This window comes from Ovis aries, chromosome 9, assembly GCF_016772045.2.
Source record: "Ovis aries strain OAR_USU_Benz2616 breed Rambouillet chromosome 9, ARS-UI_Ramb_v3.0, whole genome shotgun sequence".
Taxonomy (NCBI): Eukaryota; Metazoa; Chordata; class Mammalia; order Artiodactyla; family Bovidae; genus Ovis; species Ovis aries.
The window spans coordinates 43,628,544-43,770,815 of NC_056062.1; the positions used below are offsets into that span (position 1 = coordinate 43,628,544).

At 43.9% G+C, this 142,272-nt stretch overlaps 3 protein-coding genes across 4 annotated transcripts; all 3 read left to right on the forward strand.

The window, feature by feature from the left end:
- Positions 1–27,799: 27,799 nt before the first annotated feature.
- Positions 27,800–29,444, forward strand: RRS1 (ribosome biogenesis regulator 1 homolog). Its single transcript, XM_015097790.4, has one exon. It carries the CDS (start codon positions 27,917–27,919, stop codon positions 29,012–29,014), a length of 1,098 nt encoding a protein of 365 aa, XP_014953276.2. The 5' UTR covers positions 27,800–27,916; the 3' UTR covers positions 29,015–29,444.
- Positions 29,445–31,227: 1,783 nt separating this feature from the next.
- ADHFE1 (alcohol dehydrogenase iron containing 1) lies at positions 31,228–64,375 on the forward strand. Its single transcript, XM_027973000.2, has 14 exons — positions 31,228–31,310; positions 33,994–34,031; positions 35,966–36,012; positions 37,762–37,815; positions 38,047–38,201; positions 38,514–38,710; positions 40,707–40,784; positions 42,043–42,148; positions 46,030–46,182; positions 48,625–48,723; positions 51,745–51,823; positions 51,996–52,092; positions 54,506–54,663; positions 63,794–64,375. The coding sequence occupies exons 1-14, from the start codon at positions 31,255–31,257 to the stop codon at positions 63,875–63,877; spliced, it is 1,401 nt and encodes a 466-aa protein (XP_027828801.1). The 5' UTR covers positions 31,228–31,254; the 3' UTR covers positions 63,878–64,375.
- A 22,234-nt stretch (positions 64,376–86,609) lies between these two features.
- Positions 86,610–112,801, forward strand: VXN (vexin). Of its 2 annotated transcripts, XM_042254265.2 has the most exons (7): positions 86,610–87,087; positions 92,051–92,106; positions 100,793–100,943; positions 105,053–105,114; positions 105,811–105,994; positions 107,987–108,078; positions 110,375–112,801. In XM_042254265.2, the coding sequence occupies exons 1-7, from the start codon at positions 87,021–87,023 to the stop codon at positions 110,399–110,401; spliced, it is 639 nt and encodes a 212-aa protein (XP_042110199.1). In that variant the 5' UTR covers positions 86,610–87,020; the 3' UTR covers positions 110,402–112,801. The 2 variants fall into 2 exon arrangements, with proteins under 2 accessions (XP_042110199.1, XP_014953277.2); XM_015097791.4 differs by lacking the exon at positions 105,811–105,994.
- Positions 112,802–142,272: the final 29,471 nt, after the last annotated feature.

A 142,272-nucleotide genomic window follows, 5' to 3' on the forward strand; every position in this document is an offset into this window, starting at 1 on the left:
TTCCTGGAACATGTGTGCATGAGAAGTGTGGCTGCTGCCTGAACAAACCTCATTAGTTTTCCACCTGGCTCCATGTTTGTATCTATCGACAGTGATTATGCAAATGTGGTATTTATTTTAATGAAAATGTCAGGTGTGTTTGGCTGTAACATTATATATGATTGACTGTGGTATTAAAGTAACAACTTGATACCAACTGCATAAGAATACATGGAGCCCAGAAAACAGAAGTTAACACACTTCTCTCTTCTAACAGTGGCATGATTTTTGTGGGTTTGGGAGCTGAAATATTCTCTAAAGCAATTTCCATGATGTGAAGGAAATTCAGATAATGAGGATCCATACCTAGTCATTATTTCTGCCTGACTTCTTTGAAGGCACAGGAGTGGCTTGGGCTCCAACTGGCCTGTTAATTGATCCTAGAGCTCTGGTCTTCAGACCACATATGGACTTTCACAGAGCTGTCCAGGCTTAGGGAAAGGGCATACCTCATTTTGGAGATGCAGAATGCCAGGGTAGTTTTAAAGTCAGACCACACCTCATATTGAATTCTGGTTTCTGCCTTTTCTTGCTGCATAATCTTAGAAAAGTTACTTTCTCTGAGGGAATCTCAGTTTTCTTATCTGTAAAGATAAAGGAAAATGCCTACTTCATAGGCTGTTGTATACACATACTTTTTTAAAAAATTTTTTAATATGGACCATTTTTAAAGACTTTGTTGAATTTGTTACAATATTGCTTCTGTTTCATGTTTTAATTTTTTTGGCCCTGAAGCATGTGGGACTCTCAGCACACTGCATGCTTGCGTGCATGTGTATGTTCAGTTGTGTCTGACTCTTTGCAACCCCACAGACTGTAGCCCACCAGGCTCCTCTGTGCATGAGATTCTCCAGGCAAGAATACTGGAGTGGGTTGCCATTACCTTCCCTGGCCAGGGATCAAACCCACACCTCCTGCATTAGAAGATAAATTATTAACCACTGGACTATCAGGAAAGTCTCCCATATCCTTAACTTGGGGCCAGCAATGTAGCTTCTGTTCCCTTCAAGTTGTTCAATTCACTCTTCTTAAAATGTCTAACCCTCTATATGTTCACACACACAATGGTTTGTCTTGCGGTTTAAGGCCATCTACTTACTTCCTGTGCCATCAGTGGGCCAGTGATAGTTTCAGGGTGTGATCAACGGAAGCTGGATGTGAATATACTATGTTCTCCTTGGGTTTCCAATCTGTGCTCTTCTTAGGTTTTAAAATGAATTTATACATTTAAATATTAGAGGACCTTTTGAAACAGAAATATATAACATTTTTAGAATAGCTTGGCTTTAAGATCCACAAATAATCCAAAAGCTTTTTAATAATTAAAGGCCTCAACCTTCTCCCTCATGAAAAATTTAGCTAGAATTCCTAATGAAACAAAGTGATTTGAAATTTAACTCATATAACATAAGATTAAATGTTTTCAAACCAGGTTGCTCAAAAAGATCCCAAAGGCCTAAATAATTCATTGGCAGCCAAGAATTGGACATCATTTCTAAACCCCAAGTGGGGTTGAGCTGAATGAGTGGAGAAATAATACATAAAGTTAGACACAGCTTGATGGGGCCTTCCCAAGCAGGCAGCCCAGTAACTAACACCTCACCCCACACAGCAGAAATAGCGATTCATCATCTTATGGTACTATCTTCTCTATTTAAGAATAGCATTTAACAAGCTTATTTTAGAATCTGGTTCATTATCATTTTTAGGAAATTAAAAGGCCTTAAAACTTCTCCATATTGTGTGTGATTACACTTAATTAAAGTTCACATCTTTCGCAGAAAGGTGGGACATTGGTTCTAATTTTAAATACTAGTGTGATTGAGAGCATAATGCATGAGACCCAGGTTCTATTTCTGACTTGGTCATTACTTTTCCAGCTTTTCTAAATGCTTCCGGTTTTCCATCCCCCCTAGTCGGGCAGAGTTCATTAGAAATTGCCTGAGTTCATGACAACAAATTATGTCATCAGCATTCGTGAAACTATCAAGTCCATACTGTGTAGTAGATACCATTTGCTAAAAATACAATAGTGAACAAGAAAGGCTTGTTCCTAATCTCACAGAGCTTATGTTTGCTCCAAATATGTTTACTGCCATCCAGTCACCTATAGGACAGTTTCAGGAACCACTAAAGACACACAGAATCACTAAGTCAACAAATATTTGTTGAATATTGACAACACGCAAGGCATTGTTCCAGATGCAATGAGAGAAAAAAATGTCTCTCACTAGACCTATGCTGCCAGAGGATAGAGATCATGACATTGTGCTCTGTGTCCTCAAAGTCTAGCAGAGTGCCTGGTGCTTAGCAGACGTCAAATATCTAATTGTTGAATGACAAAGAGAGGGAGTTTGTGAGGGGAAAAAATATCATGAGTCCTACTCTCGAGGGATTAGAATACAATGCAGAATTTCAAGCATCTGTGCATCTATGGATCAACTACAATAAATCACAGAATGTTATAGAAGAAAAAACAAATATGAAAGATACAAAAGAAATAAGAGCATAAACTCACAGATAGTTGTACACCAAGGTTCACAGCAACATTATTCACAATGGTTAAAGGCAGAAACAACCCAAATGTTCATCAACGGATGAATGGGATAAATAAAATGTGGTATATTCATACAGTGGAATATTATTCAGCCTTAATAAGGAAGTTAATTCTGATATATGATGCAATATGGATGAACCTTGAAGACATTACAGTGAAGTCAGATACAAAAGGACATATATTATATGATCCCACTGACATGAAGTACCTAGAACAGGCAAATTCATAGAGGCAAAAGTAGAGTGATAGTTACCACGGACTGGAGAGAGAAGGAATGGAGGTAGAGTTCAATGGATACAGAGTTTCTGTTGGGGATGAAGAGAAAGTTCTGGAAGTGGGCAGTAGTGATGGTAATTATACAACATGAATGTACCTAATGCCACTTAACTGTCCACTTGAAAATATTTAAAATGGCAAATGCTACATTTTGCCACAATAAAAAAAAATAGTGATAGTTATAAAAAGACATAAAGGAGTTTGTAAGGCAGTGATAGCATCTGCCTGCCTTAATTAAGAAGAGGGTCCCTAGACGCAGAATTGTGCGAGCTCGCTCTTCCTTTTAATGCCTATAAATCAAAGTTTTCACTGATAACAGTAAGAAGCAAACATTTCTTTTCATATGGTTCACCACTTTTCTGTGACTCTTTCTTATATAAAAAACTGGTGAGAGCAGCTGTTCCCGGGGAGATGAGTTGGAAGTCTGAAGGGTTAGGGACCTAATGGCCTGGGGTAGGAAATTATTTACTTTTCACTACACATTTATTCCTTTTTTTTATCATGTACATTTATTCCTTGCCGGGGTCCAGCCCCGGTGGATCCAGGGAATTCGAAGGGTGGACGGCGTCGGCGTGGAAAAACTTGTTTATTTATTAAAGTAAGATTAGATTAAGAAACTATAGTGTAGTAAGAAGATTAAGTGGAGGAAGAGGGCTGAATAGCTTGGTTTACTCGGAAGGCCAATAAAATTCCAGACAAGGAATTTGCATCATCTACGTTGGGCCACCAGCGCCCGCTTGAATATCTAAGGGTGCCTCGCCTTAAGCTCCCTTTCTCGCGGATCTTAACAGCCGGGGCAAGTAAGTAGACCTGATGAGCCTCCGCGCTCCAGGTGGAAATTCAACCCGAAATTAAAGTAAAGAGCAGAGAGAGGGAAAGAGAGAGGAGAAGAAAGAGAGAGACACGGGGGGAGCCAGAGTGCCAAGAAACCAGGCCGGGAGACTAGTTAGAGAAGCTGGTCCAAGAAGCTGGCCCCGGGCCCCCGGTCCCTGGCCCCGGGAAGCTGGCCCCTGGAGCTGGCCCCCTCCTTTATTGTTCAGAAGGCCTTTTATACTTTTGATAAAACACAGAGATCAATGGGTAACACAAGATTATGTAGCGTTCGCAGCTCAGGCTCTTTCTATACATCATTTGGTATACAAAAGGTCTCAGGTGATTTACATTATCTTCTGGCCAAAAGGCTTGTTAACACTTTTTGGCTCTCTTCCTTAATGAATGTTAATCTTGTTTCCCCTGAAGTGTTTTTCTTTAATCTACATCTCCTTAAAGCATTAACATTAAAGTTACATCTCTATAGAACAAAGGTGCAGTGGGACACAACAAAGAGGGTACTTAACTCAAAGATCTAATGTTGCTAACACAAGGTCTACTACTTGTTTTTCTAACTATATCTACAACTAAAGGATGTGAAAATTTGGCAGCAAATATTGATTCAACAAATGAAACCTTTAATCAGTCCTATTCTAAAGATTTTGACTCCTCGGAAGCTCCTACATTCCTAGGATGTTTTAAGCTTCCTGTGCCTCCTGCAGTCAGGAGGCCTCAAACAATCACACGCGCAGCTGTAGGAGTCCTGCAGGCAGGCTAGAAAGCCATCAGAGGGTTTTTTGGATTGAAACACTCTTTTAAATGCAGAAGACTAAAGCCCTGAATTGACTTTTTCCAGAAAATGTCAGAAGAGTGGAAAAGTAGAGCACAAAAGCCGGCAGATTTTTGTTGGGGTACATGCTTAGGAATTTCCAGAGGGGTCCCTGAAGTCTGAGCACGCCTTGCGTATGTCAGCTTCCTTCCTCATGACCTTGTCACGGGCGGGATTCCTCACACTGGCTCCCGGCAATTCCTTTTAAAAAAACTAATATTAAAACAAATTTCAGAACAAATAACTTCTGATCATCTTTACAAAAATTCCCTAAATGTGGTCTGAAAAAGACACCCATTTCCTATCCTCCTTTTATTCAAAGTAAAAATGAAAGCTGCTCAGTCATCTCTGACTGTTTGTGACCCCAGTCCATGGAATTCTCTAGGCCAGAATATTGGAGTGGGTATCCTTTCCCTTCTCCAGGGGATCTTCTCAACCCAGGGGTTGAACCCAGGTCTCCTGCATTGTGGGTGGATTCTTTAGCAGCTGAACCATAAGGGAAGCCCAAGAATACTAGAGTAGGTAGCCTATCCCTTCTCCGGTGGATCTTCCAAATCCAGGAATCAAACTGGGGTCTCCTGCATTACAGGCAGATTCTTTACCAACTGACTTTAAAATAACCAATGTTCCAAGTCAGAAGCATTCATCAGATAGCTACCAAAGCACCTTCCCAATATGAAACTCTAACTCTCTCTTATAAGAACATAATATTTATAATATGGAATCTCCCTCCCTGCTAATCACCCTTCAACATATAAATAAAAAGAACTAATAACATCAAATTATGCAGACAGTATAACTATAACTACCACTTTAACTTCCAGACACTATTAAGTCAAGGTCTTGGCCCGGCTCTTTTATGTTCTATGTTTTAATTTTGGATCCCTTTCTAATAAATTGTACTTTATCGATGTATTCCTATGGCATAGCTGTTTATGATGGTGATGCCCCAAGTTTAAGTATCAGTTTCATTAGGCTCCTTTATAGCCAGCTAGATATGGCCAGGTAACCAAATTCTAGCCCGTGAGAAGTACTGTGTTATTCTCAAGAAGATTCCTCAGGCAGAAGACACACACTTTTGCCCTTCCCTTTGCCTCCTTCCTGGAAGTGACTTTGAGGATAGAAGGCATGTGCTGAGGATGGAGACAAGATGTGGGGTCATTGACAGGATCCTGAAGCTCCCATACAATCTGGCTCCCTCCTGCTCTTTTATGTGGAGGAAGAAACCACTGTGTGGTCAGCCATCGTTGTCTGGAGACTCTGTTACATGCTGTTTACATAAGCGTTTTCTGTCTATTCCTCCCCCCATCCCCTGCATCTTCGTTCTTCCTCATGCTGCTTTCTGGAAGCTTCAGCTGTCCTGCCCACTACACCTTTCAGATCCCTTCAGTCTGTTGCTCAGAGTCACTACTAAGTGTTCTCCTCTATCTCTGACTGCTGTAGCTGTTTTATCAGCCTCTTCCCACTGTCCTCCACACAAAATGTTCTGCTATCTTATAGCTGGTTTCCTCTGAGAATGTCAGCTCCAAGAGGTCAGAGCTGTCCTATGGATTCACATCTATGTTCCTAGAACTTAGAACAGTGCTTGACTTTAAGTAACTTCTCCATAACTATCCCATTGAGTTCACTCAGCAGATACTGAGCACCTCATATGTGCCAAGCACCTTTCTAAGCACCCAGGACATCTCAGTAAATAAAACGGATAAAAATCACTTCCCTGGGGCATTTACATTCTAGTGTGGGAGAAAGAAAAGTAAACAACTAACATTAAGTCAATCAAACAACCAATATTGAAAAAAAAAAAAAAGAAAATTAATCCAGTATGTTATGAGGGAAGAGGTGCTGTGGAAAACCAGTGCAGAGCAAAGGAGGGTGGGGTCCCATGGTGACAAGATTGGCTGTAGGGAAATGGGGCAAAAGTTTTAAATAAAGAAAGGGGTAAGAGTTGGCCTTTTGAGAAGGTACCATTTGAGCAAAGACTTAAAGGTTGTGAGGAAGAAAGCCATTCAGATATACCAGGGAAGAGTAGTTCAGGCAACTAGTATAATAAGGGAACAACTAGTGTGAAGGTCAAGTGGCTTCAAAAATAGCATGAGTATGGTGAATGAGCCCAGAAGAGTGTGAGCAGGTAGGAGAGAGGAGTGAGAAGAAGTCAAAGAGATCTCAAATCCTGCAGGTCAATCTCAGTCTTCTGACTGCCATTTTGAGTGACACGGGGCAGGACAGAAAAAGGACAAGATATGGTTTTCATTTTAGGAGAACACTCTGACTGTTGAGAACAGATTATAAGGGACTAAGAATGAAAACAAGGAGACCAGAAAGGAGAACTGCAATAATTAGGGAAGAAATAGTTAAAACCTTGGACCAGGATATAGCAAGGGATGGGGAAAATGACCGTATGCATTTTATACATTCTGTATACATTTGGTGGGGGGTAGGGGTGAGCCAATTGGATATGGGAAATGGGAAATAGAAAATGACTTCTGGGATGACTCCAAGTTTTTAGTCTGGGCCGCTGGAAGAATGATGTTGCCACTAACTGAAATAGGGAAAGCTGCGTGTGGACCAGGCTGGGAAGGAGGATTTTAGGGGCTATAAGAGATGAACACTAGACATTCAAGTGGAGGTATCCACCAGACAGCTGTGTGTACACATTTGAAGTGTGAAAAAGTTCTGGGTTAGGAGTATAAACTGTGGAGTCACCCATGAATATATGAAAAAAGAGCTCTGGACAATGATGAAACATTTTTTCTTTCTGTAAGGAATTCTTACATTTTGTAACTGCAGAAATGGCTTCCAAAGAATGTGAATAAGACCACTTATCAAGAAAACAAGTCAAAACCTCTGTAATTCTTTCCATTCCTTCATTTTAAAGCATTGTATCTCAAAATGTGGTCTGTAGACAGTGAAGGACAGGGAAGCCTGGCGTGCCGCAGTTCATTGGGTCCCTAAGACATGACTTAGCTACTGAACAACAACAATGTGCCCTGAATCAAAATAAAACTGACTTTTGTAATCAGCACACTTAATGATTCACACGCATACTCAAATCCGAAAACCACCCACTCTGTGTGTGCAACTCTGTGGCATGGAGTGTCATTTGGAAATTTCCACTTTCATAAGTGGGCTGCACAGCCTAGGGAGAGTCACTAGGAACCCCTGATATACAACGCATGGTATAATAGGCTGACACATGTTGTACAGGATTTATCAACCCTCAATCAAATAAATGTCTGGGCAATATTCTGAATCATTTTCTGCATCATCTCCATAGCAACCTTCAGCCTAGGCCTTTGTGATGGGTCTCTCTTGCTACCAGTTATAACAACTTTGGTTCCAATAAGCATGAGGCTTCATGACAGAAGCTGCTGTTTCTCAGCCATATCTGACCCTCTGGTGTCAACAGTTAGAATCCTGTATTCCTATGATAGTTTTTAAGTTCTTTGTAATCTCAATTTTTTTCCTTTATTATTTTTCACTTGCTGATGAAGTTTAAGAACATTACATGACTATATACTATAGTCTAATATAGACTATATACTACAGTCTAATATAGGCTATATACTATAATCTAACGAACTGAAAAGTCCTTATGAAGTAATTGGTTACTCACAGAAACAAACATAGCAGATACTTGAAAGGATTAGCCATGTACCTTTGCGGAAATGCAAGTTCCAGGAGATTGTGCAAATCAATTTAACCGGTTTCTTGATTAATCATTTTTAGGCCTAGATTAAGGCATAAATTCCTAAACTAAGGAATATATCTGAAATGTCTGGACCAGGGATGCCATAAACCCAAAGATCTCTTCAAGCAGTTTGTCACAATGTCTGGCAGCTGTGGGCTTCACTCATGCACATTTCCTGCCTGACCATTTTGGAGACTGAAGTTACCTTTCCTACCCTAGATCAATTGTTCTCATAGGTTCAAGATCCTGAAGCTACTCTTTCAATCTCCTATGTCAAAAAGAAAAAGAAAAAAAGCCACCTGACTCATGCTATGGAGAATCTGATATTAGAGAATCTTTAGAAAGTTTTGTGTGTGTGTGTGCTAAGTCACTTCAGGCGTGTCCAACTCTTTGTGACACTATGGACTGTAGCCCACCAGGTTCCCCTGTCCATGAGATTTCCCAGGCAAGAATACCGGAGTGGGTTGCCATGCTCTCCTCCAGGGGATCTTCCTGAGCCAGGTATCAAACCTGTGTCTCTTATGTTTCCTGCATTGGCAGGCAGATTCTTAACCTGCTAGCACCACCTGGGAAGCCCAGAAAGTACTTAGACCACTTTTTTTTTTTTAATCATAAACCAGGCACTGGGATCATTTTATTATGTACATTTTGTTTAATCCTTACAGCAACTCTAAGACACAGGCATTATTATTATCTCCATTTTATGGTTAGGCAACTGGGCCTAGAGATGTTACATAACTTTAAGTTTACTTATTATGGCAAGGTCATGCAGCTAGCTTTAGTCAGAGGCCAGAATTTAGGCTTACTTTTTTTTTTTAATTTTTATTTTTACTTTATTTTACTTTACAATACTGTATTGGTTTTGCCATACATTGACATGAATCCACCACGGGTGTACATGCGTTCCCAAACATGAACCCCCCTCCCACCTCCCTCCCCATAACATCTCTCTGGGTCATCCCCATGCACCAGCCCCAAGCATGCTGTATCCTGCGTCGGACATAGACTGGCGATTCGATTCTTACATGATAGTATACATGTTACAATGCCATTCTCCCAAATCATCCCACCCTCTCCCTCTCCCTCTGAGTCCAAAAGTCCGTTATACACATCTGTGTCTTTTTCGCTGTCTTGCATATAGGGTCGTCATTGCCATCTTTCTAAATTCCATATATATGTGTTAGTATACTGTATTGGTGTTTTTCTTTCTGGCTTACTTCACTCTGTATAATTGGCTCCAGTTTCATCCATCTCATCAGAACTGATTCAAATGTATTCTTTTTAACGGCTGAGTAATACTCCATTGTGTATATGTACCACAGCTTTCTTATCCATTCATCTGCTGATGGACATCTAGGTTGTTTCCATGTCCTGGCTATTATAAACAGTGCTGCGATGAACATTGAGGTACATGTGTCTCTTTCAATTCTGGTTTCCTCGGTGTGTATGCCCAGCACCCTCCTACACTGCTGGTGGGAATGCAAACTAGTACAGCCACTTTGGAGAACAGTGTGGAGATTCCTTAAAAAATTGCAAATAGAACTACCTTAGACCACTTTTTAAATGATAAAACCCAAATGTGTGGCGTCTGGATGGGCTTCCCTGGTGGCTCAGATGGTAAAGAATCTGCCTGCAATGCAGAAGACCAGGGATCAATCCCTGGTTTGGGAATCCTCTGAAGAAGGAAATGGCAACCCACTTCAGTATTCCTACTCCATAGGGTTGCAAAGAGCCAGATACCTCCAGTGGTATCTGGAGGGCTTAGTTTATAAAACCCTATGTATTTCTGACTCTAGTTCTGCTTGACAAAAGGTTTGTGTTTTAAATTATAGTTGTCACTTTCATTTGTCTTGATTCTAGACTAATATCATACTATGTTTTTATGATTTTTTTGTACAAAACACTATTAAGTTTGATTGATAGGTACACTTAAATTCAGCACTTAAATCTAGTGTAGAGAGACTGAAAATCCAGAACTGAAATTGGAAACCATAATGAATTACAATTATGTGCTTATGGGAAAGCCCAAGTCTAAGGTCACTGGCCTGTGAAAGAAAGTGAAAGTGGAAGTCACTTAGTCGTGTCTGACTCTTTGCGACCCCATGGACTGTAGCCTACCATGCTCCTCTGTCCCTGGGATTCTCCAGGCAAGAATACTGGAGTGGGTTGCCATTTCCTTTTCCAGGAGATCTTCCCAACACAGGGATCAAACCCTGGTCTCCTGCATTGTAGGCAGATGCTTTACCATCTGTAACATCTCCCAAATGGGCTCAGACCAGACATTTGTCACCCAAAGAGGACAGGACCCAGGAGGTGCAGAGTCAGAAAATGCCGACTCTGATGACCCACTGGCACCGTCCACTGTCCTAAGTACCTAGACCCTGGTCGTGGTGGAGGAAAGCACATGGAGGCCCCAGTCAGACATTAGTTGGAGGACGGGGTTCCTTGGGGAAGTCACTCCTCTTCTCTGAATGTAAACCAGAAGGAGCAGCAGCATCAAATAAGGAAACATTCACTTTCCCTAATTAAACTCATGAGCTTATGACTCTTGACAGGCAGCAAGTTTGTAAATTATGTCATTAAAAAAATTTTTTTCCACTGCTTACTATTAAACAGGTCAACAAGGACTGCATATATACTAGGCTACCCCTTAAACTTTTATCCTCCACTATATTTAAGTGGGGGCTTCCCTGGGTGCATAAAAGAATCTGCCTGCAATGTTGGAGACCTGGGTTCGATCCCTGGGTTGGGAAGATCCCCTGGAGAAGGAAATGGCAACTCAGCCCAGTGTTCTTGCCTGAAGAATCCCTTAGGCAGAGATGCCTGGTGGGCTGCAGTTCACGGGGTCACACAGAGTCAGACACGACTGAGCGACTAACACTTTTTAATTTAGATGGTACTGCATTCAGATCTTGTTTCCTCTTGGGAGGTGTTGGATCTTATTTCCAAAATTGTGAGGTAGAGTGTTTCCATTCTTTTTCTACACAAGATAAGCAGGAAGCACTTGGTCATGAAAAATACTGAGACCAGTATGGAGCATGTTGGGGGTGAATACATGTGCCAGGGTACATCACAGTTTCTGGGAAACCCTTTTTATACCCCATTGGTAGGATGCCATTTTGTCTTTTCAGTTAAAGTAACAGTTCCTATGGGGCCTTCCCAATGGCTCAGTGGTAATGAATCTGCCTGCCAATGCAGGAGATGAAGGAGATGCAGATTCAATCCCTGGATCGGGAAGATCCCCTGGGGTAGGAAATAGCAACCCACTCCAGCATTCTTGCCTGTAAGAATCCCATGGACAGATGAGCCTGGAGGGCTACTGTCCAAAGGGTCACAAAGAGTCAGACGCAACTGAGCATGCACACAGTGCCAATGCCTACAGTCCCTACACTATAGGCCACCTGTTGCCTTTTGTCCTGTTACATTAGGCAGTCACTAAGTATCTGCTGATCATAATCAATGCAAACCAGAAAGGAAAAATAAAGCTATCCTATCATGTGTCCATTTCCAAGCCTGCAAACAGCAGGAGATGCTGTCCTGGAGGTTTTGTAGAAGAGCTGCAGTGTGTGGTTTACCTATAAGGCTAACCTGGGAGCTGTAAACAGGGAGAAAAATATAATGCAACAAAATGTTCTCAACACTTATTTACTTAGAAGAAATTGCAATGTACAAGTTATCCATAGTGTCTGCTAAATTGTCTGTTATTAAATATGTTGCCAAGGAAATAAATCCTTTTGTTGCATACTCTGAGAAAACAATTTTAAACATGATGCCAAGAGGAAGGAAAGAAAAGGGAAAGAATATTTGGCAAAACATCCTTGCTAAAATGGCAACTGCCATGTCCCCTTTACTTTATAGCTGTTTAAAGATGATGGCGACAACAAAAACTAATAGTCCCTAAATATTTCAAACTATATATTTATATGTAGAATTATGCAATATTGCCTTATTCAGCAATACTCTTTACAACAGCTACGTATGGCAATTCACAGAAGTTCCTCAAAGGGATGTCTAACTGCTCTAGCAAAAACTAAGAAAATAACTGACTTCCTCCATAGGAATATTTTTAATAAATCAATTAGGATGAACTAGTTGACTGTGAACCTGGCTAACAATATTCTGTGTTTACTGGAAATACAGATGCAATGCTTCAAGCCATGGGGAGAAAGATGGGCAATTAGACTCTCTCTCTGAGAACCCATAAGAAGCAGAAACAAAAGCTAACATACAGCAACATCATTACCATCTTCAGGCCAGACAAGGATGGATGCAGTCAGAGGCTGTTGGCAGGCTTCCCTCTCTGGGTCCTGCCTCCTTGATCTTCTCCCTGGCCCATGATGCCCTTCCATTACCATCAACCATCACTCTCCAAAGTCCAGGCTTGCATCATTTCTCCCTTGAATTCAGGCAGCTATTTCCTACCTGTCTGGACTCCCTGCCTCCAGTCCCCTTCTGCTAAGAGCCTGAACTTTCCATCAGTCTTCAGCCTTAACTCACACCACTCCTCCATGTCTGTAGCTCCTGGAGAGCAGGAACACTGTCTTTCTCACTCTTCTGTCTCCAGTGCTGGCATAGCTCCTGGCCAACAGTAGGTCTTCAGTAATTGTTGGTCAAATAGAGAACAAAGTGTGATAAGCAAACCCCTCCACAAGCTGGCCCTCCTGATCATCACAGTCTCATTTCCCGCTAGCCCTGCAAATGTCTCAGCCATTCTGAACTGCTCTGTCTTCCCAAATGCATCATGCATGTTCACATTTCCACCTTTGATGAAGCTGCTCTCTATTTAATATTCCTCACCCATTTCTGTTCTGTCACCACCTAACTCACCTGGTGACGTTCAGACTGATACACACTAAATGAATGAATGAACTCACGACTCTCAGAAGCACCTGGCCTCTCCTCCTGCATCTCACTGGCAGGGCTTCCCTGTCAACGCTGTTCTCTGTGTCTCACTCCTTCCTGTCAAAAGTCATATCCCACCACATCCTCACATTAACTAAAACAAGTTCTGCGAGCCTGAACCAGACTCAGTTTCCTTATTCGTTTAAAAATGTGGTCAGGAGACAGATTCTAGAGCGATGTCAGCTTTCGTCTAATGTTTCTAACACTTTCATTCTTATTTCTCCCACTTTATGATGGAAGATCTGGAAATGAGAAAGTATATCATATGTTCAGGAAACAGAAGAATAATTCAACACTTAGGAAACACTGTGTGTATGGAGCAGCAGCAGGAAAGGCAACCATAAAAGGGACGTTGGGGCTGGATCATGAATATGTCCGTTAGTCATACTTCATTCCATATCATTTAACAAGAAAAAATAGCTAATAGGTAAAGAGGTGTGTGTGTGTGTCTGTGTGAGTGCGCACACACATGCACATGCATGTGCTTGCACGTGTGTGTGAAAGACACAGACAATCCCATCTGAGACATTTAGCTCCCAAGGAAACTGAGCTGAGCAGCCAGTGGAGGGTGTGTACCTCTGGAATCTTGTTTACAACTCCAGCAGGACTCAGTCACTGCAGAGAAAACAGGCTTGTTCAGGCAAGGCTGGTGCAATGCAGAGATTGCCTGAAGAAGAACCAGAGCTAGAGACCTAAACCTCCCAAGAACTGAGAATCACGCTGCTCAAAGAGCCCCCAAATCCTGCTTCATCTTGATCCAATCCCAGCAGCTGTCACAAGCAAGCAAAGACCATATCTGAATAGGTGGCTCCTACTAACGCAGATTCAATGGGGGAGAAATGACAATGCTTGGGTAGATCCATTTAAAGGGAAGAAATACACTTCAACATCAGTTACTATTTAGTGACTATTGAAGGAAAAGAACTATGCTCCAAGAACGCTATGCCTGGCCAGAATATCATTTAATGGAAGCCGGTGAGTCCCCTCCCCCGAGACTCTCCTCACTTTGCCTGCACCTGAGTTGAGTAGTAAACCTGTAAATTACCTGCTATCATGGCTCTGGCATGAATATCTTTAAAGGAGGAAAGAGCAAGCCCAGAAGTGGGAAGTGTCAAACCACAAAGCAGGTCAAAGAAGAGCATTTTCAAATACAAAAAGATTCAGAATTTATACCACCTATCCACATTTTCTGAGGAAATTGTGCTAAAGCATAAGAAACAATGGTGATCCATGAATCTAGTAAAATCCATAGTTATATCAAAAATACATGGTGGTGTTATGTTTACATCATAAGAAACAGCCCACTTCTCAAGAGGCAGAATGGAAACCAAAAGGGTGAATAATATCTTCAAAGTCCTGAGAGAAGGTAACTACTGATTTATACTTGCATATCCAACTAAACTGTTTTTCTTTAACTAGGACATTTTCAGATAAACAAAAACTGCAAGAGTTTGCCATCAGGAAAACTTAATGAAGGAATCTTATAAGAATATACTTCAGGAAGAGAGAAAATGATCCTAAAAGAATTTTAAGAGACAAGAAGGAAAAACGAGCAAAGAGATTTGTAAATATCTAAACAAATTGTTAAATCTAGACATATTATCTGTAACTATAATAATGTTTAATCTAAGAGTTTAAAAAAGATACAACTAAAATATTAACCAAGAAGAGTAAATAATTTGATGGGAGATGATCAAAGTTCACAACCTTCTATTATTCAGCATGGAGTGTTAAGATACTGATTAACCTTAGACTTCTTGAAGTGAAATATAAATGGAAAAAAATCCAGATGCAACCTTGAAATTAAAAAAAACATGTCTAACTTCTAAACAATTAGAAAAAAGGAATGAAAGAAAAAAATAACAATTCAAAATAAGAAAGAGAAAATGACAAATAAAAAGCAAGGAGACCATTAAAACAAATCCAAATATACTCTAAATTCCATTGAATGTTTTTCAATATTTATTTATTTGACTGCTCCAGGTCTTAGTTGTGGCATCTGGGATCTTCAGATGCAGTGAGCAAATTCCTAGTTGTGGTATGTGGGGTTTACTAATTCTCCTGATCAGTAATCGAACACCAGCCCCCTGCATGTGGAGCAGGGAGTCTTAGCCACTGGGTCACCAAGGAAATCCCGCACTGAATGTTAATGAATAAAGCTTCCCAGTTAAAAGAGATTGTCAGGTGGATTTTTTCCACATATCTACTACTCACAAGAAGCATACCTAAATAATGAAGACACAGGAAAGTTAAATTTAAAAGGAAAAAATATATATTTATTTTAGGAAAATACAGAGAACTGAATGAAAATCAAAGTACCATAAATTTTGTGAGACATGATAAAAGTATTACTTGAAGGGAAAGGTACAGCTTTAAATACTTACCTATCTTTTAAAAAAAATCTGAAAATTAGGAACTTCCCTCGTGGCTCAGCTGGTAGAGAACCGCCTGCAATGAAGGAAACCTGGGTTCAATCCCTGGGTTGGGAAGATCCCCTGGAGAAGGGAAAGGCTACCCACTCCAGTATTCTCTACACATGGACATCACTGGATGGTCAATACTAAAGTCAGACTGATGATATTCCTTGCAGCCAAAGATGGAGAAACTTTCTACACTCACCAAAAACAAGACTGGAAGCTGACTGTGGCTCAGATTATGAACTCCTTGTTGCCAAATTAAGACTCAAATTGAAGAAAGTAGGGAAAACCACTAGACCATTCAGGTATGACCTAAATCAAATCCCTTACAACTATACAGTGGAAGTGACAAACAGATTCAAGGGATTAGATCTGATAGACAGAGTGCCTGAAGAACTGTGGACTGAGGTTCATGACATTGTACAAGAGGCAGTGATCAAGACCATCCCCAAGAAAAAGAAATGCAAAAAGGCAAAATGGTTGTCTGAGGAGGACTTACAAACAGCTACGAAAAGAAGAGAAGCAAAAGGCAAAGGACAAAAGGAAAGATATATACCCATTTGAATGCAGAGTTCCAAAGAATAGTAAGATGAGATAAGAAAGCCTTCCTCAGTGATCAATGCAAACAAATAGAGGAAAACAATAGAATAGTAAAGACTAGACATCTCTTCAAGAAAATTAGAGATACGAAGGGAATATTTCATGCAAAAATGGGCACAATAAAGGACAGAAATGATATGGACCTAACAGAAGCAGAAGATATTAAGAAGAGGTGGCAAGAATACACAGAAGAACTATACAAAAAAGATCTTCATGACCCGGATAATCATGATGGTGTGATCACTCACTGAGAGCCAGACACTGTGGAATGCAAAGTCAAGTGGGCATTAGGAAGCATCAGTACGAACAAAGCTAATGGAGGTGATGGAATTCCAGTGGAGCTCTTTCAAATCCTGAAAGATGATGCTGTGAAAGTGCTGCACTCAATATGGCAGCAAATTTGGAAAACTCAGCAGTGGCCACAGGACTGGAAAAGGTCAGTTTTCATTCCAATCCCAAAGAAAGGCAATGCCAAAGAATGATCAAACTACTGCACATTTGCACTCATCTCACACGTTAGTAAAGTAATGCTCAAAATTCTCCAAGCCAGGCTTCAGCAGTATGTGAACCGTGAACTTCCAGATGTTCAAGCTGGGTTTAGAAAAGGCAGAGGAACCAGAGAGCAAATTGCCAACATCCACTGGATCATCAAAAAAGCAAGACAGTTACAAAAAAAATCTACTTCTGCTTTATTGATTATGCAAAAGCCTTTGACTGTGTGGATCACAACAAACTGTCGAAAATTCTTAAAGAGAGAATACCAGACCACCTGACCTGCCTCCTGAGAAATCTGTATGCACGTCAGGAAGCAACAGTTAGAACTGGACATGGAACAACAGACTGGTTCCAAATAGGGAAAGGAGTACATCAAGGCTGTATACTGTCACCCTGTTCATTTAACTTCTATGCAGAGTACATCATGAGAAACGCTGGGCTGGATGAAGCACAAGCTGGAATCAAGATTGCTGGGAGAAATATCAATAACCTCAGATATGCAGATGACACCACCCTTATGGCAGAAAGCAAAGAACTATAGAGCCTCTTGAGGAAAGTGAAACAGGAAAGTGAAAAAGTTGAGTTAAAACTCAACATCCGGAAAACTAAGATCATGGCATCCAGTCCCATCACTTCATAGCAAATTGATGGGGAAACAGTGGAAAGAATGACAGACTTTATTTTTCTGGGCTCCAAAATCACTGCAGATGGTGACTGCAGACATGAAATTAAAAGACACTTGCCCCTTGGAAGAAAAGCTATGTCCAACCTAGACAGCTTATTAAAAAGCAGAGACATTATTTTGCCAACAAATGTCCATCTAGTCAAAGCTATGGTTTTTCCAGTGGTCATGTATGGATGTGAGAGTTGAGCTACACAGAAAGTTGAATGCTGAAAAATTGATGTTTTTGATCTGTGGTATTGGAGAAGACTCTTGAGAGTCCCTTGGACTGCAAGGAGATTCAACCAGTCCATCCTAAAGGAAATCAGTCCTTCATATTCATTGGAAGGACTGATGCTGAAGCTGAAACTCCAATACTTTGGCCACCTGATGTGAAGAACTGACTCATCGGAAAAGACCCTGATGCTGGGAAAAATTGAAGGCAGGAGGAGAAGGGGACGACAGAGGATAAAATGGTTGGATGGCATCACTGACTCAATGGACATGAGTTTGAGTAGGCTCCGGGAGTTGGTGATGGACAAGGAGGCCTGTCCTGGTGTGCTGCAATCCATGGGGTCACAAAGAGTCGGACATGACTGAACAACTGAACTGAACTGAACTGAAGTTGAACTAGAGACGTTTTCTTAAAAACAGAACAACACCATCTAAGTTGAAGAAAGATGAATAAAAGAGCAAAAATTAATAGAATGAAAATAAAGATAAACTGGAGAGTATCAATCAAGTCAAAAACTAGATGTGTGCAAAAACTAAATAGAAAATCCTCTGGTAAGACTGATCAAGAGTAAAGAGAGAATACAACAAAAAATATTAGGAGTGAGGCAACAGACATACCTTTAGATAAAGAGGAGAATATTTGAGAGGCTCTTATGAAAATTTTATGCCAATAAATTGGAAACATTAAAAGAAATAGACAAATTTCTAGAAATATGTATCTTACCAAACTGTTTTGAGGAGAAGAAAAATGACTCTACTCATAAAAAAGAATCAGAACTTTAAAATCTCCTCACAGAGAAAACACTAAGCCTACATAATTTTATATGTGAATCCTACCAAGCTTTCAAGTAATCAGATATACCAACCTTATACAAACTCTACTAGCGATGAGAAAAAGAGGAATTCTCCCCAATGTAGCCAATAATGCCAATGAAACTGAAAATAGAAGTATCATATGACCCAGCCATTCCACTTCTGAGTATCCAAAGGAAACAAAACCTTAACTTAAAAAGATTCTCTGTACCCCCATGCTCATTACATCATTATTTACATTAAGCCACAATAAGGAAACAATCTAAGTGTCCATCAATGTATAAATGGATTTTTTAATGTGCTATATATAGATATAATAGAATATTATTCAGCAAAAAAAAGAATGAAATTTCGCCATTGGCAACTACACAAATGGAGCTTTAAGGCATCATGCTAAGTAAAATAAGTCAGACATAGGAAGACAAATACCACATGACCCACATATTTTAAATCTAAAAAAAAAAAAATTACCAAAAAATCCAAAACTCATAGACTCAGAGAGCAAAGTAGTAGTGAGGTGGTGGGGCAGGGGGCAGCATAAAGTGAGTATACTAGTAATATCTACCTCCTAGGCCCACTGTGAAGATTTATAATCATTGCTTGAAACATCGTACTTGCTCCATAAAATATTGGCTACATGTCTTTACTCATATCACTACCATCTACTGGATGGTACTATCTTTCTTCTCCCATCACTACCATCTTCCTCCTCCCATCTACTTAAACTCTACCCTGGCTCAAAGGCCAACTCAAGTTATTCTTACATAAAAATTTTCACCAATTACTCCCTTCGTTATCTTCCTCCTCTACATTACATAGTTCTCAACCATGTAGGTGAGGAGTAGAGAGTCACAGAGGTTTTAGAGAATCTGACGGGGATAAAAAAAAGTTTCTATTCATTAAGGAGCAGACATATATTCACACGTGTTTGCACCAAACACCAAGGGATTCATGTCCCCCTGAAGCTCATCCAATTAAGAATCTCTGTCTTCAAGTCTGTTTTTCCGTCACCCACACTTCTCTCTTGAGGCTGTATTAACAAAAGCACAATGCTACACGACGCTAGAAGGGGCATGGAGAGAAGCTAGCGAAGCTCGAGTCATAGATAGAGAAACTGACAGAGAAGTGCAGTGACTTACCAAGCCACCCACAACTATGAAGTAGGGAAGTGGAGTCAGAACCTGTCTCCTGACACCTCACAAGGGTTCTTTGCAAAAGTGTGTTTGAATAACTTGTCTTCCACTCACAGAACTCTAAAACCGCAAAATAATGTTAGCTCACTTTTCAGATGGGATGATGAACCCTTGGGGAATTTGTCCCCAGGTAATCAGGCCAGAAATCACCAAGACACATTCTTTGAATAATTACTAAACATGCCAGAAATACTATTATATTTTATTCTACAGGAATACTTTATTTTATTGTGTTTTGCAGATAACAGTGTTTGTTTTGTTTTGTTTTTACCACTTGAAAGGTTTGTGGCAATACTGAATTACCAGATGATGGTTAGCATTTTTTAGCAATAAATTATTTTTAATTTAAGTATGCACATTTATTTATTTATTTATTTTTTAGCTCAGGGGTTAGGAATCTGCCTGCCAATGCAAGAGATGCAGGAGACATGGGTTCTATCCCAGATTCAGGAAGATCCCCTGGAGGAGGAAATGGCAACCCACACCAGTATTCTTGCCTGGAAAATCCCACAGATAGAGGAGCCTGGCAGGCTACAGTCCCTGAGGTTGCAAAGAGTTGGACAAAACTTTGAGACTGAACTCACACACACATACTGATTTTTTTTAAACATAATGCTATTGCACACTTAACACTAAAGTATTATGTAAACATCTTTTATATGCACTGGGAAACAAAAAACATCAGATGACTCGCTTCATTGCAATATTCACCTTCTTTGCAGTGGATTAGAAGGAAAACTATAGTCTCTCCGCTTGGGGTATGCCCCTGCTTTCCCTTCCTTGTGCTGAAATTCTCTGACTAGCTTTCTCTGAAGCAACACAAAACACAAAACTGCCCTGATTTTATTATTTGAGGGAGTTAACTTTGAAGCTTTCTCTAAAACTTTTCTATAATTGTAATAATCAAAGAATAGCATCACTTCTAGATCTTAGGCCAGAAAAGATACAAATAAAGCCAATCTACCACAATCTTTCATTCCCAGACCCAACCTCGTAATATAAAAATCTTAAAAATATTTTAAAATATATCTTCTGTCTTCTTCCCTATAAGACATTTTTCCAGAATAGATAACAAATAGTAAAACAGTGTATACTCTGGGCTCATTCTCTATCCTGCCTTAGAGTTCTCAAAGTTTAATGGTAAGCGGAAGAAGGAAAAAAAAAAAAAGGAAAAGCATCATGAAAAGCCTACAAAACACAATAATCAACCTCCACATTATTAAAAACTGATTAGCACTTGTATAGTCACAGTCTCCTTGTGCGCACAGGAAGCTGTTTCACTATGTGGAGTCATACAACCAGCCTAGGAAATGAAATAAATGACTCAGGAAGAGGGGGAGGTTGGTAAACGGATACATCTGTCAAAAAATTCAATCAATAACCAAAAGAGAAAGTGCTTTATAAGTAATACTGGAGCATCAGGAGAGTATAGCTTTTCTTTTATAGTTTGTTTTTTTTTAACTTCTCATTTTAATTTTTTTTAAGAATGGCTTTCTTTCTTTTGTTCTTATTATTTTTTTGGCCTAGCTACATAGCATGTGGGATCTTAGTTTCCTGAGCAGGGACTGAATTCAGGCTCCCTGCATTGACAGCGTGGAGTTTTAACCACTGGACCACCAAGGAGGTCCCCCAAAACATAGCTTTTTAACAAAAGAAAAGGATCACAGAGATGAATTGTAAAGGCCACCTAGTCAAAACCCTTCATTTTCCAGATGAATAAACTGAAGTCTGAGACTTAAAGCCCAATCCACAGGCTTTCTAGAGAAGGAAACCCAGGACCCACCATAGGAATGGAGATTCCACAGCTGAAATCCACACTGTCATGGATAATGAGGCAGTCGAAATGCCTGGAAAATGTCAGGAACATTATCTATACATTCACAATAATGACTCCTAATTGGGCCTTCGGAAGAGTCCACACACCTCAAGCAACTGGATCTTCTGTGTCACCAGGCACCCCAGGAGCTGGCCGAGACCGCCACGCACTCTTGGGATGCTGACAAGGACACAATCACACACCTATTTGCCACTAAGAGATCCTTTGCTTTGCTGTCTTCCTCTGGGAAGTAAAAACACTTAGAGAAAGAAAAGTGTGGGCTACAGAGCTTACCATACGTGGGGTCATAGTTTTAGTTTTCTGTTTGTTCCTTTCATTTTTCACAGACATGTTGTACAAATAGAGAAACAATTTGTTTCTGTATAAATTGTTTAGAAACAATTTTTGGCTAAGAGGGCCAAGAATTAATGTTTGTTTGGTATAGGACTAATTTCCCTGTGCATTCTTGATATTGCTCATATGGGAAATTTAGAAGAAAATTTTGATGGGCAGATCAATATATGTTCACACATGGTCTATGACTGCAAAGACAAGTTGAAGACTGGGTGGCAATGCAGTTGCTTTTATTAGGGGAAAGAAATTCAGGACTTAGTTACCTGATGTGGAGTAAATCCACTCTCAAGTTATTTACAAAAATTATTCAGATTTCATTAACTGAAAAAAAAATATTTCTTACTCATTGCAATTTTACTTTGTAAGTTAAAGTATAACAGAGAGTGATAGTTTAATAAATGGATCTAAATTTTGTTATTGAATATAAAGTGCAAATATCTATAAAATTCTGGAATTTCAGTTTTCCTTTTTATCTCACTCTTTCATTCTATATTGAACTCTAAATCTCAAACCAATTTTATTCCCTTGGATTTAATGATGCAGTCATGAATGAAAACTATCGGCCAGTGGTGCTTACTTATCTTACAGGTGATAAGAAGATTTTGGCAAATGCAATTTTACAGAGAACAAAACAACTTAAGTCAGTTCTAAAACGCTACCGTCATTTTTACTATCCTGAAATCCACAGTTCCTTCTAGGCAATAGCATAATGTTCAGTCTGCTTCTACGCTAACCACACAAAACCTTAATTATATATCTTCTTCCCTTTTAAACAAAATGATAGGTTTTTTGTGTGGGTTTCTGATTAAACCGAACTACATGAATACACAGATTTTTATCTATGATTAAGAAAATTTCAAAATTAAATTTTCCCCTCAAGTACTTCTAAATTAAATTATAAATCCGTTTAAAAAAAAGAAAAGAAAATTAACCTTGTGGATATAATGTGTTTTAAGAGTCTTTTCCTGCTATTGTATCAAATTACTGGAACACTGAATTTCCTCGGCAAAAATACTCAAAATAACTCTGCTCACAGCAGGACTAGAGAATGGTTGGATCATTCCCCATGATTTCTGCTACCAAAAGGGGCAACCGAGAAATGTTTAGAAAGGAAATCTGAGTTAATCAAAAGAATGAAGAAATTGCTTACAAAAATGTTTTACTGACCATCTAGTTATGTTTTGAGTGAACAAAAAAGGTACTACCTTCCCATCTTTAACCCTCCTGCCCATGGCTGCCGGGAGGGGAATCTCCCTAATAGGTTCACTTTTCTTATTGTTTCTCAACGTTGCTACAAAAATAAAACCATTGCTTTTTCTGTCCTGTCCCTTATCTTTACCTTTCTTGAGAGAAGTAAGTAAGGCTCTGCTGCTGCTGCTGCTAAGTCGCTTCAGTTGTGTCTGATTCTGTGCGACCCCATAGACGGCAGCCCACCAGGCTCCCCCATCCCTGGGATATTCCAGGCAAGAACACTGGAGTGGGTTGCCATTTCCTTCTCCAATGCATGAAAGTGGAAAGTGAAGTCGCTTAGTCAGGTCCGACTCTTAGCGACCCCATGGACTGCAGCCCACCAGGCTCCTCCGTCCATGGGATTTTCCAGGCAAGAATATTGGAGTGGCGTGCCATTGCCTTCTAGAAAACACCTAAGATGGAAACTAGGATACGGAAGAAGTATCTGGAAAGCCAGTAAAAGGAGCAGTATCATGCCATGTGAGTAAAAAGAGTAGTTTGGGGTCAGATCATTGACATCCAAGACCAAGAACAAGATAGAGGAGTTTTTGAGAAGAGTGATTTGGCTAAATCTGTGAAAGATAAATCCTCCAGGTGAGCTCTAAGAGAGCACAGAGGCAGGAAACTGCTAAGATGCTCCTCCTGCTGGTCTCTGGGTACTAGTCAAGTCCTGGCAGGAAACAGGTCGCAGTTGGGCCAGGAAATTTCAGATTAACAAAGGGAATATTACAACAATGTGGACATGGCTTAAGGAAATTCACAAAGAATAGGACCACAATGGTAAAAGCCTTAACCACTCCTAAGCCTGCAAAGCAATTAGAGGAGCTGGGAGAGGTGCCTGCATGTGGACAGATGCCTGATTGGAGCTATGGCCTTTCAGTTAGTAATCAGCCGACCCACACCAGTCTGCAGAGGGCTAGGGACAAGCAGGGTAGCGTGGCTGAGCGGTCTAAGGTACTGGGTTAAGGCTCCAGTCTCTTTGGGGGCGTGGGTTCAAATTCCATTGCTGCCAGCTTGTCTGGGAAATTCCATGGACAGAGGAGCCTGTCAGGCTACATAGTCCATGGGGTCTCAAAGATTCGGACAGGACTGAGCATGCAAGGGAGAAACACGCCTTCATCCTTCTCTCTTCACTTCTGATCTGTCACTGCCTCCTGCTGGTTATGCGCGAAAGCCAGAGCAGAGAGCAAAGTGGAGAAAGTATCTGGAGAAATAGAAGAGTTCCAGTCTAGGGTAAGGTCGTGAGGATGAGAAAGGAATAACACAGAGACAAAGTTTAATAGGCTGACTGGATTCATTCATTTATCTGCTTCTACTTTTTGGCTGTGGTGGGTCCTCATCGCTGTGCTTGGGCTTCTCCCACTGCAGAGAGTGAGGGCTGCTCTTCTTGTCAGTCCTCGAGCTTCTCACTGAAGTGGCTTCTCTCGTTGCAGAGCACGGGCTCCAGTTGCAGCTCACAGGCTCTGGAGCTTGGGCTCAGTAGCTGCGGCACACGGGCTTAGTTCCTCTGCCGCACGTGGGATCTTCCCTGACCGAGGATCGAATCTGTGTCCCTTGCATTGCAAGACAGATTCTTGACCACTGAACCACCAGGGAAGCCCAACAGACTGGCTGAATTTAGAGATGGGAAGAGAAAGGCCAAGGATGATATCATAGTTTCAAGCCTTACTAGACTAGAATAGATGATTACATTACTGAGCCTGGTTTTACTCATTGTTGCATTTGCAAAGCCCAGAACAGTGTTTTGGCCATAAAAAACCTTCTATAAACATTTGTTGGAGGGGGAAAAAAAAGGTAGTTGGATGGATGATGGAAGCACATTTTCAGGAAGATGATGGGTTATGCAGTCTTAGACATACTGAATTTAGAGTATGGTGGAAGGGCCCAGCAGGTGATCAGAGATTAGAGGCTAGAGCTCTGAGAAGGAAAGAGGAAAAGATGTGCCTCTAAGAATCATCTGCACAGATTTGGGAGAATGGCATTGAAACATGTATACCATCATGTAAGAAAAAAAAAAAAGAAAGAATCAGCTGCACAGCAGTAGCGGCTGACACAATGAGAGTGGATGAAATGGCACTGAGAGTAGGTATACAGAGAAAAGAAGAGGGGTCTGATGACGGAACTTGGGATCTAGCTGCATTATGGGACAAAGAAGCAAAGACAAAGCGGAAAACCAGTAAGAGGAAAAGACAGTATGTACAACCCTTTGCCATACTATTATAGCATAGTCACGTGTATCTGCACATCCCTGGCAGGTGCTCTCTTTCTCAACACTGCATAGTCTTGCCCAGCGTAAACATGATCCAAATGCAAGCTGCCTCAATAAGATTAATATTTCTTAAAGCTCCAAATCCTGGTCTTACTAGTTTTGCTTACGTTGACTAGAACAGCCAACATTGATCCTTTTTTAATTTAGAAACTAGGCTTATTCTTTCACCTGTTATGTATCCAGTGCTAGGCTCAGCAAAGTGAAAGTAAAAATCAGTTTCCATTCATCAAGGAAATTAAAATTTACTTGGATTATAAAGAAACATAAAACAATTCAAGTTCAATGAAGAGTTGACCTATATGATTCAAACCAAATAGCATTTCATCCAGTGAGAATTCGTACCATTCAACGTCTATCTACACCTGCTCTTTTTTTTCCCTAACTCAAAAGACTGACAAAAGAGCTCAATTCTACAGAGCTGTACTTCTTGTTAAAGGCTTAATCATGCCATATTGTAAATTTCTCTTAACCTTTCTTTCTTCTCCACTGTTCCATAAAGTCTCAGTAATCTTTGCATCTAGTGCCTCAAACATGGTAGTCATTCAAATGTTTGTTAAATGAATGAATCTAAGCCAAGCCCAGAATAGTTATATCAGTGTCCTCAACACTCTCCTATGGCAAACCCCAAGAGCTTTAAGGTCCAAGGAGGTTGCCTAATAAGACCTATGACCTGGCCTCAGCCCCATGGGATGATTGGTATTAAGGTGTTGAGTGTTAAGGCAAACACTCAGAAAATCCCCAGCAAATCCTAAAATGCTTTTTAAAAAGAGGAAGAAAGAATATTAGAGTCAAATTCCTGAGGCATAAATTGCAGTCAAGAAATGTTTGCTGAGTGAATGAACAGAGCAGAGCTGAGAAAAGTCAATCAGCTCAAGAAGAGCCCAAACTCAGGAAGCAAGTGTGACAGGCGTGTGTCTAAAGCCCTCTTTAGCAGACATTCAAGTGAATCTATTTCCTAATTGCTATAATGTCCATTTCTACGGGTTAATTCTTCAGCTAACCCCTTCTTCACTACTCCCAGTGAAGTGAAAGTCACTCAGTCATGTCCAACTCTTTGCAACTCCATGGACTATACAGTCTGTGGAATTCTTTAGGCAAGAATACTGGAGTGGGTTGCCATTCCCCTCTCCAGGGGATCTTGACAACCCAAGGATTGAACTAGGGTCTGGGTTCATACAACAGGCAGCTTCTTTACCATCTGAGCCTCCGGGGAAGCCATGAAAGTCAAAATGTTAGCTGCTCAGTTGAATCCAATTCTTTGAGAACCCATGGACTGTAGCCTGCTGGGCTTCTCTGTTCATAGAATTCTGGAGATCACTGAGCAACTAACCCCTTTCATTTCCATTAATCACTAAGATATTTTGTTAAAATAAAAGTTCTGAGTCATAACATCTGGGCTAAGGCCAGAGACTCTGCATTTCTAATAAGCTCCCAGATGCTGCTGTACTGCTGGTCAACAGACCACACTTTTTTGAGTATCAAGAGTCTGGAAGACATTGCAGAGAATATGTATGTAGTTTTAGAGCCAGAGTTTAGACTTCTCCTGCTCCCATACTTCCTGGCTGTATAACCTTAGACAAGTCATTTTACTTCTCTGAGCCTGCTTCTGTCACCAGCGGAATATAGTGAATAACAGTAGCCAACACTTACTGAATGCTTACAATGTACCAGGAACTAATGATTCATATTCATCAACTTATGAATAGGACTTAAGTTAAACAACCTGACCAATGTGGGTACAAGAAACCCAGATCTTATTCTAGGTAGCTTGATTCAAGAACCTGGTGTTTAATCACTGTATAAGACTGCCTTTTCAGCAGAGTTCCCAGAGCCATGATGAGAATTAAACAATTACTGGTATTTAGCTCACATTTATTGAGCACTCATATGCCCAAGACTCCAGTGTAAGCTCCCTTGGGAGCATATTAACTCATTTATCTTCACGGCAGACCTGGGAGGTAATATTTGCAACCCCATCTTACAGGTTTAAGAATAGGCACAAACAAGTTACACAGCCGAAGGTCAAACACCAGAGCGGTCAAGGTCGGAACCCCGGCGGTCTAACAGCTGAGCCCCGCGCTCTTCTGCCATCAGCCAGGAGAGAAGGTGGCCCTGGGCTCCGGAGACCAGACTTGAAGTCGCCAGGATGGGGGCACAGCCGCGCCCCTTCAGGGCGGTCTAACCGCCAGACCCGCTCGCTCCCAAAGAAAACAAAGTCTCCGTCTCCACTTAGCTTTCTGTACATCCCCAGGTGAAGTGCCCACACCCGGGGGCACACCATGAACAGGTGTCAAGGCTCTGGTGAAAATGACTGGCTAAACAACTTGAGAACTGACTTTTACACACACTAAAACTAACAGTCGCTCCCGGGCCCGCTTAGTCCGCGGCCCCCTAACTTGCCCAGCTCGCACAGGACCACCCCCTCCCGCAGGGGCATCCTGGGAGCCAAGGTCCCAATCAGGCCTCGGAATTCGTAGATTCGGCTCCGCCTACCTCCGGGCTCCACCCCAAAGGCTGCCTCTAATCTCATCTGCTCTCTAACACCGCCCTCTGCCGGCCGTTCCTCGGGTAGCCCGCTCCTTGAGCCCCTTCCGGGTGCCCCGGAAGCGGAACTTTCTCTTCCGGGTCGAGCGTCCGGGAAGTCGCACGTGTCTGGGGTGCCGCGGCTTTAACCCTTGTAGGAGGAGTCGTGACTAGAACTGTCTCCCAGAGGTAGCGAGCCGAACCGGAGCCATGGAGGGCCAGAGCGTGGAGGAGCTGCTGGCAAAGGCGGAGCGGGACGAGGCAGAGAAGCTACAGCGCATCACGGTGCAGAAGGAATTGGAGCTGGAGTTCGACCTGGGTAATTTGCTGGCCTCTGACCGGAACCCCCCGACCGGGCTGCGGCACGCGGGACCCACACAGGAGGCCGAGCTGAGGGCCCTGGCGCGGGACAACACGCAGCTGCTCATCAACCAGCTGTGGCAGCTGCCTACCGAGCGCGTGGAGGAGGCGCTGGTGGCACGGCTGCCGGAACCCAGCACTCGTCTGCCGCGCGAGAAGCCGGTGCCCAGGCCGCGGCCTCTTACTCGCTGGCAGCAGTTTGCGCGCCTCAAGGGCATCCGTCCCAAGAAGAAAACCAATCTGGTGTGGGACGAGGTGAGCGGCCAGTGGCGCCGCCGCTGGGGCTACCAGCGAGCCCGCGACGACACCAAGGAGTGGCTGATCGAGGTGCCGGGCAATGCCGACCCCATGGAGGACCAGTTCGCCAAGCGGATTCAGGCTAAGAAGGAACGGGTGGCCAAGAACGAACTGAACCGGCTGCGTAACCTGGCCCGCGCGCACAAGATGCAGCTGCCCAGCGCGGCCGGCATGCACCCTACTGGACACCAGAGTAAGGAGGAGCTGGGCCGCGCCATGCAGGTGGCCAAGGTCTCCACTGCCTCTGTGGGGCGCTTCCAGGAGCGCCTGCCCAAGGAGAAGGCGCCCAGGGGCTCTGGCAAGAAGAGGAAGTTTCAGCCTCTTTTCGGGGACTTTGCGGCCGAGAGAAAGAGCCAGTTGGAGATGCTGCGAGTGATGAACAGCAAAAAGCCTCAGTTGGACATTACGAGGGCCACCAATAAGCAGATGAGAGAGGAGGACCAGGAGGAGGCGGCCAAGCGGAGGAAAATGAGTCAGAAGGGCAAGAGAAAGGGGGCCCGACAGGGTCCCGGGGGTAAGAGGAAGGGGGGCCCGCCCAGCCAAGGAGGGAAGAGGAAAGGGGGTTTGGGAGGCAAGATGAATTCCGGACCTCCCGGCCTGAGTGGCAAGAGAAAAGGGGGGCAACACCAAGGAGGAAAGAGGAGGAAGTAAATTTCATCCTTGGACCTTCTCCTAAACCAAGAACTGTACTTAATGCTAAGTTCTAGATACAGTACCCAGATGCACAAGATTTGGCCACTGCCTTCACTGAGCTTGAGGTTAAAGGGCCAGGTTTACCCTCCTCTGAAGATGATATGTAAATGTTGGACTGGACAAATTAATGTATTTCCCACAACCAAAACTCTGGCTGGAGATTAAAGGTTGTATTTAAGAACATCTGAATTAGGGAAAGAATCTGTGAAAACTAGGAATGAGTTTTACTTTTAAACAGCCTTTTTTTTCCCTCTCTTTAAACTTTGGATGGGGTTTAAGGGAGAGACTTAACAGCTGGTTTCTGCATTATTTTGATGACAAGTTTGTGTATTTATCAAAGCATGTGGGAACAGAAAGGTTACATTTTAAGTAAAACCAATGACCTGGATACCTGGTACAGATTATTTTCATTTACTTTCTAGAAAACATAGCAGTTACATTATGATTTCAGCAAGACCACTTTTATTAGAAAAACTCATCCTGCTTTCGGTGTCAGATATAATACTGAAAGTGTGTCTCTTTCAAAAACAAAATTTGATGCTTTTCAACACTGAAAACATTAATTTGCTGTAAATGATAAATTTGGACTTCACTAAATAATGGTAATAATCCTCAATCTCAGTTTTTTTTTTTTTTTTTTTAATGTTTATTTATTTGGCTGTGCTGGGTCTTAGTTGCAGTATGTGGGATCTAGTTCCCAGACTAGGGATTGAACCCAGGTCCCCTGTATCGGGAGTGTGGAATCCTGGCCACTGGACCACTAGGGAAGTCCTAATCCTAATTTTATACTTAAATCTTTATCAGTATTTATATCCCAGGTGTTTTTTTTTTAAGCTTCAAGTGGGATCTGTTTGGGGAAGAGAGAAAGAAACCTACAAAATCCTTACTTGCAATATTACTACTATCTTTTGATTCATTTGTCAAATTGACCTGCTGCTGCTGCTAAGTCACTTCAGTCCTGTCCGACACTGTGCGACCCCATAGACGGCAGCCCACTAGGCTTCCCAGTCCCTGGGATTCTCCAGGCAAGAACACTGGAGTGGGTTGTCATTTCCTTCTCCAAGGCATGAAAGTGAAAGTGAAGTCACTCAGTCATGTCTAACTCTTAGCAACCCCATGGACTGCAGCCCACCAGGCTCCTGCCTCCATGGGATTTTCCAGGCAAGAGTACTGGAGTAGGGTGCCATTGCCTTGAGCTGATCTAATTAGCAGGTGAAACATTTACAGTTATCCTGGATGTCTTTCCCTAACGGATTTCAGTAACTAATCTTTGTAAAACTAAATACCTCCTGAAAAGGATTCACAGTATACAGATCTAGAATGGCGGGCTTTTCTGCTGTTGTTATAGCTCTGGGGAGCCACTCTACTCTTGCTTTTTGGTCGGACACCTGATAGGAAATCGAGAGTTTGTCTCATTTTTCCATTGTCCAATTTTTATAGTCTAGAAATTGCTATGAAGACGAGATTAATTCCGATTTCATAATAGGTTACTAAAAACACAGATGTTCAACTTACTGTCTCATACCTTCTGACAAAGTTGAACTGTGCCATCACTGATCATCGTTTCCACTGGGGCCTGGAGCACTTGGTGCTGTAAACCCTCCCTTCTCATGTAACCATGGCAAGTTTTAACCGTTAATTAAAAAAAGAAAACGTAATGGTATCCTGAACAGCTTCTTCCAAACCAAACCGTTTATAGAGCATTTAACACCTTTTAAATTCTTCTCAACTGTCTGGGATTTTCTGTTGTTTGCTTTGTTTGGGAATTTTTCTGCCTTTTGTTTTGTGACTTGATCTAGCAGTTGCACACAAAACTAGTCTTGTTAAAAAAGGGGGGATGCAAAGTTCTTATTTACCGTTAAATTGAAATACAGTTGTGTTAGTTTATTCTGAAAATACACTTAAGGCAAAAGAGCATTTTAAAGGAGCGGGGGTCGCTGCCCTTGTTTCTCCCTCCCCCACGTCCTTGCCTTGTGAAATAGACAGGAGAGCAGACCAAAACCCTACGGAGCAGTTACCTGTATGGCAATTTCGAACGTGGACAATGAGACTTTGCGGCTGGGGCAGCCGTAGCTTCAACTAGTGGGAAAATGTTCCGCCGCTGAGCGCTGTGGCTGGGGTGGGCGGAGGAGAAGCGGAGGCCGGGATTGGCCGGCGGCGGAGGGGGCGTCGCCGCGGGAGGAAGACTCGGCTCAGCCATGGCCGCCGCTCGCGCCCGGGTAGTGCACTTGCTGAGGCTTCTGCAACGCGCAGCGTGAGTGCGGGGCCGGCCGGACGGGCGGGCAGGCAGGGGACCCTAGGGTGCGGCGGAGCCCCCGGGGAACGACCCGCCCGGGCCCGCGCGTTCTTCCTCGGATCATTTTCCGGGACGCGGTACCGCAGAGCGCTGCGGCCTGGACTCCGCTGTCAGTGTGCCAAGTAGCCAAGCAGCCAAACGCAGCCACTTGTACTTCGCCTGATCTACCATTGAAACTAAGGTCGAGAGAGGAGAGCTCCAGGTCCCAGTCGAGGCAGACAGCGGACAGCTTGGCACAAGCTGTCCAAGACAAATGCATGTATCCAATCAGCACATACTGGGTGTATGGTAATGCACCAGAAACTATTCTAGGTGCTGGGGGTACAAGGACAAGAGGCTTTAGATCAGTTTAAAGTTAGCAGAGAATTGCATGAGGGGATAGCAGTAAAGTTAGGCATTGGTTCAGTGGTAGCATTCTTGCCTTCCACGTGGGAGGCCTGGGTTCTGATTCCTGGCCAATGCAATGTCCTTATGTTGGGGCTTCCCAGGTGGCACAGTGGTAAAGAAATCTCTGCCAATGCTGACACAAGAGCGGTGGGTTTGATCCCTGGGTGGGGAAGATCCCCTGAAGAAGGAAGTGGCAACCTGCTGCAGTATTTTTGCTTGGGAAAATCCCAGGGACCAGTCCATGGAGTCACGAAGAGTCGGACATGACTTAGCCACTGAGCACGTGCACAGGGATGAAAGGGGTCTGTGCAGAACGCAGAGGACAGGATGCAGGAGAGAGGGAAGGATGTGAAGACCGAGGTGACCCGCAAAGGGACTCAGCCACACATATACATGTATACATTCTCCCCCAAACTCCCCTTCCATCCAGGTTGCCACATAACATTGAGCAGAGTTCTATGTACTAGTTATACGTTAGATCCTTGTTGGTTATCCTTTTTAAATACAGCAGTGTGTATATGTCAATCCCAGACTGGGTTGCGGTGGGGGGAGGGGGTGGTGGGATGGGGGGGAGGGGGTTGATGATGCAGGAGAGCAAAGGAAGAATTGTTCGTTGTGATGTTTTGAGAAGCTGAGCAGAGCTGAGATTTAGTATGCAGGGGAGAGGTTGGCCTTTGCTAAGATACGGCCAGTTTTATCAGTGATACCAGGAAGGAAGTCAAAATAATTGTGCCAGACCCAGAAGGTGTGTAGATGAGAGCCTGGCTGTAACTTTGCAGAGTTCAGGAGGCCAAGGAAATGAAGTCAGCAGGATGTGGGTGAGGAAGAGAGAAACCAGAGGGTGAGCAAGCCAGAGGGGAGAGGAGGGTGAGAATTTTAAGCATGAAACTCTTAACTATGATGACAAGGATCAAATAAGGGGAAGGCTGGGACATATGGGACAGATGGAGGTCCAAAGAAGGCAATAGGGGGTGGGATTCAGACCACAATTGATGAGCAGAAATGATGAATTGAGGTAGCCTGAGAGCTTGGAAATTATATAACAAAAAGAGAAGCAGAGTATCCTCCCACAATGTCGAATTTTCCTTCCCTTTGAGCCCCTCTTCTTGTCCTGGAGGGGCATAAAGCAGCGAAGGACCTAGAAGGTAATGCCAAGTGAAGGACAACCCTGGGACCCTGCATTATTCGGTTTTCTCCGAGGGAGCCTGCAGATGGCTCAGGCCCTCCGGGATGCTCCAGGAGAAACCCTTACACGTGGCGCTTTCCGCCGCGCCCACCAGATGGCAACCTCTACTCATTCTGGCGACTCACACCCGACCACCTCCTTGTTCACTTAATTCAGTTTTTGAGATCTTGACCATCATTGAGTTTAACGCTTTTCCTTCCTTCCCCTTTCCCTTCTGCCCTCTCCCCTCTCAGATGTTTTCAGTCCAAGTCTGCACTCGGCGGAGGGCGGAGCGGGGTATGCACCCGCTTACCTGCGGGACCCACCAGGACAGGGTCCCATGGGCAATAGAAACACAAACCCTTTTGCGAAGCTCAATCGGATGGCGGTCAACAGAACAGGAAGCCAGAGAAGGGACTGACCAAGGGCTAGGAGGCGACCAGGATGTGGAAGTCAAGGGAGGGAACCTCTAGAAAGAGCACATGGGATATCTGTAGAGGAGCGGACTGAGGTGAGGGATTGAGGAGAAGAAGGTGACAGGTGTGATCTCGGCTTAGGGGGACACGGAGGAGGGTCCGGGGAGGGGACGAAATCCTGGAGCCGAGAAAGGCCGGAGGCGCCACGTGGTGACCAGGGGGGGCCTGCCGGCCACTGAGGGCTTCCAGAGGAAGCAGCCCAGAGACTGTCTGAACACCCTGAAGACAATGGGAAAATGCAAGGAAAGTTCGGGAGGAGAGAGGTAGGGTCTGAGGTGCGACTCGTTAACACTAGGTCAATTTGGCCAAAGCTCCTAACCTAGTAAGAAGTGAGACCTCCTCTTAAACTTTATTGTAGCCCAGGAGCACTCATCTCAGTTCCCCACGGTATTAACTGCTGCTTGAATAATTCGCAGAAGAATGATCCTACAATGCTGGAAAGACTGAGTTGGCTTTTCGTCCATGGTGATTTCTGGCTTTTTCTATTGTGCAGGTGTCAATAGCTGCTACTTTGAAAGCATCTTAAAACTAGAATGCAATGTGTGTTACTTTAAAACTTCCTAGCTTCAGATTTTCTGGTTTCACTCTATTTTTTCTTTTTCTGATTCCCTAGATGCCAGTGCCCGAGTCATTCTCATACTTATTCCCAAGGTAATAATACATTTTGTGTTTAGCCACAATTTCAGTGTCCACATTTGGCAATGCATTTGGACAAAGTCAAAGCATGTGAGAGGAAGATTGATGCAGATGATTGCTTTGCTTTTGAAACTGGTAACATGTGGTTCTAATTATCTGGAGAAGGATCAGCAACCCACTCCAATATTCTTGCCTGAAGAATCCCATGGACAGAAGAGCCTGGTGGGCAACAGTCCATGGGGTTGCAAAAGAGCTGGACATGACTGAGCAACTGAACAACAACAGTTCTAATTCTGTCAGCTGAATGTATGCTACTGATTATGTGTTTGGCTCGAATATATATTTAATGCTATTTATAATGTCTTTCTTTTTGAAATAGAATTATTTGCCAAAGCTAAAAATGGTAATATAAATAGGATATTAGGATGGTCTGAGTTCAACAAACAGAATTAATCAAGATGAAATCTTCGAAAGGTTCTAATATATTGCAAAAAAGAGTCTAAAGAACAGTGTGGTTCCCAGAAGTAAAAAAAAAAAAAAAAAAGTATTGATGTTTAAAATAACACTATTTCTTAATAATTAAAAATGATAAAAGTTTTCAGTTCCTACAGACATCTTAATCCTTACCAAGTCCATTGTCCACAGTGAACAGCAGGAGCTCACTGTAAGTTCAACATGTCCCCAGAATGTCACATGAATTATACTGACACAAAAACTGATTTTGCCTCTTAGGAGAAAAGGTCACATCCTAACAGTGGTAAGGGATGAAAAAGGAGCCTAAGCAGAAACTCACCAAGAAGCTGATTGGGAGTAGAAGAGATAGAATAACTAACCAAGGACTATTTCCTGCCATGAGAGTGACTCATTCTTTAGGACCAGCCAAGGGACCACCCCAGTCTTTAATAGCCATCCACCAAGCAGAAGCATGCCATGCCTTTTTAGCCCTCATGGACACATGCAGAATTTTGTCTTTAGCTGCTTTTCTGCAATTCTTAGCTTAGTTTTAACAAAAAATCAGTAATGTTTCCTATTTGGGGCAATAAAATTAGTAATTTAGAGAAAGATAATCTCAGTGTTTTCTAAGATCCAGTTTATGTCTTTTCCTAAATTTTAGTTACCGGAGTAATAGACAATTTCTTTAAACCCTATCAGTATCAAAGAAATCTGAAATATGATTAAGGATACCCTTGCCCTCTACCAAAGATAGATTGTTATCCAGTTGTGGTCTCTTTTCTTTGTCTCATAAAAAAAAAAAAAAAAAAATGGTAGTGAAAATTGTTCCGTAGACTTTTTTTCAATCTTATGACTGGTCAAGACTGATAACAATAAGTAGATGAAAACAAAGATAAAATCCACGAAGTAGAGACTTCTTGTTGTTCCAATAAGACAAAAAAAAATTTTTTTTGCCACAACTAAACCTGGCACCTTGCAAAGAAATGTCCATTTATAAAAATTTTTATTAAATTTCCCAGAGAAAACTTAATAGTTCATAGGCATAAGCTTGAAAAATATCTTAGTGTAATAAGCACCCTCCATAGAGAGAAGTTTTATTTAAATAATCACAGTTATTAAAGAAGTGTAAGCAGGACTCTAATGAATGAATTTACTAATAGTTGTTCTCTAATAATAATCAACTCCATAGCATCTAGAGGATTTTTTTATAGCAGATTGTTAGTCATTATGTTTTCAAAAGTATATTTTAATTTCAATGGAGAAAATATTTTAAATAACTTTATTTTCACAGTCTGCACCAATTTAGCATTACATTCTCTTAAAATGCAGAGTTTAATTTGAATTGAATAGGCAACAATGAAACTGAGAAGTGTATTTTAAGTAAGGCTTCAAAGGAAATATTTACATTCACTGCTGAAATCCCAATTTACTATCAAATAACAATATCTTTGCTCTGTTTCTAAGGCCTACTCTGATGCTAACTTTTGCACTTCTAGCTCCTGGACCTTCACCTTCTGGAAAAACAACAGATTATGCCTTTGAGGTAGATCTAATTATTCATTCTTTTAAAAAAATATTTATTTCTGTATATATAATATTTGGCTGCCAGATCTTCGTTGCACATGGAGGATCTTTATTGCAGCAAGTGGGATCTTTATTTAGTCGTAGCATGCAAACTCTTAGTTTTGACATGTGGGATCTAGTTCCCTGACCAGGGACTGAAGCCAGGCCCACTGCATTGGGAGAGCACTCTTAGACACTGGACCACCAGGGAAGTGCCTATTCATTCATTCTTTTAGGAATGACCTGAAAAAATACAACCAGAGTATTTCCCTAATGCATTACTATCTCATTTGAAGTCTGTTATTAATTGATGTTCCCTAACTTTATTATTTGATCAGCACCTATTTAGCAAAGTATTTTGTCAGGATAATGGAGTATAAATATTCTGGTAACACGAGTAATGCCTAGAATACTGTCTTCTGTACACACATTAAAACAGGACAGATTCCCAGTTCTACAGACTCCATCTTATATGTTGTATGATGAATCTTCTTTAGTTTTGTAACTATAACAACCCCCAAAGAGGTTCAAGTAATCTTTGAAGCAGGACTAAAGGAACAATTAATTCCGATGATTTTTTATCACACTGTGATTACATAATTATATGTTAAATCTCTGTCTCCTCCTAGTTCAAGGATCATAAATTAAAATGTGATCAGAGGCCTGACAGTTAATCATTCCAGGCGCAGACTGGGAGGATGGGGCTGAGTTGGCTGAGAGCACAGGCCCATCTGAAGGGTGCAATCTGCCCGTAGCCCTGCTTGGTTGCTGCCACACTGGATTGCAGCCAGTACTGCCTGATTGAGGTCTTCCCAGGTGGTGCTAGTGGTAAAGAACCCACTTGACAACACAGGTGACATAAAAGACGTAGGTTCGATCCCTGGGTAGGGAAGATCCCCTGGAGGCAGGCATGTCAACCCACTCCAGTATTCTTGCCTAGAGAATCCCATGGTCAGAGGAGCCTGGTGCACAGTCTATGGGGTTGCAAAGAGTCGAACATGACTGAAGCACCTTAGCATGCATACATGCTGCCTGATTATTCAAGAGAGATAGAAATCCAGATGGTCACATTGTTTTTGTTTTTTTCCTTTAATTGGATAATAAGAGTTACTATCCAAACCAAAAAAGGAAATCTAAACATAATATGGATCAAACAAAGCATATCTTCAGGCCAAAAGTAACCTATCATCCATCAGTATAAAAGCTCTTCTCTCGGCTGTAAACTATGAAGCCATGTTTGTCTTCTTCATAGCTGTACTACCAGAGCCTAGGACATGCCTGAAACATAGCAGACACTCAGCAGTGTTGGTTGGATGAAAGGATGAATAGACAGAGGGATAGATAAATGCATGCAACGGGGGTTGGAGAGATGACTGATTGGATGAGTGGATGAAGGCATGAAAAATACACAAAGACAACATTAACATTGGAAAATAAGATACTGAAGAATCATTTAGGTGTGGAGGCAAGAAGAGGCAGGCATGTCAAGCTGAGGAAACAAATGAAGATTATGAAATGTTTGGGAAAAAATACATAATTCTAGTGTATCTGGAAGGAATGTTTGCTTAAAAAAGTGTGATGTGTGTGAGGCCAGTTGGGGTGACTTAGAAGGCCATGCTGGGGCATATATACTTTATTATCTAGACAATGAGGAAGTGTTCCAGGGTTTTAGAAATGAAATAACCAACTTTCCAAACACCTGTCACCTAAACCTTGTATTTTTCCTCAGATGGCTGTTTCAACTATTAGATATGGAGCAGGAGTTACCAAGGAAGTGGGCATGGCAAGTATTTAGGATTTCTACAGTCTTCTACTATAAATGTTATATATCTTTTACAACAAGCACATATTAACAATTGTTGATCCTTTGTTTTAATCTCAAAGCCTGGGTCAGGCCTGGTTAGTCCTTGGATGGGAGTCCTTTATTTTGGACTTAATGTTAATTTTGTGAGACGTGTCTATTACATTTCTTGTGCAATCAAACTTAACTTATAAGTTATTTTTGTTATTGTAGGACCTACAAAACATGGGTGCTAAAAATGTTTGTTTGATGACAGACAAGAACCTCTCCCACCTCCCTCCTGTACAGACAGTGATGGATTCACTAGTGAAGAATGGCATAAACTTTAAGGTTTATGATCATGTGAGAGTGGAACCAACTGATACAAGGTATTCTTTTATTGTTGTTAAATTTACTTTAAGCGGAAGCCAGTATATATCAGTGCTGATTAAAATTTGCCCCAGACCTGACTGTATAGCCCTCCGGGCTCCTCTGTCCATGGGATTCTCCAGGCAAGAGTACTGGAGTGGGTTGCCATTTCCTTCTCCAGGGGATCTTCCCAACCCAGGGATCAGATCCATATCTCCTGCATTGCAGGTGCACTCTCTTCTGTCTGAGCCATCAGAGAAGCCCTATTTAATGGCATGGCAATTTATTTCTGGAAGTCCTGACATAATGGCATTCATTTTCCCTTCTCCAAGCTTCATGGAAGCCATTGAATTTGCCAAAAAGGGAGCTTTCGATGCCTTCCTGGCCGTGGGTGGCGGTTCCACCATAGACACCTGTAAAGCCGCTAATCTGTATTCATCCAGCCCTGACTCTGACTTCCTAGACTACGTCAATGCCCCCATTGGGAAGGGAAAGCCTGTGACTGTGCCTCTGAAACCTCTGATCGCAGGTAAACACTGTCTGTTTTATTTTGCAATTGACAAAAGGCTTTAGAAAAGACGTTGGTCGTGGTGTTTAGGTGCTAAATTGTGTCTGACTCTTTTGTGACCCCTGTACCATACTCTTCCAGACACCTCTGTCCATGGCATTCTCCCAGGCAAGAACACTGAAGTGGGTCATCATTTCCTTCTCCAGGGGATCTTCCCAATCCAGGGGTCGAACTCGCATCTCCTGCATTGGCAGGCAGATTTCTTTACCATTGAGCCACATGGGAAGCCCCGTTAGGAAAGATACAAGTCAGTAATTTTGGGGTGTATGTTTCCAAAGTTTTCTGATTTCATTTTAATACAATACCTTGTTTGGAGATCAAAATAGATTCAAAATTCATTCATGTTTAAAATTCTGATCGTCATTACTGCACAGACAGAGGCAGTTTGGGTCAATGGTAGGGGTCTGCAGAGCTCAGCTATGAAGTCACTTTTTGGAGAAGGAAGGTCAGTGTTTATAGATGCTCAGACCCCTCTCTGGTCTGAGCCCTTCTCTGTTTTGTCCCACTTTGGCATCTGGGAGTTTAAGGGGAATGTTTCCTGTCATTTCTCTGGTGTTGACTCAACCCTTTCTTCCACATGATGGCTCCTCAGCTGACCTGGGGCTTTGTCTGCCCCGGGACATGTGGCCAGTATGGCCTTGTCATGCTGGACGACATCTGCTCGGTGGCAACACAGGACACAGACACGCAAACCCAAATCAGGCTCCCTCGTCTGGTCCACACAGACCTGGGGATCTTTTGGTCTTTTCTTTCCTCCGTTTTATCGCGGTTAACACATCACTGTTTAAAGCCTTACAGCTCAAATGCCCTAACTGGAAAATATCAGCTTCTTCCCCACTCCTCCCCCACCCCCATTGTGCTGGGATGGGAGTGAGTTGACGGCAGATGAACGGCTTTGACATGAACTAGGGATCAGTGGGGCGCAGCATAATTGATGTCTGGAGATTGGAACCCTGTGGTGAAACTGTGTCAGCATCACACAGAGGGGTGATTAGTAAAGTTTAGAAACTTGACTGAACTGCAAAACCGCGGAGCCCAGCAAAGGCAGGGTGTCACTGTGCTTGCTGCCAAGGGGGAATAAAGATGTCTTTTAGAGATGGCAAATATGAGCTTTCTTCCCAGAGATGGCAAGAGGCCTGCTTTTGAATTCCAAGCTGCAGCTGCTTAAACTCTGGCCCTGGAGGGAGCCCAGGGCTCCCAGAGTGCCTCCCTGTTAATACAGAAACAGATACCACATGAACACATTAAACACACATGTGCATAATACAAATGTGGGTGTGGTACCTACATGCGGGGCATACATACATGTTAGCACCATACGGACATCAGACATACATGCTGACACAGATACAAGCATCATGCATACATATCAAGTACACATGCATTAGGTTTACATGCATGTTAATGTAGCCGTGTACCTCATATATACTGAGTATTCATGCATGAGTAATTAATGCCAGCATACACACATTAAAGACAGGTGCCAGAAAGCTAATGCCAGCACAGGGATCAGACCTGTTCCTCACATGTTAATGCAGACACAGTCATACACATCAAGCATGTGTGTGCTAAGCTGCTTCAGTGGATCTGACTCTGTGACCCTATAGACCATAGCCCACCAGGCTCCTCTGTCCATGGGATTCGCCAGGCAAGAATACTTGGGTTGCCATGGGTTGGGAGTGGGTTGCCGTGTCTTCCTCCAGGGGATCTTCCCAACCCAGGGATCAAACCCACGTCTCCTGCATTGGCAGGTGGATTCTTACCACTAGCACCACCTGGGAAGCCATCCACATTAAGCATACATACATATTAACACAGATACACGCATCAAGCGAGTAGACAAGAGCAACAAAGCTTTCTTCTCTAACTTTGCTCCTTATCTCCTGAGGCTGAATTAAGTATCTCCACTGACCTTTATTTAGATCCTCTATTAAAATTAATTTTTTTGTTGTTCAAGTTCCAACTACCTCAGGCACAGGGAGCGAAACTACCGGAGTTGCCATTTTTGACTACGAACACTTGAAAGTAAAAACTGGTAAGAACTTCCTCTATAAATGTTTTTTAATTCTCTTAGCTTTCAATTCCACTCCTTTTTCTTTAATCCTAATATTTAAAATTCAAAGAGTTACAGAATTAAAGAAAGAGTATGCACATAGACACATGTTCTTTCTTTTCCCATATACATATAAGAGTATGAAGCAGTCTAATAATCTTGTTTTTGAGAATTACCTATGAAAGCAGATTGAAATGCCATGAACCAGGGCCATTTTTCTGCCCAAGTTAGTGACTGTATATCAATGACAAATGGTTATTTCCTTTCCCAGCTTTTTTACATTCTAACTCATTTTCTTTGAGATGTGATTTTTTAATAATAAAATGTATAATTTTAAGAATCTGGTTTGGTGAGTTCTGACAAATATATACACACATGTACCCAACACCCTAATCAAAATATAGATATTCCCACTGCTCCAGAAAGTTCCCTCATGCTTCTTCCCAGTTAATGTCTCCAGCCCCATTCCTAAGTACCCACTCTTCTGCCATCTACCTTCTTTGTCATCTGCATCCTATCATCTTCTCCAACTCTCAGCTAATCTGGGAGAAATGTCCCTCTCCTTGAGATGGCTCAACATCCTTCTTCCAGGGCTTTGTAGCAGAAAAAATTAGCAATGAACCGCACATTTATGGTAACTTCTCTTTTTAAATTATAGTATCCTGTGACATTGTTAAAGATATTAATAATAGTAAGCAACACTTAAATTCTCCCTTACTTTTTTTTTTTAAAGACTTCCCCATCATGTTATCTAATGTGGTCCTTACAACATCTCTGGGAGGGATGGAGGCCCTGTGTCACCAGAGTCTGAGCTTACAGAGAACTCTCAGAGAGAGAAGTCAGAGAGGTACAGACATGTACCAGTGTCACGCAGTAAGTCACAGAGCCAGGACCCAAACAAGCAGTGTGGTGGTAAGCCAGTTCTTTGGAGTTTTATGAATAAATAAGCCCTGAGTTGTAGTGTTTGAGTGGTATAAATACTCCACTATAGCTACAACCTGGAGCTGGGACCAGATGGCATAGTGGCTTTTGTAAACTGCAGGGAGCTTCAGCTGCCCTGAAATTCCCAGGTTTCTGACTCCAGATCTTTTTCCGCTGCTCCTTGCTGCCTCCCTAAATGAGAATGAATCTTATCTCATATTTTGATTTTTTTTTAGGATAATTTCTTACCCTAAAGTTATTTGATTTTTTAAAAAATCATGTCCATACCTATGGCCTGTGTTGCAAATCCCTGTCTTAGGCATTGCTTCGCGAGCCATCAAACCCACACTGGGCCTGATTGATCCTCTGCACACCCTTCACATGCCTGGGCGGGTGGTCGCCAACAGTGGCTTCGATGTGCTCTGGTAGGTACCCAGGGCCCCTGAAGGGGCTCTTTTGGGGACTCGGGTCAATGCACAGTACTCGACTGCTGAAAGCACTTGCTAAGCTCTCACTGATTGTGCTCCACAACCACCCTGGCTTTGGCTGTCATCATCCCCTAGCCTGGATGACAAGGCTGAAGCTGTAAAGAGGAGGTGAGGTCCTGGGTGAGTCACAAAGCTGCTGGACCGGACCAGCCACAGCTGCAACCACGGGATCAGAGAGACAAGTACGCAGCATCTCAGGCCCACAGCACCGCCTCTGCTGCACCAACCCTGGGTGCCCGGGCTGCAGCCAGAGGAAAAGAGCAGGGACAGGAGTGTCCACTTCCTGAGCTGGACAGGCTCACTGTCGGCACTTACACGTCATCACTTCCCCACAGCTCTGTGCCAGGCGGAAAAGAAAACTGAACTGGAGACATTTAGCAACTTGCCCAGAGCCACAGCCCGTGTTCTCCTGGCTTTAGCTGCCATGTGCCAATGGCTCCCACATCCATGTTTCTGCTCAAGTTCTGGGCTCTCTGTTCCAGTGGCATCATAGGGACCCATGGGCACTTCACATTCAGCTGGCCCCAAAAGACTACCATCCGTTTACACATGTACATTTTTTCCCCCATTTTAACATCTCTGAAATCAGGGCATATCTGTATATCTGTGGCATGCAGTATGGTTTTCTTCTTCAGTGGTACTTTTTAAAAATGGTGCATCTTATAATGCATGGCATCTGGGAGTTGATGAAATCTGACCATTCTCTCACCACCACCACCTTACCCTTCACAGCTCCTCCTCCTGGGTTCCTTACCCTAGTGAGCAGCAGGACGTAGTATGAGCTTATCCCTTGTCTCATGCCTACACCTAGCCACAGAGCTCACTCTCATCTGCTTGAATCTCTCCCATCTGCTCCCTGCTCTCAAGCCTCATGGTCCCACCTCAGTTCAAGCCTGGACCCAGGGCAGCAGCCTCATCATCAGTTTTCCTGCTCACATCCCATACTCCTTCCATCTGTCCTCCACACTGGCCTCAAGAAGCTTCCAGAATGCAATATGACCACTGCACACATACGCACACACGCCCCTCTACCTTATCAGTCTCTCATTGCATTTCCACACCTCCTGTCTAAAGCCAAGTTTCTTTGGCCCTGGACTGTCCCCAGTGCTCAGCTCTTTATCTGCTTGGAGAAGTCTTTCTTCATTTCCACTGGGGCATCCTGCCCTTGATGGAGCCTTTGCTGCCTGCCCCACCTCCTCAAGAACCACTCTGTGCTTTGCTCCTCCCCACTGGGGGACTGTGCGTTGCTTCGGTGATGCCCCTCTCTGTGTGCTGTCTCTCACTGCACTGTGAGCCTGGCGAGGACAGGACCATCTTACGGACTTCTGCATCCCTGTCCCTTAGCAAAGGGGCTGTCACGTCATAGGTACTCAGTTAACACCTGCTGAGTAAAATTCACATGAGCAGGGGGCAGCAGAGTTAGGGTTCATGTCCAGGTCTATCCCAGTCCATGGACTGCTTTCTCACTGCATTACACTGCCTGCCAAGAAATGGGAGAAAACTTGTGTCCAACTCCATCCTGGTCGATGTTGTCAGTGTTTTGGAGAGTTGTCCTCTAATAACTTGGAAATAAGGAAAATGAGATTACCCTCCCTAGCTGGGAACTGTATAATAAATATATTAATATAACAGACCAAAGCAGTCACATGTATGTGAATGACCCACAGACCCAGAGACTTTGCTGTCAATCAGAGGGGAGGGGAGTGAACTCAGAACAAAAGACAGTGATGGCAGTGGCCCTTCCAAGGACTGACCACCGGAGAGCACTTGTGGTCGAAGGAGAAGTCTGCCCCCGAGGCCCAGTGGCCTGTGCTGAAGATGGACACACCCATATATTCAACCTTAGAAGCAGTGACCCTGGTTAGGGCTCCATGGGCCTTGTGATCATAAGTTAGCATCCACAGCTTTGACAACAGGGAGAATAGATGCCATCTAGAAGACTCAGATGTCTGCCCCCCTCAGAGGTTCTATTTTCTCTTTTCTTTTTCTTTCAAAATACATTTTATTAGTGGCATATGGAATTTAAAGTGAAGCAGTTTCTTTCCAGAGATAAAGTAAGCCCTGACAAGTTATTTTAAAAAATGAGCAGATATGTCATAGCAAAAATACCGTCTCCAGTGTAAAGAGGCTAATAGGAATACTCTGCACCAAGGAAATGACTTTCTTTACCATGCTGACCACAGTGGACACCCAGTTCAGCTGGGGGAACCCACAGCACTGGACAGTCATGGACAGAGGTTCTATTTCTTGTTGGAAATCAGTAATCAGACTTCTAAGTTTTACACAGTTTCCCTGGTAGCTCAGGTGGTGAAGAGTCTGCCTGCGTGCAGGAGACCTGGGTTCGATCCCTGGGTCGGGAAGATCCCCTGGAGAAGGAAATGGCAACCCACTCCAGTATTCATGTTTGGAAAATCCCATGGATGGAGGAGCCTGGCACGCTATAGTCCATGGGGTCGCAAAGAGCTGGACATGACTGAGCGACTAACACTTCTGTGAGCTCAGTTCAGTGAATCTACCTCAGAAAGACAGATCCAGTCTTGGGCCCAGAATCCAGATACACAATGGGCAGAGGTTCAACTCTCCGCCTTGGCAGGCTTGTTACCCTCCCTCCGTCCCATGGATACCTCCTTACTGCTTTGCCCACGTTTCCTATTTAGAACCACAAACCCATAGCTTTTGTCTACCAACTAATTCCTTTTGAAGTTCTAATACTTTGTTTCAAAAGATGTTATCTGCCTCTCACATGTAGAGGAGAGTAAACTCTCCATTCTAAGACTGAAAAGTGTAACTCACACACATAGGAGTTCCTGTTATACTGTGTTCCCAATGAGTCACTCATCTGGATGATTATGTTTATTCCCATCTTCTGCACTTGATTAGCTAGAATTCATGGCAGGCCAGTAGGTAAAGAAAACTGATACTTTGTTCTTAAAATAGCCAACCCTGAATTTAGGGCCTATAGGAAAAAAACGTAGACTTTTTTTCAGGCCAAGCATTAACAATAATGGTGAATGATAAACTTTACAAAGTGCTGGTATGATATGCTAAGTAATTTACATGCGTCAATTTTCACATCAGCACCATGAAGAAAGACGTACTATGAGCTATCCTCATCTTAGAATCACAAGGAGGATAGTGACTCTCCTGGCCCCAGGCCCGCACTGGGAAAGCCTGGTGCCAGAATTCACACCTGGGAGCTGACCCACTGCTCTGCACTCTTATAGGAGGCTAGTATAACTATTATGACGCTCTTTGGATGGATAATATGGTATCTGATCAAGGCAGGGTATAAAATGGTAAATATACTTTAGAAGGAAGTCATTTTTCAGATTTAATGCTTTTCTTAACACAACTTAAATGTTTAAAAATTCAACATTATAAAGATGTATTGGTACTAGAAAGGAACCATATGTAATCCTAACACACTCTGGTCAAAAACACAGTAGTGCTGTTAATGTCAACTTCACTGCGTTGTTGTGCAGGCACCCAGTCGTGTCTAAGTCTTTGTTACCACCATGGACTGCAGCATGCCAGACTTCCTGTCTTTCACCGTCTCCTGGAGTTTGCTCAGACCCATGTCCATTGAGCTGATGATATCATCCAACCATCTCATCCTCTGTCACTGTGTTAATTTCTAAAATAAGTGATGACTGTCATGGACAAGAGACAGATTAGTGAGAGGCCTTGTGATTATCAGCACTACAAAGGCATATCCATGGGGGAGTGAGAACCAAGCATTCTGAGGCAGTTTGTGATCTGAATGGAGGGAAGGAAAAAGAGGATGCTTTCAACTGTGTATTTTGACTGTTCCTTGCTAGCCATGCCCTGGAGTCCTACACTGCCCTCCCGTATCACATGCGAAGCCCCTGCCCTTCAAGCCCCATCACTCGGCCAGCCTACCAGGGCAGCAACCCCATCAGCGACATCTGGGCAGTTCACGCACTGCGGATTGTTGCCAAGTATCTGAAGAGGTATGTTGACCAGAGGGGACAGAAACAGGGCAAAAAAAAAAAACCAGTTTCCACCTTCATGAAATGTGGCTTGCTAGATCCTGAAATGTCCTGAACAAGCCTGTTCACCCCAAAAAAGCAGTCACTGTGCATACAGAAGCACCAGAGACCAGCAGCCTCTGGAGGGAGCCCCAAGGGGACAAATGAAAACCAGATCCCTCGATCTAGAAAGGCAAAGCCCAGGATTGGGGACAACACAGGAGCCTGATTTATAAAGGACGCAGCTAGAAGGTTTTTTAGGGGCTTCCCAGGTGGCGCTAGTGGTAAAGAACTCGCCTGCCAATGCAGGAGACATAAGACATGCCGGTTTGATCCCTGGGTTGGGAAGGTCCCCTGAAGGGCGGCATGGCAACCCACTCCATTATTCTTGCCTAGAGAATCCAATGGACAAAGGAGCCTGGCGGGCTACAGTCCGTGGGGTCAGAGTCGGACACAACTGAAGGAACTTAGCACAGCACATGCAGTAGGTTTGTTCAGCAAAACCTCAAAACCAAAGCTGGGGGAGGTCCTTTGAGATTTGGTCACCAAGGGCAGAAATGAGAACCATAAGACAGATGTTGGTCCTGCCCCCTCAGGCACACAAGGTCTACCCATAAGCAAATGCACATGAACCTCAATTTAAGAAATAAATGTCAGGTCTTCCCTGGTGGTCCAATGGTTAAGACTCGGCCCTTCCTCTGCAGGGGGTGCAGGTTTGATCCCTAACCAGGGGACTAAGATTCCACATGTTGTGTGGCACACCAAAAAAGAAAAAAGAAAGAAATGTGTACAGTTGTCTGTCCTGGGAGACGGAAAACTCTTCCTGAAGATTCCCACAAGATTTTGAAAGACTTATGCATGAAAGTGGAGAAGGCAATGGCACCCCACTGCAGTACTCTTGCCTGGAAAATCCCATGGACAAGGGGAGCCTGGTGGGCGGTGGTCTATGGGGTTGCTAAGAGTCGGACATGACTGAGCAACTTCACTTGCACTTTTCACTTTCCACTTTCATGCATTGGCGAAGGAAATGGCAACCCACTCCAGTGTTCTTGCCTGGAGAATCCCAGGGACGGGGAAGCCTGGTGGGCTGCTGTCTATGGGGCCGCACAGAGTCGGACATGACTGAAGCGACTTAGCAGCAGCAGCAGCATGCATGAAACAGCCCTAATAGGCTCATGAGAGAGCAAAGATACACTTAGAGATGAAAAGTGATCCCTAAGACATTGAGACTTATACAAAGTCAAACTCATCTTTGTATTTATACACAACAGAGGGAAAGAATAGGGCAGGTTTGGTCTAGATGTGACTACAGGGCCTCCTCTGGCTGGAGGGGTGGGGTCTAGGACCACATTTTGCAACAGAGCTGGGGGAGGATCACGAACTATCTTGGACTCTCGGGGGCATCAGGGAGCATCTGTCTGCATAGAAGCAGATACAGATTATGGCCAGCCAGCGTGTGTGGCAGGGACATGGGCTTAGCAGAGCAGCAGTGGAAGGTGAGGGGGCAAAATGGAGAGAGGAGAGGCCACGACTCCACCATCCACTACTTCATCTTGCTATTTGGGAATAAGGAACTGACCCTGGATTTTGGAAAGAGACAGTTGCCTGACTATTCCAGATAAAAGGAGAAAGGCTGTGGCATTTTTATTTCAGAGCAGGAACCCTTATTCCAGGCAGAATCACAGAAAAGCAAGTGGGAAGTGGTTCCTTTGGCTGTCCCAGGCATTCCGCCCTGAGGCAGGGCTTCCGAGTCCTGGAGCAGGAAGGCTCAACTACATCTGAAAGCGGCCTTTGAGAATTTGCCTTTCCCATATGGCACTGGGGAGGGATGGAGTGAGCGAAGGCTCGCCCTACAATAACATGCCACTTCCACAGTAAAAAGTGTAAAAATAACATGCGGTTTGCAGATACCAAAAGAGGTCTCCAGTGGGTCCAATTTGGGTGGAGCCACAGAAAGCACGATGTCTGGGCAGCTTGTCTGGCCTGTAGGTACCCCCAGGCGACAGGGACTCACTTCATCTAACCAGCCTAGACCCATGCATCCTGAGCATGTGTTTACCCTCGGTCCACTCGCAACCACGGTCAAGGTCATTGACAAGTGAAGAAGAATGAGTCTCGGGGCACTTTTCTAGAGCAGCTTATGCAGTTTAAGGGTCAGTGCTTTCTTCCCCTGGTACTTTTATCACATGAGCAGCCTGACGGCATAATATATGCCTTTGCTCCCTCCACTGATGAGAAAATACATTTCCCTTCGGTTTTCATCTAGAAGACAAGGTGTCATTTGAATAACTTGCCTAATTTTTCTTCCTATTGAGTAGTGTTTTTTCTTTTTCCTCCCCCAGATCTTTCCCTAAGGCAGCTCTTTATTTCAGTAGGAAATGCCAATGTTGATATGTTATTGTTATGTATTTATATCATCCACAGGGCTGTCAGAAATCCTGATGATCTTGAAGCAAGGTCTAATATGCACTTGGCAAGTGCTTTTGCTGGCATTGGCTTTGGAAATGCTGGTGTTCATCTATGGTGAGCAAATATGAGATTTTATTTCTTCACCTAAGCTATTGTCCTTAAATTTTATTTTAATGTCTATCAATCATTTAGGATGTGTTGTAAGATTTTAAACATGCTATAGAAAAAAGAAATTTAACTTAGGGTCCCATAATATTTTCTTAGCTCAAATGCAGTTTATTGAGTCATAGATTTTTTTTTTCTTTTTGGTAACAGCCTTATTGACATATTATTCATACCCTATAAAATTTGCCCTTTAAAAATGTATAATTCCGTGGGCTTTAGTATATTCATAAGTTGTGCTACCATTACAATAATCAATTTAGAACATTTTATCACCTTTGAAAGAAATCTCATATATCTTAACTGTCACCCACCAATTCTCCTATACCCTCAGTCTTAAACAACTACTAATCTACTTTGTCTCTATAGATTTGCCTTTTCCAGATATTTCATAGAATGGAAGCAAATGATATGTGGTCTTTTCTGTCTGGCTTCTTAAATTCAGCATCATGTTTCCATGGTTCATCCCATACACGTTATCAGTACTTCTTCCCTTTTTCTCGCCAAGCAAGGTTCCATTGCATGGATATACCACATTTTATTTACTCATCAGATGATGGATATTTGGGTTGTTTCCACTTTTTTGGCTATTATGAATAGTGCTGTTATGAAGAATCATGTATAAGTGTTCCTGTGGACATATGTTTTCACGTCTATGGAGTATATACCTAGGAGTGAAATTGCTGGGTCACATGGTAACTCTGTGTTTAAATTCTGAGGTACTGCCAGGCTGTCTTCCAAAAAGGCTGTACTGTTTTGCATTCCTACCAGCAGTGGATGGAGTTTCTGATTTCTACATCCTTGGCACCTGTCATGGATTTTTCAAACACCAAATGCAGGATTTTCTTCTCCTTGATCTCTCTCAAAAAGAAAGGGATTGGAATATTTGTTGATAGCCCAGAATTAATCTGTTTGATCAGAAATGTATTGGTATGTTGCTTTAAAACTGAAAATCGGTGAACATGGAAAATTAAGAGCTGGCCCTTGCCCTGTGCGGGAGGGGAGTTTGGAAGAGAATGGATACATGTATATGTATTGCTGCATCCCTTCACCTGAAATGATCACAACATTGTTCATTGGCAATATCCCAATACAAAATTAAAAGTTTTTTTTAAAGAATTGGCCTTTGCTAGGGAAGTGCAATGAAATGGTCACCCTCAAACTCTGCTGCTGAGAGGAGCACAGATTGGCACCAACTTTCTAAGAAGCAAATGAGCAAAATCTACCCAGAGCTTGGAAAATGTCTCTACCCTTTGCCCCATGAATTCTACTTTTAGGAATGTAGCTGAAAGTAATACTCATGATATGATCAGAGACTTTCCTTATGAGGATATTCATCTAAAAAGTTATTTATAATTGAATATTTTAAGAGTAACCTAAATTCCCAACAGTTTGAGAATGGTTAACTAAATTTCAGTATTCAAAGAATAAACCATCAAAAGTAATGTTTTAAAAGAGTAAAAATTATATGGGAAAGTATTTTTAAAGAATAATAAGTAACTATGTGCATGCATGCTAAGTTGCTTCAGTCATGTTTGACTCTTTGTGACCCCATGGACTATAGCCCGCCAGGCACCTCTGTCCATGGGGATTCTCCAGGCAAGAATACTGGAGTGGGTTGCCATGCCCTCCTCCAGGGGATCTTCTCAACCCAGAGATCGAACCTGTGTCTCTTACATCTCCTACATTGGCAGGCAGGTTCTTTACCTCCAGCACCACCTGGGAAGCCCTAAGTCAACAGCAGTGTTTAAAACTGAATGCACAATACAATCATAAATTAAAGATACATGTAAGAAGACTAGAAGGGGATATCCTATAATGGTTATCTTGAAGAAATAGGATTATGGATCGTTTTTATTTTTTATAACAAATATATATAATGGTTAAGAGAAATCAAACTAAAATATTGGATACTGTTAGAAAGGTACTTTGAAACCTACATGAATCCTTTCATATTGTGGAAGAACACCAAGCCATAATTTCCTGAATACTATGGAGCCTGAAAACGGTAAAGCACGTTCCTCTCCAGCAACTCAGAGAGCTTATACCTTCTGATCTGCTTTATGAGTGATGACAGGCACAGGGCACCTTTTTTTTTGGATAACCATACAATTCACCAAAACACTTCATCTTTCTATGAAATATAATTTTTTTACTGACTAAAAACAAAGTCATCCAATAAAACCCACATTATCAGACTTACAGACCCTTTTACTATAGTAAAGCATTTCATTTTCAAAATATTAATTGTAAAGATATTAACTTCTCACAGTGTTTATCTTCTGGGTCATCTTATAAACTATAATATTGTCCTATTTGTTCACTAAGAATTTGAGAGAGTATAGAGTTTTCCCATTAAAACAAACAGAAAAAATCCCCACAAATGAAAACCATGGTGCCTTTTCTCAATAGCCTTACAGGCTGAAATAATCATGTATGACTCAGTTCCCATTAGTACGTAGCATTTAAAAGAACGTATTAATCACTGGCAAGACGGATCACTGGCGGAACAAGTTTGCACGTCTAGCACAGTACATCTTGGTTCATAAAACTCCCACCAACATATTCAGTTTGTGAAGGAGCACATTGCCAAGGCTGTGCCGAGCAAGATAGAAAATGCATACCCTGAAGACTGTTAAAAAGAAACTTCAAAGTGAATTCTTGATTTCTTCACGATCATAAGGTTAACCAATGTGCTCAAGGAGCAACTTCGACGTCAGTACTTTTTAATGGCATGTAGTTCTACCAGCATTTGATTTTGAACATTTCAGCAGTTTTGTCAATGAATATGCCAAATATCAATTGCATAATAATATATCCTCATAGGACTCAAAGAAAACAAAACGTCTAACCTTGTGGGTTAATAATACCGTCAAGAGACTGTGAGGGGCTCTCCCGTAAGAGTATCTTTGTATTGTTAACTTGAATTTCTGTTAGATGTATGTCAATATAAGGACTTTATTTTTTTTCTAGCCATGGAATGTCTTACCCAATTTCGGGCTTAGTGAAGACTTATAAAGCAAAGGATTACGACGTGGATCATCCCCTGGTGGTAGTATCATAATAAATGCCTTAATTTAATCTAAGATTCCTGTCAATTGCCATCAGTGTTTTTTGTCAATTCTTGATTGTTTGGAATACAGGATAAAGTAATTCAGTATCTAGAATATTCAGGCTGAAGACCAGCCTTGCCCCAGCAGTCACCATGTTTCCTTTCTCCCCAGCCTCACGGCCTTTCTGTGGTACTCACCTCCCCAGCAGTGTTCACGTTTACATCACAGATGTTTCCTGAGCGGCACTTGGAAGTGGCAGAAATATTGGGTATGAACCGTTCATCATAACTCTGTGACCCACATCTATGGAGCATTTCCTAAGATTGCTTCTGAAGATAAGCCATAAAGATTAATACCAAAAATACTAATTTGAGATGATCTAATAATAAAGTGTCAGTGACCTTCCCAGATTCCTATCTAGCACTACAATTCTGTAATTTTGTGTTTCTAAGAGTCTATTAACAATGAAATGGAACCAAGTATTGCTTACTCTAAGTTTATAGTAATAATATTTCCACTGTTTTTATCTCCAAGGAAAGTTAAATTCTGTATACTATTCATGTTACTAATGATTCTTGTTTTAATGGGAAATAAAGTGAGTCTAAATCAGGAAGTAAGAGTAAATTCCCAATTATAGAGAACCTAAACAACTAGAAACTTTACAAAAAGTTCCCCAAAGAAGAATCTGTTTGCTCTTCTGTTGATAAATCATGTCTATAGTAAGATACCCACCGTGCCTTTTGAATCTTACAAGAAATACATGTATGATCACTTTGTGTGTGTGCTTAGTTGCTCAGTCATGTCTGACTCTTTGTGACCCCATGGACTGTAGCCCACCAGATTCCTCTGTCCTTGGAATTTCCCAGGTAAGAATACTGGAGTGGGTTGCCATTTCCTCCTCCAGGGGATCTTCCCGACCCAGAGATCAAACCATCCTCTCTTGCATTGGCAGGCAGATTCTTTATCACTGAGCCACCTGGGAAATTGGCCATTATATATTTTGATTCCCTGTAATCAAAATCAATAATGTATCTTAGATCATTTTAAGTTTATACCCGTCTGTTCTCTTTCCTACCTTCTCTTTTTTTCTAAAAAAAACCTGGACGTTTGGATGATGTGTTTTATGGCAGCAACCTTGAGAACATAAAAACCTCATAAACCCCGTTTCGTGTGTCACCCTCCACTTAATCCACATTTGAGCTACTGCTATGTAATACAGACTGGCCTTGTCAGGCAAGCTTTACTTTCTGTCCAGCTGCTCTCCCAACTAGCTCTGTATCTCGTTCTATTTATACCTTTGCCTGGATTTCTTAAACAGTTCTCTCTGTCAGAGAACAGAGAGGCTAAACCTAATCTATATGGAGGCAAACCATACACACTAGGCTCTTTTTGACCAATACAGAGAAAGTGGACTTGGACTATAGCATGGGGCATTTTGGATAATAAATAATGCTACAATCTGTTCACAGACTGCTTCACTTCCTGGCAGTGAATGTGTCTAGCTAGAATAGATGGGGGACAAGGGTGCTAAGGGTTTGGGATTGGTTCCCTTCCTCTGAGAACTGTCACTGCCATCCTGCCTGAGGTCAGAACCCCCTGGCCCTTCCAGACTGACATCTCTATGATTTTGTGCATTAATTAGTAATCATGTCCAGATTGTTGTTCAGTCGCTCAGTCGTATCTAACTCTTTGCGACCCCATGAAATGCAGCATGCCAGGTTTCCCTGTCCATCACCGTCTCCCAGAGTTTGCTCAGACTCATGTCCATTGAGTCAATGATACCATCCAGCCATCTCCTGCCCTTGCAAATCTCCAGCCCTTGGCAGCTTTCTTCCTTATTCACTGATATGATTGAAGTTCACTGCTCAGTCATGCCCGACTCTTAATGACCCCATGGACTGTTGCCCACCTGGCTCCTCTGTCCTGGGATTTCCCCGGCAAGAACACTGGAGTGGGTTGCCATTTCCTACATATTAAATACTGCTTTCTAAAAGACGCCTTGTTCTTAAATTTGCCCGAAAGGTTCTGTAAAAGATATTTAAAGGAACCTGCCCTTTGGCAACAGAGCCCCCCCAAATTCTCTAGCTGTAGACAGGAGATACATTCCTTCTCTGGCCGTACTGAATGCATCTGTCATCTCATTTGCCTCCCTTTTGGCAGTCAGTGGCAGAGTATTTGAACTTCTGTCTTGTCTCACAAGGTGTGTTTGCACAGGGCTTGTCTTCTTTTCTTCAGCCGTGACTCTGAGAAGGGACACTGAAAGCATAGACCTCTAGATGTCAGCAGATTCCAAGCCCTGAAAGTTACATAAACTTTTCTCCTACAGATTTTCTCAGTCCTCCTCAGTCAAACGCCAGCCTTCTTTCTTGGTCTCCTTCCTGTGCCTCTTTTCTTGGCTCTGTTCCTCTTCCCACCACACAGCGGGCCAGGTGCCCATTGGAGATGTGAGAGCCAAGTGAGCCCCCAGCCCGCACCCCGGCTTCTCTCTGGAGGGGCTCCCAGGCTGGCCCATCGCTGGCGGGGCTGGCCGCTGGGCTGGTCCTCCAAAGGAAGGCACAGCGGTGCCCTTGTCCTGGGGTGAGGGAGCCGGCAGCAGGTTATGTATTCAGCTAGCCTGGGGCTGAATCACACCCAGGCCTGGCTTCCCCCTCTCACTACAGTCAGCGCTTTGTGTCTTCCAGGAGCTGACACCCGCACTGCCAGGAGGCCAGATGCTGGGCCTGTCTTGGCAGACACGCTGCGGAAATTCTTATTCGATCTGGATGTGGATGACGGCCTGGCTGCCATTGGCTACTCCAAGGCTGACATCCCTGAGCTGGTGAAAGGAACGCTGCCCCAGGTAAGAGACACAGCCACCCTCACTCCCGTCTGAGAAGCACCGAGCTGCAGGAGAGATGGGGTCCACCTGGGGCATCTTAGAGGGGAGATGGAAACCCAGATCTACCCACACCAGGCAACAGCTCCCCGTTTCCCCATTGAAAGGGGTCAAGGCTCCCTCACCCTGTCTTCTTCCATAAACTGTGGCTTGTGTGCAGCTTTGATGATGTAACGAAGGGATTCTTTATAAAAACTTAAGATAAAAACAACCAAGCTTATTTTGAGTATAGCAGAATTTCCCTTTTCTCCATTTCTGCTCTTTCAAGAGTGCCCCGTGAAACTATGTGAAGTTAAAAGGACCACTAATGTTCTTTGCCAGTATAAAGAGTTACAAATTCTACTACTTTGTGAAGAACAGACATGGCCTTTAAATGAAGATGATGATGAAATCACTTTTTAACTTATTTTAGATCTTGTAGATTCTATACATATACATATGTATACATATCTGTGTCACTTTGTCTTATTTTTATGTTCCTGAGCAGCTGTCCTTTACGTGGTAGAACCATAACAGATGTAAAGTTTCCCCTCTCAAGGCACTTATGAAGAGAGTTTATTCCTCTTTGGACATTTCCATTTAAGATCCGATACCCCAGGTGGTATAGCACCAGAACCTGATAGCCCAAGACCCTGTTCATTGTAATTTACCATAAAATAGAGAGCTCAGAGCCATGAGATGCCACCATGCTTACCAGGTCCAGAGCACTCACTAAGTCCTCCTATCCAAGATGGGGAAGGCAAGGATCACCTAAACACTGTATGGATACACAGAAAAGGTAAAAACTCTAATTCAAAAAGATAAACGCACCCCAATGTTCATAGCAGCACCATTCACAATAGCCAAGACATGGAAAAAAACCAAATGCCCATCAACAGATGTATTGGCTTAAGAAGATGTGGTACCTATATAAAATGGAATATTACTGAGTTGTAAAAGAATGAAATATTGTCGTTTACAGCAACATGGATGACCTAGAGAATATCATACTAAGTGAAGTAAGCCAGACAGAGAAAGAAAATTTATGATATCATTTATGTGTGGAATATAAAAAAACAATACAAATGAATCTATATACAAAACAGAAATAGACTCACAGACATAGAAAACAAAGTTATAGTTACCGAAGGGGAAAGGGAAAGAGGAAGGGATAAATTAGATGCATGGGATTAACAGATACAAACTAATATATATAGAATAGATAAGCAATAAGGATTTATTGTATAGCATAGGAAACTATATTTATTATCTGATAATAGTCTACAATGGAAAATTATCTGTGTTTATATATGTGCATGCATGCTATGTTGCTTCAGTCGTGTTTGACTCTTGGTGACCCCATGGATCGGGCTCCTCTGTCCATGGAATTCTCTAGGCAAGAATACTGGAGTGGGTTGCCATGCTCTCTTCCAGGGAATCTTTCCAACCCAGGGATTAAATCATGTCTCCTGCATTGGCAGGCAGATTCTTTACCTCTGAGCCACCTGGGAAGCCCCATGTGTGTACGTATATATATTCAGTTATACATATATGTATATATACACATATATATATATATATATACTTTGCTATACCCCTGAGACTAACACAATATTATAAATCAAATATATTCCTATTTAAAAAAACACTGTGAGGATAAGGCAGTTCTCCCCAGAGTCATGACATTCATGTATCTATCCCTGACATTGTTATTTAGTCACTAAGTCATGTCCGACTCTTGCAACTCCATGGACTGTATAGCCTTCCAGGCTCCTCTGTCCATAGGATTTTCCAGGCAAGAATACTGAAGTGGGTTACCATTTCCTTCTCCATCACTGACACTGGAACAGAGTGAACAGCTAGACTCTCCACTCACACAGCATCCTGCTGACCACAGTGGCAATGCTTTTCCCTCAGCCCATTTCAGTTAAGCAAAAGTCTCAGACTTGCTTCTTCTCCACTTAGCAAGTACTAAGAATGTTGAAGACCTTGCATAATATCATAATATCATATTTGTATGGATTGGTTTCACAGACTTACCTGTCCATAGGAGCCAGGTATATAATAGCAATGAACAAAGTAATTTTTGTTCACTAGGACTTTAGTGAACTGGAAAACACACAATCCATTTCATTGGGTGAGCAGCTTTTCAGCTACAATTTATTATCACCAAACATAAATTCAGGTCCCAGTGATGGTAGAAATTTCAATTTTTAAGAGAAGTCAGCAGTTGGGATGTTTGTATTGAATTCCCTGATTTCCCAAATGCACAAACAAAACATAGCCCATGGGCACCAGTTTTCCTGATTGAGGGTCAGGTCCAGAGTAGGCTCAGTTGCATCCAAAAATGTAAATGAATGAGAAAAAGAGGAATCTCTAAGAGACCCTGGTTCTAAACCATTGTCCTAACCTGTAAGTCCAAGGGACTAAATTTAAAAAAAAAACCATCACAATTATTTTATCCAAACCTACTAAAGTTCCATGAAGTTAAGACCCTGTTTTGTTCATTCATCTTCTACAGCACCTGACGTGAGCTCACAAACATCTTAAAGGGGCAGCCCTCTCCCCCTAAATCTTCTGTCCATATGAGCTTAATGACTGAATGGTGGACACTTTTTGAGCAATTTCCTTAGATTTAATAGGACTCAGCCAATGACAAAGATCCATGAAAGCCCATTCAGTGACATCAGAGATCAAGTGATCACTATAATTTTGATGACTGGCTCTTATAGTTCTTATAGCATGGTCATAACAGTATCCACTCTTCAGGAGGTCCTCTGAAAAGCTATGCTTATTTATCCCAGGAAAGTGTCCAGGAATATGTGTTGTTCATTAGCCTCCAAGAATAGTATCCATCATTTTCAGATGAAACCGGATGATGTGCTGTGCTGTGCTTAGTCACTCCGTCATGTCTGACTCTTTGCAACCCCATGGACTGTATCCTGCCAGGCTCCTCTGTCCATGGGGATTCTCCAGGCAAGAATACCGGAATGGGTAGCCTAGCCCTTCTCCAGGGGATCTCCCCGACCCAGGAATAGAACCAGGATCTCCTGCATTGCAGGTGGATTCTTTACCAGCTGAGCTACCAGGGAAGCCCGAAACTGGGTGATAGCCTTAGCCATTTAATTGCTAGTGACAGTGCATCTCTAGCCATCAGCACACAGCAGCAGGTGTGGGCAGTTTTAATTCTACTCTACCCAGGCTTCCACTTTCAAAAGCTGTTCCAAATGGCAACAGGTCCAGACTAACACTCGAGACCATCCACTAAAATAGCAAGTTAATTAGGTATCATTCTGAATGACTCAGTGCACATGCCATACCGGGAAATGACAGATAACAGACTAATTTCTTAGTTTCACAAAGGATGCGAGATAAATTGAACCTTTTGAATACAAGTCATGTCTGTAAAGTAGGGAACCAGGATTTCCTTCAGCTGTGTTCATAAAGCAGCCCGAAACCGGATGTTGCCTTTTTTCCCTTTGATCATGTTTTCACGATTAGGAGAAACACAGTTCATTTGAATTCACTGGCGCTAGTTCAATTTTGAAGTCAACATGAGAGATTTATATGTGTATATAAGGGGAAGGGGGGAATAGTCATAGGACTTTAAAAGGAATTTTAGGAATAAGCTTATCTATTTTTCAGTTGAATTACTAAAGGATTTTGGTTTAGTTTTTGGATTTTGTGGGGGGGGACGTTTGCAGTGAACATTTTGCAGGAGTGCTATGGCAGTTTCAGAATGGCGCACACGCAGCAGACTCATCTTCACTTGTTAGGTGGACTGCAGCCTGCCAGGCTTCACTGGTTGCTGCAGAGAACATCACCAGAAAGGATGCTTTGTGTAGTCGACACTCAATAAGGCTTCTTTTATGTTTAGCAAAGGGGAATCGGTTTTCGCTGGAAGGAACAACCAGGCCAGTCATTCCTGACCAAACAGCACAGCCCCTACTGGTGGCAGTGCACCGGAGCCCGGAGGACAGAGGTGTCCAGTCGCCATAGCCTGGCTGCTTGGGGGCAGGCAAAAATACATGAATCTTCCAGGCTAGATTTCTGAAACCTCTGGAAAGAAACATTTACATCTCAAATCAAAACATCTCATTACTGAGAAGAGCTGTGGACCAAAATGAGCACTTCCACTCCCTGGCAGACAGGACCATTGAAATGTTGCTTTATGAATGAGCTAAAAGTGGTAGTCTGAATTTATTTCGGTGTCTGCGTTACTCACTTGTCCTTCAGTCTTGTGTGTCTATAAATAATAGCATGGTGCAGAGCATGTCTGATTCCTCAGATATTAGCTTTTACAGGGTACGGGTGATCCGTGCAAGGAAATATCACAGACTTTAAGGAAATTTGACTTCCCTGGTAGCTCAGACGGTAAAGCGTCTGTCTACAATGTGAGACACCTGGGTTCGATCCCTGGGTTGGGAAGATTCCCTGGAGAAGGAAATGGCAACCCACTCCAGTACTCTTGCCTTGAAAATATCATGGACAGAGGAGCTTGGTGCAGGCTACTATTCATGGGGTCGCAAAGAGTCGGGCACAACTGAGCGACTTCACTTTAAGGAAATATCACAGACCTTACCCTCGTGGAACCCGTTGTTTGTTGTTGTTGTTGTTGTTGTTGTTGTTGTTTAGCAATGAAGTCATGTTTGCTTTGTGACCCCTTGGACTGTAGCCTGCCAGGCTTCTCTTTCCATGGGATTTCTCAGGCAAGAACAGTGGAGTGGGCTGCCATTTCCTTCTGCAGAGGTTCTTCCCAACCCAGGGATCGAACCTGTGTCTCTTAGGTCTCCTGCATTGGCAGGCAGGTTCTTTACCACTGAGCCACCAGGGAAGCCTGGAACCAATTGTTGGGAGTCAGAAATGTGAAAAAGAAACTGAGCTCAGCTTGGCCTGAGCTGAGAGTCCTGAACTACGTCACCCAAGATGAACAGGGTTGTTTTAAGAGCCCTTGAATCTTCCCCTGTGGCTCAGCCTGAAATGCAGGAGATTCAGGTTTGTCCCTGGGTCAAGAAGATTCCCTGGAGGAGGGCATAGCAACCCACTCCAGTGTTCTTGCCTGGAGAATCCCATGGATGGAGGAGCCTGGCAGGCTACAGTCCCTACGGTTGCAAAGAGCTGGACACGGCTGAGCGACTGAGCACGCGTGCACAAGGGCCCTTGAGCTCATCAGATAAGCCTCTGCTGTTATGAACAGAATGTGGCCGTCTCCAGCCACAGCAAATACCCAACTGCAGTCCTGGACCCGCCACAAACAAGCGTGTACATAAGTCACCGTGAACAAGTCTCTGCCATGCTGTGGATTTTCAGAATTCTTTAGCATCTGTACAAGATGTGTTGGGATAAGAGTTTTACCTTGGCTTCACCCGTGCTCTTCAGCAGTGTCCCTGAGCCTTCTTCTATCTGTCCATCCATTCCTGTTTTTTCAATTGTGGTAAAACATACCTGACATAAAATTTACTATTTTAATCATTTTTAAGTGTACAACTCAATGCCATTAAGTACACATAAGTGGTATGCAACCAGTAGCACTATCCATTTCCAGGACTTTGATTTTTTCATTTTCAGAACTTCTTTTTTGGCTGTGTTGGATTGTCCTTGCTGCATGCAGGTTTTCTCTGGTTGCAGCAAGCAGGGGTCACTCTCTGACTGCGGTGCTCGGGCTTCTCATTTCAGTGGCTCCTCTCGCTGTGGAGCTCCAGCTCTAGGGTGCACTGGCTTCAGCGGCTGTAGCACATAACTCAGTCACTGCACGCTCGTGGGCATGCCCCAGATCAGGGATCACACCGGTGTCCGCTGCACTGCAAGGCAGATTCTTAACCACCAGGGAAGCCCCCAGAATTTTTGAATCACCCCAGATAGCAGCTCTTCTCTATCGCTGAATGGTAAACAGTAACTCCCCACACTCAGAGGAAGAGTCCCAGCCTGGGGCAGCCTCTATTCTTTCTGTCACTCTGAATTTGCCTATCCTAGGTACTTCATGTAAGTGCAATCATACAGTATTTGTCCTTTTGTGTCTGCATAATGTCTTCACTTAGCATAATGCCTTCAGTGTGTCAGAATGCCATTCCTTCTTATGGCTGAATAACATTTCGTCATGTGGACAGGCCGCATTTTGTTTATCTGTTCAACTGCAGCTGGGCACTTGGGTTGTTCCCACTGGTCTGCTACTGTGAATAGTGCAACTATGAACATCAGTGTACAAGTATCTGTTTTAGTCCTCGCTCTCAGTTCACGTGGGTATATATCCAAGGAATAGGCGTGTTGGATCACAGGGTAATACTGTGTTTAACTGACCAGCTGCCATAGTGGCTGTATCATTTACATTCTCACCAACAATGCATGAGGGATCCAGTTTCTCTGCAGTTTCACCATTATTTTCCATTCTTTGGATAGCCATCCCAATAGGTATGAATGGTAACTCACAGTTTTCACTTGTATTTTCCTAATGACATTGAGCATCATTTCATGTGCTTGTTAGCCACATATCTTCTTTGAAGAAACATCTATTCAACTCCTTTGTCTATTTTTGAGTTGAGTTGTTTGGAGTTTTTAGCTATTTAGTTGTAGCAATTATGTATCTATTTTGGATACTAACCCCTTATCAGATATATATATGATTTGAAAATATTTTCTCCCATTCTGTAAAGTTGTCTTTTCACTCTTGATACAGTATCCCTTGAGGCATAAAAGTTTTAAATTTTGATGTAGTCCAGTTTATCTCTTTTTTCTTTTGTTGCTTGTTTGCTGATGTCATATCCAAGAAGTCACTGCCAAACCCAGTCATTAACATTTTCCCATTTTCTTCTAAGAGTTTTAAGGTTTTAGCTCTTACATTTAGGTCTTTATATTTAGATGCATTTAAAGTTAATTTTTTTTAATGCGTCCTTCTTTTCATTTTACCTCACAAATACTTACTGGCATCTTAATATATATCATGAATTGTATGGGATACAGCTAAGAAAATAAAGTCCCTTCCATCCCTCATGGATCTTACATTCTAGAGAGGAAGACAGACAATGGACATCTGATCAAATCTATAAATAAGATATGAATGAAATCACTTCACATAATGATAAGCAGTCTGAAGGAATCCTGGGTGATGAGATAGTGATTTCACATGGGACAGTGTGGCAGGAACTCCAGCGGATGTGGTCAGAGAAGGCCTCTGGAGGCTGAGGCAGATGGGTGAAGAGCTGAGAGAAGCATTTCAGGCAGAGGGGAAAGACCCTGAGATAGGGTGAAGACAGCATTTTCATGGGACTGAAAAGGGATGGTGGGTCCACGTGAGCTGAGTGAGTGTGAGAAGAATCAGAGCTGGGGTGAGAAGCAGGGCCAGGGTGAGAAGCAGGGGATATGGTTTTGTTCTTCTAGTTGCATTGGAGGGTGTTAAGCAAGGAAATGGTGTGATCAAACTTGTAATGTGGGACCATCACTCTGGCTGCCGTCGGGGAGAATGGCCTGAAGAGGCTGAGAGTGGAGCAAAAGTGGAAGTAGCTCTTAGAGGACTTTCAAGTGGGACAGGAGCATGCAGTGAGTAAGACAGGCTGTGGTGGATGGAGAGGTGAGAAGCGGTCTGACTGGGGATTTATTTGGCAGGTAAATCTGACAGACTTGCTGATGGACTGAACTTGCAGAGAACAGAAAGAGCAATCAAAGATGACTCCTAGGGACTTCGCTGGTGGTCCAGTGGCTAAGACTTCATGTTCCCAATGCAGGGGACCTGGGTTTGATCCCTGGTCAGCGAACTAGATCCCACATGTTGCAACTAAATATCCTTCGTGCTACAACCAAGCCCTGGAGCAGCCAAATAATTTTTTTCTTTTAAGGGATGACTCTAGGGTTTTGCCTAAGGAAAAGTGGAAGGTGGAGTCAGGTCCTGTCTTATATATGTGAACCTTGAGATGCCAGTGTCCCCTCCCACCATCTTTATTCATCCAGTAACTGTTGAGCACCTGTTTGCTGTGTGGGGTGCTGGCCACAGCCCTGCCCCATGGACCTTCCCCCTTCTACCAGGTGTGCCCCCACACCAGTGCTCATCACAGAAAACAGATCCAGAGACCCACAAAAACCCAAGCAAACACTGGCATGTTTCTTAATTTCATTTAGGCCTGGAAACCTGGGGGTTAAGGAGCCACTGACAGGAGTGACCATAGCAGTAGAAGGTGCTGGTGTCTTTGCTAAATTGGCTCAATGATCACTGGAGAAATTAAGGGAATCATGGAATTTGTTTGAGGAGGTAGAGATAAAATCTTAGCTAATATATATATTTTTAAGTTACTTGTTGCCTGCAGCCTGAAAGTTAATGTCCTGGTGAAGTCCTTCCTAATATACCTTAAGTCCAAGTTGCAAAGTCTTTGAAATCAAGGATGACCCTGTTCTATTTTCCTTGGCAGCACATGCAGGGCTTGGGGCCGTGCCCTCTGCACAAGGAGAGCCTGACAGGGGTGCCTGATCCACATAGCTTGGTCACTGTTCAGTTCAGTTCAGTTCAGTTCAGTTCAGTTCAGTCACTCAGTCGTGTCCGACTCTTTGCGACCCCATGAATTGCAGCACGCCAGGCCTTCCTGTCCATCACCAACTCCAGGAGTTCACTCAGACTCACGTCCATCGAGTCCGTGATGCCATCCAGCCATCTCATCCTTGGTCGTCCCCTTCTCCTCCTGCCTCCAATCCCTCCCAGCATCAGAGTCTTTTCCAGTGAGTCAACTCTTCACATGAGGTGGCCAAAGTACTGGAGTTTCACCTTCAGCATCATTCCTTCCAAAGAAATCCCAGGGCTGATCTCCTTGCAGTCCAAGGGACTCTCAAGAGTCTTCTCCAACACCACAATTCAAAAGCATGTAGGTGGTGTTTTTCCCAAAGCTGGTGAGCTTCTGAACATTTGGGTAGAAGGCCCTCAGGCAACAGTAATGGCTTTTGAAAGCTTTGTGGGAAAGAGGTATCACTTGATAAATTCTGAGCTGGGAATCAGCAAGTATGAAGCCAACAAGAAATATGACTTTTAAAACTATGATTACTATCAAGTTTCTCATGACTGAGTTAATTTACATACGAGTAGCTTTTACAAACGTTTTTGCAAAGCCCTGGGTAACTATTTTGTTTACTGTTTCAGGAAAGAGTCACCAAGCTTGCACCACGCCCTCAGTCAGAAGAGGATCTATCTGCTCTGTTTGAAGCATCAATGAAACTGTATTAATTTTCATTTTCACTGAAAGACCTACCCTTGGCCATCGTAGTTCTGATAACAGAAGATGATCTAGCAAGAATTTTGTCTTTTCGCCTCCACATATAACTCCCTCGTTACCAGCTTGAATGTGAGATAAATTTATCCTGTAGAAGATTCCCTGATGCTCCAAGTCCAGCTACTTCCATAGGGCAGGCTGGGCAAATGCCCACCATGCTGGACCCTCAGACAGACTTCAGGGATCCATGTTCCTACCCCAAACCCTGCAGACTGCCCCTGCTCCATGGATCAAAAGGGCAAATACTCAATATCTACCAAAAATGTTAATGCATGTACTCTTTGCCTAGTAATCAACCCCACATCTAGAAATGTATTCTATAAAATTCTAGCACAAGTGTGTAAAGAAATATGGCAAGAGTGTTTCCGGCAGCACATTTTCTAATAATAAAAAATTTGGAAGAACATAAGTATTTATTAATAGTGTATAGATAAATAAATCATGTGTGCTCAGTTGTTCAGTCATGTCCAACTCTTTTCCACCCCATAGACTGTAGCCCACCCCTCTGTCCATGGGATTTCCTGGGCAGAATACTGGAGCTGATTGCCATTTCCTCCTCCAGGAAATCTTACCAACCCCAGGGATCAAACCCAATTCTCTTGCATCTCCTGCATTGGCAGGCAGGTTCTTTACCACTAGTGCCACCTGGAAAGTTCTAGGTTTCAGTGTACTTGCAGATTTATCTGTATTTTAAATTGGATTAAAGTTTTAATCAAGTAAAGTACATAATTACATCAAGATTTTTAAAAAAACAGATGAGAAGGGCAATACTGTGCCAGTCAACCTGCCTGGGGCAGGTTTATCTCTTTAAACATCTTTGTTTACTTGGGATTTTAAAAATAACATTTAAATATTGTTTATTGGGCAGGCTGTCTTCTCTAATTACACATATAAAATATGTTCAGTACTAAAACCTGGTAATACAAAGAAACACAGAAGAAAACATTTGTTCACAATGCACCATCCAGAAGATAATCACCACTAAAAAATAACAAAAATTTAAAATATATATATGTTCTCCCCATAATTTTGTGCACATATATAGTTATAGATAATTATATGTATACATATGTATTTATATATTTTTTTACTTAGAATCACTGAGGTGTAATTTTAGTTCCTATAAAATGAACGTTCAAATTCTTTATGCCAAATGCCCAAAAGGCAAGCACAAGACAGTTTCAGTAGAATTTCAGCTCTACCTTGCAGACTATATCTAGCTAAAATTCCCACCAGCCTTTTAGGAGAATCATGGATTCTGAGAGCAGAAGCTTTGTGAATAAGATAGAGAACAGTGAAACTCTCTGTCAATCTGAGATCCTTTAGGAAACTTTAATAAACAAATAAATGTTTAATAAATATTTCAAAATACATTTGTCAGGGAGGAAGGTGGGAGGGTGGTTCAAGAGGGAGGGGACATAGGTATACCTATGGCTGATTCATGTGGATATATGGCCGAAACCAACAAAATTCTGTAAAGCAATTATCCTTCAATTTAAAAAATAAATTTAAAATTAAAAGAAAGAAAAAAAGTATATTTGGCATAGCAAAAATATATATGGCCCCCACCAAGAAAGTCCAGGTAAATTTGGGACCTCTTGTAATGTATGTTGTAAGATAATTTGGCATCATTAGAACCCTGGATTCCATTTCCAGCCCCTCTCTCTGTCTGAGTCTTACTTTATTCAACCAAGTCCTCTGCAAGCTTGAAAATATCCTGACTAGATTTCAGGTACTACCCTGTCCTTAATGTGAGATTTTGAGTTTGGAAAATTTAAAATCATTTGAGATATGAAAATGCATTCGTTATCTCTCTGAAATGTTCCATGCCATTTCCACCAGTAAACAGATGTCTCACTGTGACTCACCAGGAGGGGTGCTTGGTATTCATGCTGAGATGACTCGTAGAGGAAGGATTTAAAGGTCATGCATGAAGAAACAGATTTAGGAAGCCTTGTGTTTTTAATCCTAATACCCATCATTTCAGTCCTCACAATTTGAGAATACAAAAGAGATGTATTTCTTGACTTAAGAGTATGACGAGATCATGTCGATTTCTGTAAACCAAACATTTTTGTGTATCTGAAACAACAATTACATACATTTTTTCAAGTTGGATCCTACTTATGGATTGATTTCCTTAAATGATCAAACTCTTCCTAGGGGTCCATTTACATGGGTTAATCTAGTTGTTAAGGAAAGGAAAATTAAAGGAATCATATTCAAAAGTTTATATAATATTATCACATATGGTGGCATTTTCACTTAAAATACATCATCCCTAATTTACTTCTTGATACAAAATCACCAATTTGTTTCACGCAGGTCCTGTTTCTTTGATTTTTTTTCCACAAGCCACAATAAGTTGCTGGTGTGTTGCACTTCTGTCCCTTTCCCATACCCAGAGGAGGGCTGTGCTGGGATTGTCCTTGTGTGTCTGTAGACACAGCTGGGGGGTGTTTTCCAGTGGTCAATGAGGTAAGTCTGCTCTTGTAAAACAGAGACAAATACAGTATCAAAATAGAGAGCAAAAACTGCTTTTCTGGCCTTTTAACCCTGAGAAAGATTAATGGTTGTTTAGATTAGAAACTGTATTCTAATGAGGGACTGTTGCCTCTAGGGAGTGGGTATGAGAAAGGGAGTTGTTCACCTCCAGGTCAACATTGCACAGGCTGCAGGGCCTCTGATGACCAGAACCCCTCACGGAGACAGCTGCCCAGGCTCCTCCATTGAACGCTGGGTCCTCTGGGAGTTGGTGAGGCCAGGCCACAGCCTGCTCCATCACCATCACAATGGCCTACAGGAGGTGGTTCCCAGGGACAAACCACACTTTGAATGGGAAGAAATTGGTTCTTAAAGCCCTAGGTTGAATTACCGGCAGCTGGGGGTGGGAGGGTCTAGTTTTCTCATGCTATTATTCTTTCTAGCCACCGCAACAACTCTCTGAATTAATGCATATCTCCCCCCCCCCAAACTGCTCTAACTGTAATTTTGTCCCATGTGAAATCCCTCATGAAACTACTTGTAGGACAGTCAACTTCAAAGTAACTCCATCTCATTCCTTCTGGCTTTAAAATTGACTTTTTTCTTTGAGTGCTTTTAATTGCTATAAGTGCTGTTAATTGCTTATAAGTGCTAACTTATAAAATTGGAAACTGATTAAAATAATCATGAGCGGAAAGAAAAAAAGAAAAACTACCATCATATCATTACCCAAACACAGCTGTGATCATTGGCTATATTTTCTTTCCATCTTTTTAATTTGATGGTGTCGTTTCTGGCTCTTTTCCCTTAAGCCATGACATTTTAAGTATTTTCTGTGTTGCCATATAATCTTCAGGACCATTATTTTAGAAGGTACATAACAGTTTATTGAATAGGAATTTAATCATTTATTCATATTACAGGGCACCAAAAGTGCTTCCAAATTTTTACTCCTGCCACTACCATTACAATGAATAAATGAGAAGGTACATGTGCCTTGTCTCATACTGTAAATTAACTTCTTAGATTAATGAATCCCAAATGGAATTTTTACGGTAACGTGTGGCCATTCTGAACTTCCCTGGTGGCTCAGTGGTAAAGAACCTGCCTGCCAATGCAGGACATGCAGGAGATGCAGGTTCCATCCCTAGGTCGGGAAGATCCCCTGGAGAAGGAAGTATCAACCCACTCCAGTATTCTTGCGTGGGAAACCCATGGACAGAGGAGCCTGGTGGGTTACAGTCCATGAGATCGAAAAGAGTTGGACATGACTGAGCAACTGAAGAAACTTCACTTTACAGGGTTGTTATAAATGTCTGCAGGAAGTGCCTGACCTACAGTCTATACTCAGCACTTGTGAGTTCTCGTCCTTTCCTGAACACCCCTACATGATGTCAGCTGGGTACCAAGGGCCTCTAAACTTCCCCCAGGACAAGAATGACCTGGGGCACTAGTTTAGAAAGATAGAGATCACCAGGCCTTTCCTCCATCCCCCAGAAATTCAGATCTTGTCAGCCTAGGTTCGAACTCAGGGCTCTATTGTTGGGTAAGTTTCGTTTAGGAAAATAAGACTGCTCTTGGACCTGTTTGGCAGCTTCTCTGCATAGGTGGTGAGAAAAACAAAGTGGCACAGAATGGCTGCGATCCAAAAATCTGCAAGCAATAAATGCTGGAGAGGGTGTGGAGAAAAGGGAACCCTCCTACACTGTTGGTGGGAATGCAAACTAGTACAGCCACTATGGAGAACAGTGTGGAGATTCCTTAAAAAATTGCAAATAGAACTACCTTATGACCCAGCAATCCCACTGCTGGGCATACACACCGAGGAAACCAGAATTGAAAGAGACACATGTACCCCAATGTTCATCGCAGCACTGTTTATAATAGCCAGGACATGGAAACAACCTAGATGTCCATCAGCAGATGAATGGATAAGAAAGCTGTGGTACATATACACAATGGAGTATTACTCAGCCATTAAAAAGAATTCATTTGAATCAGTTCTGATGAGATGGATGAAACTGGAGCCGATTATACAGAGTGAAGTAAGCCAGAAAGAAAAACACCAATACAGTATACTAACACATATATATGGAATTTAGGAAGATGGCAATGACGACCCTGTATGCAAGACAGGGAAAGAGACACAGATGTGTATAACGGACTTTTGGACTCAGAGGGAGAGGGAGAGGGTGGGATGATTTGGGAGAATGACATTCTAACATGTATACTATCATGTGAATTGAATCGCCAGTCTATGTCTGACGCAGGATGCAGCATGCTTGGGGCTGGTGCATGGGGATGACCCAGAAAGATGTTATGGGGAGGGGAGGTGGGAGGGGGGTTCATGTTTGGGAATGCATGTAAGAATTAAATATTTTAAAATTTAAAAAAATAAAAAAAAATTAAAAAAAAAAAAGAAAAAAGAAAAACAAAGTGGCAGTCTCAACCTTCAGCGTGCACAGAAACTTCTGGAGAGTTTGGAAAAACATGGGTTTCTGGGTCCCAGCCCCAGGGTTTCTAAATCAGTAGGTGCATTCTGAACTAGTTCCCAGGTGATGCTGCTAGTCTGAGACCACATGTTAAGAACCACTGAACCCATGGATTGCAATTTTCTCATATTTCAAATTCAGGAGATTCCAGCTGGAATTAGCCCCACCCAGCGCAGAGCAGGACCATGAGTCCACGATGAGGGTCAGGACAGGACCAGGACACTGACCATAAGACATTCCCCCAGAGTGGGAGACCCCAGCCCCAGGCACCATCCTGCCTCTTTCCCACTGTGGCGGCCTCACCATGAAGCCCCTGCCTCCCTCATTTCCACCTGCTTCTCAGGCTGAAGCCTTTTCAGGGTATGGAGAGGTTCTTCCGTCAAAGCCCAGACAGAAAGGAGGCACTCACTAATGACTGCAGCACTGAGGAAGACCACGGTATTGGCTGCAGTCAGGATGTGATTATTAAAAACTGCAGTAAGTACCAGGGCAATGAGTTCTATTTCGGTAAAATTGGTTAAGAATAAAAGATCTCCCAGCTATGGGGTTAACAGACTAGTAAGATCACTCTGTCTTACCTCTGTTTATAAAAAAGAAAACAAAAATTCTCCTTTTTATGTGTGTGCTAAGTCACTTCAGTTGTGTCCGACTCTTTGCTAGACCCCATAGACTATAGCCCACCAGGCTCTTCTGTCCATGGGATTCTCCAGGCAAGAATACTGGAGTGGGCTGCCATGCCCTCCTCCAGGGGACCTTCCTGAACCAGGGATAGAACCTGCATCTCTTACATCTCCTGCACTGGCAGGCAAGTTCTTTACCGCTGGAGACACCCAAGAAGCCCTCTCCTCCTTACATTCCTGTTTAAAAAGTTATGTTGGGAGAAGTTTCCATTTTACCTGGAAAGTGCATACAGAAAGAGTATGGATAAGAATTAGAATAAAATGAACTGTGCCTCAAGGGACAAAGAGAAGGACAGTCACTCACATCCAGTTAGAAAAAGACAGACCAGGCGTCCTGTGCTCACACCAAGTCACCACAGGCTGCTCTGCTCTGGCTCTTCCTCCTGACCGGGAGCTTGGGTCACGCCCAAGAGCAAGGGTTTCTGATGCCTTCCTCGGAAATGAGCAGACACTAGGAGGGCTAGTCCTCTGTCATGCTACTGAACCACCAAAATCTACAGATTTAAGAATTTTGACTTAAAAATTAAAACTGAGTAGAAAGAAAATGATATTCCCTAAGTTTGTATGGGAGGGGGTCAGAGAGGGAGCAGTTCTCAAATTTTCCCTGAATGCCCACTAAGCCCCCTTCCCGGGCAATGTGATGGGAGCTGCTGCATAAGACACCCCGCCTCCCCTCTCAAGGGGCCAGAAAGTCACCTGAGAGCAGAAAGACCATGAGTGGGTGAGCACTCTTAGCCTCTCCCCATCCTGGCCCCTATAAGAAATTTTGGCTTCACTGGCTTGGCCTCCAGCCTTCTTAGGTGGGAAATGGGATACCCAGGGTGATAGACAGAACTGTGTTTCCCCAAAATCGTGTGCTGAAGCCCCAACCTCCAGTACCTCACATGTGACTGCCTTTGGAGACAGGGCGTGTAAAGAGTTATAAGGTTAATCAAATGGGAAGGCCCTAATCTAATCCGTCTGGTGTCCTTAGAAAAAGAGGAAATTTGGACACAAAAGAAACACCAGAGATGCACACAGGAAGGACCATGCTGCTGCTGCTGCTGCTAAGTCGCTTCAGTAGTGTCCGACTCTGTGTGACCCCACAGAGGGCAGCCCACCAGGCTCCCCCATCCCTGGGATTATCCAGGCCAGAGTTCTGGAGTGGGTTGCCATTGCCATGGAAGGATGCAATAAGGCCATGCAAGAAGGCGCCACCTGCAGGCCAAGGAGAGAGATGTCAGGACAAATCAAACCTGTCAATTCCTTGATCTTGGACTTCCAGCCTCCAGAGCTCTAAGAAAATAAATTCCTGTTGTTTAAGTTTCCCCACCCCCAATCTGTGGTGTTTTTATAATGGTAACTAACAAGGTTTGTTGGCCAATCTAAATGTCCATCGACAGAGGAATGGGTAAAGAAGATGTGGTACTTATATACAATGGAATATTAGGAGTTTCCCTAGTGATTCAGACAGTAAAGAATCTGCGAGCAATGTAGGAGACCCAAGCTCTGTCCCTGGGTCAGGAAGGTCTCCTGGAGAAGGAAATAGCAACCCACTCCAGTATTCTTGCCTGGAGAATTCCATCGACAGGGGAATCTGGCAGGCTACAGTCCACGATGTCGCAAAGAGTCGGGCATGACTGATGAACACTTTCTTTCACTAAATGTCCATAGACAGAGGAATGGAAAAAAGATGTGGTGCATATATACAATGGAAAATTACTCAGCCATTAAAAAGAACAAAATAATGCCGTTTGCAGCAAAATGGAGGGACCTAAAGATTGTCATCCTGAGTGAAATAAGTCACATAGAGAAGAAGAAATAGCATATGACATCCCTTTTATGCAGAATCTAAAAAGAAATGATACAAATGAGCTTATTTACAAAACAGAAATAGACTCACAGGCTGAGAGAACAAGCTTGCAGTTGGGGGAAGACTAGGGTAAACAGATAGTGAGTTTGGGACTGACATGTACACACTGCTATATTTTAAATGGATAACCAACCAGGACCCACTGTTTAGCACACAGAGCTCTGCTCAATGTTATGTGGGAGCCTGGATGGGAGGGGGGATTGGAGGAGAATGGATACATGTATATGTACATGTATGGCTGAGTCCTTTTGTTGTCCACCTGAAACTATCACAACATTGTTAACTGGCTACACTTCAATATAAAATAAAAAATTTAAAAACAAACAAAAAATGAAAAGGATTTGCTAGCAAATGAGGGGTAGATTTGAAGGATTTACATCAGAAAGGGCTAAAAGCCACTGGTAGGGAATTGCACAGTTTTACATTCCCATCAGAAATGTGTGAGTTTCTCTGCATCCTCATCATCACTTGGTGTTACTTTTTTTTTTTTTAATTTTAGCCATTTTGGTAGGTCTCATTGTGATTTTAATTTGCATTTTTCTAATGGCTAATGATGTTGAACATGTTTTCATGCACTGATTTGCCATCTGTGCAAGAGGATTTGGTATCCTCTTTAGTGAAATGTCTGGTCATGTCTTTTGCCTGTTTTCAAATTGGATTATTTTTTTTACCATCGAGTTTTGAAAAAATGTTCATATATTCTAGATATAAGTCTTTGTCAGATATGTGGTTTGCAAATATTATTCTCCCAGTCGATTGCTTGCCTTTTCATCTTACAGGGTTTTTCACAGAGCAAAAGTTTACATTATTTTTTAAATTGAAGTATAGGTGATATACAATATTATATACACTATAGGTGTACAATATAGTGATTCACAATTTTTAGGTTATACCCTATAATTTTTATGATACTGCAGAAGTTTTTAGTCTAATGAGATTCAATTTATCACATTTTCCTTCTATGCATCATGCTTTTTGTGTGAAGTCTAAGAACTCTGACTAGCCCAAGATCGGTAAGATTTTATCCTAAACCTAACCCTGCCAACTTGCTGAACTCACTTATTAATTCTGTAAGTTTACTGTAGATTCTTTGGGATTTTCTATGTTGACAATTATGTCATCTGCAAATAGGGACAGTTTTATTTCTTCATTTCCAATATGTATGCCTTTTATCTCCTTGCCTGATTGCATTGCTAGAACTTCCAGTACTATATTAAATAAGAGAAGAGAGAGCAGACATCCATGTCTTGACCCTGATCCTGTGGAGAGAGCATTCACTCTTCCATATTAACTGTGATGTTAGCTGTAGAGCTTTTGGAGATGCCTTTTATCAAGTTAAAGAATCTATCATTTTTTAAAAAAACATTATAATAACACAGTAGCTTTTCTTACTTCCTGATGTTTATGCTCAGATAATCTATTGGAGATGGGTTATTTTTGTAATCAAAGGACAAAGTAATCTTCTCCATATCCATTATAATCCTATTAAGGTATTATAATTTTATCATAATTATCCATGCAGATATTATCATTTTCACTTGTCAAATAAATGTTTGTATAATCTTATTTATTTCTTTATTTTTGGCTGTACTGGGGCTTCACTGCTGCAAGCGGTCTTCCTCTAGTTGCAGGGAGAGGCGGCTACTCTCTAGTTGAGGGACACTCGATGTGCCTGGCTTTTCATTGCTCTTGTTGCAGAGCCCAGGCTCCAGGTGCACAGCTTCAGTAGCTGTGGCACACAGGCTTAGTTGCCCAGTGGCATGTGGAAGCTTCCTGCATCAAGCATCGACCCCGTGTTCCCTACATTGCTAGGCGAATTCCCATCCACTGTGCAGCCCGGGAAGTGAAAGTGAAAGTTAGTCCTCAGTTGTGTCTCAGTCCTCTTCGCAAACTCATGGACTGCAGCCCATCAGGCTCCTCTGTCCATGGGATTCTCCAGGCAAGAATACTGGAGTGGGTTGCCATTCCCTTCTCCAGGAGATCTTCCCTACCCAGGGATCGAATCTGGGTCTCCTGCACTGCAGGCAGATTCTTTACTGCCTGAGTCACCAGGAAAGTCCCTACGTAAGCGTTTTAAAAACAGACACTCCAAGAGGTAAATTCACTTGCCCAATTTACATGCAAATTAGTAGGGTCTGACTAGGTCCTAATAGCATTAGTTCAATAACATTTACTGTAAACCTAGTATTGATAATACAGTTGAACCCTTATATGCCAGGCACTATGAGTGCTTTACATGCATTATGTCATTTAATGCTCAAAACAACCTGACGAGGGTTATTACTATCATTCCCATTTTACAGATGATGACACCAAGCCTTGGAGAGGTTGGATAAGTGAACGAGGTCACACAACCAGCAAAGACAGACACAGATCATGCTCTTGAAAACCACCCACCGCCAACTCCTGTGCCAGGTTTTGGGGATACAAAGCTGGATGAGACTGTCCCTTCCCTGAAGATGCTGTCAGTTGAGCAGGGGAAACAGATCAGCTTTGCAGCTTAGTTCCTAAAGAAGCCATGGCCACAGTTAGTGAGATATCTCACCAGTGTTAGAAGAGTTCAATAACATTTATTGATTGAGTGGTCAGAAAGGAGGGGAGGAAGGGAAGGAAGGAAGGAAAGAAGGCAGGCAGGTATTAATCTGTTTTGGGGTGGGGCGATCTAATGTGAATCATATTTTATGTAGAAGGTAACTTGGTGGCACAGTGATAAAGAATTCACCTGCCAATGCAGGAGACACAAGAGATGCTAGTTTGATCCCTGGGTCAGGAAGATCCTCTGGAGTAGGAAAGGGCTACCTGCTCCAGTATTCTTGCCTGGGAAATCCCATGGACAGAGGAGCCTGCGTCCAGAAGAGATGCATGGAATTAAGCACAACTCTTTCTAGTAGAAAATACTTTTTACTTAATAAAAGTAGAAGGAATTCCTTAAACCAAAAAACTACCTGCCTCTAACCATCCTGGTCAGTTTGCATAACTGTGCTGCACAACACACTGAAAACTATCAAATATAAAGAAAGGGACTGAAACATCGTGGAAATAACAGAACCAAAAAGTAGTAGGAGCTGGCCATCCAGAAAGAAAAGCAAATCCTTCCCACCCAGCTCTGTGGAATAGCCAGGCTCAGCCACAACTGCAGCCCCAGGAAGGCTTTGCTTTCCAAGTAACTTTGACCTGACTGTTCCCAGACTCCCGCCATCGCACAAGACCTCCAACACCAAGCCCGCCTCTCCTTGTGCACAGAGTCTCGCCTACAGGTAAGGTTTCCTGCGGGGCAGAGACTCCAGGAGACATTGTGGGGGACGCTCTCCTCTCTGTACACTATCCTTTCTCCTCTCCCATCCCCTAACTATACCCTCTTTTACATATTCCTCTTCCTGTTTTCCCTCTGCGCTATTCTATGACCACTGGGAATTATTCATTCCCAAAGAGGAGAAATGGAAATCCAAGTTAACACTGATCGAGCATAGACTGGGCAACAACTTCTGTTCTAAGCGTTTTATTTAACAATGTTTACATTTCAACAACCTTATGAGTTATTATTACATATTCCTCTTCACCCCAAACGCACACACACACACACACACACCTTGGTTCAAGCCCACCATCTCTCACCTGGTTCACTCTAGTCACTTTCTTCAGTGGCTGCCCAGGCTCCAGTTCTTAACCACTTCATCCTGCCCTCAGGATGGTTTGGATAAAACACAAATTGTCTGACCATGGCTTTTCTTTAATTAAAGTCTTTTGGTGGCTTTCCCTGGCCTTCAAGAGGAGGCACACACCCCATGGCAGACACTGGGACTGTCATGATCTTGTCGCTGTCTCCCCGCCCAAGCTCCTGTCTCCCCACGAACTCTTCCTACAATCACACCCTCTCCCTGGGGAGTCAAAGAGCCCCCATCTGAGGTCTCTGAACTCCCTAACATCCTCTGTGTGCCCCTGCGGTAGTGGTGATTCAGTCGCTAAGTCATGTCTGACTCCTGTAGCCCACCAGGCTCCTCTGTCCCAGGAATTTCCCAGGCAAGAATACTGGAGTGGGTTGCCACTTCCTTCTCTAGGAGATCTTCCCCAACCCAGGGATCAAACCCTGGTGTCCTGCATCGCAGGCAGATTCTTTACTGACTGAGCTAACAGGGAAGCTCTGGGTGCCTCTACTGTGCTGCAGAAACATCGTATTCAGTGCTCACTTATTTCCAAGTCCATCTCCCCCTCTAATCTGGTAGAGGGTAAAATCGTGTCTTAATCATCTATAGATCCTTATCGCCTGGCAAAATAGTGTTCCTATATAGCAGTACGTTACCAGTAAGTATTTCCACAATAGAATGGAAAGAAGAGAATGAATAGTCATTGGCCAAATTCTCTAACTTTTCAAGTGAATTCATGCAAAGCCCATGAGCCCCAGATCCTTAGCTATAACCAATGAGTGCTGGAACCAACATCTTCTGTCCAATACATCCTGATAAAAACAACCTGGCAAAAAGTGTTCTCGGACCCACTTTTTAAGTACTAGTCTTTTGAGAATGTTGGGAGAGCAACTTGGGGGGTCCACAGAACTTAGAAGCCTCCTCTTACAGATCAAAACACAGAGAAACCCCCAGCTGAGCCGACGAGGAACAACTTCATCAAGAACAGACAACTATTTAGCCCCACAAAAGAAAATCTTCCTACTGGTAGTAAGGCCATTAACATGTCAGCAGCTTTTCCATTATGAATCTGACATTTCTTTCTTCTTCAAAGCTCCATTTGAGTGCTTTTTTAAATGAAATAATAAAGCCATCAACACACAATAAAAGCTCTACAGTATTTATAATCAGGTGTCTCTAGAGTATCCGATATGTTGAAGAAAAGATTGAGTTACTAGGCCTTCCCTTTCAAATCTCTTAAAACCTCAGCTTTAGAATGAGTGACTCAAACTCTTCTCTTGGGTCTTAATTTTTATGTGGCTTCTTATTACTTTTTTTTATCCCCTCTAAAACTCTTAAATCTCCTCAACACAGCTTTGGCTCCTTCCATGGCTGAACTGGCAGCCAGCTGATCTTTTTATTGGTGGGTAATGGATTTAGTTTGATTGCTGACACGGGAACAATGAGAGGATAAACAATTCCATTTGTGGCCATGAAATTCCCCATCTGTTGAGTGCGTTCAGGCCTGGAGAGTGGTGGGCAGAGACAGAGCCATGCCTGATGTTAATAGCCTCTGTCACACAGGCTGAACATGTGGCTTCATAAATCAAGAGCTAACAGCAACTCTAGCTGCCCTTGTCATTAACTCTCTGGCCATTTAAATACCCAAGAATTTACCATCAGGTTGAGCCTAAAGACCTGATTTGCAATTCTGATCTCATCAAGAGACTAGAGGTAGCAAAGGAAGCCAGAAATCATTTTCCTAAGTTTTTTTAAAAAAGTTTCAGATGCGCATTCAAATATTTACAAGTGAAATAGATGATATTGGAATGGGCTTCAAAATAAAATGGGTTAGGAGAGTGGGGCAAGGTATAAGTGAAAAAAGACTGGCCATGAGCTGATTATTGGTAAAGCTGAGTGTGGGAACCTGAGGGTTCGTTATACTATATTCTTCATTTTTATATTTGTTTAAGATCATTCATAATTTAAATCATTCAAAAGTTAATGTTAGAAAAACACTTCAAGATAATGGGAATATGGAAGTTTTCATTGTTTAGCATAAGCATTTTGGACTAATTCTATCTTTTCTTAAAGAAAAAGGAAAAAAATTATGCTCACACAATGGTTCAAGTGTCTAACAAGGCAAACCAGCCATGACCACCAAACAGGAAGGGAACACATCCCAGAGGGAGACAACACCTCTGGGTTGTCAGGCAACACCTACTGTGGCTTTTCAGCAATCAACACCTCCTACAGCCCAAGCACTACAGCCTCCACCGGGGAGGATCTCCTGGCCCAAGATCACACCCCTTCCCCAGGCGGCCTCCATCCAGTGCTAGTCGAGTAGGAGGCCTGACCAAGCACCCTGCCCCAGTCTGGATAACTCTGGAGGACCCTTCATGGGCTGGCTGAGTTCCTTGTCAGGACTGCTTGGCAGATTAGCACTCCCCCTGCCCTGTCTCACCTCCTTCACTTCTACCCCAGGGGCTGATCCTGTGAGCACCGAAGTCAGCTTGTTGTTGTTTAGTCTGATTCTTTGCAATCCCGTGGAATACACCATGGCAGGCTTCCTGCATGCAAACTTTAGCTGAACCAGCTTCCTGGAAACTTGACATGCCACAGGGCACCCTGCTGCTGCTGCTGCTGCTGCTACTGCTGCTAAGTCGCTTCAGTTGTGTCTGACTATGTGCGACCCCAGAGACAGCAGCCCACCAGGCTCCCCCGTCCCTGGAATTCTCCAGGCAGGAACACTGGAGTGGGTTGCCATTTCCTTCTCCAATGCATGAAAGTGAAAAGTGAAAGTGAAGTCATTCAGTTGTGACCAGCTCTTATCGACCCCATGGACTGCAGCCCACCAGGCTCCTCCATCCGTGGGATTTTCTAGGCAAGGGTACTGGAGTGGGGTGCCATTGCCTTCTCCCCTCCCCCACAAATATCTTCCTCTTTCACTCTTCCCCAGTGCCATCTTTAACTCTTCTCTTTCTCTCACACCCACAGCCTATTGGTCAGAAATCCTATTAGAAAGTGAAAGTGAAAGTCACTCAGTCATGTCCGACTCTCTGCTACCCCACGGGCTATATAGCCCATGGAATTCTCCAGGCCAGAATACTAGAGTGGGTAGCCTTTCCCTTCTCCAGAGGATCTTCCTAACCCAGGGATCAAACCCAGGTCTCCCGTATTACAGGCAGATTCTTCATCAGCTGAGCCACAAGAAGTCCCATTGGTTTTACCTTAAATTACATCCAGAATTTGACCAGTTCTCACCGCCCCTTCTACTGCTGCCCTCATCCAAGCCTCTGTTATCTCTCACCTGTGGTCCTTCAATGCCCTCCTGACTCCATTCCTGCTCCTGCCCTGGCCACCCTCCAGCGCCTCTCAACAGAATGAAGCTCTCAAGTCAGGCATGGGGCAGCTCTGCTCCAAACCCACTGGTGACTTCCCATCCCACTCCGAGTAAAAGCTGAATCCGTGCTGTGACTCAGCATGCCTAGGACAATCCTAGTTTACACCTAGTGTCCCAGCTTTTCACCTTCAAAAGTAGCCTAGTCTGGATCATCAGTTGCATGGAACCCACCTACCAGGCCCTCCAGGAAGGAGCTTCCTGTTACATCTGGGACCTTACCTCCTACTACCCACCACTTGTTCACTCTGCTCTGGGACTCTATAATATTCTGCAAACAAGCAGATAGACTCCTACTGCAGAGTATTTCTACTTGCTGTTCCCTTGCCTGAGATTTTTTTTTTTTAACTTCATTTATTTGCCTGCACTGGGTTTTAGTTGCAGCATGTGGGATCTAGTTCTCTGAACAGGGATTGAACCCCAGGCCCACTGGATTGGGAGCATGGGTCTCGGCCACTGGACCACCAGGGAAGTCCCTGGCCAACCCATTTAAAATTTCAAATTTCTAACCCAACCCTTCCTATCATTCTTCCTTATTATATTTTTTTCTCCTTTTTAATCTTATCACTATCTACTATGTTATGCATTTTACTTATGCTGGTGTCTTAATCCATTCAGGCTGCTACATACCACACACCAGGCAGCTTGTCAACAATAGAATTTTACTTCTCTCAGTTCTGGAGATGGGAAAGGCTCGGATCAAGGCACCAGCATGATCATGTTCTGGCGAAAGCCCCCTTCCTGCTGTGTAGCTGGGGCCTTCCTCCTGTGTGCTCCCTTGGTGGAATGGGCTAAGGAGCTCTGGAGGGGTCTCTTTTACAAAGGCAGTAATTCAAATAATTTTAAAAATATTTATTTGGCTGTGCCAGGTCTCAATTGCAGCACAAGGGATCTTTGGTCTTCCCTGCAGCATGTAGGATTTTTAGTCATGGCACGTGGGCTCTAGTTCCCTGACCGGGGATTGAACCCAGGCCCCTGCCCTGGGAGCATGGAGTCTTAGTCACTGGATCATCAGGGAAGTCCCTGAAGTAGTTTTTAATTTCAGTAAAAACAAATAGTATAAGTATGTCCCATGCAATATTTTGGACATACTTATACTAGAAAAACTATTTGTTATTTCTCTTCAGTTAAAACGAGATAACCTGTGTTTTATCTAACTACCTATACCCGCAAGCACGTGCCTGCCAATAAGGAGAGTCTTCACACATGAAGGGCATCACTTTGCATAAGTTAGAGATTGAAACCACCTCTCTCTCCTCTGAGGAACTGAAAGGAGAATTGCTATACCTGCTAAAATTACAAATATATCCCCAATTCCACAAAACAAGCCACTGAAGATGAAACAGAGGTTTCTCAGAGGCCCGGCATACCCCTCCCCACCCAAGTCTGCAAAAATTGACCTGGGCATGGTAGTGAAGAGCCCAGGTTTTGGAGTCCTGACTGACCCCCAGTTAGAGACCCTCTTCTATAAAACAGCAGGAGGCCCACCTTGCCGGACTGTAGGAAGACTAACGTATAAAACGCCTGGTACACACAGGTGATCAACAGTGATGTCATTTGCATGGTGTCTGGCTCATGCTGGGGTCTGGTAAACGTGAATGATGAACCCTGTATGGAGTGAGCCAGGAGGCCACAGGCCACCATTCATGTTGAGGGGCTGCCCCTGCCCTGTTCAGCCACGAAATCTGCAAGCCTCAGGTGTTTTTAAAACCACATACTGGTGGGCAACTCTCCAGACCTTTGGAAGCAGAAAGAATGGATGTGTAGCTCGAGCCTGCAGGTGTTTATCAAGCTGCTTATGCAAGTCTGGTTTGTGAACAGCCAGGATTAAAAACCATGGATCCAAGTCTCAGAGGAGTGCTCAGTCAAGAACCCTCTTCTTTTCTCTCTTCATTAGAGGTTCTCAGACTTTATCACAACCAGAAGCCCTGGAAGAACTTGTATAACACAGACTGCTGGGCTGCAGCCCAGAGTTTCTGACCTAGCAGGCAGGATGGACATGAGAATTTGCATGTCTAACAAGGGTGATGCCGATGCTGCAGTCTGGGGACAACTTGAGAACCACCTCGCTCCATCCAAACCCCAGCTGCATAGCATCATCAGCAGGGGGTGTTTATTGTACCTATGTCTGGGTCGTAGAGGATCGTGTTTAAACTGTCTGTGGGTTGAGGTGGAGCCAGAGGGAGAAACCTGAGCTCCTCTTAATTCTAATGCCTCCTGGTCAGGAACATCCACTCTCCTTGAGTGAACTCTCTGCTCAAATCCCAAAGGGTGCCCCCAAACCAGCAAGGCTCCTCAGAAAGCCTGTCACTCAGGCCCCATCCTCAATACATTGGAATCAGAATCTGCATTTTAACAAGAATCCCTGGCAAACCCAACACAGTAAAGTCTGAGAAGCACTGCTTAAGCTCCAGCCTAAATGGCACATCTCAGAGAGGGCCTCTTCTAGCACCTCTGCCAGGGCAGGTCCCCAGAGCCCTCATGATGGAGAGAGAAATACAGCGGTAACACCACCCAGCCCCTTCCATTAGCCAGTGAAGAGGGTAGCCAAGTAAGAAAGTCTTTCACTCACATTGACTGATTGCCAGCTGAGTCAGTGCAGAAGCAACATTTGAAAACAGATGTGAGCATCTACATCTGTGTGTCTATTTATGCTTTGCAAATGGGTTCATCTGTACAGTTTTTCTAGATTCTACATATATGTGTTGATACCTTTGTTTTTCTTTTTCTGACTTAACTTCACTCTGTATGACAGATTCTAAGTCCATCCACATCTCAGCCAGTGGCACAGTTTTATCCCTTGTTACGACTGAGTAATAATTCACTGTATATACGTGCCACGTGTTCTTTATCCACTCCTCTGTCGACAGACATTTAGGCTGCTTCCGTGTCCCGGCTACTGTAAACAGAGCTGCTGTGAACACTGGGGTGCATGGATCTTTCGGCAGAAATAGAGGCACAGATGTAGAGAACAAACTCATGGCTACCAAGGTGGGAAAAGGGGATGTGGGATGAACTGGGAGATTGGGATTGAAATATATACACTGTTGATATTGTGTGTAAAATAGATAACTAATGAGAACCTATCATATAGCACAAGGAACTCTACTCAGTGCTCTGTGGTGACCTAATTGGGAAGGAAATCCGAAAAGGATGGGATATATATATATATATGACTGATCTACTTTGCTGTACAGCAGGAAATAATACAACACTGTAGAGCAACTATATTCCCATGAAAAGTTAAAAAGAAAAAACAAAGAAGGAAGTGAGCATCCCATGCCAACAGTGTGTAACTCTCCCCAGTGACTTCCCTCTACCTGGGAGAAGAGAAGCCCGAGGGTAGAACAGACTCTGCCTAACCTAGGGTTAGCATGGTTCTGGATGGGGTGGTGAGCAGTACTCAGCAGTGTGGGATATACTTATTATCATGCACAGATTATAGACTTTGTATTCCAACATGAGGACTCAGCCATCCACGCCTCCACCTAAGTTAGAAGGACTCTATTAATTACAATCAATATTCTGGACTCAGAGCACAAAAGCCAAACAGGGTCATTTTGGCAAAAAAAAATTAATAATATCAAGTTTCACCAAGGGTGTAGCAAATAAGCCCCTCATAGCCTATTAGTGAAAGTGTCAATGGATGCAGAATTTTTGGAAGGCAAAAATCCCTCAAAAGTTTAAATATGCATATGCTATGACCCGCACTCCCCAAACTAGAATTATGGCCTGCAAAAATATTAGAAGACATATGTAAAGACACAAATATGGGGATGCCCTCTGCAGCGTTGTCTCTAATTTTTGAAAATGGAAAGAAGCTATGGGTCTATCAAGAAAAAAGTGGATAAATTCTTACAGTGCAGTAGTCTCCTGCACATTTAATGAAGGGGAACTACATATGCCCCCACATGAATGAGTCTGTGCATACATGCATGTGTAGTATAGTTCTATTTATATTTTAATTATATATATATAGACATGAAAAAATATGCAAATACACCCACCAATCTATAAACAATGATTGTTTTCAGGAAGTGAGACTTAAATGGAGGAAGTAGATTTCACTTCTTCTGCATACCTATCTACAATTTTAAATTTGTTATAGTAAGCAGGTATTATTATATAAAATACATCTCAAACAGGTAAAAATGATTTCTTAAGAATTGTTTCTTTCTGGATATGTTTTCTTACATAAGCTCAGTTACACTGCTGCTGCTAAGCTGATTCAGTCATGTCCGACTCTGCCCAACCCCATGGACGGCAGCCCACCAGGCTCCTATGTCTCCAGGATTCTCCAGGTAAGAATACTGGGGTGGGCTGCCATTTCCTTCTCCAATTCATGAAAGCGAAAAGTGAACGTGAAGTCACTCAGTCATGTCTGACCCTTCTTGACCCCACGGACTGTAGCCTACCATGCTCCTCTGTCCATGGGATTTTTCCAGGCAAGAGTACTGGAGTGGGTTGCCATTTCCTTACACATCTCAGTCTTAGTCATTAGACATAGTACAATATACTTGAATTAAATTTGGGCTTTCTTAGATAATAGTGAGAGCTGGACAATAAAAAAGGCTGACCACCGAAGAATTGATGCCTTTGAACTGTGCTGGAGAAGACTCCTGAGAGTCCCTTAGACAGCAAGGAGATCAAACCAAGAAATCCTAAAGGAAATCAACCCAGAATATTCACTGGAAGGACTGATGATAAAGCTGAAGTTCCAATACTTTGGCCACCTGATGCATAGAGCTGATTCATTAGAAAAGATCTAATGCTGGGAAAGATTTAAGGCAGGAGGAGAAAGGAATGACAGAGGATGAGATGTTGGATGGCATCACCAACTCAATGGACAAGAGTTTGAGCAAACTTTGGGAGATAGTGAAGGACCGGGAAGCCTGGTGTGCTGCAGTCCACGGGGTTGCAAAGAGTCAGATATGAATGAGCAACTGAACAGCAACAAAGCAGGAACCCCTTAAGATTAAATCCAGGTGATCTTGATTGGCTTCTTGGTGCCCAGAGGGTTTTTTTTTTTCAATTTAGTATCTGGTCCTTGAAACTACATTCATAATCTTTTAGCCCCTGCCTTTCAATATTACCTCTAATTAAGAATGTGCTCACAAAAATCTAGGATACCTTTTTCATAAATTGCTGCTAAACAAGTCACCCCTATTCTGTATTTAATTTTTTGTAATGTAAAGGCAGATGTTTTCATTTAGTTTTGTTAAGTTTCACCTTGTAATTTTTATTACATAGTAAGAGTCTGTTACATAATTTCTGTATTCAACATAATTTGGGATCTTGCTTTTTATTGTACTAGATACTCCTCTAAATGTCATATGATCTAAAAGTTTAATCACTATGGAGGTTACAAAATTTATAGACATATCTTTTAGAGACGACTCTTTTTAGCTGAGAATGACCAAAACCTATGTAAACTGAAACACAAAAGAATCTATCAAGTGGAGATGGAGGTGTCTTATTGACCACGAGACAGGAAGAGACACAAGGCAGAAATGAGAAACTGTCAAGCCAGAGCAACACTCCCTCCCTCCCCTCTGTCTTTTTCAATCTCCCCACACCCTCCCCTCACTCTCCTCACACTCCCCTCACCCGCTACCCTCATCCTTCCCACTGGCCCTTACTGAGTGCAAACAGACCAGAACAGAACCACAGACCCACAGAGAGTAGGCCAGGCTGAAAGGACCTGCTACCCTCTGCCAGTTAAAGTCCTTTACATTTTTTTAAAATTGATTTATTTATTTGGCTGTGCCAGGTCTTAGTTTCAGCATCCTTAGTTCAGGATCTTGAATCTTCATTGCAGCATGTGGAAGCTTTAGTTGGGGCATGCAAACTCTTAGTTGTGGCATGTGGAATCCAGTTCTTCTACCAAAGATCAAACCCAGGTCCCCTGCGTTGGGAATGTAGCATCTTAGCCACTGGACCACCAGGGAAGTCCCTGAAACTCTTTACCCAGGCTTTGCATCCAGGCCTCAGGCCCCTTCTAGAGTAGCAGTTCCATTTATGTCCTCTGGCTTCCCCTTAAGTCCACCCCCACTGACCCTGAAAGACACTGCAGATGTTAAAGTCAGCACCTTCCCTCTGGCCCCAGACTAAGGCCCAACTTCCATTTCCAGGAGGCAGCAGTGTGGGTTATATGTTCATCCTGCTTCAGTCAAAGGGAATAAATTCAGGTAGAACAAACATGGCTTCCTAGAGCCATCCTCCGTGGCCAGGAGCAGTCCTCAGAGACAGAGGTGTAATGTTGACAACGACCTGATGAGTAAACACTCCAGCTTTGTTTAACAGAAATATCAATGGTCACCAAATCCAAGCCTAAGCTCAGGTACCCCCAGGTTCAAAGCAGGGGGATGGATTTGAAGGTGAACAATGGACTACAGTTTTAGTGGTTCAGTACATTGGCTTTGGAAGCAAGTTGTGGCTCAGATGGTAAAGAATCTGCCTGCAATGCGAGAGACCTGGGTTGGGAAGATCCCCTTGAGAAGGGAAAGGCTAGCCACTCCAGTATTCTGGCCTGGAGAATTCCATGGACTATAGTCCATGGGGTCACAAAGAGTCGGACACGACTGAGTGACTTTCACTTTCACTAGGTATTAAAACATAGTCTGCTTCTGCCATGAACTAGGTATTTTAATCTTGGGCAAACTACTCAGTCTCTTTTGGCCTCAGTTTCCTCACCTATAAAATGGCAAAAATAACAGCTAGTCTCATTGACTAGTTGTAGACATTAAATGAGATTATATAGCAGGCTTCCTAGCTCTTAGCAAGCATCTAACAAATGCCAACTATCATTGTTAATATTACATCATCATCTGGCCAATGGGCACACAGGAAGATGCTCAACATCACTAATTATTAGAGAAACACTAATAAAAATTACAATGAGATATCACCTCACAATGGTTATAATAGCCATTGCTAAAAATTCTACAAATAACAAATGCTGGAGAGGATGTAGAGAAAAGAGAACCTTCCAACACTATTGGTGGGAATATAAATTGGTGTAGCCACTATGGAAAACAATATGGAAGTTCCTCAAAAAACTAAAATTAAAGTTGCTATATGATCCAGCAATCCCACTCCTGGGCTCATATCTGGAGAAAACTGTAATTCAGAAAGATATATGCACCCCTATGTTCATAGCAGTACTATTCACAATAACCAAGAAGTAGAAACAAGCTAAATGTCCATCAGCAGATGAATGGATAAAGAAGATGTGGGACATACAGTGAAACACGACTCAGCCCAAAAAAGCATGAAATAATGTCATTTGCAGCAACACAGGTAGACTTAGAGATTACCATACGAAGTGAAGCAAGTCAGAAAGAGAAAAGACAAATACCATGTGATATCAATCATATGTGTAATCTAAAATATGACACAAGTGACTTTATCTATAAAACAGACTCACAGACATGGAGAACAAACTTGCAGTTGCCAATGGAAAGGGGAGGTGGGGGAAGAATGGATTAATTGGGATTAGCAGATGCAAACTAGTCTATATAGAACAGATAAATAACAAGGTCCTACTGCATAGCACAGGGAACTATATTCAATATCCCCGTGATTAGCTATAAGGGAAAAGAATATGAAGCAGAATATATGTATAACTAAATCACTTTGCTGTGCAGCAGAAATCAAGTATACTTCAATAAAATAAATTTTATAAATATTACATCACCATCATTATTGGTATGAAGAAATAAATCTGTAACAGTGCAATGAAAGCCAATGGGTTTGACATAATACACTATTTGTGTGTGTGTGTGTGTGTGTGTGTGTATAGGATAAAATACAAAATATACAGGATATACAGATAACAATAGGATATTTAGGATAATGAAAATACAACCTCCCTGTAGTCAGGTATCTCTAGTGTCAGACGTTGCTTGTTACCACATCCTTGCAAGCACTTGCAGGTTTCTACAAGGAGATGCAAAAAGCACACAGCTCTCTAGAAATGTCAGCCTTGTCATGTACTGGCATGAGGCAAGAACGCTCTGGAAGAAGAGCCCTTTTGTTTAAAATAGAAACTTTGAAGGAAGCCAAATTAACACATGACAAATTACTGAATAGCCAGTTCTTCTGGAAAGGGGAGGGGGAAAAAAGGCTCTTCATTTCTGAAATGAAAAGGGGAACTGCCAGTACCAAAAATCACGTTTCCTTTTCAGTATCATCCTCCAGCCACGCTTGGCGCTAACCGAGTAGGCGATTTCACTTCATCACCACTTCACAAAAGACTTCCAAATCCACTGCAGCAGGCACGGCAAAATAAAGATGTTAAATACATCCTGGCTGGGAGGGGACTGAAGCACTAGGCTCCATCAAAGGTTTGCAATAATAGGATTCATAAAAAAAAAAAAAAAAGACAGATGGGATTAGAAAATGTTGCAGTGAAGACTCTGGAATGAAATGAGATCACAGCACCAGCCTGTCTTTTGTGAACTGCACAATGATCCCCGAGCCAGATCGGATTAGGAGACCTCGCGACTAGGGGTTCAGAGAGAGGCCTCCCATCCCCGGGCACTTTTGGGGAGAGAAGGCTGAAACGATGCATCAGATTTACAGCTGCAGTGATGAAAATATAGAAGTTTTCACCACCGTGATTCCTTCCAAGGGTGAGTAAAATTGCCCTTGACTGTTTCCTTAATGTGGCTGTTTCGGTCAGAGGGTAAAAGACAGGCACGTGCTGTTTTACTACGTTTACCCTCAGGTCTCTGAGGTCGGATGGCCTCTGTTGTGATGGTGTTTGTGGGTGTTTCTGAAAAGGGGAGGGGGCATGGACGCACATCGGTCATTGAGAAACAATCCATCAAGGGGGAAAGGAGGGCAGTTAAACACTGAATTCAATACTGGCAAAACCCAATATGCTGAGTAAAACTGATAGTGAACCATTGTGTTAGGTAGGAAACAGGGATGAAAATAAAATTCCCAGGGCAGCTGGAGAGAGACTCTTCTCCAGGGAACAAGAGGGTTCCGAATTGAGAAACAGCTGGCTCTAAAGTATGATTTCTCACTGTGCCGTGAAACAGGAGGAGGGAGCCTGCTAGCAGTGGTCCAATGAAGTGGTCCAAGAATGCCCTGACCCAGGCTGGCCTCTGCACAGACCCCAGGGCCGCGCTCCCAAACTTAACCTGGAACTGGCACTGCCAGAGGGTGTGACTTTGTAAAAGCCCTGCTGCTCCGAGGGGAACGGTGTCCAGTCCCAGGCAGGGTTCTGTGGCCCTAGACACTTCCCTCGCCCCACCTGCACGACTCGGCTCTCTGTTCTGCCGCCCCTGCGCTCTCCCTGCAGCCCCTGTCTTGCTGGGAGAGCCCAGGACCCTGGCTTAGCCCCGGGTCTCACTGTCAGACTGAATGAAAAGGGCAGAATGTCTGCTGGTGCAGTGACCCCTCTGTTCAAACAACTCCTTTCTTCTTCCCATATCAGCCATCAACAGGGCCACTGCTGGGGAGCAGGCAGGGACCCAGCCTGGCCACAGAGACAACCAGCAGAACATAAATTCAGCTTTAGACATTTATTGCCAGTTAGTGGGGAAGGAAAAAGAACCGGGGAGTCTGCCCATGTGCTGAAGTTGGGACTGTCTGGAGATTTTGGAAGGTACCTGAAAAGTCAAAGGTGACCCTCTGACCCAGCAGTTCCAGTCCTGTAAATACACATCGATGCTCACAGGGCAAAACTGAAAACAGCCTACATGTTCTAGAAGAGGGGAAGGGGTTAAAGGTGGTGTCACCAGACTCTGGAAGACCCCACAGCAGTCAGCAGGGATGAACTGGGTCTCTGTGTGTGGACACAGGTCCACACCTGGGCCTGAGTTTCCAATCTCGTACAAAAGGAAGAACTAGAACTCATCTCCCAAGGTTAATATGGGGGGAAATGGAGATATAAACAAAACATATAAAGCATCTAGAATAGTACCCAGCAGGTAGGAAGCACCATAAAATACATCACTTACAGAGTGATTTCTATTTTTATTTACAGAAATGAATAACTTGAAAGCATAACATTGAAAGGGAAATAAAGCAGGCTAAAGATTGTTAAATTTGGAAATATGAAACAGTACTATATATTGTTTATACACACATATCTAGAGAAAAGCATTAAAAAAAAACCACAGGCCAGAAAGACACCAAGTTAGTGAGATTAGTAGCTCTGGAGAGGGAGGAAAGTAGAATTAGAGGTAGGTAAAAAGGAGACCAAACCTGCCCTCTTGTTTGCTATTTCTTTTGCATGAGGAGAAAACAAATTGAAAGCAAATACAAAATTGCTAAAATGCCTATTCTCTATAAATGTTTTCCATTTGAAAAAATTTTAAGGGAGAAAATCCTCAAAGCTGAATGGCCCTTTTAAATAAAAAACTTATACAATTCAGGAGGAAAGTCATACTTCACCTGAAGACAGTCATTCAAAACAGGGCCTTTGAATCCATTTGCTTAGCAGGCTCATCAAGAGACCCACCACCACTTGTGTGCTGTGTGACCTTGGACAGGCACTCAACCTCTCTGGGCCCGAGTTTCCAATCTTATAAAAAAGGAAGAACTAGAACTTATTTCCTGAGGTTATTGGCGGTGGGGGGGGGGGGGGGATGGGAATTGAGATATAGAAGACATGTAAAGCATCTAGAACAGTACCTGGCAGGTAGTAAGCACCATTAAATATTGGGTTGGCCAGAAAGTTCATTCAGGGAATTTTTCCATACGATGCTATGGAAAAACCCGAACAAACTTTTTGGCCAAGCCAATGCATCACTTACAATGTAGTTTCTCTCTTTATTCCAGATTTACAGCAATGAATATGCTTAGTCAAAGATAAATACTCAACCCTGAATTTCTTTCTTGCCATTTTTATTCACGGCCACCTCTGGGTATTAAACCAGTCATCAGTATTCATGGCCATGTCACTGCTCAGGAAGCTGTTCTCTGGGAAAGGGATATTTACAGTTTTATATTAGACTGTCAGTGGAAGAAGCCTGCTTCTTCCTACACCTTGTTTTGCCTCCTCTCACCTTCTCCAGAGCCTCAGGCTCTCAGTGGGAGAAGACGGTGCCTGCCAGGTCTTCCTAAGTCACTGCTTATCAGATAGATTCATAACTCTTCGTCCCACTCCCACCTTCCCTGCCTGCAGAAATACAAGTTAGTTTGATTTTCTCTAACAAGGGTTATAGTTCTCCCTGGTGTGTCCTTTCCCAAATGCTCCTGCTTACTATATTCAACATGCAATGAACAAAACATTCACAGAGCAAAATTTCAGAGGCAGAGGCTGTGTTCCACTACCCCAACTGTGTAACCCTAACCCTCAGTATCTACCTATGAAATAGAGTTAATGAAGAGACCCAACCCCACAGAGTTGTTATGAGAAGTGAATAAGAGAAGGAAAGAAGCCGTCCATCACCTACTAAAGGCCAATGTGAGCCATTATCACACCTATGATTGTTTTATATCCCTCTTTCCAACACACACACACACACTGCTGCTGCTGCTGCTAAATCACTTCAGTCATGTCTGACTCTGTGCAACCCCAGAGACGGCAGCCCACCAGTCTCCCCCGTCCCTGGGATTCTCCAGGCAAGAACACTGGAGTGGGTTGCCATTTCCTTCTCCAATGCATGAAAGTGAAAAGTGAAAGTGAAGTTGCTCAGTCGTGTCCGACTCTTAGCGACCCCATGGACTGCAGCCCACCAGTTTCCTCCGTCCATGGCATTTTCCAGGCAAGAGTATTGGAGTGGGGTGCCATTGCCTTCTCTGCACACACACACTGGGTTCAACCTAAATCTACCCATTTTTTTAGCTGAGCCATCTTAATTTCTCACAAAAATATGCCAACAGCAAGTGTTATGGTGTTTAAGTAGTTAAAAGGCACAATACAGAGACCAAGTCTGTAACTAAGTGTGTATTTTCACTTCCCAGAGAGAAGGGGAGCCCTCTAAGGGAAAGATTTCACAGGCACAATTCACAGTAAACATAAAAGATAAAAATCTGTGGTTTTACCAAGAAGTTATACCAGAACTTATTTCCTGAAGCACACTAGTGGGTTTAATTCTAGGGTGAACGGCCTTCAGAATAATTCTCTTGGGAATAAACAACAGTGGAGCAGAGTTGGCAAGGGGAACTGGCAGGAGGAAATGGAGAAAATTCCAGAAAGAGAACTCCTGATAGATGTACAGTCTCCTTCCACCTGCCCTTACCTTGCAGAGAAAGAGAATCTTAATAACTACCACTGAAGCCTGGGAACTCACTCTGCCAGGCACCAGGCTATGGACTTGATAAAGATTAGTCCATTTAATCCTCACTGCAGCCCTTGGAGGTGCTTCCCAGGTGGCTCGGGGATAAAGAATTCCCCTGCCAATGCAGGAGGTTCAGTCCCTGGGATGGGAAGAACCCCTGGAGGAGGAAATGGCAACCCACTCCAGTATTCTTGCCTAGAGAATTCCATAGACAGAGGAGCCTTAGGACCATAGTCCTGGGGTCTCAAAGAGTTAGACACGACTGACCATGCCAGCACACAGCCCTCAGAGGTGGTTCTGAATTCCACACCCATCTTCCAGATGAGGACAGGGAGTGAGGATGAGTCACTGACCCATGGTCACAGAACTGGCAAGTGGTCAAGTTGGGATTCACACCGAAGTGAAAGGAGTGGAGACCCCTGGCTCAACGAATGTCCTGTTCTCCTGGCTTCAGGGCTGCCCTCACTCTTCAGAAAACACCAACAGAGCTCTCACCTGAGCTCTTACCTGACCTCTGACAAGAAGTCATTTCCATTCCAGGCAGGGTAATGACATGGCAGGATTTCACTTCTAAGTCACTCAACATCAATGTGCAAAAGAGATATCCGGATATTTCCACTTCCAACCAAATACACACCTTTTCCCAACCAAGGAACTTTTTATGGCTAATTGACTCTGAGTTTTTTCATTGTGGTAAAATGTACATTATAAAAATTTATCATTTAACCATTTTTAAGTGTTCAGTTCTGCCACATTAAGTACATTCACATTGTTGTCCAAACATCACCACTGTCTCCTGAATTTTTTCATCTTCTCAAACTGATGCTCTGTAGTCATGAAATAATAACCCTCCATTCCATCCTTCCTCCAGTCCGACGTTCATCCATGTTAGAGCAAGTTTCAGAATTTCTTTTTTTTTTTTTTTTAAGGCTGAATGATAGTTCATTGTATGTCTGTGCCACATTGAGTTTATCCATTTGTTAATGACTCACCTTTGGGCTATCATGACTAGTACTGCTCTGAACTTTGGTGCATTTGATCAAGGAACATCTAAAATTGCAGTTGCATCCTTCTCTTCTTCCCATCCCCCCTCTCCTGTGCCCTGCGCCACTCCAGGTACAAACCCTCTAAGTATTGCTACTGTAGCTGCATCAGCCTCAGGAAATGAAAGTCGCTCAGTTGTGACCGACTCTTTGCGACCCCATGGACTATACAGTCCGTGGAATTCTCCAGGCCAACCCAGACATCAAACCCAGGTCTCCCTCATTGGAGGTGGATTCTTCACCAGCTAAGCCACCAAGGAAGCTCTCAGCCTCATAGGTGTTCTCTAAAACAATTCCTTTCTCTCTCTTTGCAGTGACCAGTCCAGCCAGAAGAAGAGTCAAAAGCTCTCAACATCTCTTAACCAAGAATGTAAGAAAACTTCAGTTTTGATCCTTTTTGTTGACTTTCATTTAAAAAGCAATGTCTAGCTTCTTCACATGCCCCACTCCATCCACGCTCTTAACAATCAGAAAGGTTTTCTGTAGCCCAGGTTGCTGCTGTGTTGTCCATTGTCCACTTAATCAAAACAACTGACAAATGTCAACCAGACAACAAAAAGCTCTGAACTGGACTCACTTTTGCATCAGATAGTTTTTGCTTTACATATACATTTTTTGTCTTAAACAAAATCCATGACTGGGTACAGCATCCCTGATCTAGGTGTTCCCATTGTTGGCATTTGTAATATTCCATTTTTTCACTATTATAAATAGCAGTGCAATAAATTTATTTGTACAAAATACTATTGGGGATTAATTCTGTGGTGCATAGGCCTCAAAGTAGAATTAACAAGTAAAAGAAGAGTTTCACCCATCCATCATTGGCATTCCTACTGTGTTAAAATGGACAATATAGCAGTGATTTTTAAAAGATGCTTTCTGCTTACAGTTTTGTCCCATATTACCAGGAATTCTGAACAACTGCCAGGCTTCCAACAATGCTTTTCCATTTACCTCCAACCTCACCAACATTTGGCTTACATGTTTTGGTATTATTTTTTGCTACTTTAATAAGTACATGCATTACCTTAAAATTGGTTTACATGTCTTTAGAGCCTGTGAATTTCTCATTTTACTTATAGATTTCTTTACAAAAGCTTTCAATACATCTTTGTACTTAAAAAGATTTATTTTCAGGGCTAATTGTTCCCTCTTGGTTATACTGGAGTTTCTATTTCTATCACAATTTTTTTGTAGAACACCATTTTGATTTTCTAAGGATCTCAATTTTTAAAATCCTATTCTCCATTTAAAACAAAAACAAAAACTTTTTAAGTGTCCTGGAAATGAGATTAGGTTTCAGTCATTGTTTTATATACATTTATTACTTTTTAAATTTCTAAAGCAGTATGTTCCCATTACAAAATTTCAAACACTAAAAAGATGTAAAGTATAGTATCAGAAAAATCCTGAGAAGCTGAAGAACACCGTGGTTAGGTATGTAGATTAGAGTCAAACTACCTGGTTCTTATCCACTTCCTAGTTTTAAATCTCAGTTCTATCCATTTCTAGCTTTGTGACCTTGGGCAAACAGCCCACCACTCTGGGACTTGACTTTGTTAACATTAAAATGGGGATAATGGGAGAATATGTCCCAAGAACTATTGGAAGGAACAAATGATTTAATATACATGAAGTCCTCAGGCTTTCCTGGTGACTCAGACAGTAAAAGAATCTGCCTGCAATATAGGAGACTGGGGTTCAATCCCTGGGTTGGGGAGATACCCTGGAGAAGAGAATGGGAACCCTCTCCAGTATTCTTGCTTGGAGAATCCCATGGACAGAGTTACAGTTCAGAGGGTCACAAAGAGTTGGACACGACTGAGTGACTAACACTTTCACTTTCTTTCTTTCAAGTTCTCAGTCCAAATCTGACACATACTGAGCATTCAATAAGCACTAGTATTTTAAAGTGAAAATTTCTCATATAACAATATACAGTTATCATGCTTTATTGCTCAATAATATGTTGTTTTGCAGTTTACTTTTTTCACTAAATAAATTTTAAAATCTTTACATACCAATTAACACATACAGACCTTCCCCATTCTTTTTAGAGGCTGTATGACATTGTATGGATGTGCTATAATTTTTCACTCAATCCTAATCTGAAGTTTTATAGATTATTTAACCAAATCATCAATAAACAGGGTTTCTGCATTTTTCCACTAAAATAGTGCCACAAGAAATATTCTTGAATGTATTTTTATGCTCTTCTGCAAATGTTTTTGAGGGTAAATTCATAGATATGAAAATGCTGGGTCATCAAACCAACACCTTATACTTAAATTTACACAATGCTGTATGTCAATTTTTAAAAAGAAAGAAAATGCTCAAAGGATATAAACACTGAAAAAACTTTATGAAGTGAAGTGAAGTCGCTCAGTTGTGTCTGACTCTTTGCGACCCCATAGACTGTAGCCTACCAGGCTCCTCTGTCCATGGGATTTATAGCCATTGCCAAATTCTTAGCAACTGTTCTAAAGTACTTTTACCACAACAGCTAAACCAATACTATATGGCATCAATGTTGTTATTCTTTGACAATCTGATAGGTGAAACTATTTTAATTTGCATTTCTTTAATTATTATCATTTTTCATGGATTTTGATATTTTCCCCTGAGTTAAAAGACATGTCTTTTGCTCACTTTTCTGTTACTTGTATGTCCCTTTTTAAAATGACCTTTGAGAATAGTTTTATATATTAAGAAAGAAAGGGCTTTTGATGGGGGTTTTTGTTGTAAGGCAAGAATTCTTATTTCTCATGATCCCTAAAAAGTTAAGCCCACAATCTAGAAAGAAAAGTGGTCTTTTTTAATAAAATGATTTATTTATGTATTTTTGGTTTCACTGGGTCTTCACTGCTGCACACGGGCTTTCTCTACTTGCAGCGAGCAGAGGCTACTCTCTAGTTGAGGTGCATGTGCTTCTCGTTGTAGTGGCTTCTCTTCTTGCAGAGCATGTGCTCTAGGCCCTCAGGCCTCAGTAGTTGTGGTACCCAGGCTTGGTTGCCCCATGGCATGTGGAATCTTCCTGGACCAGGGATCAAACCCATGTCCCCTGCATTGGCAGGTAGATTCTTAACCCCTGGATTACCAGGGAAGTTCAGAGCTCCTGAGTTTCAAGAAGCAGCAGGTGTCCCCAAAAATGGAAAAGGGAGGGGTTGTCTGTAGGTAATTCTGACTTTGAGAACAGATTCAAGTTTGGCATTACAGATGGTCCCCGACGTATGATGTCTTGACTTTCATGACTGCTGTCTTTACTATGGTGCCAAAATGAAATGCATTTGGAAACCATACTTGAAATTTTGAATTTTGGTTATTTCCTAGGCTAGCGATTCATGGTACAAAATACTTTCTTGTGACACTGGGCAGTGTAGCAAGCCACAGCCTTCCACCAGCCACACAATCACAAGGATAAACAGGATATACTTACAGCCATTCTACATCCAGACAACCATTCTGTTTCTCACTTCCAGTACAGCATTCAACCAATAACATGAGACATTCAATACTTAATTATAAAATAGACTGTGCGAGATGATTTTGCGGAGGTTGATATAAGTATTCTAAGCACATTTAAGGCAGGCTCAGCTGTGATGTCTGGCAGATTAGTTGTATAAAATGCATTTCGACTTATGATATTTTGGGGGTTTTTATCAGGACATAACTCCATTGTAAATTAAGAAATATCTGGACTCTGGATTCATGACTCAGGGAAGATCCTTTGGGAATTAGGAATGTTTGGTTCTCAACCAAGTTCTTGCCTTGAATTCCTATCCATAAACAATGTTTGTGTCTGAATCACTGCTTATACCAATGTCTACTAGCTTTATAAGGACAGAACTGTGATGATAAAATGGAAACTAAATCATACTTTTTAGGAGGTATATAGGGTCCTAGGGAAGAAATTTCTCAAGGGATTCAGAACCTAAACAAAGAAGACAACTCTCCATGGTAGAGGTGAAGCCACACGGGCATGAGGTATAGGAAGCCCCCAAAACATGGAGCACTGCCTCCTGGAACATCCAGTTGACTTCAGCCAGGCTCTAATAACAATGGACTTGAATCTGAGCAAACTCCAGGTGACAATGCAGGACAGGGGAACCTGGTGTGCTGCAGTCCATGGGGTCACAAAGAGTTGGATATGACTTAGTGACTAAACAACATCAAAACTCCATAGAACCAAGCTCTCAGCTTTCCTGGGAATGGAAATTTCTGAGAAAGACTGCTATGTTTATAGTTTATGACTCTCCCTCTCTAAAATATTATTACTTTGAGAAAAAAATGACTCAAGTATATGAATACATATAAAAAAATTGCTTTTGATTTAAAATCAAATAAAACAGAAGTTAGGATCTTGTCTTCAAATATGCAATCTTCCTACAGGTAAGACAGCTTAATAACACTCTCTGGCCTTTGAGCTCTCCTCTGAATTTCTGATTTCCCTTAACTGCCTGACTCATCCTCTGCTCATAAAACTCACATTCAGCCATACATTCAAATTAGAAAAGACAGGGAAGGTCTTTTGCAATTGCTCTTACATACCAGCATTTACGACTTTTCCCTGAAATTCTTATTTGCATCTAGTCTCACCCCTTGGGCTATACCATACCATGTCAGTTTTCTTCCTTTACAAATATCTCTTTCCTCTCTGACTCATTCTTAGTGCCGCAGTTTCTCCCTCTGTGGACCACTCGTAATTTACATCTTCTTCCATAGTCACACACTCTCCCTTCTCTAGACAGTTTTGGTAGTTTTCTCCCCCGCACCCCCTCTGATTCTTAGGCAATGTTATTGACTCTGATGTTGGGAAAGATTGACGGCCAAAGCAGAGGATGAGATGGTGGGATAGCATCACCGACTCAATGGACATGAGTTTCAGCAAACTCTGGGAGATGATGAAGGACAGGGAAGCCTGGCAAGCTACAGTCCATGGGGTCACAAAAAGTTGGACATGACTTAGCGAATGAACAACAACAACAATTGACATTCTGATTATCCTTGATGCTACAGACAACATAAGAGTAGCTTAAAGGAACAGATTTACACTGAAGCGTGGGTCAGTCAGGCCTCTCGGTTCAGTGGAGCCACTGGCACCAAGATTCACAGCCTCTTCATAATAAGCAGTGGCACCACCGCAGGAAAGATGGGAGAATAAGACTGCAAATGTCACTTTCGCCCCAGATTTCAATCTTGTGGAGAAGGGCGGATCTGATTTTTCTTTCTGGTGATCTGATTTTTTCAAAATGCACCATGCAAACAATTTGCACTTGAAAATTCTTACCTGGATGTCAGCACTCCCTTAGGACTCATGAAACCATGGTCTGAACCTTGAAGACACAGGGCTCCCCTTGGCCTCACCCTCCCTGTGTATAAAATTAGAAAGTTGAGCTAGAGCTTTGTTATTGATTCTATCAGTCCCTAATGATGATGATCCTCCATTATCTAGGTCCCACCTGTCTTTATGACTCCCTACCTGCCCCCAAGGTCTCTGACATGAGCCAATCCAAGGAGCATCAACTTACCAGATTATAGCTGTTACTTTCAACAGGCAATTCTCTAACCTAAGAAAGGAAAACCCAACATTAAACACTGGTCTCCTCTTTGCCCCTTCCCCAGTCTCACCCCTGTGCTCAGGTTGCTAAACAGCGTGCTCTCAGATCGGTTTGTTCTAAAACTAGAGGCAGCAAGGAACTTAAATTGGGTCCTTTAGACCAGAGAATAAGCCAGACTGTTGGGAGCCTTCAGAACCAGCTGTCCATTCCCTGGCATAGGCCTAACACACTGTCCCGAGGCCTCTCAGAGCCTCCCAGACTGTGTGGCGTGAGACACAAGCACAAGGCCAGCTGAGAAAGGGAAATCTCCTGAGGTGAGGCCTCTCCTCTTCCCTTTGCTGCGTTGGCATCCTTCAGGGCCAAGAAGATAACCTGCTGAGGGCCAGGGCCCTAGGTTGTGACCTGGGAAGAACCCAGCCTCATCCCCACCCCAGGAAACTTGCATCCAGCGGGGCTCCCTTCCCAATAGCTGAAGCCTCTGCATTCTCTCCCGCCCGCTTCTTCTCCCCCTCTCCCCTCCACAGTGCAGAGAAGGGACTGCAAAGCAGGCCTTTCTTGTTCTTCAAAGGGAACTTTTTTTTTAATTAATTTATTTATTTTGGGCTTCCCTGGTAGCTCAGCTGGTAAAGAATCCACCTGCAATGCAGAAGACCCTGGTTCAATTCCTGGGTGGGGAAGATCCCCTGGAGAAGGGATAGGCTAGCCACTTCAGTATTCTGGGGCTTCCCTGGTGGCTCAGATGGTAAAGAATCCAATTAAATCATTTTAATTGGAGGATACTTACGCTACAATATTATGATGGTTTTTGACATACATCAACATGAATCAGCCACGGGAATCCTTTTCTGATAAGGAAATGCTAGGCTGCCCCCTGGACTTCACAGGCTTTCATGTCCTTACTTCCTCCTTCTACAAAATAGGTTGGAAAACACACGTTTTCACTCCTCATTAGAGGAATGCTGAGAGAAGGAAAGTAAAATCTAAAAAACCTGTGATGAGAGGTCGACAGTCAAAGGTCTTAATGCCAGTAACAGGGCTCACATCTCTCCTGTTTGACCTGGAAGTCCACACTAGGGGGGAACCCATTGCTTCTGTAGGGTCTGTGAGTGCTGCCCCAGGCTTGCTGGAAATCCAGCTTGCTAGAAAAGGCTTGCTAGAAATCCAGCAGAAACACCTCCCTTCTAAACATTTAGCAGTTTATAAACATGTCAACTCAACATACTGTACCCCTCAAACATATACAACTATATGTGTCAATTATGCCTCAATAAAGCCAAGGTGGAAAAGAATATTTAAAATTATTAGGGAAAACCCCCACTTCCAGCAGTGCCTAGAGGAGAAAGGGACCTAGTTTTAAATGGTCCTGAATTATCATCAGCTTTCTCCAAAGGCATAAAATAAATGAGTCTAGTTCCCAAAATGGGCCTGAGAAGATTTAATTTCCTAAGCCAGATATGACTAAATGGGGGATAAATTAATTTTCTAAGCAAAGGACTATTTGTGATAAATGGAAGCAAAGAATGATAGCTCCCCTTCCTCACTGGTAAGGAAACGGACAGCATGAGGGAAGAGCCTGCTGTGTTCTTGAAATCTCTGTGAACGACCAGCAGTGACTGTGCCCCAACCAGCAAGGATGATCCAGAGAATGACCCCATCACATGCAGTCTCAAAGTACCAGACCTGGGGTCTGAATGCCTGTTTGCATGACCCCAAATGGAGATTCATCTTCTTCATCATTAACAATCTGATAGGAGAAAAGACAACTTTGTTTTAATTTACACTTAATTATGGTTGTCCAGCACCTTTCATATTTACTGGCCACTAGTATGTCTATTATCAATTAACAGCTGGTTTCTGGCCCCATTTTTCTACTATTTTTTTCTTTATTGATTGGCAAGAGTTTTATGTACACAGGGATAATTCCCTATCATCTGTAACAAATGCTATACTGGACCATACTCTTGTGTTAGTTTTTTGTATTTTTAACATTCATCTTTGACCTGTCTGATGCTCATTTTGGTATGAGAAATGTGGTCATGAATCCACTTTCCCTAGTGGCCTGATATTTATTGAAGGTCCAAATTTCCTCCACTAAGATAAAATATCACATTATAATATTTAAAATTCAGTCTTATTTGCTTCAGCTTCGACCACAATTGCTTTTTGCAGACAACAGAGGAGAATTCATCAAAGCCTGGACTGTAAGGGCTGAGATAGGTCCACCTCACTCAGATACACCCCATGCCAGGATCACAAACGTGATCACACAAACGTGCCCTCTCAGTATGTCTGTGCAAGGAAGAAGCAAGTGAGCAAGAGAAAGAGTGAATCCAAACTTCAGAGAGGCTGCTGTGTAATGCTGGAGGTTCTAACCTGCTTCACGGGACTGAATGAGCCCACTGTCGTTTGCAGCTGTATATAAAAAATAGGCAAGATAAGACCCAAAAGCTGTCAAGATTCCCTTTGTCACCTCACCCCCAAATTAAGATAAAATATAGCACTATTTGTCTCAAAGTTTTACATTTAAATTATCTCAATAATTTAAATATTTTTATTTTAATTTAAAGGCCCATCTTGGTGAACCCTGATAAAAGTGGTATTCTTCTTACTTTTCCCCAAACAACTATTCAGCAGGTGATCATTAGTGAAAACACTTCAACATGTAGCGCTCTATTCTAGCTTGCCAGAATTTCCACTTATCAGCCACAAGTCACTGAAATTCATGTCACAGCTCCACCAGACACAGGCATTCTGCAAAGTGGAGGAAGGGGGAGTATCCAGGAACCATGCTGGCTCCACTTGCCAACAGCTTCTTTCTTTTTACAACCAGGGTGTCAGGTGGGGCCCAAGTCCTCTCCCTAGGCCTCTCTGATGGAGCATCCAAAAAGCCACAGTCTACATGAACAAGGGCTCCCAGTGAGATGCAAAGGCTGCAAGACCCCAATTTCCAGAGCCATCCCCATTTCAAATTGTTGTTTCTGTGGTTCAGTCCCTCAGTCGCATTCGACCCTTTGCAACCCTGTGGACTGCAGCATGCCAGGCTGCACTGTCCTTCCCTGTCTCCTGGAATTTGCTCAGACTCATGTCCACTGAGTGGGTGACGCCATCCAACCATCTCATCCTCTGTCGCCCCCTTCTCATCCTGCCCTCAATCTTTCCCGAGTCTTTTCCAATGAGTCAGCTCTTTCCATCAGGTGGCCAAAATATTCCTGTCCTGTTGTTAAACCATATTTGGCTCTGAGGCAGGGAGCCAGCCTCTACTGGGGGCCTGATGGCCCAGGCTTCCGACTCTTTGAAGGGACAGCTGGTGGGGAACCCTCAGAAACTCATCTTCCTGCTTCGTGGTACCCCTCGACTTGCTGGAGTTCAATACAACGGCTCACTGTCTCCGGCCAGTCTCCCCCAGGTTTTGTCACTGCTCCCCACAACAGCTCCAGCAGTTCCGTGTTGGCACAAGGTCCCAGGCCTGGTGACTCAGGTCCTTCCTCCTCCCCTCAGGTGGTGATCGAGTCGGACCTCTACGCGCCTCGGCCCCTGGAGCTGTTGCCGCACCGCACCGACCGCCGAGACGGTGAGGGCCGCAGGTCGGGCCGCTTCCAGAACCCGCGGCTGCAGGGTCCCCATCCCGCCAAGACTCCCGCCAGGCCTGGTAGGTGCATCCCGGCTCTGCGGGCCGTGGGGCCTCCCTGAGGGGCAGTGACCCACTTAGAGCGGCCGCCACGGTGTCTGCGTCCTGGCTTGGCTTTGCTCCCACCACGGCGCGGTCCTCCATCAGGCCAGGTGAGCGGTGCACCTGTGGCTGGGGTAAGGCCGCCGCCTTCCGCAGTGCATGCTGGTCCCGCTCTGAATGCACCTGCTCTCGGCCCCACCCACCGCCGCACCACAAAACATTCTGCCTTAAACCACTGGCTTCTGGGTCTGCCTGATGAGCAAAGACGCTCTCCTCTACCACCTAGCTCCAGAGGCAGTCCTGCGGGATTCAGGAGGAGATAAAAATCACTCTATTCTGGGGGAGAGGAAACCAGTGTAGACACGACTCATGAGGTAAAAGAAACTTACTTCATACAGCATTATGCTGTATGTGTGTGTGTGAAATTATACAGACTCATCAACTGCCATCTTAAAATCCCACTATTTTAAATTTGAATGGCTTAAACTATTTCAACAATTTATAAAAAGAATTTAGAGACAAATTTGTTTTGAAAGTTGGAAAGAGTCTTACCTTCCACACTATTTTTAAAAATGGTCCCCGCTCCAGCAGTCAAATAGGAATCTGTGTCTAGCTTGCTGAAGTCTTGATTGTGTTTTGCCTTTAATTCCTGGTTTAGTTTATTTCTGTTATGCCCACAGCCTATAGTTATTCATATTTCTAACTCCATAAATACTCAAAAAGTCTTGGCCGTCCTTTTCAAAGCTTTGGAGTGTCAACTATTTTGTATTTTACAAGAACTGAAATTAGACTCCACCGAGTATGGCTTTTCATCCAACCATCTTCCCTCTTTCCTCCTTCATAGATCTTAGACTAGATCTCTAAAGTTTCTTTGGTCACAAACACTGATCCTGTTTTTACGAGCCTAAGTATGAGAACCCATAAATCAAGCTATATTCTCTAGTTAAGTGATTACATATATATCTTTTTTACAGAAAATGAAAGCATGAGGGAAACCACAATCTGCCTTGCAAATTAAGAGGAGATAATTTTTTTTTCTCTGTCTATATATAAGTGGGTGGGTGGATGGGTGCCTGTTTATAGAAAAAAAGAATACCTTCTCCATAAAATCATAAAATGAATTTACAGCCATGTCGTTCAAACTTTAATGTACCAGAGAATCACCTGGGAATCTTGTTTTTATACAGAGCCTAATTCAAGACTGAGTAGGGCCCCAGATTTTGTTTCTAATAAGCTTCCAGATGATGCTGCCAATGTTGACCCAAGACAACATATTGATGACCAAGGATTTAGAGATAATCTGATGGGTGGTTCTCAAAGGGGTGTCCCAGGAACAGCAGAATCACCTGAGAACTTGCTTGAAATGCAAATTTTGGGTCCCACCCAAGACCTGTTTAGTCAAATTCTGGGGTGGGTTCAGCCATCTGTCTTAACATGCCTGCTCCCCAGTGATTCTATTGGACCCTGAAGGTGGAGGCCCACATATTTCTGCAAGTGCCCCCTGTGGATCTACAGAAGAGGAAATGGAAACTAGCTGACCTTCCGCAGGTCACACTGCTCATTAGCAACAGAACTGAGATTAAATCTCAGGTCTCCTGGTTTCCCAGCTAATTGCCTCTTCCCCTCCAGACAATAATGTCTTCCAACTGTCTAGTTTCAGGGGCTCCTTTTCTCCCTAAGCAGCCTGTGGAAGCCTGGACTGGAGGAGAGAACACTAAGTTATGATATGAGGAGACTCTGCCCGACATGTGACAGTCAGCTCATGCAGGGAATGTGCGAGTCAGGTTAAAAAAAAAAGACTGAGCTGGGCATGGATTCAACTCCCTCAGCTCCCACAATCTGACAGATTCCAGGGGAGCGTGAGAGGGAGGGAGGGTGTCTGAGTCAAAGCCAGGCCCCAGTGCTCTCCCTCGGAAAGGCTGGGCACCGGCCTCAGGCACAAGTCTGCCATCCTTCTGTAAGAAGGACATGTGTTTTGGGGATCTGACATCTGGAGACCCGGTTCTCTCCTGAGCTACAGGAGAAGGCTCCTGGGTTTGCAGCCTTCTCCTGTAGCAGAAATATGCCCTGAGGAAGCTTAGACATAGCAGGACTCTGAAGGCAGAGGCCCAGCTGAGAAACCCTCTCAGCCTGCAGCCTTGAGCAGGTGAACCTTAGGTGCCCAGGAAAGGGGACACCCCACCTCCTGGGCTGGTGGAACCTCTCCAACAAGGTGGCCTCGGACGTCTCACAATCAACTTGTTCAAACGTGATTGTCTTCCACCTTTAAACCTCTCTTCCTTTCTCAGCTGGGATCGCTATCCATCTTCCCAGCAAATCGCTGGGGTATTGACCCCAACCTCCCATCTTGTCCTCCCCCCACCCCTACTCCACCTTACCAACCACTGACAACGTCAGCTCCTACATAGGTCTCGTCTCTTCTAGGTACCAACCTCAGGCTACCTGGGTGAGACTTCCTTCATCCCTGGTGTGTAGCAGCCAACATTGGGCCTCAGCTACCAGGCCCTCTCCCTCCATAAGGCTGCTGGAGGTCCTTCTACAGCAGAATCTGTTATCCCTCTGCATTAAACACTGTGTCCTCTCATCCCCAGCCACCCTCCAGGCCATACCCAAGGCCCTGCAGGACCCAGTTCTCTGCTCCCTCTCCAGGGCCACCTCCTGTGACACTCCTGTCCCGGCCAATCCATACACAGAACAACCCTGAGCTGTGACCACTCATTATATTCTGTTATATCCTGGACTTTCCCTGACACTGTTCTGTGGATTGCCCTCCCTGAGTCTCTCTGCCTGAAAAACTCCTCCCACAATGGGTTAGGGGTTCCCTTGGTCAAGTTTCCCTAGCCCTGCAAGACAACCAAAGAGGTCAGCTTGCCATTCCCTAAGTCATCCCACCCAGCTTCATCATAATTGCTGTGCATCTTTAAAGACTGCATTTCCTCACCTATTATTATGTCTGCCTGTAAGGACTTCCCCAATAGCTTAGTGTTAAAGAATCCACCTGCAATGCAGGAGAGGCAGGAGATGAGGGTTCAATCCCTGGGTCAGGAAGATTCCCCTGGAGGAGGAAATGGCAACCCACTCCAGTATTCTTGCCTGGAGAATCTCATGGACAGAGGAGGCTGGCAAGCTACAGTCTAACAGTCCATGGAGTCACAAAGAGTTAGACATGACTGAGCATAGCACATTGGAGGAGGAGTGAGGATTGTAGTGAGGATTAAATGAGATGATGTTCATGTGTCCTACACTCAGCACAGCACCTGACTCAGTAAATACTGAAAAATACACGCTACTGTCATCACTTATGCCAGAGCATGACACATCGTGGTCTGATCTTGGTAGCCTATGACTACATTTCATTGGCATTGAGATGTTTTCCTTGGGGTCATGGGCGTGTTCTCTATGCTATAGTCTGATAGGATGGGGCTCTGCCAGGAACATCTGCCCCAGGAGGGACTCCATCAAAGGCCAGCTTCCCTCGCGCCCATCACTAGCTACTCAGCTCAACACCTGGATTCCCAGAAGCATGGGCCTCAGAAATGAAGGCACAGAAAGAAGGCTCCCACTTATACATCTCAGGCCAGTGTCTCAGGACACTGATAACCTCCAAACCTCCCACGTTATGAGGAAGGCTCATTTTCACAGAGGTGCATTCAAGAGCGCAGGTTAAATGTTTCTCCCAGCTGTAAAGAGTTAACTCCTGATAATGTCATGTGATATGACTCCTTAGGAAGGAAGGAGGAGCTAAAGGCACTGGGGTCCTCTGGGGACCTACTACAGGCAGACCCTGTACTGAACACCTTCACACATGTGATCTTGTTAAATCTTAGTTCTAGCCCCCTGAAGAGTGCCAGTAAATATTTTTGAATATTTACTGTGTCGGGCGATGTGCTGAGTGTAAGACACATAAACATTGTCTCATTTAATGCAGATGACCCGCTCGACAGTCGCCCCAATCCTGACCCTAGTTTGCCACTCAGTAAAAAGGCCCTTAGAAATTCCTACATTTGTGATTTGATTCGCTAACAATATAATTCATGCAGAACCAGAAGAGCACCACCGAGTAACATCCCCTCCGTTCAACTTTGCAGTGGGGACGTCAGAACCCAAATCAGCAAATCTGTGTGGGAATCGAACATATGGCAAAGCTTTGGTAAGTAATCTAGCCTGGTTAGCTGTATCTTCCAGGCTTTAAACATCTCGCCCTATCTGTGCCATGAAGGGAGAACAAGTGTCCTTTGTTCCAGGCCTGGGGATCATTAGAAAATTGCAGCTGAGGGTTCTTTGTTCCTAAAGCCTGTCAACTAGCGGTACACCACTGGCTGCTGCCCTCTTTCTTGCCAGATATTCAGCTCTTAGGCAAACAGAAGGTATTACCTAGCAGACATCTCACACAGGGCGGGGGAGGCAGTTTCTGTGGTATGTCCCCGCTGGGTGGAGGTGCCTGGCCAATTGCCAGAGGCAGCTATAGGGGTAAAGAGATGCAAAGGTCTCGAGTTCAGTGAAAGCACAAAACACCATCATCTCAGAGGGAACCCTCAACCGCCTCCCCCGGGAGCACTGAGGCAAGTGTCATCCACTGGGGTTGCCCGAGATGACTCCAATTGACCAAGGTTTTATATTTTCCCCTGGCTCTGTCATGGTATGCAGGCTGCCCAGGAGAGGGTGACCTTGGGCGAGGTGGCTCGTGGCGGCCAAGGACACCTGAAGAAGCCAAAAGCCACCTGCGGCGCACCCACCCCTAGTTGGATGGTTTGTCCTTTCCTGAAGGGGGATCACATAGTGCGTGTCTGGGTCTAGCTCAGTGTCACCCCGTGAAAACACATCTCCCTCATCATCTTCCGGGCAGGAACGTGGGTACCCTCAGGGTCAGCAGAGAAAGGGTGAAGTGGTGGCTGAAGGAGAGGTCAGCTTGGGCGTTCTGGACTCTGTGGGCATCAGATCTCAAGACTCATGCATCATGAGAACTAGAACAGACTGGAGAGAATGTCTCAGCCATCTGCTCGTCTTTATGGAACAGACTGGGCAGAGATGTGAGTGCTTTGCTCCTGGTATGGACAGGAAATCTAATTCAATTATTTCATTTGGGTCATCCCTGTATTAGGAAAATTGCCCAAAGGGCAGCGATGGGACAATCAAGAGCTCCCTGCCTCAACCCGGTACCCAGGGGCAACCCAGGGTGGTTTGGCTGTTGCCACAAAGTGAAGGTTGTCAGGCTTGACAGCTTGAACCACTGCCCTCAGCGAGCCCTGGCTAAGGGGAAGAGGGCAGTCCATCACGTTGGATTATCTTGCCCCCACCCTTGGAGAGGTAGCTGCAGTCGGGAAGTCAGAGAGAGAGGGGATGGGACAGGGTGGTGATGGAGATGTAACCACAACAGAGGGGCAGCAAGAGGGCAAAGCGGCAGCATGACTGACCCTTTCCTCTGGGCCTGAGACTTTGGGGCTAGGGTCCTGCAGCTCTTCAGAGGCCCATTATCCCAGGGTGGGGAGAGCAATTCAGAGCCCACACAGTCAAATCTGATTGGACTCTAATATGCGCTGGAGGAAACAGGATGGAGGACAGAGAGGAAAGAAGTGATTTTCTGGCCACTGGCACAACCAGAGGGACAGCTCCCAAGAGGCCACAAGGTGGCACAGTGGCTCTGCCCACAACCCTGGGCCAGGCCGGAGAGCAGGGGAAGGTGGATCCTGGTGTCCTTGACCTGGAATTTTCCAGCAATTCCAGGAATGTAGTGACCTTAAGCCTTCCCTGGGGCTTGGGGTGGAGGAGCAAAGGGGAGATCCACTGACTGAACAAACTCTGGACCTGGCCCTGCTCAGGCCCCCAGTTCCTTCTCAACTCAGTACATGTTTCTTGAGCACTCACCACCTCCTTTAAGAGGAGAGCCAGCAAAGGGTTAAGTCCCAGACCCTGATCCAGGCCAATCCATTCCTGGGGAGACTGCACAAGCAGAGGAAACAGAAGCGTAAAGACACGGAATTGGTGGGTTGCCAAAACATGACACACAGGGATTCAGTGCTGTGAGGACAAGCGACGCAGATAAGTCAACTTGGGCACCACCCTAAGGGAAGACTTCTTGGAGGAAGTGGCCTTGAAGGGCAGGCAGAGATGAGGCTCAATCCAGAGAGTGAAGGAAAGGTTGGGTGAGGATGCAGATTTGTGGGTGAGCATTAGAAAAGGCAGGACCAGCCCCTCTGGGACATGTAGGGGGAACAGAAGCAGATAAGGGGGAGTCCTGTTTTGAGGAGCCTTAAAGAGCAGCAGATAAAAAAATCTGCCTGCAATGCAGGAGACTCGGGTTCCATCCCTCAGTCAGGAAGATCCCCTGCAGAAGGAAATGGCAACCCACTCCAGTATTTTTGCTTGAAAAATCCCATGTACAGAGGAGCCTGGCAGGTTGCAGTCCATGGGATGACAAAAGAGTCAGACATGAAAGAGCTACTAAGCACACATGCATGAAGCAGGGGACAGAGCTGACTCAGTCCACCCTCAGTGGGGAGACCCTGCGAATCTGGGAGAGGCCTGGGGTGTGGGGCAGGTCTGGTGGGAAACAAGGAGATCCTGTCCCGGGTGACTGGCCCTGAGGCTCAGTGGAGGAGAATGTCACTGCTCTTGGCCACATTTCCAAGTGAGAACCTGCAGGATTTGACAACAAAGTGGACACAGATCATGGGGGAATTAGGGGGACAGAGGCCTCAGGCTGGAATAAGTTGCTCACTTTCACGTTTCTCTAGGTGAGTGGTTACCAAAGTGGGGTCTGGGGACCAGCAGCAGTTGAGAACTTGTTAGAAAGGCAGCTTCTCAGGCCAACATCAGACCTACTGAGTCAGAAGCGAGGGTGGGTCCAGTGCTGCATTGAATGCCCCCCTAGGGAAGCCTAGGGCCCACGGCGGAGTGAGGTCCATTGCCCTAGGTTGATGCCAGTTCAGCAGCTTAGCCAATCAATGCCCTTGCCAATGGCTCCAGCCAGTGCGGGAACTGGGGACAGGGCAACAACCTCACTCTCCCTTCTCACAACCCAGATGCCTCCAGTGGCCCGGATCTCCGTGAAAGCCCCCACGGTCCTGGAGGCGGCAGCCCCGGGCTCGGAGAATGTAGCTGTGCTGACCAGAGGGTAAGTGCTGTGCCTCCAGCAAGCTCCCAGGGGTTCCCCACCTGCTCCCATCCTGTGCAGAAGAGTAACAGGTGGCCTGGCTGACCAATCCCGGAGAGATGCTATAACAAAATCCCTGCCAGCCATAAACGACCTTCTAATGAGGGCTATAATCCCGGGTCTCTGTAGCACTTCGTTGACTATTTCACTAGGATTAAGCTCAAGTGTTTTTGATGGTTTCTACTTTATTACCGCCACTCTTTAGACCTGGAGAAGTGTCATTTGGGAGGAATTTTGGTCAATTAAGTAAATTAATCACAGGGCATGGAGAAGGAACTGGCAACCCATGCCAGTATTTTTGCCTGGAGAATCCCATGGACAGAGAATCCTGGTGGGCCACAGTCCATGGGGTCTCAAAGAGTCCAACACAACTGAGCGACTAACACACACACACACACACATACACAATCACAGGCCATACGCAGAGGCTCCTGAAATGCCTCACACATTAGGTTCAGGGCCCCTGCCCAGGTAAGTACATAAGATACAAAGGTTTCAACCAAATTTATGACCTGCATGTTACTATTAAGGTTTCCCTGGTGACTGAGTGGTAAAGAATCTGCTGGCCAATGCAGGAGACAAGGATTCGATATCTGAATTAGAAAGATCCCCTGGAGAAGGAAGTGGCAACCTACTCCAGTATTCTTGCCTGGGCAGGCCCATGGACAGAGGAGCCTGGCGGGCTGTAGTCCATGGGGCTGCGAGAGTGAACAAGATTGAGTGACAAAACTACAACAACAACATTACTATCAACTCTGCTCATGAACCAGCAGCTAGAATAGCCGGAGCAATACCCACACCCCCAAGGACCACCCCACTGCCTTCAACGGAACACTAAGAAGATAGCCACACCCCCACTACAATCCTCCAGACTTGGAGGGAGCAGGAAAGTGGCTTCAGGGATGACAAAGAGTGTGGGCTCTTGACTCAGTTCTGCCTGTGTGGCTGGCACTGCTGCTGACTTGCTGTGACTTCAGACAAGTTATTCAGACCTCTGTGTCCTCATTTCTTTAAAAACAAAACCAAAAAATGGGGATGATTATAACCTCTCGAGGGGTTATTGTGAGAACTGGATGAGATAATGTGTGGAGACCTTGCACCAACGATTGCATCATTTTTCAGGAACGCGAATGGGAACGACACATGCCTGGGCACATGTGACATGCTCATAGATGAGGGACCATGGGCTATCATATCAGCCCAAGGGGTGCACACCTTAAAAGCTGAGGGAGTTAAAGGAGGACCAGGCCAGTGTGAAGCCCTTTTAGATGAAAGAATGCAGTCTAGAACAAACAATAAAAACCAATTAATCGACATATTGAGAGGTGATGAGAGAAAAGTATGATTTCTTTCTCTTTTTTTGCCACACCTCAAGGCATGTGGGAGTTTGGTTCCCCAACCAGGGATAGAACCCACAGCCGCTGCATTGGAAGCACAGGGTCTTAGCCACTGGACCACCAGAGAAGTCCCCAAAGTATAGTTTCAATTGCATTAAGTTCTGGTAGCAAGTTGTTCTGAGCAGGTAAGGCTGCTGCTGATGGATGCAGCAAACAGCAAACATGGACCCCCTCAAGAAATGAGCCATTTGCCTCTACTGCAAAGCATTCTTCTAAATGGCCCCTTTGTCCCTGAGTGTAGATATTCTCATGTCATTTTTTCCCTGGACCCTGGCTATAGAAAAGAAAACAAAGGCCACTTCTTTCACTAAAGGAGAGCAAGTGAGGAGGAAAATGAATGTTTATTGAGGTCAACAATGTGCCGGATGCTTTATATAGTCTTATTTCCCTCCTCACAAAACCCCCAAGAGTTAGATAAAATTATCTCCATTCTACACGTGAGGAAACTGAGGGTGGCCGAGGTCAAGTCACTGAGGTCATAGAGTAAGTGGTAGCCAGATTCAGCCCCAGGGCTGATTCACTTTCAAGAGCTGACGCTTGGTAACGTCTGACCTTTCCAGCAAAATCGTTCAGGTTGAGGGGTGGGGCAGGGGTGGGAGAGTAGAGTTTGGAACAAGAGCAGAACTTAAGATCCATGCGCCGGTGGACCCAGGTCCACCTCCTTCCCTTCTACATGCAAGGACCCCCTGGGGTAGGGTGAGGGGTGTCATTTCTGCGTGAGGCCCACAGTGACCTTCCACGTGGTCACAGGTCATAAGGGCCCAGGAGGATCAGGGGCTTCAGCTACACTTGTCGGGGGGCAACAGTTAACAGGCTCAGCAGAATGACCACTCTCCCTGCCCACCTCGGCTTTTCTGTAGATCCAGACACCTCAAGAAGATGACTGAAGAATTTCCAACCCTCCCCCAGGGAGCAGAAGCCTCCCTCCCGCTAACAGGAAGTGCTCCCTGCGGTATGCCCAGCATCCTCCGGAAAATGTGGACCAGGCACAAGAAGAAGTCTGAGTATGTGGGAGCTACCAACAGCGCCTTCGAGGCTGACTAAAGATGACACCCACCCCTGCACTGGCCCCAGTTCACTGCACAAGGGGAGGAAACTTCCGGATTGGAACTGAGCCACATACTCACCTCTGCTAGTAGCTGGCCCACGTGCCATCACCCTCCAATACTAACTCATCATCCCGGCTGAGGACATGGGACAGAAACCTCCCTCGAAGGCAAAAGGAAACTGTTCCCTTCTTCGAATTGATAAAGCCGTTGGTGTCAAAGTGACTTTGGGAGGTCATCAAGTTTATATCCCTATGTTTAAGTAAAATGGCACCAAAATCAAACCCACTTTCCCAACCCATTTTAAAGACCTCCAAGGAATCAAGCAGACAATTCCTCAGTCTTTCTTGGGAGTTGTTCTAATTTCTGGTATAAATGGAAGAGTTTGATATTTGAGGCACTTGTAAACACACTGGTTCTCACTGTTCCTGTTACTGTATTTATTTCATCTTGATGAGGTATGATTTTTAGTGACAAAGCACTTTATGTATTTACTTAGTAGTTCTAATATCTAATATCTTGAGGGTATCGTCAAGATCAGTTTTGATGATCATTTGGCATGATTGCATGAATTCTCTATTCTTTTACATGTGATTTTTCTATAGAAAAACATGATTTAAAATTTTGAATGCTAATCTTTTCTGAAATGGCACAGTCTAGTGAAATTAATAACACCTTGCTTGGGTATGATTATTTTAGCTTTTTAAAGTGTTCTCCCATCCATCACCTCTTACATTCACAAAATTCCTGTTAAAGAAAGCACAAGTATTCCCAGTCTACAGATGGGAAAGCTGGGGCCTTAAGAGTGTATGGAACTACATACCAGATACTAAATACAGGTCCTCATCCTCTGTACTAGACTGCTTGCTTTGCTTATTTTAGCAGCTGATTTAAGAATATGTCTCTGGGGGCAGTCTTTGAAAGAAGCAATTTGACAAAGTTAGAACCAGTACATGATATAAATGAAATGCATCATTATGTATAACACTGAACAAGAAGAGATTCTTGTTTTTGTAGGTTGAAAATAATTATCAATTTCATAGGTTCAACCTAATATATAATATGCTTTCCTTCTTTTAATGGAAATATCATCAGTTCTATTATCAATGTCAATAGCCTTAAAACAATAACATGATTATGACAGCTACCATTTATTATATGCCTACTGTGTGCTAGGTGCTATTCTGAGCACTTCACATACATTATCCCAATCTTCCTATCAACTCTGAGTAGGTGGCCTTCCCCATTTAGTAGACACAGCTTTAAAGCAGTTAAATGACTAGTCTGAAGGCACCCAACCCATAGCTGGCATCACGGGTTCAATGCCTATGCTGTATCTACTCCTTTCTACAGAATATTCAGAACATAGAGAAGATCCAAGACTAGTAAATAAACTTCATCTCAAATGCTAATGACTGGCACAGGCTGCGTGGAGTGCTGTGTGGGGCTGGAATCTGAGATGAAGGAATGTAGTGATCAATTGGTAATGTCTGCCTGTGGAGCTGATTAATGGGACGTGTCTTGTATATTTGTCATCTGTGGCCTCAAGTCTGCTTCCAGAAGGTTTGTTTTCTAATTCAGAAGCTTAAACTAACCCAACTCATTTAACAAAACTAGCGACTCCATGGTGAAATTTAGTCTGAGACCAGGTTGGAAATTGCCATTTCTTAACACAAAGGAAACTTTTGCCAACATCACTGGTCTCAGACACAACAGTTATTCACATGCAGCTGTTTCATGGGCACGTGTTGCTTTTTGCTCTGGGAATTACCTGCTTCCATATCTCCAGGTGAAATGTCAGACAACATGGCGAAAGAGGCCTGGGCTTTCACTTTGCTGACCTCTGCTCTTCAACTGTTGTTTTAGACTGAACACCCAGTCCTCCCAACAGAACATAACCTGGAGATGTGGACATCAAGGGCTCTTTCAGTAAGGGCCACAGTGGACTGTGTACTATTCTTACAGTGAACAGATGAAGGGGCCCGGAACAAAGATAGGGAGGGAACAGGTGATTCACACTGGACCTGTCAGACTATCCTACAACTATTTAACTTATTTACTTTACAACTGATGTCCTCTATTTATATGTGGCAGCTGGAGATGTATGTAGGATGGAGCTTATTTATTTTTCATTTTAAAATTTCATGAAGTGTTTGCCTTGTGTAGAACATTTTCATTGGCCAATTCAAATAAAAATAAAGTGTGCTTTGTTTGTGACATTAATAAATGCCCACAAAAGTATGCCTGGGGCTTCTTCACTGGATGGGAGTGGGCTTTCACAAAAGGAAAGAATTATGTATTTGGACCTCATTGCTCCTTTACCTAAATGAAAAGGATTGCAAGAAAGGACCCAGTATGCTCTTTCCATCCAGAGACAATGTCTGGTTTTAATATTATAGCCCTGCCCAGCAGTCAGCACCAGGCTCATTTCTGCCCAGCCCTGGCCTGGCCTGACCTGGGCTCTCAGGGTTCACTCGCCTCGCTGAAATGCTGCCCCCAGTCCCCACCACAAACCCCAGGGGGCCCAGTGGCCATCGCTCTGTGCCCACCTCCTGGGGGCCTTCCTGGCGACCGCCCCCTTGACTCACGTCACTGCCACTTGCCGGAGAACGCCCAGCCTGGCTCCAGATGGCTGTCCGGGAATGCTGGAGCCTGGAGACCTCTGGAGCCAGAGGCAACAGGGATTCCAAGACATTTAGGGTAATAAAATAGCCTGTGTTAGGACCAAGTCCAGTCGCATACTTCGGTTCTTACTTGTGTGCTCTCTGTGGCAGCCCCTCCCCCACCCGGCCCCTAGAGCAGGCAGATGGGCAGTGGGTAGGAAAGGCAGCCACAGCCAAAGTCTGCTTGGAAAAGGAATCATGAGACATGCTGTCTGTAAGTTGGCAGAGACCTCGGACACGCACGGAAAAGCACAGATGAAAAGAACTCTCCTAGGGATTAGGATAGCATTTTAGTTTTCTCTTTCTTTTAAGAACATCAGCCTCTTAAAAGAGAGGTTTGTGGTGAAGGCATGGCCACGGTACAGGGGGAGAGAGAGTTCATACTGCAGACCAGGCCACATGCCTGGAAAAATACAGTGGGGGGGAGGTCACTTTGGATGTGGAACAAGACTCACATCTGCGTGTGGAGCCCTCGGCCAAGATCACAGGTGTACGGCCTAGTACCAAGGCCACAGATGCAGGGCCCTGCCCCCCAGTCATCTCCAGAACTGACTAAGCCCCACAGCAACCGTTGCCATGATCCCCCCTGACCTAAACTGGCCAGCTCCCTGACCCCACATTAGGTAAAAACACCCCATCACCTAATGCCACCCTTCCAGCAGGAATTTCCTTCATCTTGAGGCTATACAAATTGGCCACTAGCCCTTGCTTCCCAGGTGGCACTGTAGTAAAGAACTTGCCTGCCAATGCAGGAGACATAAGAGACACGGGTTTGATCCCTGGGTTGGGAAGATCCCCTGGATGATGGCATGGCAACCCACCCCAGTATTCTTGCCTGGAGAATCCCATGGACAGAGGAGCCTGGAGGGCTACAGTCCATGGGGTCGCAAAGAGTTGGACACAAGTGAAGTGACTTAGCAGCAGCAGCAGCCCTTGAAATGCGCGGACTCTTCTTGAGCAGGCCCCCTGTTCTACTAGCTTCTCCGCGCTCTACCAAAACTGTTCTTCCCTCATTCTGCCCTCATGTCTGGAAATGCTTTTCCAACCCACATGACACTAGGAATGTCCTTTGTTGGGAGAGAGCATGTAAGGTTGGGAGGGGCGTGTGCTGCCGAGGGAAGGGAACTGACTTGAAGAAGGACTGACGTGGGACTCCATCACTGACAGGGCAGCGGGCCTATGCCCCACCTGGTCCAACCCCTTTTTGGGTCTGCATGGAGACAAGTATGGAGGCTCGGGCCACTGCACCCCTAGGCCCTCCCTCTGTTCTCTGGGAAACCTCAGAGCTCTGGGCCAGCCCCTACGAATACAGGTTTCCATGAGGCTAAACTCCCTTCTCCCCTGGAGGCAAACAGCCAGGGTTTTGTCTACGGGCCTAAGTGGCAATCCAGCCCTCGGGAGGAAAGGCTACCTGGAATTCTGGGCAAGTGCTGACCCACGTTTTGGACTCCAGCTACAGAAGAGCAGGTTGAATTTCTTACTCTCTGATTATCTGGGCCCCAGAGTTCTTGAGGGAGAGCCCCCACTCAATACCAGCCAGCTTTGGCTCACAGGCATCACAGAGCTCGGGATGAACTGGCAGCCCCTGATGAACAAGACACAGCTATTTCTGAAATCAAAGGCCGCAGCCAGCACTCCAAGGGATCTCATTCTCTGGGCGACCATGTTCAGATAGAGGGCAAGAGGCAAAGCAAACAATGGGAATGGTTGCTGTTTCCATCAGGACTAGTTCCTGCCACAGTAAAACTGGTGACAGCAGCTTGTTCTCGGTTTCTCAGTGTCCACCCACCCTACCCCAGCCATCTTCCCAACCTGCATAAATGCTAACCCCCCGCTTTGTCTTTCTTTCCCCCATTTCCCTCCCCCTGCTCCTTGACCTCTAATGAAGCCTGAGCCCTCCCAGTGTCCTCTGTCCACCCAGGGCTCCAAGCTCCTTTATCCCAGGAAAGGCCTCTCATCTCAGGTACTCCAATGCTCAGGAGGGATATCTCCAAATGCCAGAAATGCTCACTGGCTGTGAAAGCTTGAGAAAATGTTGAACCTCAGGGAGATTCAGTTTCCACAGGAGTTAAAGAGAAAACGTGATATCTTCCTCCAAATGTCCTGGAAAAGATGCAACGAAATGTGGGCGTGAATACGCAGCCAATATGCAGCAGTATGGCGGTGCACATGGGAAAGCGTGGCAGTGCTCCCACACATGGTAAAGATCAGTGCCCAGAGCTCCCTGAAGCACCCATCCACCCAGACCTGGTTGCTCAGCCCCTCCCTGGGCCCCCGGCAGGCCACCCCCTGGACCAGCTGCTGGAGGTAACGCCCAGCACTAGGGTGCATGGGCTACAGGGCTAACGCAGCGCCAGGGCCAGCCCTGATCCTCTCTTGGGTCCTTCACCCAGGCAATGCCAGATGTCAAAAACGTGTGCTTGTGTCTTCTTCCTAGAAACGATGCATTTGGATGTGGCTGTCTTATAAGCTGAGGCGTAGACCACAATTATGTGTCAGGTGGGTGACCATCTGGAGGAAGAATGCTTTCAACTGTATCAGCCACTTGCGCCTAGAGTATGTGAAGGAAGGAATAGAAAAGAGCGTTTCTTGGGGGTCAGGAGATAAGGAGAAGGTGAGATGCTGAGGAAAGAAGGGAAGAAAGGAGCCCAGAAAGAGGAAGCAAATTCAGGCTACTTTCTCTACTTTGTCTAGAGTTCTGCTTATCACCACCAGTGTTTTAAATCCCTTGGATTCAAAGTTCAATATGCCAGAAAAGCAAACATCCTCCATGAAGAGGAAAGGAAGCGGTCACCACAGTCCCGCAGGGCCCCACTTGCCCAAGTCTGGTACGCCACGGTCACCTAGGGGTGGGGATGAGCGCCAGGCTCCTGGCAGGAAGTCTGATTCCAGACCCAGCCCCATGCTGATTTGCAGTGCATCTGCATGTATGTGTATGTTGTGTGTTGTGTGTGTTACGTGTGCCCAGTTGGTCAAGGTGCTTATATTTCTCTGAGCCTCCATTATCCCTCATCTGGGACACGTGCATTTAATTACCTGCCTGGTGGCCCTCACAGACGGATGAAAGTTCAGAAGAGAGCTGGTGCATAAAAGGACTTTATGAATTGGAAACTGCTTTTCTACCATATGGTATGGTGATAATCCACTCCATTGAGAAAGAAGCAGAGCTGAGAGTGGGGAGAAGTGACTCAGGAAGCTCAAGACAGGAGGGAGGGCTGAGGAGCTTGTCAGAGGCCCAGAATAGAAGCGTTTTCAGAGCCTGCAGCCAGACTCCAGGGCCAGGCCTGTCAGCAGCTGGCAGGCTCCGGCTGGCGGGGGCCCCTGGCTACCTGCTCCCTCCCCTCCACCCCGACCCCCACCCTGCCTTGGGTCGGGTGGGGCCGGTGTCTACAGCCCGAGGTGGCCGCTTGTCTGGCCAGGCTAGTGCCGGCCAACGGCCACGGCTCCCAGGCAGGAAGTGGAGGCACTGACCACTCCTTTGCCTTCACTGAGAATTCAAACGGCTCTGCCCGCTCACTGCCAAATGCTGCCCTGGCCTCCTGCCAACATTCCCTACCAACAAAATGACCCCTCAGATAGAACCTACAAAGCATATGGGCCCAGGAGCCCACAGGCCCCGAGGAGAAATGCTGACCCCTGCCCCACCTGCCTCCTCTGGGCTCCAGCCCTTTGCTCCAAGGCAGGGAACAGACACGGGTCCCTAGAACTCAATACTGAAGAGATATGAAGGATCGGGGTCCGGAGGCAAGCTGGCTCCTGGCCGGCTTGGGCGTAACTAGGCAGGGATTCGATGTTTCACAAACAAACATGGTTCCAAGGCATTCTTGCCGCTCACTCAGGCCAAGTACAGCAAGGTAATAACTCAAGGAACAGTGACCTCATCAGACAAGTAGGCTCCCCAGCCTTTCACACAAACCCCACATCCCCAAAAGACCTGGGGACTCGACTTGTCGTGAAAAAGCCCACAGAGACCATGCAGACCGAGCGGGTGGCCAGTTTAGAAGCAGACTGGAAAGCGGGATGGAGTTTTCCCGTGGCGTCTGGAGAACCCACCCTTCCAGGGGAGGGGTCCCAGCCTCAGGGCCCTGCCCACATTGTCACACATAAAGAAACCAAGACAAAGCCAAAGTTGTGTGTGTGTGTGTGTGTGTGTGTGTGTGTGTGTGTGTGATCTCGTCTCCCCGGGGAACTTGGCTGCCGTTGGGAGCTGGGTGCTGCCATGAAGGCGCTGAGCCTAGTCCTGTTTCATTTCCCCTATCTGCTCCTTTCTTCCTCCTTGGGATGTGGGGAGAGGTGGAGATGGAGGAGGAAGCAGGAGGAGAAGGGAGGCCCAGCTGCTCTGACTGCTTATTCCCCGCTCCTTCAGCCAAAAGAGAGGAGGGGCAGAAAGCCATGGGTGGCCTTTGAAAAGGGAAAAACACACCCCCAGATGCCTAGGACTGTGTGCAAGGGGCTACCAGAAGCCACGGGCTAAGTCCACACATCTTCCTGGGCCCTCCAGCTGAGGTGACTTCTTTACATTTAGATAATAGCTGTACTAACCAGAGTGAACCTTAGACAGTGTCAGTGATTAAGGTGCCTCGGCTCTTCCACCACTCCAAACAACGTTGTGAGTAGTTCTTTCTGTTGTTATTTGATCGCTTAGACTGACTCTGCAATCAAATATTTCAGTTAAATCCTGAAGCTCTCTTTGGAGGGGGAGTACAAAAACAGCAATAAATTGTACAGATAGATAGATATAAATATATATATGTATACACGTATATAGTTGCTGTTTAGTTGGTAGGTCGTATCTGACTCTTTGAGACCCCATGGACTGCAGCACGCCAGGCTTCCCTGTCCTTCACGATCTCTCAGAGTCTGCTCAGACTCATGTCCACTAAGCTGGTAAGGCCATCCAACCATCTCATCGTCTGCTATCCCCTTCTCCTCCTGCCTTCACTCTTTCCCAGCATCAGGGTCTTTTCCAATGAGTCGGCCCTTCATGTCAGGTGGCCAGAGTATTAGAGCTTCAGCTTCAGCATCAGTCCTTCCAATAGGATTGAACGGTTTGATCTCCTTGCTGTCCTAGGAGATATATGTATATAATATATATATATACACACATATTTCTTCTTTCCTTCCCTTCCTTTTTCTTCTTAACCAACTTAGTCTCAAAGCAGTCTGAGCTGGCAAAGCAACACAGGCATCCCTGCAGGATAAGAGGGCAGAGACACAGTAACCCAGTGGGGAGGAGAACTAGATCCTTTGAGATAAAGATACTCCTCGGACAATTGGAGAAACTTGAGTGGAATGAACAGATATATGGCAGTCATGTGTCCATGTTAGTTTCCTGATCGGATGACTCTGTTGAGGGAGTTATAGGGGAACTCTTCATGTGGAGGGCACCATGCCAGCAACTTACTCTTAAAATTTTTATTATTATTTTTGCCTTTCCATTTACTTTGAAAATAAACCAGCAATTCATGCATTTATTCTCATGGTAAAAACCATCAAACAATACAGAAATTGTAATAGGGAAGAACCTTTGTAGTCTATTACAAGTTAATCACTAAATGGATGTTGCCTATAAGCTTAAATTATACATAATAGCGCATCTCTGGGAACCCTGCCTCCCAGGCAATGAATGTTAAGCTAAAATACCTTTGTTTAGCACACAGGAAACATCCTGATCAAGCCCACCTGGGAAGGACTGCTGCTGCTGCTAAGTCACTTCAGTCGTGTCCGACTCTGTGTGACCCCTTTGACGGCAGCCCACCAGGCTCCCCAGTCCCTGGGATTCTCCAGGCAAGAACACTGGAGTGGGTTGCCATTTCTTTCTCCAATGCATGAAAGTGAGAGTGAAGACGCTCAGTTGTGTCCGACTCTTCTCGACCCCATGGACTGCAGCCTACCAGGGTCCTCCATCCATGGGATTTGCCAGGCAAGAGTACTGGAGTGGGGTGCCATCGCCTTCTTGGGGAAGGACTGCAGTAAGGAAGAAATTAACACATTCTCTCTGGAGGCTGACCAGAATCAGGAAATATTTGACTTTACTCCCTCCCTTTTTAGTATAAAAGAAACCTAAATTCTGACTTAGGCAAGATTCTCTTTTGTACACAAGCTCACCTTCTTCTTGGTCTGCTGGCGTTCTACATAAACTCACTAGCTATTCCTTGCCCCAACAACTCACTTTTCAGTTTATTGACCTGTCTTGTGGTGACCTTATAAGCTTGGACTCAGTAGCAAATCTATTCCTTTAAAAATATAACCTTCCCCCCACTTCCCTTAAATCTCAGTCCCTTTTTCAGAAGTCAACACTATTATTGAGGTGGTATTTTCATAGAATAAAGTACATAGGTAAGAGAACAGATCTGTAAAGCTCTCGTCACAGGAAAAAAAATTGTAACCAGGTGAGATGATAGAGGTTAAACTTTGATCATTTCGTAATATCTAGCAAATCACTGTGTTGTACAACTTAAATAATACAATGTTCTATGTCCATTATATCGCAATAAAATTGAAAAAATAAAATTAAAGTTTCCAAGAAAAATAATATAAAAACTCTTTTTGGGTACTCACCATCAAAAACAGAAATACTGTTGTTAAATGTTTATTACATTGGTTGTCATAGTCAAAAAATATTAGTAAGATATAGGTTACTTTGGGAAAAAAATACATAAGCAACTGACTTTTAAATAGTTCAGGAGGAAAAAAAAGGGTTCTTTGCACTGTGCTTTTTAAATTCTGAATTTGAGATTGCTAAAAATAAATTTTAATGAAATAGAAAACAGACACGCACAAAACACGAGCCTTGACAGAACACTGGCTCTTTGGTTGGAGACCCCCGTGGCACATCTTCATGGGTCTTCTGCTAATACAGGCACTAAAGTAAAAATGTCTGGGGAGTCTGACCCCACCCAAAACAAGCCGTCTAGAAATTCCAGGTGCTCTGAGCTGCACCCCACCCCAGGAGTGGAGGGTTCCCTCCTGGGGGATGCGCTGTGTCTGCTCAAACCCTCTGGCCTCCACTTGGGAGTTCCAGCCGAGAAGATGGCATAGGAACCAAGCTGTGACCAGCGGGGTTCTCCATTGCCTAGAAGATCCCTGCTTCTACCCACCGCCTGGAGCCAAGATGCCTTACAAGTTCTCCTCTTACCGATCACTCTATGGAAGAAATGGTACTTGTACTCCAGGTTCCCCCTCCCCAAGGCACTGGTTAATACTGATGGAGAAACACTGTGAGAGGCAAGTGGTGTTTGAAAGTGCCAGCCTGACTGATGGTGGTGTCCACAGCCTGGGGATATCCCCGCACAACCTCTGCAGCATGAAGAGCATGCCTACCTGCTCCTCTGGGCTCAGGGCAGAGGCAGTATCGCCCCCATTTCCAATGAACTAACTGTTTTGTTGGATAGGCTTTCATTCTACGGGCCCAGGGAAGGATAGAAATTCCTTCAGTGGTCCTTTTGTTTTTAAATTTATCTTTAATTAGAGGATAATTGCTTCACAATAGAAAGCCAAAGGTGGTGCTAGTGGTATAGAACCTGCCTGCCAGTGCAGGAGACTTAAGAGACTCGGGTTCAATCCCTGCAGAATCCCACAGACAGAGGAACCTGGTGGCCTACAGTCCATGAGGTTGCAAAAAGTCAGACATGACTGAAGCAGCTTAGCACATTCTGTTGGTTTCTGAATCAGCCATAGGTATACACATGTCCCCTCTCTCTTGAACCTCCCTCCCAGCCCACCCCCATCCTCTCCTCTAGGTTGTCACAGAGCACCAGGCTGAGCTCCCTGTATTATATAGCAGCTTCCCATTAGCTATCTGCGTTACACATTGTAATGTATATATTTCAATGCTTCTCTCTCAATTGCTCCCACCCTCTCCTTCCCCTGCTGTGTCCGCAAGTCTGCCCTCTAAGTTCCTTCAGTGATCCTGACCAGCACCACAGCTGACTGGCAGAGGGAGGAAACGCTGCCTGGGGCTCCCAGAACAAGGAGGAGCAAGTCAGGCCCTCAGCCAGCCCATTGCTCAGCAGGTGAGTTGGTTGTGAAAGAAGTGGTTGTCTCCCAGTGTCCAGGGTAACAGCACAAACAGTGTGGATGCAGGTCAGTGTGCCGAGCTCCCTCACATAAAACCCCTACACCAAACGTGCTGGGAGGGGGCGGGGCACAGAAAAAGAAAAATAAACAACTGGATTAGCTTCTTTATGTGAGAATATTTCTCCAACCTCAGGACATTTCTAAGGTCCTTGCATGCATGCCTGCTCAGTCGCTACAGTCATGTCCGACTCTTTGAGACCCTATGGACTGTAGCCCTCCAGGCTCCTCTGTTCATGGGATTCTCCAGGGAAGAATACTGGAGTGGATTGCCATTTCCTTCCAGGGGATCTTCCTGACCCAGGGATCGAACCTGCGTCTCTTATGTCTTTTGCATTGGCAAAGGGGTTCTTTACCACTGAGCTATCTGGGAAGCCCAAGAACAATGGGCCTAACTCCTAAGTAATTCATGCAGTGCTGGGGGAATGGAAGTGCTCCAGAATGGAAGTCCCTCCCCTCTCCATGAAACCTGGATTCGCGGCAGAGACTTCAGAAGCATACCCTCCTTCACAAAAATGAATACTGCATCTTGAAATGTAACTCCTGCCTTCTCTGTAAAACAACAGAAAGCAAAAATTAGCCTCAGGAAATGTCCAATTTAACAGTGCCAAAGTTGGGATAATGGGGCAAGCAAGAGGGAAAAGGGGCTTCCTAGGTGGCTCAATGATAAAGAATTTGCCTGCCAATTCAGGAGCCACAGGAGATGTGGGTTCAGTCCCTGGGTCAGGAAGATCCCCTGGAGAAGAAAATGGCACCCACTCTAATATTCTTGCCTGGAGAATCCTATGGACACAGGAGCCTAGTGGGCTACAGTCCATAGGGTCGCAGAAGAGTCACACACAACTTAGTGACTGAACACCACCAACAACAGGAGAGAAAGGTTGAGATAAGAAATACAAGCCAGAAAAAATAAGCTGAGAATTAAATGTGAGAGTGCAACGGGAGTCAGAAAGAAAAGAGGAAAGAGAAGGAACCTAAAGAAGCTTAGCATCAGAAAGCAGGATGATTTCAGACAGGATAAACGAATCATTCAGCAAACTGTGCCAGACACTGAGAATGAGTAGTATTAGCTGGTTGGAGGAAGTTAAACCCCAAGTGCAATCATGAAGCTGGCAGGTCATCAATGATTCTCAAATAAATCAACAGAGATAAAAATCCATGTGACTAACAAAGAGGTCAACAGGCACCCAATGCCCCAGGACTTATATAGAAAATTAGAAACACTGTAACTAAACTAACCATTTATCTCCCAAATCTATACACTTTTGAAAGTGAAAACAGACACAAAAATAAGTTTAAGTTATATAAACTTTCCAATATGTATTTTTAGTGGACAAACTGAATTTATTGTATTAGTAAACTTATAAAATAGTTCTATTCCAAAGATACCTTCAAAAGTAAAATTCTTTAAAAGTAGCCAGTATGCATGTATATGAAAGAAAAAAAAGGGAAAAAAAATGTATTCACATGGATTATCCAAAGAGTAAAAATAAAAACATTCTTGGTACATGTTTGTATACATTAACTTGTTACTTGGTCATATTTTTCTTACTGAAATATGTTGAAGAATATATTTTTATTATACTCCTAAAGGCTTTAATTATTTCATGAAGTTGCCTGCAATTTTCTGCAGAGTTATATATATGATTAATAAATTTTAAAGTGTTTACAACTTAAAATGATTTCTATATAGACCACATTATTTTCAGTTGTGAAAATACTCTTTCTACAGATGTTAAGATAGTTGGTAAACTGAAAACAAATTCTGCTAAATAGAAGGCATTCACAGTTCTAATTTTTTTCTACATTGAAATGTGTCAGTAACTCAGATCAGGTATATTTATAGGTACTATCTCTTTTCTTAGGTCAGAGTACATTTCTTTTTTTCTTTTTTTAAATTGAGATAAAATTGACATATAACAAGTTAGTTTCAAGTGTACAACATAATGATTCAACATTTGTATATATTATGGAAAGATCACAATAAATCTAAACAGTCATCAACACAGTTACACATTTTTTGTGGGATGATCTATGCTCAGCAACTTTTAAACGTACAATTCATCATTACAAACTAAAGTCACCATGCTATACATTATATCCCCACGACATTTTATAATCAGAAATTTGACCCTTTTGCCCACCTCTGACCCCAAAGTACATTTCTTTAACAAATATTGGTATAAAATAGTTCTGATCAAATTAGGTGGCATATATTTATGATTCTTTTTAATATTTTGCCAAATCTAGATGCTGTGGATTGTAAGCCTTCTAGATACCATTCCACTCCACTTCAGAATCTAAATTTATTCAATTAAAAGTTGGGGTTTTGTCGACAGAGCCCCACAAATCAAGATTCTGCAAAGCACAAACATGAGGATAGATTTTTAAAATTAAGTTGGAGCCCTTGGTTTTTAACTGTTCAATTTCTCCTTTCCATTTTTAGGGATAAATTTCTCTGTCTTCCTATATGTAATTTGGTTTTGAAGGCTACAGTTTGTTAAAAGTTCCAACACTAAAGTTTTTGGCCCTTCCTTCATTGACTACATCAATTAAACCTTTAAAATTGATTTTAATCTTAAAGCAACTAGAGAACTTATTTTTTAAAAAAAAACAAAAAACAGTTTCTTCTGCTATCAGTGAAGCCACCACATTAATATCAATTGCTTCTCTTGTTGTATATATATAAGAAAAGTTGGAATTGAAAATGTGTGAAATTAATCTAGAAGAAAAGGTATTTGACCTAAACGAAAAGTCACGCTTCACTGAGTAATATGTAGTTATATCTTCTGCAGCAGAGTAAAACTTTTAAGTAGCTGCTGATATGTCCTCAGCAGATGTGTGTCTTCTGCTTTTCTGTGGTCAGTGATATCACCATGTGGACAATAAATGTTGACATATGCTTTGTTCATGTTGCTGTTCAGTTGTTAAGTCATGTCCGACTCTCTGCCACCCCATGGACATCAGCAAGTTAGGCTTCCCTGTCCGTCACTGTTTCCCAGAGCTTGCTCAAACTCATGTCCATCCAGTTGGTGATGCCATCCAACCATTTCATCCTCTGTCTCCCCCTTCTCCTCCTGCCCTCAATCTTTCCCAGCATCAGAGTCATGTTACAGGTTCATTATTGACTACTACTGTGAGATACAGAAATCTGAGTATCTAATTTTTCATTAAATATGAACTTTTCACTTTTTTAGCTGAAAAACTTTTTGTTTTCATTATATATTAACTTTCCTTTCTTTCTTTTTTTAAGCTGTTGGCAGGAAGATTTATTGCAAAATAAAAAGGGATTCTACATGGGCTAGTTTCCCATTGCTGCTATAAACAAATTACCACAAACTCAGAGACTATAAACAATATGAATGTGCTGTCTGTCTTACAGTTCTGGAGGGCAGAAGCCCAAAATCAGTCTCACCCACTTAAAGTCAAAATGTTGGTTAAGCTGGTTTCTGCCCGAGGCTCAGAGGGGAGAACCCATTTCCTTGCCTTTTTCAATTTCTTTCTTTCTCTTCTATTCTTTTGCTCATGACCCCTTCCTCATCACTCCAAATTCTTGATTTGGTGGTGACATCTACTACTGACTCAGCACCTGTATCCCGCATATAAGGATCCCTGAGTATATCAGGCTCATTTCAAGATCCATATTGACTCACATCTGCAAAATACATTTTTACATATGAGATGTGATATATTCACAGGCTCCAGGGTTGGGACACAAACATCTTCAATAGGAGAGGGGAATTATTCAGCTTTCCACGCTAAGCAATATATACACTAGGTGAGGACTTACCTGGTGGTCCAATGGTTAAGAATTTGTATGCCAATGCAGGGGACACAGGTTGGATTTCTGGTCTGGGAAGATACCACAAGTGTGGGGCAACTAAGCCCATGTGCCACAGCAACTGAGTCCAAGTTCTAGAAACCATGAGTAGCAGTTACTGGAGCCTGCACACCTAGGGCCTGTGCTCTGCCGCAAGAGAAGCCGCAGCAATGAAAAGCCCATGCACCACAACTAGAAAGTAGCCCCTGCTCACCGCAACTAGAGAAAAACCTGCACAGCGACCAAGACCCAGCACAACTTAAAATAAAGAAAGAAACAAATATATAAGTTTTAAAGAGCTAGATGAGATTTATACAATACAATAAATGATACAACCAACGTTTAGCCTCTATTTCCTGAATACATCTCAAGTATGCCTATATTGGGCTTCCCAGGTGGCCCAGTGGGTAAAGAACTCACCTGCCAATGCAGGAGACCTAAGAGACGCAGGTTTGATCCCTGGGTCAGAAAGATCCCTTGGAGAAGGGCATGGCAACCCATTCCAGTATTCTTGCCTGGGGACTCCCATGGACAGAGGAGCCTGGCAGGCTACAGTCCATGGGGTCGAAAAGACTGAAGTGACTTAGGTCATACACACACACATGACTATATTATTCTGTAATTTCTCATATTTCACGTTGGCCTCACTGACTGCAGACTGGCACCTTGGGGACACAGCATCATACAGACCAAAGCGTGGGTCACAGCACAACTGGCTGGTACACCACGTTGGCAACAGAGACCAGCACCAGGTCCAGCAGCGTCAACCCCCGGCACCTGGGATGAGAGGATGTGCATTAACCCTGGCTGTCCCTGTCCAGAGCACTTCATCTCATCTGCAAACACTCTGCATGCTGTCTTTGAAAAGGAGTGTTGCTGCATCTAGAAAGCTACAAGAAAAGAGACAGGATGCTTAGCTGTGTTTCAGACTTAACCACATGTTGAAGGGAGAACTCTGGCTGCTCTCCTGCATCTCACATACTACTTGCCAAGAAGTAAAAGCTACCAAACCCACCCCTGCTTATCTCTGTACTAGTAGAAACAATGTGCTGTGTGCTAAGTTGCTTCAGTCGTGTCTGACTCTTTGCAGCACTATGGGCTGTAGCCTGCCAGGCTCCTCTGTCCATGGGATTCTCCAGGCAAGAATACTGGTGAGGGTTGCCATTTCCTCCTCCAAGGGATCTTCCCAACCCAGGGATCAAGCCCTAGTCTTTTGCATCTTCTGCACTGGCAGGTGGGTTCTTTACCACTAGCACCACCTGGGAAGTCCAGTGGAAACAATACCTCCTTTAGAAAGGAACATTTAGGACAAATGCTAAGCTGGACGGGATGCCAGAATAAGAGGCAAAATCAGGAACTGTCTCAAGCAAGCCTAAACCCGTGGTTTGACTCTACTAAATGTGATTTCATTAAATTAGAAAAATTCCTTTAAATTGGGGGTGGGGAGTCAAGATTTAGCTAAGGAAAGATGAATCAAAATAACTGAGCTTCATGTCAATGGAATTTAACCTATATTGAGTTACTCTAAATTATGTAGCACATTCTTTATAAGCAGAAATTGATGATAGCTTATTTTACAAAGGAGATATCTGTTTTAGAAGAGACTTCTATTGTAAAGGAAAATGTTGAGACTGATCTCTCAGTTAGTTTAACCAATCAAATGCCTGCCAGTGCAGGAGATGTAATCACGGGTTCAATCCCTGAGTTAGGAAGATCCCCTGGAGGAGGGCATGGCAACCCACTCCGTTATCCTTCCCTGGAATCCCATGGACAGAGGAGCGTGGCAGGCTACAGCCCATGGAGTCAGAGTTGGACGCAACTGAAGCAGTTCGTCACACACACCCAATCAGGCGTCAGCAGGGCAGCTTGCACTGGCAGCTGTGTAAACTGCAATACCTACACCTGTCAGTTCAGAATCTAGCAAGTGATGACAAATAGTAACTTCTCCTCGGGCCGAAACTGACCCTCATTGTTTATATTCCACACTGGCTTATGCACGGAACCCTCAGGATCACATTCCCTTTCTTCAAATTCTGCTTCCTAGGCTTCTGACCATAGAGTGCTCCGGGTTCCCTTATCTCCTAGACTTTCTCTCTCCTCACCCCTTGGCTGGTTTCTCTTCCTGCTCCCACACCCCAGCTGTAGGTGTCCCCCCTAAACAGGTCTCAGTCCTTTGCTCCCTCTGCTTCACAAGTATCATCTTGGAGCACTAGCTTCCATCCACCTCATGAGTAACATCTTTCTCGATTCCCACCGGATGCCAGGATCAGTGCTTAAAGTTTCAGCTGACGTCTGTTTCACTGATTCCTATGTGTGAATAGCAAATGCTATTTTTGATACACAAGTGTATAAATCAAATATCCTTGACTTCATGGAGCTTATATTTTAGTTGAGTGAGTTGGGGTGGGGGGAACCAAGGAGAGACAGTGAACAATAAACTAATGAAGTAAATTGTATATAGTACATTAGTGAGTTGTAAGCACTCACCTCACAAGACTTGTAGCCATCGTATTGGACAGCATAGCTCTAATGGCTTCATCCCCTGGGTTTCATTTCATTTAATCTGGAAAAATGTCAGAAACAAATCAAGCTGCCATATTGGCATTCGTTTTCTCAGATGGGAAGCAGCCCCCTGCATCCAGGTTTTCCCCACCACAATGCAGGAGGGGTCAAGTTGCAGGGAGGGATGTTGGTGTGTTTGCTTTTCTGTTACACAAAAATCAAACAAAAACACAAGTACACTGGCAAATTCAGGTGCACAGGCAGCTCCGCTATGTGCCCCCGGGCTCACACCCTCCAGGGCTCAGGGTCACTCAGATGATTCCCTTTCTTGATATAAAAAATGCAGCAAAACAAACTGTCCCACAGACTCTGAAGGGCAATTACAAAGGAGAGGTTCCAAAAACATTCAGAGATGATGTCACCGGAATGAACGGACTGCTTGCCAAGGTCTTGAAGAGAACAAGCCTTATTAGATTATACAGCCTTTACATTACTGTCTAATCAGAGACAGAACAGACTGTTTTGATACAGTTTTAGTGGGGGCAGCTATCTTGGCAGAGCTGTCCCAGGACCACCTCATCAAACATCCCCTCCATTCTGGTATCCCCAAACCCACTGTGCACCCCTGACCTTGCGCCAACCCCACCACAACCGTTTATGGGTTGTTGTTTTTTTCCACCAATTCCATTGTTTTCTGTTCTGTATTAGTCTTGTGTTTTATTTCTTTTTAATGAAAATTATATATAATATGCAATATTTGTATTAAAAAGATGGGAGATCATAAATATATGTGCTTGTGCTTGGAAAGAACAGACTTCCCTGGTGATTTGGACAGTAAAGAATCTGCTTGCAATGCAGGATATCTGGGTTCAATCCCTGGGTCAGGAAGCTCCCCTAGAGAAGGAAATGGCAATCCACTCCAGTACTCTTGCCTGGAGAATCCGATGGACAGAGGAGCCTGGCAGGCTGCAGTCCACAGGGTCACAAAGAGTCAGATATGACTGAGCGAATAACACTTGGAGAGAATATATCTGGAAGGATTTTTATTTTTATTTATTAAAAAATATACATGTGTTTATTTGGCTGTGCCAGGTCTTGGTTGAGGTATGCAGGATCTTTTGTTGTGGCATGTGCGATCTAGTTCCCTGACCAGGGATCGCATCCAGGCCTCTCACATTGAGAGTGCAGATTCTTAGCCACTGGACCACCCCAAAAGTCCCCAGAAGGATATTTTTTAAACTGGCAAACATCGCTGTCTTCAGGGTGAAGAGCAGAGGACTAAGGATCAGGAATGGGGAGACCTCCCTCCCCATAAGATACATTTTCAATGCTGTATGTATATATGTTTTATCATATGCATCTTTTATTTTCTAAAACATCTTTAAATTTTAATTTTACATATTTATTTGGCTGGGCCAGGTCTTTGTTGTAGCATGCATGACCTTTTGTTGTGACATGAAGGATATTTTTAAATTATTAATAGTTGCAGCATATGGGATCTAGTTCTCCTATAGTGAGTGAAAGTCACTTAGTCGTGTCCAGCTCTTTTCGACCCCGTAGACTGTAGCCCACCAGGCTCCAAATCAAACCCAGGCCCCCTGTATTGGTAGCATGGAGTCTTAGCCACTGGACCACCAGGGAAGTCCCTCTAGAACATTTTTTTTTAATTTATCTTTGAACAGTTTCAGGTTTACAAAAAAAAAAAAAAAAGATATGGGCAGAAAGTACAGAATGCCCATAAATTCCCTCAGCTCCCACACCCCATCACTGACTTCATGCACTTGTGTGGTGCACCCTTCTTACAATTGATGAGCCAATATTGATAAGTGGTGATGAAAGTTCACAGTTCACCTTAGGGTTCACTTGATGCTGACTGTTCTGTGGGTTTTGACAAGTTTAATAATGTGTATTTGCCCTTATATCACACAGAACAATCTCACTGCCTTCCACATCCCCTCTCCCCCATCCATTGATCCCTTCTTCCCTCTAGGCTGGAGCAACCACTGATCATTCTACCATTTTCATAGTTTTGCCTCTTTTTTTGTTGTTTCTTTTTTTTTGGGGGGTGGGGCATGTCATGCAGCATAACAGATCTTTGTCCCCTAGTTCAGTTGGGTCCCTCAGTCATGTCTGTCTCTTTGTGACTTCATGGACTGCAGCATGCCAGTCTTCCCTGTCCATCACCAACTCCTGGAGCCTACTCAAACTTATGTCCATTGAGTCAGTGATGCCATCCAACCATCTCATCCTCTGTCACCCTCTTCTTCTCCTGCCTTCAATTTTTCCCAGCATCAGAGTCTTTTCCAGAGTCAGTTCTTTGCATCAGGTGGCCAAAATATTGGAGTTTCAGCTTCAACATCAGTCCTTCCAATGAATATTCAGGGTTGATTTCCTTTAGGATGGACTGGTTGGATCTCCTGGCAGTCCAAGGGAGTCTCAAGAGTCTTCTCCAACACCACAGTTCAAAAGCATCAGTTCTTTGCCGCTCAGCTTTCCTTATGGTCCAACTCTCACAACCATACATGACTAATGGAAAAACCATAGCTTTGACTAGTGGACCTTTGTTGGTAAAGTAATGTCTTTGCTTTTTAATATGCTGTCTAGGTTGGTCATAGCTTTTCTTCCAAGGAGCAAGCATCTTTTAATTTTATGGCTGCAGTCACCATCTGCAGTGATTTTGGAGCCCAAGAAAATAAAATCTGTCACTGTTTCCATTGTTTCCCCATCTGTTTGCAATGAAGTGATGGGACCAGATCTTAGTTTTTTGAATGTTGAGTTTTAAACCAGCTTCTTCACTCTCCTCTTTCACTTTCATCAAGAGGCTCTTTAGTTCTCCTTTGCTTTCTGCCATAAGGGTGGGGTCATCTGCGTATCTGAGGTTATTTACAGTTCCCCCCGAAATCTTGATTCCAGCTTGTGCTTCATTCAGCCCGGCATTTCTCATGATGTACTCTGCATATAAGTTAAATAAGCAGGGTGACAATATATAGCCTTGACGTACTCCTTTCCTGATTTGGAACCAGTCCGTTGTTCTATGTCTGGTTCTAATTGTTGCTTCTTGACCTGCATACAGATTTATCAGGAGGAAGGTCAGGTGGTTTGGTATTCCCATCTCTTGAAGAATTTTCCAGTTTGTTGTGATCTACACAGTCAAAGTCTATGTTCCCTAAAAAGGGATCAAACTCATGCCCCCTGCATTGGAAGCTCACAGTCTTAACAACTCAACTACCAGGGAAGTCCCACCATGTGTATCTTTAATCATTTTTCAAAAACCACTTTGAAGACAGTAAAAATATTTTTTAAAGTCTATTCAAACTGAGTCTCATAGGAGGGCCCACTCCAAACTGTCACCATAAGGAAATTTAACAATATTGAACAAACCTATACAAATGTGTTGAGAAAGTTATTAAAAATATAAATGAACATTTTCTAGAGAGCCTGTTCCTAAGAGAAAAGGGCTATATTGTGTCCCCAAAAACTTCCTTTCCCTCCGCCCCCTCTAATGTTTAAAGAATAATTAAGCTGACATAATCAAGACACTTCAGAAAGCAGAGGTATTTGCCAATATATTATCAATTAAAAATCATAAATATGGGTGTTGCATCTCAAAGAGCCAGTTAGAGCCCTGGAGACAAAGAACTCCCAGATTCTCAGAATAGAGACAACACTCCGGATGACAATGCTCTTCCTGAGGGCACATAACCACTGTGTCATCACTACTGACTTTCTATCAGCTTTGCCTGCCCTGATAACCTGATATACCCCTGGTCCCCAGCTTAGCCCCAATCCCTATGTCAGAGAAATTCTGGAGATTAGCACGGAGGCGAGGTTCTGGGACTGAATAGACTGGCAAGGATGAAGCTCTTGGTCTTTATTTATTCTTTATTATTGTTTTAAAATTTTATTTATTTGGCAGCGCTGAGTCTCAGCTATGGCAAGCTGGATCTTTTGTTGCTGCGTGTGGGAATCTAGTTCCCCGACTAGGAATCAAGTATCAAATATACTTGTATCAAAGCAGCAGTGTCAAAATGCCAAGTGCCCTCTTCTACTTAATGGGATCCTGGTACACCTGTGGCTCCAAGGAGAGGAAGTGGAAGTAGACACAGGTGGAGGGGCCATTCAGTGCCACCTGTCTACTGCGGCTCCCACAGTGTATGTCCTACCCTACATAAACTGATTTCCTTGGGTTAAATACATTCCACCCAAACACAGCCAATTCATTCATTTTGTATTCCCTGTAGAGACTCTCAGAATATCTGGATTTTCTAAATCAATGCCAGATAGCAATATCAGAATTATCAGAATGAATCTTCTTGCTTGCTTCTAGTCACAGCCTGTGATTTAAAACGGCGGTGCTGTAATTCTATCATCTCCATGGTCTCCCTTCCAAAATACATGACAGTTCACCATCTCCAGGCTTAAAAGTTTTGTCTGTAGGGACTTCCCTGGTGGTCCAATGGTTAAGACTCTGGACTTCCAATTCAGGGTGCTCAGGATCAAAGCAGGGAGACTGGTTCTCCATAGCACTTTTGTTAGTAAATTTTCTGAATTAAGAAAAGCAGCTGAGTCACCCTGAAGTCAATGCTTATAAAAATCACCTGATGAGTTTGTCTCTCTCAAAAGTTACATCTCCTTTCTTGATACTCACCCAAAATGTAATGCCCCTCAGCCACAGATTATCCTAGGATAGGAAGGGGCATTAAAACAAAAACAAACAGGGGGTTCTGATACAAATGGTCGTAAAGCCTCACTGAGTGAGTTTCAGTCATTTTTATTTTTACCTTTATTTCTCTATGGTCCACATTTTTTTGAAGAAGAAACAGAATTCCAAAGGGTACTCTTATTTAAATATTCAGATACATCACTGACTGCTTGTAATGTATACATAACCTGTTTCTAGAATTTCTGAAGCACTTCAGTACCTGAGCAGATTTCAATGAGAAAGCAGTGTTGGGGAAAACTAAGTGACCTGAGACCTGAGCTCCCAGCAGACATTTATGAGAGGCTACTCTAGACTAAGCAACTAAACACGCCCTATAGGCCTGGGGCTTCCCAGGTGGCTCAGTGGTAAAGTCTGCCTGCCAACCCAGGAAACTCAAGTTCAAGGAGGGCATGGTAGCCCACTCCAGTTTTCTTGCCTAGAGAATCCCAAAGACAGAGGAGCTTGGCCAGCTACAGTCCATGGGGTCACAAAGAGTCAGACATGACTAAACAACTTTAAGCTCAGCACCTGTTTTCACAAATGCATGCTCTCAGCTATCCCCCCAGGAACCTCATTTTCTAAATGAGGAAGTGGTGGCTCAGAGAGCTTGTCCAAGGTCACATAGATACTAAGTATGTGTTGCATCAATCGTAGATGGATCAATTACCCACAGATTCAATAGGTTTAAAGAGTGAAACAAGCAAGCATGAAATCACCTGTCTTTACATTCAATGGCAAAAAAAAAAAAAAAAAAAAACCTCTTAAAATACTTTGAAATGGTGGCTCTGTGATCATGACCTACAATAACCTTTCCTGAGAGGGGGAAATAACTTGGCTACTTGTGGTTAGAAAATGCTGCCCCACCCTCAAATTCATACCTACCAAGTCAGTGAGCTCCCTGCTTACCGTGCCCACCTCCTGAGTCATATTAATGTACCAGGGCAGGAAGGAAGGGGAATTCCTTTCCACACTGAAGTCTTATTTCAGGAATGAGTGACTCAGATGCCATTGACAAGACTTCCTACCCAACAAAGAGCCTTACTAAGGAGCCATAGTCTTTCAGCACATACTTATGGGACTTGGGCTTCCAGAACCCCAATTTTTAGCAGATGGCTAAATTCTGGGTCCCAAGTCTGCAAACAAAATCACCAGAAAGCTCTGGGGACAGAGATTTAGCTTCCCTGATCCGAGGTATTTCTATGAATAAAATAAGAATATTAACACCTACCATGTAGAGAAGGCAATGGCACCCCACTCCAGTACTCTTGCCTGGAAAATCCCATGGATGGAGGACCCTGGTAGGCTGTAGTCCATGGGGTCGCTAAGAGTCAGACATGACTGAGCGACTTCACTTTCACTTTTCACTTTCATGCATTGGAGAAGGAAATGGCAACCCACTCCAGTGTTCTTGCCTGAAGAATCCCGGGGATGGGGGAGCCTGGTGGGCTTCCGTCTATGGGGTTGCACAGAGTTGGACACGACTGAAGCGACTTAGCAGTAGCAGCAGTGGCATGTAGAGAAGTTGTGAAGAAATCAGACAGGAGGTCATGAATTTGACACCAGTAGTTCTGGGATTGATGAGAATTCCTGCTGGACGGCCAGGAGAAAGGAAAGGGGATTGTCATGAACTGTTGTTGTCTGGTCATGTTTGGCTCTTTTGCGACCCCATGGACTGTAACCCACCAGGCTCCTCTGTCCTTGAGATTTTTCAGGCAACAGTACTGGAGTACATAGCCATTTCCTCCTCCAGAGGATCTTTCTGACCCAGAGATCAAACCCGAGTCTTCTGCACTGGTAGGCAGATTCTGTACTGCTGAGCCACCCTGGAAGTACTTTATCATCAATAGCAACAGCTAAAAAAAAAAAAAAAGCAACAGCTAAAGTGCTGTCCCGGTGACTGCATTTCTTCAAGGAGCTTGAACTGGGTGCCCACAGGGGGCTGGAGATGTCAAGAAGGCAGGTGGCCAGAGTAGGGCTCCAAGGACAGTGCAATGGGATAAACGAAGAAACCGAGGAGCAGCAAAGAGGCTGGGGCCCCAGAAGACTGAGTTGTTCTTTCTGGAGTTTGAGGAGGACCCCAGGAGGAGGTGGGATTGGGTGATTGGATAGGAGCAAGGAGAAGGAGAGTTTGCCAGGTGGAGAGATGGCATTTTAAGCAAAATGAACAGCATAAGCAAACACACAGAGCCTAAGAATGTGCTTGGGGATTGGAAAATAGTCCAACTGGAGGGAGTGGAGAGTATGGTAGAAAAGGAGGAAAGATAAAACTGGAGAAAGGGCACAGGGTGGGCAGCTAAGGGCTCAGCCGGTATCTTGATTCTGGTTGGCAGTGGGGAAGCAAGAGAGGAGGAAGGTGAGGGCTCTGGAGAGATCTAAGTTACAGATGTTGAAAAAGGACCGAAAAGAAACAAGAAGGGAGGACTTCCCTGGCAGCTCAGTGGTAAAGAATCTGCCTGTCAATGCAGGAGACATGAGTTCGATCCCTGAGCCAGGAAGATCCCACATGCCAAGGAGTAACTAAACCCCTGCCCCATGACTACTGAAGCCCCCATGCCCCAGAGCCTGTGCTCTGCAAGAGAAGCCACCACAGTGAGAAACCCATGCACCACTAGAGAAAACGCCCATGCGGCAAGGAAGACCCCGCACAGCCAAAAATAAATAAAATAGTTTTTTAAAAAACAGGAGGAAAAAATAAGCAAAAGAGGCTATGAGCCTGGATACTATAATCAACATTTGAATAATGACACAGATTATAGTGAGAAGTTCCCAGAGGTTCTTAATACTAAAACCCAATGTATGGTGACTGTCATATGCTAGATGGTGTCTCCTTCCTCGCAGCACATTCCAAAGTGTGACTGGGAGCCTATGGCATCCAAAAGTGCATATAGTTCCGTCAGTTCACAAAGGTCCCTCTCCCTAAGCAATGAGGTCAGCTCCTGAGAGACGTCAGTTCCCACGGAATACTTTGATTTCTTTTCTTGGACTCAGCTTTCTCTGAAGGGCAAAACTGTGCACTTGAAAACAGTTTTATAGTTTTGCTTGCCCATTCATTCACTTACAAAACATTTGTGAAGACTTACTATGTGCTGCTAGTAGTAGTAGTAGTAGTTTAGTCGCTAAGTTGTGTCTGATTCTTGTGCCCTCATAGACTGAAGCCTGCTAGACTCCTCTGTTCATGGGATTCGCCAGGCAAGAATACTGGAGCGGGTTGCCATTTCCTTTAGGAAGGTTATAAAACATGGAGATAACAGGGAGAGACGGCTTCTACCCCCATGGCAATGGCTCCTAATGTATACATAGCTACAATACAATGAAATCTGCCAAATGGGCCTCAAGAACGGCAACAAAAATTTACAATAGCCAACACATGGAAGCAACTTAGATGTCCATCATGAGATGAATGGATGTCCAACTTAGATGTCCATTGACAGATGAATGGATGAAGATACACACATATATATATTCCACTATATATCTATATAATGGAGTGTTACTTAGCCATGAAAAAGAATGAGGACTTCCCTGGTGGCCCAGTGGTTATGACTCCACACTTCCAACACACAGAGTGTGGGTTTGATCCCTGGTCGAGGAGCCAAGATCCCACATGCCATGTGGCATGGCCAAAAGATAAAAATAAATAAAATAACAATAATAAAATCATTTTTAAAAATAAATCATTTAAAAAAGAATGAAATAATGTCATTTGCAGCAACATGGATGGACCTAGAGATTATCATACTAAGAAAGTCGGATACAGAAAGACAAATATATGATGTCATTTATATGTGGAATCTTTAAAAGATGATACAAATGAACTTATTTACAAAACAGACTCACAGACTTCAAAAACAAACTATGGTTACCAAAGGGGAAATGTGGGTGGGGAAGGACAAATTAGGAGTTTGGGATTAGCAAATATATATTACTAAAATAGATAATCAGCAAGGACCTACTGTATAGCACAGGGAACTCTACTCAATATTCTGTAATAACCTATCTGGGAAAAGAATCTGAAAAAGAATGGAGATACACACACACACACACATATATATATATAAATCACTATACTATACTCCTGAAAATAACAACTATACTGTAATACAAAATATAATTTACTTTAAGAACAGCATCAAGAAGATATTGTAAGGGCTCAAAGTGGGAAAGGTGATTTGAAAAACTTAGTTACTGCACATAATTTGAAAATCATGTATAAATCCTTGTTTCTCAAGGTGTAGTCCACAAAACCAGAACAAAGGCATCACCTGGGAGCTTGTTAGAATTGTAAAGATGATAAAGTCTGCCCAGACCTTCTGCAATTTTCTTTTTTGACCCCGCCGCATGATTTCGGGATCTAATTCCCTGACCAGGGTTAGAACCCATGCCCAGTGAAATGGCAGCATGAAGCTCTAACCACTGGAGCCAGGTTCTGCATTTTAGTGAATCCTCTGAGGGGGTGTTTGCTCATCCAAGCGTGGAAGACACTGGCTTAGTGCCCACAAGGTCCTAAAGCTTGTCTTAAATATGATGGTTGTCTTTTTTTTTTTTTTAAGCAAATGATAAGCAGAAAGTGACCAAAACTAAACTCCTAGGATTGTAAGATTAACCTAACCACAACATAATCTTTCAAAATTAGTACTTATTTTCTTTAAGCGCGTGTTTTATTTCCAATTCTTCCCCTATTCTATATGAGAGGGATGCAGGTGCCTTGGTCTCAAAGAAGAAAGGAAAAGGTTTGGGGCGGGGGGCAGAAATCTGTCCCCTCTGGGAGGCAGACAGGGCTGGCAAGCTGCCAGCAGATTCTGTTCTGGAAAATAGAGCCTGTGTGCTTTGAGGTGGTTTGAGGCCATTTGCTCTTGGATCTCTGCCTCACCTGGCCTGGCAGCTGTCCTACTGCACTGCTACATCAGCACCAATACATGGACTTTCTTTTGCCAGTTTCATTTTATACGTGGTCCAAGAAATATCTGTTCAGCACCTAGTAAGGCATGCTGCTGCTAAGTCGCTTCAGTCGTGTCCGACTCTGTGTGACCCCAGTGACGGCAGCCCACCAGGCTCCCTCATCCCTGGGACTCTCCAGGCAAGAACATTTGAGTGGGTTGCCATTTCCTTCTCCAATGCATGAAAGTGAAAAGTGAAAGTGAAGTCGATCAGTCATGTCTGACTCTTAGCGACCCCATGGACTACAGCCTACCAGGCTCCTCCATCCATGGGATTTTCCAGGCAAGAGTACTGGAGTGGGGTGCCATTGCCTTCTCCAAGTAAGGGCATAGCATGAGCTAAATAGCAAGAGCTAAAGTCTACCCCGGTGTGGTCAAAGATGTAGAAATAATTGGAAGAACAGATAGAAAACAAGTTGTACCAAAAGAGAGATACAAACTGAAGACTATGACTGCTCAGATAAGTGGGAGTGGTGGAGGGTGGGGGGCGGTGGTGGAGAATTTCTGGCTTAGGAAGTCCAAGAAGGCTTCAAGAAAGAGGAAGTCAAACCAGTTGGGCCTTGAATGATGATAATTTCAAGAGGCAGATCTGGGGTTAGAGCTTTTTTTTTTTTTTAAAGATTCTGATGATTTTTTTATGTGGACAAATTCATTTTTTAATGAATTCATTTTTAATAAATTTGTTACAATATTGCTTTTGCTTTTATGTTTTGGGGTGAGGCAATATAGGGTCCTAGCTCCCTGACCAGGAATCTAACCTGCACCCCCTGCATTGGAAGGTGAAGGCTTCACCACTGAACCACCAGGGAAACCCCTGGGATTGGAGCTTTTGAGAAAGAGTATCTAGTCCAGAAAAAGTAAGGCGGTGGGAAGATGGAGCATTTCTCTGAGGGTGAGTGTCGGAGAGAAAGCTGGAAATAAGGCTTGGGGTTAGTCGAGCTGCTTGCTAAGCAGTGCTCAGTCACTCAGTTTTGTCCGACTCTTTGCAACCCCTGCCAGGCTCCTCTGTCAATGGAATTTTCCAGGCAAGAGTATTGGAGTGGGTTGCCATTTCCTGCTCCAGGGCATCTTCTTGACCCAGGGATTGAACACATGTCTCCTACATCTCCTGCATTGGCGGGTGGATTCTTTACCACTGAGCCTCCTGGGAAGCCCCTGGAGTTAGTCATAAATTTGCCAAATGTGGGCAGTAGGGAGCCAAACAAGAATTTCTGAGAAGAGCAATGACATGACCCTATCTGTGCTTTGGACATTTTATATACTAGGCATTCTTTTCTGGGGAGGGAGGGAGGAAGAATTTATGAGACATTCCTATTGCTTCCCAAATTCCCAGCAGAAGACAGAGTTATCATCCTCTTCTTTTCTGTCTTTCCATCTCCCCACAGCAGCACTCCCCTCGCCTTCCTGCCAACCACGCAGTTAACAGAAGCTCAGCATCTCAGAGTTACCTGGGGCTGGATGAGATTCCAGCCCCCTGGAGGCCTGACCTGTGGCTTGGGAAGCGGCACCAGTCCCAGGGCCCAGGAAGACTGGCATGGAGCATGAGCATGCTCTGATGACAAGTGTTAAAACCACCTATTTATCAAAGTCTGAGGTTAGAATGATTATCATTGGGCATGTTTACCATCAGAAAGGAGAGGCTGAATCAGATTACCATTCTTATCAGATGGTAATCAGAGGCTTACCATCAGATAAAAAGCCCCATTTGACAGCAATCTGCTTTCACCTGTACTTGTTTCTGAGTTCTTGTTGTTCTAAGAAGAAATGCTCAGGTTTGGGGTTTTTTTTTTTCCTTCTTCTGTGAACCAGGTTCACAGCTGTTTCTAAGCCAGCTGTTTCTTCTTTCTCCTAACAGCATCACAACACTTGGGGACTGGATGGAACTGGAGATTCCATCTTGCCAGTCCCCTTAGTGAGAAGGCTGAATGAATGACTTGTCCAACTGCTCTCGGCCAAGCCAGAGGAGACACTTTTTAAATATACATCAAATGTAAGAGCTAGAGTGCTTAGTCGCTCATTCATGTCAGACTCTTTGCAACTCCATGGACTGCAGCATGCCAGGCTCCTATGTCCATGGGATTTTCCAGGCAAGAATACTGCAGTGGGTTGTCACTTCCTACGCCAGGGATCCCTCACATCCTCCCACCCTTGCTAGAAGCAAGGGCTTGTCTGTGAACCATGTCCACAAGGCTGTTTTGTGTGCATGAACAGCCAGCTCCAGCCTCATTCTGGACCACAGAAGAGGCCTCCCACGAGGCGCAGGGGTGGCAGCACTTCTGATGGCAGAAGCAGGCAGCCCAGCTGCGGGACCCAGCATGGACATCTCAACCCCGCAACCGAACCCCCAGTCCAGTGACTGTTCTGAGAGCCTGTTTTCACTCAGAAAAACAGAAATGTAATGGAATTTTTAAACTGTCTAGAAGACAATTTTAAACTAAGAAAACGGAACTGACTCTGCTTGGCCGAGGCCAAAGTACACAAAAGTTGGTGTGAAGTCACTTCTGCGGTGGGAACTCAGTGAGACACGCTCAGCGGCTTCCCGGACGAGGTGAGAAGGAGGGATTCTCCGTCGTCTGCGTCCTTGTGGAGAATCACTGTATGCGGCGGGTACAGTCCTTTCCCATGAAGTGCTCAGAGTGGATAAGCATTATTTCTGAGAAATGCAGGGTTAGGTGGGAAGGTGGGCTCGCCCTGGGCAAAATGTGGGAAGGGGCTTTGGGAACCCCTATGCGAGTCTGCTCTGGGCCCCCTCCTCCGCCCCGCCTCCCCTCCCCAGTAGGGACCTGTCCGGCCCTCACCTGGTCTGCTTGTCCTCTCATCCTCCCCCCAGGCCTTTCCCAGCACATCTGGGCTGCAGACACAGCTCTCTGCTTAAGTGATAGGTGTGCGGGCGTGCTGGACACCACTGTGGTCTAGACACCACTGTGTCTAGAAGCACAACAGGGGCCTCTGCAGGGACACTTAGACCTGGAGAGGGCGAGGCCGCGGAGCAGATGTTCTGAAGACCGAGAAGGGTCTTCATGCAGAGTCCCTCTCCCTTTGTCTATGGACTCAGGACAGTGGTGTGCTAGATCTCAGCGCTCCTTTCAGACCCAAACAACGGGGCCTTTGCCACTGGCCTGAGTAAGGCACATTTATTCTAGTTAGAAAGGAGCACCCAGGTGGTGGAGGCCCTGGGGCCTGTGGCTAGAGATAGAGGAAGAAGGCTCCGTTCCATCTCCCACTACCCGCCCCTCATCTCATACACACACACACACACACACACACACACACCCTGCCCCATCTTCTTATGAACACTGGGCTAAGATGTAAATCGGGGGATCCGCCTTGGGGGTCCCGTGCCCCTCCCTCCTCACCACCATCTTTTTTCTCCGCGGGGGCACACCCCCTGGATCCCGCACAAACCGGCCCCTTGACATCCTGTGCATTGAGTCCTCCTAACAACGGCCAGCCGTGCTTACCGGAGCGCAGATATCGCTCCGCTCCCTGAGAGGCCAGATGGAACCGCCCCCCCCCCGCCCCACGCCCCGCGTCCCCGCCCCCCCATTTGTGGGTCCACATCTGACAGCGCACAAGGCTTTTATCTCAGAAGGAAAGAGCCGCGTTCTGAGCGGCAACCCCGCCCCCAAGCACACACGGAGTCAAAAAGACATTTGTCCACAGGGCCCGTCACAGGGAAAACTTATTTTTTTTTTTTTTTTAAAGAATTTTCTCTTCCCGCCAAAATGTCTGTTCCCGATGCAGCAGCAGCAGGTCTGTGGAAAGCCTGCCATCTGACCTGCTCGCATGTCCCTCCCCTCCTCGCGTCCCATCTGGTGTCTGGTGCGCACAAAGGCCCCTGGCCGCCCCGCCCAGGTCTTTCTGCAGCCGCCACCGGCCGTCAGGTCCTTGGGGCCCGCCCCGCGCGAGGGTCTCGTCCCTGGGCGCCCCGCGGCCTGAAGACCAACAGGTGATGTCAGAGGGTGTCCGAACTCTGGGACCCAGCAGGCGCCAGCACTCATGATTCACACATGCGCCCGCCTCTGACTCAGCAGTTTCCAGTGGCCTGGACTGCAATTCACAAGGAAGGACCCGGGCCCAGACTGCTAAAGAGCCGCAGCACACCACCTTTGTGCACAACAGCAGAGAACTGGAAGCACTGCAGATTACTTCGATCATGGAAATAGCCACACTATTAAAAAAACACACACACACAACTGTGTAGCGACTGAAGACAGTGCTGGAGACCTGTGTCTTTTGGCATCAAAGGCTATCCACAAAAACATTCTTAAATATAAATAGCAAGTTTCCAAGTAAAATATATAATGTGATTCTACTTTGCTATATAAAATATATATACATTTATACACATGTACATAGAAAAAGTATGTATACCAAGATGTTAACTCATTATTTCTGGATATTGAGTTTATGGCTGATTTTATCTTCCTATTTTTGATCATATTTTCTGATTTTCACACATTTTTCTATAATAGTATAGTAAAAAAAAAATTTGTTCAGTTCAGTCACTCAGTCGTGTCCGACTCTTTGCGACCCCATGAATCGCAGCAGGCCAGGCCTCCCTATTCATCGCCAGCTCCCGGAGTTCATTCAGACTCATGTCCATTGAGTCAGTGATGCCATCCAGCCATCTCATCCTCTGTCGTCCCCTTCTCCTGCCCCCAATCCCTCCCAGCATCAGAGTCTTTTCCAATGAGTCAACTCTTTGCATCAGGTGGCCAAAGTATTGGAGTTTCAGCTTCAACATCAGTCCTTCCAATGAATATTCAGGGTTGATTTCCTTTAGGATGGGCTGGTTGGATCTCCTTGCAGTCCAAGGGACTCTCAAGAGTCTTCTCCAACACCACAGTTCAAAAGCATCAGTTCTTCAGCGCTCAGCCTTCTTCACAGTCCAACTCTCACATCCATACATGACCACAGGAAAAACCATAGCCTTGACTAGATGGACCTTATTCGGGAAAGTAATGTCTCTGCTTTTGAATACGCTATCTAGGTTGGTCATAACTTTTCTT

Bases quoted from the DNA above. Each gene is read 5' to 3' on its own strand.
- RRS1 (XM_015097790.4), top strand. From the start codon at position 27,917: ATGGAGGGCCAGAGCGTGGAGGAGCTGCTGGCAAAGGCGGAGCGGGAC.
- VXN (XM_042254265.2), top strand. From the start codon at position 87,021: ATGCATCAGATTTACAGCTGCAGTGATGAAAATATAGAAGTTTTCACC. The intron at 87,088-92,050 runs GTGAGTAAAATT...CTCTCTTTGCAG, and splicing joins CACCGTGATTCCTTCCAAGG to TGACCAGTCCAGCCAGAAGA. The intron at 105,995-107,986 runs GTGAGTGCTTTG...CTCACAACCCAG, and splicing joins GGAACAGACTGGGCAGAGAT to ATGCCTCCAGTGGCCCGGAT.
- ADHFE1 (XM_027973000.2), top strand. From the start codon at position 31,255: ATGGCCGCCGCTCGCGCCCGGGTAGTGCACTTGCTGAGGCTTCTGCAA. The intron at 31,311-33,993 runs GTGAGTGCGGGG...CTGATTCCCTAG, and splicing joins AGGCTTCTGCAACGCGCAGC to ATGCCAGTGCCCGAGTCATT. The intron at 37,816-38,046 runs GCAAGTATTTAG...TTGTTATTGTAG, and splicing joins TTACCAAGGAAGTGGGCATG to GACCTACAAAACATGGGTGC.